This window comes from Monodon monoceros, unplaced genomic scaffold (genome assembly GCF_005190385.1).
Source record: "Monodon monoceros isolate NGI ecotype Baffin Bay Population unplaced genomic scaffold, NGI_Narwhal_1 Super_Scaffold_12, whole genome shotgun sequence".
Taxonomy (NCBI): Eukaryota; Metazoa; Chordata; class Mammalia; order Artiodactyla; family Monodontidae; genus Monodon; species Monodon monoceros.
Genome location: NW_021703768.1, coordinates 147,317,147 through 147,459,828, shown reverse-complemented (window position 1 = coordinate 147,459,828; position 142,682 = coordinate 147,317,147). Strand labels below are relative to the sequence as shown.

The window sequence follows — 142,682 nt, the reverse complement described above, 5'->3', positions numbered from 1 at the left end:
TACGCAAACGAGGCCTCATTTGGGTGGACGGCAGGGCTAAAGGGGCGACAGACGTCTAGGGACGAACCCCAACTTCTCCTTGAGTCGGTATAAACCCATTTCCGACTGCACCCTCCCCACACAGAGGCGTGATGAGAAAAAATTCCCCTACAACGCCTTCCCAAGGAGGGTCCGCCGGAAGTCACCCTCCTCACGTTCAGGCCGGGAGACACTGAGGCTGCTGCGATAAGGAAGTCGAGGGGCTGCACGGGGGTCGGGGCCTGCCTGGAGGGCAGGATCACCCGGGCAAGGTCTCCGACCGGTGCGGAATCGCCCCCTCCCCCGCCCGGCTCTGCGGGTCCTCACCGCGCGTCCCTCCCCAGGCAGGCCTGGCGCACTTACCCCCGGTTGGGACCCTTAGGGATGAACCAGGGCACCAGGAAGCCGACGAAGCCCCAGAACACGCTCATCACGATGAGAGGCACGGTGAGGCCCGTATACGCCATAGTTGCTGCGGGAGGTGCCAGCCCCTGCCCCGCCGCCTCACTGTGGTCCCACCCGGAAGTGTCAACACCGGCCGCGTGACCTGCGCGCGCAAAGACCCGCCTCCCGCACCCCCACGTGACCTCGCGCCGGACTCCGCCCCGCCGGGGACCGGGAGACAGAGCCCCGCCCTCCCCCGGCCGGTCTTGGGGCTCCTGCTCCTTGGAGGGACATCAGTCACCCCAGAGCCCCAGAGGTAGGGGTAAGTCACCAGGGGCTCAGCAAAGTTTTCTGATACGAAGGTGACCCTTTTAAGAAAAGAGTGTAGGTATTTACAGCTTTATCTTATGCAACAAACATATAAAGAACTTAATAGTAAGTTTCTGTTCAGAATTCCTGTGTGCCAGGCACTGGGCCATGAGCTTTAAGTGCTTGAGTTTATTTTAAACACCTCACGACAGCCTATGAAGTCGTTTTCATTATTATCCCCACCTTGCTGTTGAAGAAACTGAGGCCCAGGGAGGAGGTTAAGGATCTTGGCCAGAGTCACATAGCTACTAAGTGGCGGAGCCAGGATTTAACCTTTGACGGTGTGATTTTCAAGCCCAGTGCTCTTAGCTACTTAGCTACTGAATGACTTGTGCACTGTGCCAAGTTTGGGGGTTACAGAAATCAAACAGACACCGCCTCCTCTCAGGGAGTTCACAGGCTGGTGAGATGGACTTGTGAGCAGGCCACTGGGTAGAGTGGACCATAGTGCACAACTTTTCCATCCCAGCCAGTCCTGAGCTGAGCCTTGAAAGAGGAGTAGAAATTAGCCAGAGTAGTAAGGAGAAGGTAACATGGAGTTTCAAATGCTTGCCAAGGATTTTCACATATGTTCATTGGAGGATGTGACAACCTTGGAACAGAGGAACCCAGTTCTCAGAGAGGTTGACAGAGCTCTCAGGCAGAAGCAAGATGGAAAGCAAATCTATAAACCAATCCAATGTGCTTTACCCTGGACCATGTTTTCCCAGCAATAGTCACATTTCCTTACCTGGAATTGCCTCCTGATTTCTTTCTTCATTCAACTAGAATGGATTCCTGGATTAAATGAGAAATTGGACCAAAGATCTTTAATATCTCTTGAAACACGATTCCAAGCCTTTACCTGAAGGACAAGGCAGGAAACTAGTTGGTCTCCTTCGTGCTCATCCTGCCCCCCGCAACAACTCAGTCTCAACAGAAATTCTGTTGTCCTTAAGTTCCAGTCCAGGCATCACCTTCACCAAGACCTATTTTCATTCTGTTATTGCATGTCTTGTGGCCTTCTACTTGTTTGTGTGTATAAATTAACCAACCCTCTACTAGAGGGCAAACTCCTTGATTATGGGCACTGTTTAACTGATCTTTGTTCCTTAGAAGCACTTTATACATAGAATGTGCTCAATAAACACTTGTACAACTGAATTGAATAGTTAAGAAAGGGTGAAAATCAGCCAGAACTAAATTAGAGAAAAAAGTTTGCTCTTTCTTCCCATTTCTTTTTTTAAAAACTTATTTCTAATCGTGGCAAAATAAATATACATAACATAAAACTTAACCTTCTTTACCATTTTTAAGTGTACAGTCCAATAGTGTTAAGTATTCACACTGTTGTGCACCTGATCTCCAGAACATTTTCATACCCACTAAACAAATCCCCATTCTCTCCTTCCCCCGCCCCTGGCAACCACCATCCTACTTTCTGTTTCTCTAAGCTTGACTACTCAAGATACCTGATATAAGTGGGATCATAGAACATTTGTCTTTTTGTGACTGGCTTATTTCACTTAGCATAATGTCCTCTAGATTCATCCATGTTGTAGCATGTATCAGAATTTCCATCCTTTTTAAGGCTGAATAATATTCAACTGTATGTATATACCACGTTTTGTTTCTCCATTCATCCGTGGTTGGACAGTTGGGTTGCTTCCACTTTTTTGGCTATTGTAAATTTTTTTCCCCTTTTAAAAATAAATGCGGATGTTTTTAAGTTGATCTTGGTAAGTCTAACTTTTGCCTTGCCTTCTTGGCAGCCTCTCTGAGAAGCAGATGTTGGGGAGCACAGGGATGTGGCTGTTCAGACACCAGTTCTGTCGAAATCTGTTTCAGCCTCTGTGAAAGAGAAAAATCTTTAATCTTGGTATTATATTTGTGGGCTAGTATTGGCCAATAGCTCCCTCTATCAGTCAGTCTGTCCAAAACATTTTATCACATGTTCCAAGTGAAAACTGTGGAGAAGGCCAGGAACTAGGATTCAGTGACCCTCTGAATGAAGAAATATTCTCTGCTTTCAAGGCATTTAAAGTCTCCTGCAGGAAATAAACCAGACTTTGGGCAGCGGTCCCAGGACTGCTGGGGAGTCTCCGAGACTCTCCCAGGGGGTCCACCAAGTCCTCTCTTTTCTAACTACCAATCTGTGTGAGGTTGAATTTTCTTCCTTTGCTTCCTTTTCTTCCAAAACATCATATTGCAACAGACTGAATGCAGAAGCATTGTAAGAATCCATTTGCCTTCTACTAAACCAGACATTAAGGAATTTTGCAAAAATGTAACACAATGTCACTCTTTTTGCAACATTTTTTTGTTTTGTATTGGAAAAGATAGCTATTTTCCTTAAAAATGTTATTTCTGTTAACATGTTTTGGGTTTATTATTATTTTTTAATGATTTAAAAATCTTAAAATTTTAATGTCTAACATGGTAAATTATATCGATAGATATAACCCTCATAAATAAGGTCTTTGGGTCCTCAATAATTTTTAAATTAGAGGAAAATTCTCGGAGGCAACTTCAGTAGGATGAAATAAACAAGAGTGGATTATAAAACACTACAAGGCAAACCCCAAGGAACCCTAAACAGGCATGCAGGGTTACAAAGCCACGGAGTCATAAAGCTCCTTTCCAAGTTGACTGAGAACGTTGGAAGTTAGTGGAGAAGCTGAAATTCCAGCATAATTCACTACTTGTTTGCTCTGCACGTAGGTAGGGAACGCACACTGCCGGCAGACACCACTGATAATTGCAGCTACCATTTCTCGATGGCCACGTGCCAGTCATTAAACAAGGTACTTTGAATTACCTGTCTCATTCAGTGCTCACAACACCTAATATAGATGTTATTAAATCCACTTTACAGGGCTTCCCTGGTGGCGCAGTGGTTGAGAGTCCGCCTGCCGATCCAGAGGACGTGGGTTCGTGCCCCGGTCCGGGAAGATCCCACAGTAACTTGCCCAAAGTCTAGCTGTTTTAAGTGACAAAACTGGCATCTGAATGTAGGTCTTCGTAGCTCCTGTTCTTCCCACTAAGCCATGCTACCTCTCCTATTTCAAATAGTAAGTCAACCAAAACAAAACACAAAAAACCCTTAAATTATACATTACTTAACAAGATAGAGACATCTAAGGCCTAAGAGGAGACCTTTAAAAACCTGTTGCAGAATTCGCCGCCCTCCTACTGGGGGTAGGCTAGGATGTGGTTGATTTAATTATTTCTGATGGACAAAGAATATTTATTACTGGTGCATGTTTATATTTTAATTATGGTGTTCAGGCAATACATCAACCTCATATAGTTATTTAAATTTGGATGACCTGCTGTTCTCATGAAGACTTCTTTACGGATCAAACTTTGAGTAAAAACCCAATCATATATGCACAGAATATTTCTAGAAGGATATAAAAGACTGGAAACAGTGACTGCTTCTGGGGAGAACTTAGTGACTGAGAGTCAGCGTGACAAGGAAACTTACCTTTTTTTTTTTTTGGCCATGCTGAGCGGCTTGTGGGATCTTAGTCTTAGTTCCCCAACCATCCCTGACCAAGGATTGAACCCATGCCCCCTGCAATGGAAGTACGAAGTCCTAACCACTGGACCACCAGGGAATTCCCAGGAAACTTACTTTTCACTGTATACCTTTTGTACCTTTTTTTTTTTTTTAATTTATTTTTGGCTGCACTGGGGCTCTGTTGCTGAGTGCAGGCCTTTTCCAGTTGCAGCGAGCGGGGGCTACTCTTCGTTGCGGTGCGCAAGCATCTCATTGCCATGGCTTCTCCTGCTGCAGAGCATGGGCTCTAGGCACGTTGGCTTCAGTAGTGGTGGCTTGTGGGCTCTAGCGCGCAGGCTCAGCAGTTGTGGCGCACGGGCCTAGTTGCTCCGCGGCATGTGGGATCTTCCCGGACCAGGGCTCGAACCCGTGTCCCCTGCATTGGCAGGCGGATTCTTAACCACTGTGCCACCAGGGAAGCCCGTTTTGTACCTTTTTATGTTGTACTATATACATAAGTATTACTTCTTTAAAAAAAAAAAAAAAAAACTAATTTAAAAGAACAATGAACAAAGACCCAAGCTATTACCAGATTGGAACTGCTCTAAGTCTGTAGCATCAGCAGAGTATGAAGGACTCTTGGTTAGTACAGTTCTGCCGGGTTCCCAGAAGATTTGGTTACTTATTTGCCTACCCAACTCACATGGAAACCTCTGTAGCTGAACATCTCAACCCAAGTGCACTATGAAAGCAGACATTCAGAATCAGTTATGTGAAGTTTAAAAGTTTGGAGTCTTCCCAAAATAGCACAAGGGGATTCACTCAAGTAAATGGACATCTGCAAATTTGATGAAAAGGTCAGTAGGAAACTGCTTAATTCAAACTCATTCCAGGAAACATGCTAAAACCCCCCAGGCCAAAACCTTGATAAGCAGGCCCACCCAGCTGGCATTCTGCAGTCCCCATTTCCTGCAGCAGCCCAAACACCATATTGCTGCCTTTAAACCCTCTTTGTTCAAGAACCAGCATTTTATCCAAACTCCCTGGAAAAAAACTTTCCCCTCTGCTCCTTCAGACAAACACACTGCCAATCTCCTCAGAAAGACAATAGCTAACATTTGCTGAGTTCTCTGTGCTTTACACGCAGTATCTCAAGTAGTAAGTCTGACAACTCTGTGAAGTAGGTACTCTTCTCTTCCTTTCTTTCCCTGTCTTTCTTTTTTCTTTCCTCTTTCTCCTTCCTTCCTTCCTTCCTTCCTTCTTTCTTCTTAATAAATTTACTTATTTTTGGCTGCGTTGGGCCTTCGTTGCTGCACACCGTCTTTCTTTAGTTGCGGCAAGCGGGGGCTACTCTTCATTGCAGTGCACGGACTTCTCATTGCAGTGGCTTCTCTTGCTGCGGAGCACAGGCTCTAGGCGCGCAGGCTTCAGTAGTTGTGGCACACGGGCTCAGTAGTTGTGGCGCATGGGCTTAGTTGCGCCACAGCATGTGGGATCTTCCCAGACCAGGGCTCAAACCCATGTCCCCTACGTTGGCAGGCAGATTCTTAACCACTGCGCCACCAGTGGAAGTCCCAGAGGTAGGTACTCTTCATCTCCATTTTATAAATGACAAACCTGAGGCCCAGAGAGGTTTGGCCATTTGCCCAGGGTCACACACAGCTAGAAGCTGACTAAGCTGGGATTAGAGCTCTCAGTTGATGTCAAATTCCCACTCTTGATCATGCACTATTATTCACATGGCTGATGATAAAAAGCCTGGTGTGACTTGGGGGAGATTACAGCTCTCAAAGCTCTTATCACTTGTATTGAACAAACTTGCTGAAAAGAAACCAAATATAACTCTTAGGAAATATAATTTAAGTTTCATGGTGAGCGTAATGGCTGGAGCCTAGGGCCCAGACCAGGCATCGGAAGATGTCATCCTACTACAAATATAATCGAGTTTGAAATCTGACTTTTACGCAAATTTGGGGCCCTGAAACATGTGTTGTTCGAGAATGAAGACAAAACCTCAAATCAGAAAAATAAACCACAGCCCTTGCTGGTTGACCTACTTGTTATGCTCCCTAGACATACGGTTCAGTGTGCTAACATAGCCACCATGTTTTGGGCACCTGCTCTATTTTATGTGCTGTGTGTATGTATACATCCTAATCCACAATTTCCCAAATTTACCTAGTCATAAGCATCATACAAGGGCCATGTGAAAAAAACAGATGCACACGAGACCTGAAGAGTTCTCTCTTCAGACGTACTGTATCACAGAATCTCCAGGCAAGAGGTGGAGACTATTTTAGCAACCACCCACGTGACTCCTAAAATCAGGGGTATCTGATGGACTGCTACTTTAATTTTCAGCCTTGAAGGTCAGCATTTCCAGCTTCTTACATAGACTAGAGAAACAGAGGGTCACAAAAATGGCTGTCTGAAGACCACAGCAGGACTTGAATCAAGATCCGTCTGGCTACGGAGCCAGTATCATTCCGCCTACTCTTAAATCAATGCCACAGTCAGAGCGTGCATATTGAGTTCTGTGGTTTGTGCTCTTAGCAATCTTTTGTGAAAAATCATTCCTTCTTTGAGTGCAAAGTGAATGTCAGAACTTGAAATAGAAGTTAATTGAACAATAATAGCGATATTAGGATTTATACACTCCCACTATCAAAGTGTGCTCAGAAATAGCCCATTTGATCATGGCATTTTATTTCTGCATTTAACATAAGAAAGGAAGGCAATGAAGGTATTACCATCTATTTACTACTGAGAAAATGGAAGCTCAGAGATGAGCTGTTTGCTCAAAGGCCTTTGACTGTCCAGTGGTAGAGCTGGGATTGGAGCTTGACCACTGGTGACAATGCTTTTCCCACTAAGCACTAATGCTTTTACTGCTACAGACACGTAAATTCTTCTCTGTTCCATATAAGTGTGTAGGCTCTTGTCAGACTCCAGTGAAGGGCTGACTTAAGAGCAGGAGGAACACCAGAGGCAGATGGCTGTGGGAGGTGAATGTCCTCTGATGCACCGAGGCCTGGGTTCAAATCCCAGCTCTATCTCTTAGGCTCTCTGGGATTTGGACAATTAACCTCAACTCATTTTCTTCACCAGTCAAAATGGGAAATAACTGATTCAATCAACATTTATTAAGAAACACCAGAGTGTCAGATAAATCCTGTGTTACTAGCGAGCCATAAAAGGCTGTTTAATGCATTAATCAATAGATTATTTATCCCAGGGGCAAGGGAGGATTTTAGATGTGGCTCTGAAGCTAATCTTAAAGAACGACTAGAAGTTAGACCTGGAGTCTAAAACTCAGATGCCACTGGGGGTAGACAACAGGGTACCCAGGCTCCACACAACCGATGCTGTGCAGGATCAGGGCCTCATGCAGCTAGATGAAGCACAAGATCTGGATTTCTCTGTGATCTCATAAGTTTTAAATGTTGGAAATTAATTTTAAATTATGAAAACAATAGAAGGACAAGCAAAATCTATTTGTAAACCAAGTCTTGCCTGTAGACTGTCAGTTTTCTGAGTTAACCTCGGGAAAGAGGAGGGCATTTCAGTCACATGGAAATAGCACTAGCAAGGTCAAGACTTCGGCAGGGCAGCTGGGTCAGTGAGCTGCATGCCCTTGGGTTTGGTTGGGGTGTGAGGGAGAGGAAGCTGGCCAGAGAGCAGACTGGCAGGCCTGAGTGTGAGTGCTGAGCAGCACTGCCCTCTGTGCGTGCCAGTTCACAGCCGGACCTACACCGAGTGGGACAACCTCTGCCTCAGGGACCAGAGCCCTGTCCTGTCTGCCCCATCGGCGTGAGGGTCCAGGCAGGAGCAGGGCTGTCTTAACCTCACTGCTGCTATATTTTGCTGCCCTGTAGATTAAGCATGTGAAAGACTGGCAGTGGGGAATTGAAAGTAAGATGGATTTTATCTAAAAGGCAATAAATATGTTTTGGAACAAGAAAACGTGTCCAATTTTTATTCATAAAATTATTAATCGAAACAGCAAAAGTAGATATACAGAGCCACATATCAATAACGAAATAGGAAGGAAATGAAACGTTCCAGAGACACCTGGAAAAGTTTCAAAGGAATACACACCAGGCAAAAGAATCTACAGGTAAACCGTGGTTGCACAAAAGGTTATATTCATTCCTGCATTTTCTCAATAAGTTCTTCCTTATATTTGCCTTTCTCTTTTCCAACTTGTCGAGATTTGGCTTTGCGTTCAAGAATTTTTTTCCGATCTTTGTCCAGTTTTAGCCTGGTGATAACCACCTGTTAGCATGAGAGAACAAACAGATATTGAAATTTTTTTTTTTTTTTTAAAGGAGAAAGGACTTATAACCACAATTAATCTTATACAGCAGATCTTCCCTCGACAACAGTAGCTTGGGTTCCTTCTTCTGCTACCCAATGCCCAGCTCCTAACGCTTGAGGCTCTAGAAGACCATTTAGATAATTTAGTGGTACGAAGTGTCATTTAGCTTGTGAAACATTATACTACCCACATGGATGGTTTGTCTATCCATGTCGGCAGTATAATTTGCCCTTGGCTGGCAAAATGCATTGTTTTAAAAATACCTGCATTCCCACCAGCTGCTGGGCAATACAGAGATCATAAAGATGAGTGAGACCCAACCATTCTGCCCTTAAGGATCTGAAACTCTGGAGGAGAGGCCCTACAATACAACGTATAAAATGGGAGGTTAAAGGAGGAACAGCATATTCCACCAGGTGGGTGTGAGGGCCAAAGGAAGAGGTGTTCTCTCTTCTCCCTCTGGACACTCTCTAGTGGGAAAGTGATGCCTGGAACACTCTTGCTACCAGCTTGCAGACGGGGCCTTCACCAAGGATGACAAAACAGACAGGGAAAGGAACTGGATCCCTCGTGATATCACTAAGCCAGTGAACCAACCAAGCCTTCCTCCCAGGGAAGTCCTTACCATGGCCGCCTGTGCAGAAAGTACCAACAGCCAACAACTCTAGTAGGAATGCTATGCTACACGCCCACTACCACTGCGCAGTCCCAGGCCATACCTTGCTTGGGTGAATGCCCACGTGGACAGTTGTGCCATTAGCCTTCTCACGCTGCACCCGCTCGATGTAGATGACATATTTCTTTCTGTACACCTGGACTACCTTGCCAATTTGCTGACCTTTGTAGTGTCCTCGAACCACCTGAGAGAAAATACAAAAGAGAATTCTCCCCATTTCTAATGCTTGAACATCATAGTGAGGAAACTAATTATCAGCAACACACAGGCTAAAAATAGAACTTTTTGTATTCAGTCAAATTTTGATTAAATCAAAATCAGCTGGGGTTTTTTTTTTTGGTATAAATCTGCTTTGTATTATTCTAAGTCAGGTGGAAATTCTTTGCCTGTATTTTTTTCTTCTCTTACCTGAACAAAACATTCCTTGAACTAAGATGGTCATCACATGACTAGTCCTGAGAGTAAAAAAATATAATCGCTGTACATCTAAAACTAATACACATTAGGGACTTCCCTGGTGGTCCAGTGGTTAAGGATCCACCTGCCAGTGCAGGGGACATGGGTTTGATCCCTGGTCCGGGAAGATCCCACATGCCGTGGAGCAACTAAGCCTGTGCACCATAACTACTAAGCCCACATGCCACAACTACTGAACTCCCTGCGCTCTAGGGCCCGTGTGCCACAACTACTGAAGCCCATGCGTCTAGAGCCTATGATCCACAACAAGAGAAGCCACCACAATGAGAAGCCCGTGCACTGCAACGAAGAGTAGCCCCCGCTCGCCGCAACTAGAGAAAGCCCACGCACAGCTATGAAGATCCAGCGCAGCCAAAAATAAATATTAAAAATAAATAAAACTAATATGTGTTATACATCAATTATAGCTCAATTTTTTACAAAAAGTAAAATAAAAAGAATATATAATCACTCTCAAGATCTAAACAGAGAATGGTTAAAGAAATTATACTTAGTAACTGAATCACTTTGCTGTACACCAGAAACTAACACAACATTGTAAATCAACTATACTTCAATTAAAAAAAAAATTATATTGAGATTCTCAGGCAACCATCTAAAACCCATGTTTTCAAAAAACAATTTATGACCAAGGAAAATGCTCAAGACATGACCTTTAGAGAAAAAAGAATACAAGGCTATATATATAGTCTGAATCTTATGTGTATATGCTTCATATATGTATATGGCATGTAACATGAGATGAAGATATATCCAAATGTCAATAATGGTTGCCATTAGGAAGGAAGGAGAATTACTGATGACTATTTTTTAACTTATGTTCTTCTAAATTTCAAGATTTCTACAATTAATACAAATATTTTATAGTCAGAAAAAAAAAACGTTAAATTAAAATCTTGTGGGCTATTTTTGCAACTAAAAATCAGCTCATGCTCCAATTCTATTCAAAAACTAACTAGATTATGGTTTCCCTAAAGGCAGGAGCCTATTAAACAGTAGCCATATAAGCACAGAGGAAATACCACATGTAAAGAATTGGCAAATCTCAATACTCCTAAAATGTCTACCTATATTGTTCAGCTTACTCACCAAGGTGATTTTCAGGTTGAAAAGACAACAGCCATGCATGCCTCACTGAAGATCCACCACAGTCTACGTGACCAGAGACCCTCACATGGAGAAAGTAGGTGAAAAAGCCCCTATTAAGTATCATCCTGATTGAAGAAAGGTGTTAATAAAAGGAGTCAAAGGGACACCCGTGATAAAGAGCAGTGGACAAACGCTAGACCCAGAGAGGAGGGAGACAGGATAAGACTCAATCGACTGTGGAAAGGTGAGGGAGAAGAGGCGAGGATGACATCCAGAGTCTGGCTGGGCAACTGGATGGATGGATGTGCCTTTCCCGGAGGCATGGAACATGAAAATTCCATACACAGCGGGAAGGCCAACTGGGCTGGTGACAAAAACCTGCGAGTCATCCAAAGAGATGGCAACTCAAAGCTTGATTTTACTTAGGGAGCTGGTGGTACAGGAATGTAGAAATCTAAGAAAAGCCAACATTTTGGAAGAGCTTACGAAAGAGACTGAAGTGGCCAGGAAGAATGGCAAACCAGGAAGTGTGGTGTTAGAGTAGCCAAGACAAGAAGGTCAAATGCCCTAGGATGGTCAACTACTGGAAGGATAAAGTAACAGATGACAACAAGCTGGTCACTGGTGGTCATGGCTACAGTGCTTTCGGTGGAGCAGTGGGATGGAAGCCGTTACGATAAGGCAACGAGTTCACCGGAGGTGAGAAGACGAAGGTGAAAAAAGACTGACCCAAGGAGCTTGGATCTGAAGAGGATGAGAGAGAGGACACATGTTCAACGTGAATGGGAAGTTAAGGGATAATTTTCTATTTTTAAAGAGGGGGAAACATGAATATGTTTAAATGCTGATGAGAAGGAGCAAGTATGGAGGAAGAGGTAAAGGAAACTGCAGAGAAGGGGGATAATGGATAGAAGGATCTCAAGAGGGCAGTAAGAGAGTGGTGGATGTCACATGCAGTGGCAGCAGGATAGCTTACACAGAAACAGGGATTTCTCTTTCACTGTAACAGGAGAGAATGAAGATGGGAGGGGTGCAACTGCAGGTAAGCCAGAGGGTGCGGAGCCGGAAGTTGTGCAAGATCCTGGACAATAGTTCGAATTTCCTCTGTAAAACAGGAGGCATAGTCAACTGCTCAGAGAAAGAGGTAGGTGAGACTTAGAAGATCCCAAGAGAGAAAAGGCAGTTTTAACAAACCTAGCTGGGATGATTTTATTCTCCTGGTCAGAGAAGTGCTTACCCAGTATGGCCTTTGGAGTTAAGAGACCTGGATTCCTGGCTCAGACACTCATTTTCTATATTATTCTTTATTACTTTACCTGAGTTTCATTTTCTTCATATCTAAAAAAGAAACCATTCATAACCCCACAGGCATTAAAAAAACGGCAGCTCCTTCTCCCCTGCCCTCCTTCTCCCTTTTTTTTTTTTTTACACATTTAAAAAAAAATTATTTATTTAATTTATTTATCTTTGGCTGTGTTGGGTCTTCGTTGCTGCGCACCATCTTTCTCTAGTTGCGGCGAGCGGGAGCTACTCTTCGTTGCGGTGCACGGGCTTCCTATTGTAGTGGCCTCTCTTGTTTCGGAGCACGGGCTCTAGGCGCATGGGCTTCAGTAGTTGTGACACGTGGGCTCAGTAGTTGTGGCTCGCGGGCTCTAGAGCACAGGCTCAGTAGTTGTGGTACATGGGCTTAGTTGCTCCGTGGCATGTGGGATCTTCCCGGACCAGGGCTCGAACCCATGTCCCCTGTGTTGGCAGGTGGATTCTTAACCACTTTACCACCTGGGAAGCTCCTGCCCTCCTTTTCTTTATCTCATCTTCCAATTCCAACCCGTCAACAGCTTTCATCCATTCAATAAATATTGATTGTGCCCCTGTTGTGTGCCAGGCTCTGCACTGAGGTCAGGTAACAAAAAAGAAGAGTTCTCTGGCCTCACAGAGCTTAGTCTGATGGGTAGTAGGCAGCTGAGAGGTAAACATGCAAATATATAATCCTAACTGGGACAGGGCACATGGGAAGATACTGAGATGATAAAAAATGGTCTACGTCATATTAGGGTGACGCTACATCGTTTTACATCTGCCAAAACTCACCTGTGCATTTCACTGTATGTAAATTATGCCTCAGTTTTTTTAAAAAAAAAGATCTCAAATTGTGTTCATTGCTATGAAAAAAGAATAAAGGATGCTATACTGAAATACTGAGTAAAGTATCTGGGAAGGCTTTTCTGAGGAACTGACATTAATATAAGACCTGCAAAAGGAGGAGTTAGCCAGGTAAAGGGGAGAAGAGCACTCCAGGCAGAGGGAGCATTCTGGACAAAGACGCAGAGGGAGAAAAGATTTAGGTGCATTTAAGGACCTGAAAGGACCAATGTGTTTGAAGTACAGAGCATGTGGGGGATAATAAGATGAGATGAGGTCAGAGAATTAGACCTGGACTGGCTCACGCAGGGCCTTGGCAGAGATTTAGATTTTACAGTCAGCACATCAAGCACCACTGATAGGTTTTAAGCAGGATCTGATTTGCAAACAATGCCACTCTGTGGAGAGTGGACTACAGTAACAGTGGAAGCGACAGATGCTTTGGAATAAAATGGAAATATAAAGAAGTGGTCAGATTCAAGAGGTATTTTGGAGGTAAAATCAACAAGACTTAGTGATAGATTAGAAGAGAGGGGTTAGGGAAAGTTAATAATAATTTAAAGGTTTATGATATACCTAAGTGGGGAGATAGAAGTGTCACTTACTGAGGTGTGAAAGATGGGACGAGAATCAGATTTTAGAGGCAGTGGGAATGTCAGGATCTCATGCATAAGAAGCTTGAGATGTCTGTGAGATATCCAAATACAGATGTTCAGCAGGCAGTTAGATCTACAGCTCTGTGGTTAGAAAAGTAGTTTGGACTGGGATGTAAAAGAGGAAGGTGTTAGCACAGAGCAGACATTTAAAACTTTAGGAATAAATATTACCACTTCGGTAGACCATGTAGGCCAGCCAATGGAAGACCAGGTGCAGGCCCTGTGACAAACTCCAGCATTTAGGGACCAGGCAGAGGAGAAATAGCCAGCAAAGGAGTCTGGGAAGTTGCAAGTAAATTGTGAGCCTGAAGTGTCACAGAAGCTAAAAAGAGAAGCTATTTCAAGAAGTAAGGTGGTGCAACCTATGCCAAATGCTGCTGAAAAAGTCAAGGACAGGGCTTCCCTGGTGGTTAAGAATCCGCCTGCCAATGCAGGGGACACGGGTTCGAGCCCTGGTCCGGGAAGATCCCACATGCCGCAGAGCAACTAAGGCCGTGCGCCACAACTGCTGAGCCTGCACTCTAGGGCCCGTGAGCCACAACTACTGAGCTCGCGTGCTACAACTACTGAAGCCCACGCACCGAGAGCCTGTGCTCCGCAACAAGAGAAGCCACGGCAATGAGAAGCCCGTGCACCACAATGAAGAGTAGCCCCCGCTCGCCGCAACTAGAGAAAGCCCACGCACAGCAACAAAGACTCAACGCAGCCAGAAAAAAAACAAAAACAAAAGTCAACGACAGTGAGACCAAGATGTGACCGCTGAATTTAGTCATAAAGAGGTTGGTGGGGACTTCCCTGGTGGCACAGTGGTTAAGAATCTGCCTGCCAATTCAGGGGACACGGGTTCAAGCCCTGGTCCGGAAAGATCCCACATGCTGTGGAACTAAGCCCATGCTCCACAACTACTGAGCCTGCACTCTACACCCCGCGAGCCGCAACTAGTGAGCCCATGTGCCACAACTACTGAAGCCCACGCGCCTAGAGCCCATGCCCCACAACAAGAGAAGCCCACGCACCGCAAGAAAGAGAAAGCCCCACGCAGCAACAAAGACCCAATGCAGCCATGAGTAAATACATACATACATAAATACATAAATAAATAAATAAGAGGTTATTGGTGATCTCAGCCAAAAGCAGTTTCTATAAAGTAAAGAATCCAGATTTTCCAGGTCTCTTGCAAAACTGAAGAATCTGACAACAACTGAACGTAACTGAAGAGTCTTCATTTCCCTAGCGCAGCAATGGGCTGAGGGTATATGACCATCTCCCTTCAAAGAGCCCACTTCCTTTAATTTGCCTAACTAGACCCTAGAGGCATTTGCAATCCCCCCCATTCTAGAACATGCCTGATGGGAAGGATCCAGGAGAGAAGAGGTTGAACCATACTTCTGAATTATTTTTTTCTATGCTATTCCTGTCACAATCTCAGCCTAACTTATCCCCTGCTTCCAGTCCTTTCCTCCTCAAAGCTTCAGAGTCCCAGTGCCTTAGGTGATCCACCAAATCCCTTACTTCATTCTCTAAAACAATGGTTCTCAACTGGGGGAGGGTGGCAGGGGTGCATTTTGCTCCCCAGAGACACTGGGCAATACCTGGAAATATTTCTGCTTGTCATAACTATGAGGAGGTGCTACTGGCATCTAGTGGGGAGAGACCAGGGATGCTGCTAAACACCCTACAGTGCACAGGAGAGCTCAGCACAACGAAGACTTATCCAGCCCAAGAAGTCAATAGTGCTGAGGTTTTAAGAGGGGCCTGTAGATCTTGTGCACTGTTAGTGTTCTAGGGAACACTGCCTGGTAAGTGCTCAATAAATATTCCCTCAAGGAATGAGCATAGCCCCTGTCTGTTGTGCTCACCCTCACTTCCCCTCTCTACCACACATCTTAATTCTATGCTCCAGTCACAGAGAACAGAGGGCTTATACTTCCTCACATGGGCCGGACTCTCACAATTTCAGGCCTCTGACTTGCTGCTGCTTCTCCATTCTCCCTGCCAAGTCCAGCACCATCAAGTGCCCAGCTTCCACTAAACTCAATGATAACAAGACCTTACTCTCATTGCAAAACATTCCCCTGCAAAGTCTGGTTCAAACAGCCACCCTGGGTAACGCCTGGCAAACTAGCAGCCTCCGCAGACAAAATAAGAAAACAAGAGTTTTGCTTGGTTGGGACAGTATATTTCTCAAATTATTATTATTAAAGAATTGAGTTGGAATGCTCTAAATTAGGCTGGACAGGCGCTCTCTGGTGACTCTGGGCCCCATCTCCGGTCTAACACATCTGCAGGGTCACTTTACCTGCCAGTCCTCCACGTCCAAGCACACTCGACGTTCTCAGGCAAAGGCGGCGCCCGAGCGCCACGCAGCTGGGTAACTAGAGCCCGGAGGACACATACCTGGACCTCGTCGTCCTTGCGGATGGGCATGGAGCGAACGTTGTATTTCTGCCGCAGCTCCTTGGAGAGTGGAGACGACATGATCTTCCTGCGCACGTGGGAGGGGGCATTGAAGTGACGTTTGCGGTTTTTGCTGCGGTCCGAGGTCACGAAGGGGTTGAACTTCATGGTGACGGTCTGCAAAGAAAGGCAAGGGAGAGAGCGAAGGGACGCTCAATGGGGTACCGGGGCATTCTCTGCATCCGGGACACTTCTCCCATCCCTGCGCAAGGGCTCTAGGGAGGTGGCCTCGGAAGAAGGCGACTGAAGGAAAACGAAGGATGTGAGGGGTCTCGGTGTTACACAAAGCAAAGCGTGCGTGGGGAGCACATGCTTGACTAAACGGAGCTGGGCCGAAGGTGGCACTGGGACCTTGAGGCTAACTGAGGGAGGAGGGCTCGGACTGCACGGTTGGGGGTCACGCAGAGACACCTCCAGGGAGGCAGGCGGCCCCTGCACTCACCTACCTGGCGACCGCAGGTTTCAGACCCTGGGCGCGCAAGGCCGGAAGTGAGGCTTCCTTGCCGCGCAAGCGCAGAAAGAAAGCAATGCTCCATTCCTATCGGAACGAAACTGAATAGCGCCCCCTCCGGCATGGGGTGGGATCGCAGTGCCTCGTTTTCGGGGGCCACGGGAGCGCTAGGCGGCTCCGGGAGTCACGGCTGGAACCCGGTGACTTCGTGCCGCTGGGGAGAAGGGGCACTTTTGTAGGGCCTGCAATAAAGGCTTGTTGATGTTCTTTTAATAGGTACATTATCAGTAGTCTCTCTCCTACCCCGAACTCTTTGCCCCTGTTACCCTCCGCAGAGGTCGTCTAGGCGTATGGTAGGGGTGATTTAACATCATGATTTAACATTGCTGTAAATGCAATCGGCTAACTTGCTTCTTCAAAATCACCGAGGAGCCTGTTCAAAATGCAGATTTTTGTGTTCCACCACAGCCCTGAAAAATCAGACAGCGTTAGGTCGGGATCTGGGTCTCTGAATTTAGAGCAAGCACTTCCCCTCACCAAAGATTTTGAGGCGCACTCAAGTTTGAGCGTCATTACAAACCAACCACTTGACTTTGCAAAACTTCACCCCAGGGCTTCCCTGGTGGCGCAGTGGTTGAGAGTCCGCCTGCCGATGTAGGGGACACGGGTTCGTGCCCCCGTCCAGGAAGATCCCACATGACGCAGAGCGGCTGGGCCCGTGAGCCATGGCCGCTGAGCCTGCGCGTCCGGAGCCTGTGCTCCGCAACGGGAGAGGCCACAACAGTGAGAGGCCCGCGTACAAAACAAACAAATTTCACCCCAGTCTTCTAGCCCTTTTTAGAAGAGCTGGAGTTGCAGTGAGACCTGAACCCAAGTGCCTCTTCACGTTGCTGGACCTTGGCTCCTTATCTGTGAAATGGGGATGATCTTAAGTAGATGACTCATAGAGTTGTTACGAGGACTAAATGAGTTAATCCGTTTCTTGTGTTTAGAACAGTGTCTGGCGCATAGCGCTCAATTACAGCCACCTATTATTCCTAAAGAGAGCGGAGGCCTTGCTCCAGGACAGCCCTAAGGACAGGCCTCACCAGAGTCAGACTATTGCCATTAACTCCCAATGACGCAAACTGTAAGCTTTCCGTGTTTGATGTAAACACGTGCAATGCGCCATGCTAACTGAAGCTGTGCTCTCTCTCCCCTTTTAACTCCGTTGAGAGTCTTCTTTAAAAGCCCGCTAGGGCAGCCGGGATTCTGCAGACCAGCGCGCCTGCGGGTTTGTAGCTATTGCCCCGCCCCACTCATTCCGGCCCCGCCCACCCCGCCCTGCCCACCTTGTCCCCGCCTCGCCCCGCCTGGTGGTGCCCGAGCTCCGCCTCCCGTCTGGGGTAGGCAACCCAGTGTCGCCGGCACCACCCCTCTCGTCAGACTGAGAGTCCCTCTGCGCGGCCTCTGGGAATGAGAGGCCTCCAATCACGGCTCCGCTGTGCGGGAGACTCTCAGTGATTGGTTGAATGGATTCATTGAATGGATCGACTCATTCAATTCATATGTGTTGAGCGCCTACTTTGTACCAGACGCCAGATAGAGAGATAGCAGAGATGGGACTTCTCTGGCGGTCCAGTGGTTAAGACACCGTGCTTCCACTGCAGGGGACACGAGTTCGATGATCCCTGGTGGGGGAACTAAGTTCCCGCATGCCCGCGGTGGAGCCAAAAAAAAAAAAAAAAAAAGACTTGCCCGACTCAGGCAGGTCCCCTGTTCTCTCCCAGTTTACGGGTGTTCCCTAACATATGGTGATGAAATTATGAAATACCAGCATTTACTCATACTCATGATCAACAATGGCATCTGGCTTGATCTCTAGACTTGCTGGGTGCTGTTTAAGGTTTAATTCCAGATCCCCTGAGGTCAGTGTTGGAGCCCTCTGGCCTTCAGACTCAGGGAGGATGGCTACACCTGGGCTGTCTGCAGAAGCCAGGGTAGCAGCAGTAAGTGGGGTGAAATTTGTTGAGGCAATAGCAACTGAAAGACCACCCATTATAGGCTCCAAGAGTAAGGACGTGGGGGGAACAGTCATAAGAAAGGAAGATCTTAAATGTCCTCACCACACACACACACACAAAAGAAATGGTAATTATGTGAGGTGCTGGAAGTGATAACTAATGCTGTGGTAATCATGAGGCGGTATGTAAGTGTATCAAATCAACACGTTGCACACCTTAAACTTACAGAATATTATAGGTCAGTTATATCTCAATGAATCTGGGGCGGGGGAGAAAGGAAGTCACTTCTCATGGGCATGGCAGGGGCAGACGCCATTATGACCGAGTGCACATAGATGGTCATAGAGGGCTTCTCAGAGCAGCCCTCACAGTGTTCATCAGACCAAAGCCCCCTGATGAATTCATTCATTCATGCAGTCATTCATTCACTTGCTCACTGGCTCCTTCTCTGCTCATTCATTACTTCCCTATCACATTCATTAAGTCATTTACCCACACATTCATCCATTTGCTCATTAATTTATTCACCATTTATTTGGTACCTACGTGGAGCCACAGGTACAGGGCTAGATCAAAGAGATCTGGGGAGGAGTGAAGTCCCGTCCCTGCTCCCAAGGAGCACAGGGCCTCACTGGTGAGGGGCAGCCATGTGAGGGTAGATCATTACAACCCAAGATTATCAAGATTGTTCACTCTCAACCAGGGCAGTAAGGCTTTTCTTTACCCCTACCCTCTGCCCCCTGTGGCTCAACAGAATTAAGACAGCTACAAGGACATCGCCAGATAAGATGGTGAGAGAACCTCAGCCAGGGTTTCTGTCATTCTAATAAGGATTTAGTAGAATTGGCTACTATCCTGCTTCATGCCTACCTTGGAAACATGCACAGGGACTGGCGTAGAAGCCCCAGGGCCTAGCACAGTGCCGGGCTCAGAGGATAGGCCAGGAAAATATTTTTATGTCTCCAAGGCAGAGGGTGATGTGGTGGGAAAGTGTGAGAGCCCTGGATTCTGGCTGCCTGGGTTTGGATATCCACCACTTCCCGGCTCTGGAGCTTTTGGATAAGATATTTAGCCTCTTGGTCACTCACTTTCCTCATCTGTGAAATGGGAATAATGAGAGTACCCACCTCATCAGTTTGGTGTCAGGATTCAGTGAAACCTCAGCACAACGTCTGGCACAAAGTAAGCACTTAATACATGGTAGAAAGTATTTCTTTAAAAAAGAAAAAGTTTATTTATTTAAGCCACACTGCGCGGCTTGTGGGATCTCAGTTCCCTGACTAGGGATTGAACCCCGGGCCCTCGGCAAGGAAAGCACGGTGTCTTAACCGCTGGATCACCAGGGAATTCCCAGAAATTATTATTTCTTAAATGAGTGAATAATAATGGCTAGTTATATTAGGCTGAGCATTTTACTGTCACACATTGTGCTAACAGCTTTACGAACGTTACCTTATTTATTCTGCTAAACAACCCTTTAAATTGTCCCTGTTACAGGTGAGAAAAGAGATTCTGAATGAGATGGGAGCAGAGGCTGAATGTGACCCACCATGAGATATTCGATATGATTATTGTTATCTGGTGGCCAATAAGATAATGAGGCGATCCACTGTTATTAACATTGGAAGGCGTCCATTATGTGAGGAAAAAAGTAAACTACAAAATAATGTTAACAGCATGATCCGATTTTGTTTATGGAAAAATATCACTAAAACATTAACAACGATGATCCCTGATTAGTGGGATTATGGGTAACTTTAATTTTCCTTTTTAATTTTTCCCTTTTTGCTCTTGTCTGCCTTTCCTTCAGTGGAGCTATAAGCATGTATTATTTGTGTAATTAAAATCATATTGTAAGGGTTTTAAATTTTGGCTGAAGGAGATGCCCAATGTTCAACTTGGCTTTCTTTTGTAGGCTGTTTTGAATTTACTTTTTATTTTTAAATTTTATTTATTTATTTTTTTGCTGCGTTGGATCTTCGTTGCTGTGCGTGGGCTTTCTCTAGTTGCGGCGAGCGGGGGCTACTCTTCATTGCGGTGCACGGGCTTCTCATTGCAGTGGCTTCTCTTGTTGCGGAGCATGGGTTCTAGGCACGTGGGCTTCAGCAGTTGCGGCGCATGAGCTCAGCAGTTGTGGCTCGCAGGCTCAGTAGTTGTGGCGCATGGGCTTAGTTGCTCCGAGGCATGTGGGATCTTCCCGGACCAGGGATCGAACCCCTGTCCCCTGCATTGGCAGGCAGATTCTTAACCACTGCGCCACCAGGGAAGTCCTGCAGGCTGTTTAAAAGGAAGAAAACAGAAAACGACAGTACCCTCACTACTTTCAATTCCCACCCACCCCCCTTTTTTTGGGGGGGTAGGGGGGTCGGTTTAGCCTTTTGACAGAGATGACTGTGGCGAGTAAGCCGGAACCATACAATTCTCCATAACCCTGGAGTCAGGCGGACGTGGGTTTGAATTCCAGCTTCACCGCGTGCTAGCTCTGTGACTAAGTTACTTAAATCTCTGTTTTCTTCTTCCTAAAAACGAGGTAACAGCCACCTTGTAGGATTGCTGTGAGGATTAAAAAAGACAAGACCTGAACAAGCACTCCTTGCCTGGCACGTGGAGAATGCCTAACTCTCGGTAGCTATTACTACCAGAGTTGAGATAAAAATAAGTTATTTTGGTCAGAATAAAGTGCATGACCTCATCACCACAAAACTGACAGAAGACAGCTGCTGGGGGGCAGGGGAGGGTCGGGTCTTGGGTGAATGTTCTCCACACAGGCCCCCTCACATTTCTGGACTGCGACATCTATCTGCTGGAGCAGCTAAGGAAGCAGCTTCTTAAAAAGGGATCAGGACCGCCAGTGCCCTGGCACATTGAGAAAATGTGTACCTTTGTTTCGGGCAAGAACAAAATACAAATTTGTGACTTTTATTAGTTATAAAAACTATACAGCTGCCACTCATGAGCCGCACTGCCACACCCCACTTCTTCCCAAGGTTCACAGCCCCACCTCGACCCCAAGCAGTGTGAGCTCAGCACGTGAGGGTCGCTCCTCACCGAAGCACCTCTCCAACTTCACCTCTTCTGCAGCTGCAACACCTCCCCAGGAGAAGCCTTTTCTGCCTGAACCACCACAGCCCCCAAACCGTCACCTACACCTCTCTGGGTTTGCACCATGAGCCCTGATTGAGGAATCCTCTTGCACGAAAACACGATAGTCTGCACTTGGTTAGGTAATTGAAAGAACTGGTTCAAGGGAGAAATCATAAAAATGACACACATATACCTTAAAGGTTTTACATCAACTTAAAACACATTGGCCCAGGACTTCCCTGGTGGTCCAGCGGTCAAGACTGCGCTCCCAGTGTAACAGGGAAGAGCCAATTTTGACTCCATGTTGGATCTGTTTCTTTGACTTTAGGCTTTGCTTTTCGTTGCTTTTATTATAATCATACATAATGGCCTGCCTCAGGGAACCCTACCCACCTGTGAATGGCTGCAAGAAAGAAGAAACTAACACATCCCCTCCCGGAGGCCGGCCACTCCAGGAGATGTTTTGCAAGACTGATGGCCCTTTTACTTTACTTCCTCCTCGCCTCTCCCTCTCTCTGTACCTTCTTACTTTACTTCCCTCTCTGATTCTATAAAAGAAACTGGCATCCAGACCCCAGTAAGATGGTTTTTGGGGGGACTCTAGTCCACCATCTTTTCGGTCTGCTGGCTTTCTGAATAAAGTTGTATTCCTTGCCTTAACACGTTGTCTCCCTATTTATTGGCCTGTCGTGCGGCGAGCAGAGCGAGCTTGGACTCGGTAACACCTATGCAGGCGGCCCAGGTTCTATCCCTGGTCAGGAAACTAGATCCCGCATGCAGCAACAAAGATCCCTCGTGCTACAACGAAGACCGGTGCAGCCAAATAAATAAATAAATATTAAAAAAAAAAAAACCCAAAATCCCACATTAGCCCATCTTTTGACCCTGAGCAAGGCTTTTCATTGAGAAACCTCTGCTGGAGTTCTTCATCTTCCTTACATAAACTATGTCCTTACATAAACCAACCGCAGGGCTCCAGTTTCTCGTTTTCTTTAACATGGAGTGAGAACTTACTTTCAATGTGAATGCAGAATCCTCAAGGACTCCCCCACCCCAACTCTTTTCAGTTGCCTTATTCACATTGAATTCGTGGGGTTTTTGGGGGGGGTAGGGGCTGAGTATCCCCTGCAGTGGAAGCGCAGAGTCCTAACCACTGGACTGCCAGGGAATTCCCTGAATTCGGTAGCATTTTGAGGAGGGCGTGGCAACTCACCGTTATCAGGTCTCTCCAAAGTATTCAACTTAGTTTTACTAGACTCTTTGACTACCGGTGGGCATATGCTCTCCATCACTAGCTTTGAGTGTCACAGTAATTCAAGTATCGCACAGAACGTTAAAGAGAGAATGGGGAGGGTCAGTGAAGAGTTTCTCGCAGACTGGTTCGCTCTCACATTCATCTCTGACGTGTTTATTATCCACGTCCGTGGTGTTCCAGTGAAGGCCTTGAAGGACTGGGAAAATGTCCATGGAAGTCCCTTTCTCACAGCTGATGGTGGATCTCCCTTATTCTATTTGGGAAAACCTATACGGAACAACTACCATTTTTGAAAATTTACTATGTACCACTTTCCTGCATACATGAGCTTGTTCTGATCCAGTATAACTTATTTGCACCCACTATAGATTTAATTTCTGCAACAGCACCATGAGGTTAAGGACCTGGCCTGAGGCTACACAACTGGAAAGCGAGCAGATCAAGTTAACACAAGGTCGTAAATCAACTATACTTCGATAAAATAAATTAAAAAGAAAAAAGCAAGTAGCGGATCAGGGGACATTCTGTAGGGATTCAATAAAGGAAGGACTGAATCCAAGGGGTCCTGACTTTCTGATCATGCTAACAGATCTTCTCCACATTTCCCAGTTTCTCTCCTCTAGAATGAAATTCTCCTCTAGAATGTTCTGACTGTGATCCCAGCCTCCGGGCTACCCAGCCACAATCAAGTCAAAAGCAACACACAGCAATATTTCTGAAAATCAGCCTTTTAATCTATTTGAACCCAATGAGTGGAGAAAGAACGAACATTTTTTTCCCTTGAGATTTTGTTTATAAGAATAATGGGTCAGAGGTGTCTCTTCCATAGGAAACTGACATCCCCTATGTCCTCAAGAGTTGTTTTTTTTTTTAAAAACGCATAAACATGGGATTTCAATTCACTTGCATGCCATTTCCCCACCCTGCCCTGCCCACCCTCTACAGCCACACGTATTCACACACCCAAGGGGCTCCTTTCTGTAACTGGGGAAGAGGATGCAAAAAAAAAAAAAAAAAAAAAAAAAACCATCTGAGTGGCCGCAGATACCAGAAATACCCAAATGCAGTTTACACTCACATTCATCAACTCATATGCAAAAGGGGAAGCTTTTCTAATTGGAATCTAGAGTCAAAAATTACAAACGGCAGAGACTTGAACCATCCAGAGATAATTTAAAAACGCCTTCCACTCCCCTTAATTACACGCCCCTTAATTACAAAAGTATGCAAACAATCTTGATATAAATGGAAAACAGGTGGACGACTCTCTCCCTGGGAAGTGGGGGGCATACCTAAAATTCCCTGGGTGTAATTCATGCCTGGACCATTGCCTCTCCCTTTCAGGACTAAAGGGGAAGGATAGCGGGGGAGCAGTGGGGTAGGGACCCACCCGAGAGCAAGTGAGGAAACAGTGGAGCTGCCCCAGGAACCAGGACTGAGTTAGTGTGTGGCCAGCCAGTGGGGAGCTTGGTGGGGCAAGTGGGCCACATCTGGGCTGCAGAGAGGTTCAAGAGCTATACAGCCTTGGGAGCCCCGAGGGTGGACATGCTAAGATGGGAGAAGGGCTGGTCTGCTTTGCTTCCCCCACCTAAGGCCTTGGGACCGACGGCAAGCCGCCTGGGAGAGGCTGAGACATGATTATCTTAGGGTCGCGGAAAAGGATGCTTCCCATCTGGACATAAGTGCACAAACCATGTCTGGCTCTCCAAGGATGACTTCGCAGTCACAGCCAGCCCCTCCACCAAGCCATGCTGTGGCCACACAGCACGGGGGCTGAGGCACATTGGCAGGGGGTTCAGAGGAACAAGATGAAGAGAGAGAGGAAGGGGAACTCGCCAGGCACCCAGGGACCAGTGGGCAGACTTGAGTCTACACAGCTGCTGCCCAACAACTGGGCATCTGCTTCTGGGGAAGAAAAGAAAGGGGTGGGGGTGAGGGCCTTGAGGCCTGGGCTCTAGGTCGGGAGGGAAGGGATGGAGCAGAAGCAAGGGCTCCATCTACAGGGCCACGTATCAGGGGCTTGCCTGGGAAGTACCATTCTTTGTTGAAGGCACCAGGTGGGAGGTACCTTTGGGCAGCCTGGTCCAAAGCCCAGAGCCCAGGTCTGCAGGCTGGCTGCCCAGGGGAGAAACCAAGTGATTAGTGGGACCAAACAGTGGGGAGATTGTCAAAGCCTGGCTGAGAGCTGGTCAACATAGATTCTGAGCTGCTCGCCCAACAGGGAAAGGACTGCAGTTTTCCCAGGAGTGGTCTCCAGCATTCCCGAACCTTCCCTGCCTGACTCTGGTGTTGGGGCTCCTCAGGGAAAGAAAGGGGCACCCAGACTTCAGGCAGTGTAATTCATCTACAGTTAAACATGGGGAAAAGAGGTAGCTGCGAACCCGTGAGCCACCCCCTCCCTCCCCTCACCCCCACTTTGGGACGCAGACAGATCCTGGGCCAGATAGAGGGCAGGAGGAGACGGGGCGCTGGAGACAGGGCTGGCGGTCTCCCCGGGTCCTCGGCCATCGGGCCAGGCGGGTCGTCAATGCATCTTGCCCAGCTGGATCTTCTTCCAGGCCTCCGAGGCTGTGAAGATACACGAGTCCAGAATGCCGGCAACAGTGAAGGTCCCGCCGATGATGGCACAGATCTGAAAGGGGTGAGGGGGGGTCAGAGGTCAGCACTGGAGGGAGCACCAGGCCGGACCCCTCCCAAACCACGAGATGATGAGCTCAGCAAGTGCAGACGCTCCGCCCCGTTAGGCCCACCACGTGGTAACCAACAGGGGCTGGAACATACTCTGGGCTCAAAAACTCCACTTGTTGGATGATGAATGAAATAATAATAAAAGTAACCATTATCAGCTCCTTTCGTTCCCATATTAACCTTCTGAAAGGAGGGGGATTATTAGACCCATTTCAGAGGTGAGGAAACTGAGGCTTAAACAGGTAACTACGTTCACATAATAAGTAGCAGAACTGTGACTTGAACTTGGGCATGTCTTTGATTCTGAAGCCTGTGGTCTTAACTTCTACTCTAAATTTATCAGATATTTACAATCCCATTTGCAGATGAAGGAACGGAAGTTTAGAAAGGCAGTGCCACTGGCCCAAGGTCATACAGCCAAGAAGTGGCAAAACTGGGACTTGAACCTGGGGCTGACAGGTCCAGGACCAGTGCTGCCAGTGACTGAGTAACATCTGGAGTGGGCTGAATAGGCAGCACTGGCCTGGATGGGCTGGACTGAGAAACAAATCTCCTCTCACCCTCAGAAGCTTGTACTATATCAGTGGGACGGGTAGTAATCAATCTTACCGATAAATGCAAAATTACAACAAAGGCAAGTGCTACAGAGGAGAGAGGGGCCTATGTTGCTACCAGAAATCTTGTACCGGGGCACAGTTTCTTACGGCACTATTTACTTTGGGGACCAGATAATTCTCTGTTGTCGGAACTGTCCTGTACTCTGAAGAACGGTGAGCGGCATCCTGGGCCTCCACCCATGAGACGCCAGTACTACCTTCTCTTCCCTGCTGTGACAACTGAAATGACACATTGTCTCCAAACATTGTCAGATGTCCCCTGGAGGTCAAAACTGCCCGATTAAGAACTGCTGTTGTACGGGGATGGTCGTGAATGTCACCTGTATGCCAGTACTTCCTCACTTCCTGCCACATAATAATATAAGAACTACAACAAAAGAGACAGCACTTACACAGCACCTTTCTGTGCCAGGCACGCTTTGAAATGCTCACGCCTCTCACCTCACTGAATCCCCAGGCCAACCCTAGGAGGGAGGTACTATTCTTATAACTATATTACAGCCAGGGAAACTGAGGCACAGGGACACTCAGTCACTCGTCCAACGCCATGGTAATCAGTGGCTGAATTGGAGTTCAAAACTCTCAACATGGCCCTTTGCTGCTTCCCAGGCATGAAACAGCCTACCTAACGAATTATTCACTTTGCTTTGAAGTTGTCAGGACTCCACTTGCGATGTGTCAACATAATGCTATGTTTTCCTCAAAATTTTCTGGCCTACCTATGAGTTGCTTTCTGGCAACATCAAAGAACCAAAGTGCATAAAAGGTTTGCAAGGAAACTTTAAATGTACTTTTCCCCTAAAGACACACTTTATGTCGTTTATAAAAACCAATACCACCCACCAGAGGAAGGCACCTCTTCTCTCATGTACCCATGGGCCCAGAGAGGGAAGTAGTCTGTCCAAGGTCACACAGCAAATGTGGGGCAGAGCCAAGTCTGTCTGCCCCCAGAGCTCTCACTCTTTCTCCCTTGCCACATTTAAGGGGCACTTAAATGACCACAGGTCTCAGAAGAAGCCAATCTGGGCAGCCCTGGAGGGTCCCTGAGGCCGCCCTGGAGGTCCCATGGGAGGACTCTGGGAGACAGCAGTGCCATACTGGGTCCTCTGGTGCCAAGCGAACAGGCCAGGAGACACAGCAGAGGCAAGAGGGAAGTGTGAATCGAACCGGCGTTTATTTTTAAAATTATATTTCCAAGAGATGAGCTAAGCGGAGGCCTGTGAGGCCCCAGACAGACAGAGCAGGTCTGTACGGATAGGCTGTAAGTAGAGCAGCTGGCATTCCAGTAATAACAGCCCAAGAAACCAGAGCAACCCCCCAGGGAGAGAGGAGGATGGGGGGCGCTGGGGGGATTATTATGAAGTGTTTTCAGTGGGCAAGGCCTCTCCCCGCCGGCCTCAGAGCATGACGCAGGGCTACTTTTCAAGGAGGATGACGGCAGGGGAGCCGGGTTATTTTGGTAGAGTGGATCAGATGATGGGCGATTTTATACCGCAAAACGCTTTTAGAGCTTGGATCAGAGGATAGGAAAATGTGACTTAAGTGCAATGGAGCAAATAATAAAAAAATAAAAAATAACCACACACACATATCCATATTCATCTACACACTTTGGAACCTGCGTGTGCCTACGATTCACATACACCTGGCACCCAAACTGAAGCCTCCGTTCACCGGGCAGGCCTGGAACAGAAGGAGACACAACACATTCATCGAGGTACATGAGAAAACACAGAGCTGTGGGGAAACTGAGGCCCTGGGAGCATTCAAGCCGCCAGGCAGCTGACCCTGTCTGAGTTACTTACAGGGTGCCTAAGGCTAAGGGGCTCTTCAGGAAGCTACTGTGTGTGTCTACTGACATCACCCAATGCAGCTGTACGTCCCCCATTAGTCTACGTCTATTCAAGGTGCTGGTCACCGGTCAATGGAGGAGGGGGAATTCTGGCATATTCAGTGGGGCAGTGGAGGACTCCTCAAAAGCTGAGAGAAATCTAGCCGCCCGCCTGATGCTGCCATGGCCCCATTTTCATTATTTTGCCTTTGGCCTGCCTGACCTGCTCACATGTGCAGGTGGTGACTGGTGTGAGGTGAAGCAGGGGTCGTGAGGAGAGGGTCCTGGGGGGCTCCCAGGCTGTGGCGTGCCCTGGATTTTGACACAGAAACCCCCAGCACCAGGAGGCTGCCACACCTGGACTCATCCCAGAAGGTGGTCAGTTGTGGCCATCCCTTATCCCGAGAAGGTCACGGTTTCTACGTTCTGAAACGCAAGGAAATAAATGTAGCCACAAGGTTGCACCAGAGGGTATGTCTGTCTTTGGACTCAGGCTCTACCTTGGTGGTGGCGAGATCACAGGCTTCACCACATTTGGCTGATGGTTGGGGCGGGGGGGGGGGGGGGGGGGTGACCAACCACAGATGTCAGGAGGCTGATAGGGATCTTGAGAAGAGATAAAGAAAGGCCTGGTGGAAGGGAGGATGGTGACTTGGCATCTCCCTGGCCCGGGAGGATAGGGCCCAAGATGAACAGAAATGAATAAAAAGGAAAACGAGGCAAATCATGCCCATGACACTCAGTTCCCTTGCATGTTGCTGTGCACGCAGAAGAGCTAGGAGAACCGGGCCTCCGTGGTGTGCAGAGGCCAGGAGGCGCGAACCTCCTCAGGGTGCACGGCCAAGGTGGGGTGTGAAGACTGGGGAGCCCACAGTGGCCTTCCTGGCTGTGGCAGCAGAAAGAGCTTGGAATTCAGAAGCCGAGTCGTGGCTGTCGCCTTCTAACTCTGGACTTGGGAGAGCCTTCCCGGGCCTCAGTTATTTGATCTGCAAAATGGGAAAACTGTCCCTACTTTGCCAACTGTCATACTGCAGGCAATGCCTCTGGAGTGCCTAGCACTTAGTACGTGTTTAGTAAATGGTACCTAATCTCATCTTCCAGGTGACTGGAAGGCTCCAACCTTCTTGCTAAGACCTGAGATTTTCTAAACCTCTCTGAGACCCACTCTAAGAAGAACAATGGGTAAGAATATCACTTATCCCCCAGAGCAGGCCTTTGGGTCTCAATTTCCATTCTCTACCTGGCTCCTTAAGCAGAGGACAAGCCATTCATGGAAGGACAGGATGGCAAGGGTGTCCCAGGCACCACAGGCAGATTCTTTTCAGCTGCTCAGGTCCCAAGCCCTCCGAGGGCCCATTCTACAGAGGGAGTAGCTGAGGCCCAGACACGTGGGTTTGTCATAAGAACATCCCTGGGGGCAAAGCACCTCAGGCCAGAGGTTGTTTCCAGTCTTCGGCCAGGCAGGGAGCGACCCCTCACCCCCAGTCCCCAACCCCAACCCTACTGCTTAAAGCTCGCTTTCCTGACTGCCCCAGGGAGAGAGAAGAAAGCAGAAGGGACCGACCCACAGCAGGCTCAGGACATGTTCACTGAGTAAAGGAGTGTGTGTGTGCATGAGTGAGAACTGATAAAAGAGTCGGTGAGGGAGTGAGGGAGTGAACGAACGAACGTCCTAGAAAAGGAGTAGAAGAATTCCACGCCCCAGGCAGGGGGCAAAGGTGACTCACACAAGGGGTGTCAGCCTAGGAGCTGGGGGTGTGGAGGTGACTCAGGATGCTGGGCCCACTTCCATGGCTCCCTGAGCCTCCGCTCCCTAACTTTTACAAACGGGAAGGCTAATCCTCACCCCTCAGGACTGCCCTGGGATTGCCCGTGTTACACGTACACCCTTAAATGCCTGTTCCCTTGGTCCCTTGCTGCTGCTACGCTCTTGCACCTCCCAGCCTTGAGGCAGGGGGACAACTTCCGGGGGAGAGGGTGGAGGACGGGAGAGCGGGGCCGCTGAGCCAGGAGGGGCCATCACAGCCGGGACCTGCAACCCTACTCTGGTCAGCAGCCCCAGCTCCAGAAATGAAGACAAGGACCATTTGCTATGCGGGCCCCAGTGAGTCGGGGCGAAGCACATTACTTTGCCCTCATCAGAAGTCATCAATGACGCCCCTCTGTTCTTACGGCGAGGCTTCCTCCCTGCGGCTCCCCCAGCTTCCCGACCTTCCACTGTGGGGAGAATGAAGTCAGCTCGTCTACCTTGAAAGGAAGGTGTGTGTGTGCTCCCCTGACATTTTAATCACGGCTCTTGATTCCTTATAATACGGAGAAGACAAGTTCCCACCACACCAGCTGGAGGACTGAATCCCTCTGTGTTCCACCAGGCTCCGGAGTAAACATTCCTGGGGGCGGATACCAGCTCTGCGACCCTGGCCGGGAAAACCAGTTGGCCTCTCAGAGCCTCAGTTTCTCTCATCAGTGAAATGGGGTCCACTATGAGGCCCTGTCTAGCTGCCTGATGTACCACCGTTGAGGGCCCGGGCACTGCTCGCTCACTCTACTCGTCCAGTCGGCCTTGCTTGAAAAGCTTGCGCAAAAGGCACAGCGTGAGGAAATAAATAACGAGCCGGGGTCCCATCAGATGCCGGTGGCGGCAGACAGGCTGGAGCCTCGGGTGAGGACACCAGGGCCGTGGCTGGGCAGAGGTGGAGGCTGTCGTGGACGGGAAGCTGATGACTGGGCCAGGGAGAGGTGGGGAGGTGGGGAGGAGAGGGTGTGGGGGTCTCCAGGCAGTGGTGTCACGCCTGCCAGACTGCCCACGTGCGCCCTTTAGTCCAGGAGCCTGGGGGCGGGGGCGGGGGCGGGGGAGAGTGGAGGCCCTTCCCTGCCATTTTTACAGTGGCTGCAGCCGCAAAATACCCACCGCCCCCTCGGAAAAAACCACCTCGGTGCGGCACCTACTATGTGCCAGGCCTGAGATGGCACTTCCTTCTGCCTCCTCATTCATTCTTCGCGAGTAGTAGGGCAAATGGGGTGCGCTCCATTTCACAGGTGAGGAAACAGGCTCAGAGAGGGACCCGCTTGTCGAAGGTCACACAGCTACCAAGTAGGCAAGGGTGACGAGCATCCAGGTCTGGGAGGCTGCAAAGGGCCTGCTTTTTCCTGTTCCTCCACCCTGCTTCTCTCCCACCTGAAGGCTCCCCTCAGTTCCCATCTGCATGCCTGGATGGCTTCTTTATATTTTGTTTTCTCGGCTCTCTTAAGTCTTACATATCAAATGTCCTAAAGGTAAGGGGTCTCCGTCAGGGAAGTTTATGAAGTAAGACGCTGTGTGGCTGTAAAAATAAGTGTAGTTTATAAAATGGAGCCCATGCCTTTCTAATGTTCCTTATTCGTCTCAGAACCTGCCCTAGAAAAAAGTACCAGCAGTTCCTGTTCCAACTGTGATATCGGTGTTCAGACTCAGCTGGAGCAATCAGCCCCTGGTACACAACCTTCTGGAAGAACTAGCTTTGCTCAAACGTCCGGAAGGACCAGAATGGAAGTGTTTTTTTTACATACACATTTCCAGGCCTGAATAACAGGGCAGCTAATTTGGGTTCTGTTCTGCTCCTCAGATAATAGAAACTGTCTTGTGGGGAGTGGACCAAGGTGTACACCCTCCATGTGTCTGCTCACTGTTTCACACCCACTTATCACCTGCCCGGGCTATGCCAGGTCTGGGGAACAGAGGTGACTGAGAGCCAGCCCTCCTTCCTGGAGCTCACAGCCCTGGGAAGAGAGACACGCCGAGGAAAGCCCAAGTAGGAGAGGATGGAGGGTCTGAAGCGGCTGTTGTATCAGTCCAGCTACCAAGCTGGTCTTTTCCCAACTCACACAGCCTCAGACGTAAAACCTTCTCAGTTTTAAGTTTGTCTTCTTTCAGTTTTTTTGTTTTTGTTTTTAACCGTCCTATGTGCCCCCCACTCCACACACCTGCTGCCTTTCGTCAATGGAAAATCTTTGCAGGGGCCCAAACAGATGAGTGAAAGGTAACCAGATAAGGGCAGGAAAACCTGTGCACCACCAGCCAAGCAGTCTTAGACGGACAGTTTGCTTTTTTTATGGTTTGCATGGGCGTGACTGTGATTTTATCACACATGCTCATAATATTGCCTTGTTTCCTGCTATAATATTTCTTCTTGATTCCCAGGACAGAAGTCACTGTATCAAATGATCCTGGTGTGCTACCAAGGGCTCCATGGCTTCTGGGGGGGCTCTGTTGTTGGAACATCCTTGAGAGCCTTTGTTTTGGAAAATGAAGCCTCCCAAGCTGGTGACGGGAGGATGTGGCAGAGGCAAGTCTGGGGCTCAAGTCTCAGCCCCGACTTTCTTGGCTGTGAGATCTTGGAAGAGTTTCTTTACCTCTCTGGGCCTCCATTAATTCATATCTGAAACAGGAATGATAGCATCTACCTTGGAGGGTTCCTGGGAGGGTTAAAGGGGAGGACTGTAAAATTACCTGGCACCTAGTAGATGCTTAATAAGTGCGGCTATATGATCACTTCTTTGAGCAGTTATCCCTTGTATATTTCTAAGCACCGACATCCAGGCCAAGGCCTGTGCCGGACGCTAGGGACACAGAGGTGAGTCAGGCCTGGAGCTCATCATAATCAGGCCTGGCAACTATGAAATGCAATCTAAACTTTGGGGGATTATTTCACTGGCAAGGAGCACCTCGAGGGCAGGGATGATGTTTAACTCAGCTACCCCTGTTATCCAAAGGGGGCATGTCATCATCACCAGTGCTACTTTTTCGTGGACAAAAAATGCCATGGCCATACGGACCCAATTCGGTACTTGGTGACTTCTGGTTGCTCCCCCCAAATAGAATAAAACACACACAAGGAAAGTGATGTGACACCTCCAAAGCCACCCGATCTGTCACCACCACCCACTTGAAGGCCATCTCCAAAAAGGGGCTTCAGCAAGTGGCAGGGGTAGGGGACAAATGTGCATGTGTGGGAGGGGGCACTTTGAAAGGGATCCCTTTCATGTTGTTAAACACCATCTGTTTTATTCTCTCAGTGGTGGAATTTTCTGGAACAGCACAAAGTGGAGGTCTGAGCAAGGTGCCCTGGGTGTCCAGAGAGGAGCCCGGGCAGCCTGCTGGAGGCTTCCAGGAGGAGGGCGTCCCCTCTGTTCAGGCAGGGCATGAAAAAAAGGTCCTTTCCAGACCATAAGAGCCTGGAAGGGGCAACCCCGACTAAGCCAGGTACTTGTTACTTAGAATGCCTCTCCCCTCCACACCCACTCCCCCGCCCCCGGCTGCACCCACCCCTCATTCCAGCCCACCCACAGCTGCCGCCGCAGCCCTGCAGCCGCCACATGACAACATCCTGGCCTAAGCCCCCTCTTCAGCAGCCCCTCTGAGGAGCTATTTGCAGAGGCCCCCAATGCACACAAGTGTTTGATTTCATAAAGAGAGAAAGAGAAGTCACAGCAGGTGCCTCCATTTCCATCCCACCTCCACCCTGCCTGGCGAGGGCTCCCGGGGGCCTTTGTGCTTGTGTGTCTGTGTGCAAGCGTCATCCCCACATCTGCCGCCCTGTGACAGAGGCCTCTGAAGCTCCACAATGACGCCATCTGCCAGGGACAGCCAGCTGGCTCACTCTGGGCTGACCCCATGGTTGTCGTGGCAACCAAAATGGCAGCATGGGGCCTTCAGAAAAACCACCAGGCTAATGATGTCAGGAGGTTCCCAGCAGCACGGCCCCCACTCAGGTGGAGGCGGGCAGGGCTGGGGTGCAGGAGGGGCTGGTGGCCAAAAGGAGGAGGAGAAGGCCTCTGGGTGATGCAGGACGAGCTCCTCCCCTGGGGTTTTTGGGACCTCCAGCTCTCAGAATTCCTTCCCCATTGAAAGAAGCCACATGGCCTTCACAAGAAGCTACGTTGGGCACCCTGGCATGTACTATTCCCTTTGCTAAGAACCTCTCTCCCTCACTCACCACTCTAAAAAAACGTCTCCTCACCCTTCAAGACCCATCTTGGGGTTTCCTTCTCTGAACCTTCCAAACAGAAGGGAGTCTGCCACTGGGGTACCTGGTGCACAGCTCCATCGGAGCCCCTGCTGGATGGGACTGCAGTTCTGTGTGCTCGCCCATCTCCCCCACCAGCTGGGGAGCAGCTTAAGAGCAGGGATTGCATCTAACTTGTTATCCCTGCTGCAAAGCACAGGGCCTGGCGCATGGTAAAGTTTCTCAAACATTTAACAAATAAATGAAGTCGCTTCATTTCTCAGCCACTTACCAAGGGATCTCAACACTCAGAGCCTCAGCTGTCTGGAATGCAGGGGAAACAGGAAGGGGGCCATGAAGATCCTTCCCGACCCTATAGTGAGGTGTGGGCACAGGGGTTTCTCTGCCACCATCAAGGCCGCAGACCCCAGGGCCTCTGAGATGCAGACCACGCCCACGCAGAGGTACCTCCCTGTGTCTTCGCTTCTGTCCAATTTTGGGTATGCAGTAAGAGTACTGGCTGAGAATCGGCACCAAGACCCACTTAGTGTGCTACCCGTGGGGCCTTGGGTAGAATCACTTGCTCACAGATTCCCTGATTTGGAGCCAAAGGGTTAATACGTATCCCTCCAAAGTGGCCAACCCTATTTACACCAGAGAGTATACACAGGTCCCCTTGCTTTGCATCCTCCCAATCTTTACAGTGGCAGGTCTTTAACTTCTGCCAATCTGATAGGACCGAATTGGGTTGTTTTGAATCTCATTCCTCCGATTTCTAGTAAACTTGGGCGTCTTTCCACTGCCAGTATGGTCTCTTCTGTCAATGGTCAAGTCCGTACCTATTTTTTTTTTTGGTCACTTTTTCTTACTGATTTGTAGGAATTTTTTTTTTAAACGTATAAATTCTGAAGCATACTTCTTCCTCATATGTGTGGCAAATATCTTCTCCCAATCTGTGTCTGGTGTTTTAGCTTTATGTTAGGTGCCCTTGGTAGATCAGAAGTTTCAAATCTTTATGGAGTCAGGGAACAGTAAAAGGCCGTTTAGAGGCTCATATAAGCACCAAATTTTGACACCCTTTGTATCCACATGGTTTTCTATAATTTCAGAGCTTCCCTTTCGTAATCTGCTTTGAGTCCCACAAGGCCCTGGGAGGTAGGAAAAGTAGGGACTGTTATTCCTATTTCATCAATTATAAGATGGAGACCTTATAGTGGACATCTGGCCTTTTGGCCGCCTAGCATCCAGTCTTTCCTCTTCTGGTAACTGGCCTCTGATTTTTCTTTGGCGGAACCCCACCCCCTCGTAATCTTGGTCCTTGCAGTCTGGGTGGGGCTGGCCAACTGGAGCACACCATTCATTCTCCAGGCCACAAGGATAGCATGGGACCTGAGCCAGGCCAATGACAGTGCCATTCTACCCAAAACTTGGGGTAGGGTTACTGAGAAAGAGGTACTTTCTACTGGTAAATTTTATGTGAAAATGAAGCCAGTACAGAGGAGAGCAGGATGAAGACAGACCTATTCCAGACATTTGTACCTGGATCTAGCCATACCTGAAGCCCACTTATCCTTCAAGCCAGCTTGATGTGGGGTCCTGTCTCTTCTGTAACAAGAGTCCTAATACAGACGTAGTCAGAGTAGGAAATGAAAGAGCCAAGACTGGACACCGAATTCTGAATCACTATTAAAAGTATGAAGAGGTAGAAAAGCAGTTTCTAAATCTAAGAGGGAGGGAAAATCACCTCATCTCTTCCACCTTCACTGACTCTGGCTTACCGAATTTCTCCAGGCCTCTTGGTTGGAGCAGGGCACTGTGACCTGGCTGTTCTGACCCCAAGGACGTTTTCAATGGGAAGCCAGGATAGTACTTGATAGAAATAGTCAGCATCAAAGAAAACTGACATCAGCTTGAAGCTGCCTCACAGAAGATTGGACTTGGGGGAGACAATGGCAAAAAAGAAAAAAGAGAACAGGCAGGAAGGAAAGAAAGAAAAAAACCTGATAATATCAGCCCGTAGAGTTAGAAAATAGACATGGAAAAAAATGAGTGAAATCTTCACTGTAAAACTTACACAGAAAAGGATACGCCCTGCTAAGAATAATTTCCATAAAAATAAAAAACTGGAGAAAATCAGGAACATCTCACTGAGCCACATAAAGATGGAACTGCTTAAGGAACGAAGTGATTGAGTGGCATTCCCATCTGGAAAAGAGTTTCTTGATGAAATGCCATCGATATTGATGTGCTTCTGATGACATTTCTAAACATCCTAGAGGTCCCAGCCTTGTGTGGACAGGCTGAGCCCCTAGCCCTGTGGGCTGCATCCTGCTTCTTGGAGGACCGGCTGGGGTGCTCACAGCAGGCACCCTGCCCACTCACCGTGGTGATGAACCTGTACAGAGGCTGCCGTCTCTCCGTGTACTTGACCGTGATGGGGCTTAGGTCATAGCGGAACCAGATGGCGGGGATGATGCGGCCAGTGTGGCTGTAGGCGACGTACTCCTGAGGTGCAAGAAGAGCGGACAGGGGTTGGGGATGTGAGACTCAGGTTCAAACCCTGTCGCGTGGGGGATGGGGGGGATGGGTGGCAGAGGGTCCCCAGAAACCCACAAGAACGGGCTCTTCTCCCTCCCTCCCCCCGCAGAGTCAGGCTCCACGGACCCCTCCTCTCACACCCTTCCCCCCAGTAGCTCTGCCATCAGCATCTGGATGGCCACCATTCACTGGAAGCATTTTGGACCCTTTGGACTGCTTGGAAATGGACTGCATGACCTTGGAAGCAGCACCAGAATCAAAATAGGAGAGCAGAGCTGTCAAAGGACAAGTGTGAGTGGGCTCAGTTTGACTAAAGGCCTATTTCTCCCTTCAACTCCTGGGCTATGCAGAATCCATTTGTTTATTCAGTGACAGTTCACTGAGCACCTCTCCTGCGTGCTGGCCCCTTGCTGGTTGCTGGGGACCCTGAGGGGAGTACGCTCTGCCCCATCCCCAGAGGGACCCACAGTCTGGAGAAGGAGGCATGTAAAAATATGTGCAATACTGCAGCACCATGAACGAATGGCTCAATCTCCCCAGGGGTGTCTGGACAGCTTGGCAAGGAGGGGACAGTCCTCATGACATCCTGAGGGGGGTGTGCGTGTGTGTGAGTGAGATGTGGGGAGTAAGCTTCTTCAAAGAAGGAACACACAGAACTGGAAAGTCAGAGGGCACAGCCCCACCACATGCCTTCCTCAGAAAGCATTGGCCGGGACTCCAAGGATGCCAAGGGGCTGAATTAACAGGGCCCCCACTTCAGGACGCTGAAAACCTCTCGGTTAGTCTCATTTGTCCTCAGCAACTGGAGACCAGACTTTAGCCCCAACCCCAAATGCTAAGGCCCAAGCCGTGCAGCTTCTTTAAGGACAACCCTGAAACTTGCCTCCTCTGCTGGACTGCCACTGGCCCCGATGGGCGCAGCCTCACGCGCTCACAGTGCGGGCCAGGGCTGAGGCCGCAGAGGGAGCTGAGCAAGCTGTCCTGGCTGATGGGCCTTTGCCAAAGCCTCAAGGGAAGGAGCCTTGGGCAAAACAAGATCAGCTTTCCCCAGGGAGAGCTCATGGGGCAGGGTGACTGTCTGGGTCACAGCCCAGAGCTGAGGGACAGAGGAAAATAATAAAAAACAGCGGCAGTAGGTACCATTTGCCGAAGGCTTCTTTGTGGGTTCGGTGGTTTTAAAAACACTGCCTCATCTGACAGCGACCTTATGAGGTGGGCACCGTCCCCGTTTTACAAATGAGTAAACTGAGGCACAGAGCGGTTACGTGACTTGTCCCAGGTGACAGAGCTAGTGAGTGACCGAGCCAGGTTTGAAACGGAAGTTTGCTCCACAGCCCACACTCTTTCTGTTCACACTGCCTCCACTTGCTCCCATTTGTCAGATGCTGTCAGCGCTTGAGGGTTCCAGTGAGACGCCCTCCAAGAAACAGCACCCCTCTGCCTCGGAGAGATACACCAGAGCATCAGTGTAGGTGGAGCAGAGTAGAGGGACCCCAAGTCACCCAAGAGAGAGTAGCTCCCAGCCTGGCAGACTCAGAGGCCCCTGGTTCAGGCTGAACAGGTGATGTGATCAAGAGAGCAGGTTTTGGAGCTGGAGGAGAAGCTGGTTCTAATCCCCATTCAGCCATGTTATAGCTCCAGGACCACCTCTCAGTGCCTCAGTGGCCAAATCTGTAAAATGGGGACAGTAATAGTCCCAATGTCAGAGCTGCCTTGATGACTGAAAAAGATGGTGGAGGTAGAGAGCTTAGCATAATGTGCAGCCCATGGTAAGTAATCCATAAATGATAGCTACTACTCTTACTATTATTATTATTAGAGCCAAACAATATACCACCTTAAGGGGTCTGGGCGGTCCTGGAACAGAAGAAGAAGGAGAGTCCTGGTGTAAAGGGGTCTATTGGGGATGCCTCAACCCATGGGCTTCAACCATTCATGTCCCATGGCAGGGTCATCTCCAGGGAGACTGAGGCTGTCTTGGCTTGAAACCACTGTCTGTCACCCCATTCTGCTGGCTCTGACTGTGCTTTGCTTCCCACCAAGGCCTGCCTGCATCTCCGTGAATTTGAGTATCGGGGTCCTGGGACATACCTGTTAACCAACAGCCATCTGGTGTAATTCCAGAGCCTCATGATTCTGGATAACGAGCTTGTGCCCCACGAGCCAGAGCATCTGTTGTGTGCTAACCAATCAGGGTCCCGTGCCTGAATAATCAGGGCCAGATACAGGGCAGCGGAGATGTCTCCAAGCCCTAGACCTTTGGGACAGGTCACCTGCCTGCTCTTTCTCCAACAGATCACACCCTATGACCCGGTTCGATTTCCTCCCCTTGACTCTGAGACTGGCCTCCCATCTTTACCCAGGGTAGATCACCCCTCCAGGAAAGGCCCGTTGAAGGGAATCAGAGGAGACCGCGCCCAGACACTTGTCACCTCGGCTCTCAACCAGCAGAGGGCGCTATTGCACGCAGCTGCCACCCATGTACCTTGTTGGCCACCGTGTACTGATAAGAGTACCGCTGCTTGCCACTCTTGTCCTCGTAAACCGTGGGCACGATCTTCAAGATGTAGTCGTGGGAGGCGAGGGCTGCGGGAAGGACACAGTAGCATGAGGCAGGGGGATGGGTACTGCCCGGCCGGCAGCTCGTTTCAACCCTAAACCTGCTTGCCGTTGCGGGGTGTGGGGAGGTACTCAGTCTGCACAATTTCACCACCAAACGACCCCTCATCATTTCTCCCTTTGGGCACCAGGAATCGAAAGACTCCATCGGTCAGGATCTTTTCTCCTGCACTGTATATAATGTTCAATTCTAATAACAACCCTAATGTCCATCCACAGGGCAGCTGGTGAGAAGGGGTGTGTGGAAGAGGCCACTCTCCCAGGGGGTATCACTGAGTGAAAAGAACTAAGTTAGGGACCAGGGTGAATAACATGTTTCCATGTATTGGGGGCAGGGAAGACTCACTCCTCTACCTGCGTGAAGAATGTAGAGAAGAATTTTCTGAAAAGATGCCCAAGAAACTATCTGTGGTTCTAGCCTCTGGTGGGGGGCGGGACAGGAGGCAGGATTTGATAAAGGTCACATTTTGTTGTGCACCCTCTCGTCCTGTTTGAATACTGTTACTTTGGGGAAAAACTGGGTTCAAGTTTTAAAAAAGAATCCACCAACCAGAAAAACTGCACCTATCTATAATGACTGATTAATTTCTTTCCCCATTTTCAATTAACGGGAGATTAGTTCTTCCTCCACCTGGTCCTGTCATATTCCACTGTAACTCTTACCCCTTCCCCACTGGATGGCGGAGACTGCGGAGGGCAGGGACTGAGCCATGCTCATCTCTGTGTCCCTAGAACCCTGCGCAAGGCCTGGTACGAAGTGGACGGTGGCAAACGCTTATTGAATGAATGAATGCATGGAGGGCTGACTGGACAGAGACGTGAACAGAAGAACAGATGAATCAGCTTCTGATAAGCATGAGGTAACCGGAATCAAACACTAGGCTGATGGAATGCTGGCCCAAAGCTGCTACATAGCATCCCGGGAAAGGTGATATTCCCTTGGGTCTTCTGGGATGCTGGGAGAAGCTCACAGACCCCTCTATTGTTGCCTTCTAGAATCTCGGGTCAGGGACCACGCAGCTAAAACAACACAGAAATTCAGGCTTGTGGGCTCTAATCCTGGTCTCCTGGCTGAGTCAGTCCTGAGTCTTTGGACTCATCTTCTGTGAAAGGGTAGGGGACGTAGACGGTGTTCACAGCCTCTTCCTGCCAACACTGCGTCTTGGTAAGGAAAGGGTGGTGTTTCTTGAACCCTCTTGAGACCTGACTCCTCTAAAAACCTGGGAAATGTCCTGCAGCCTCAGGGCTAAGCCCATGAAGACCCCAACATCCCTCTGCTCAACCCCACCGGTGCTCAGATTTCAGGAGCACTAGGGCCACCCAGGATTTAAAAGGCAGACACCCGGGCCTCACCCCAAGGGTTCTGTTCAGTGGGTCTGGGGTGGGGCTCAGAATCTGTATTTTAAGCCAGGAGCACAGAGACCACACTTGAAATACGGAGTTCCAAATGCCCACGGCCCCGCGTTAAAAACCTGAAGGAACGAGAGAGTGAACGCCTCATGAAAATCACACCTGTAATAGTTCTGTTCAAATTTGTAAAACACACAGATGATCGTAAGAAGATACCACCCACAAAGCCACCCTCCACAGAAAATCGGAGATTCGCATTCTCATGTAGACACTGCTAGATTTCTATTTATACTTATATTTCTATTCCCCTAAACATAAATATAAAATTGGATCGTACTGAACCTTCTTCTGAGAACTGAACACCATGGACGCTGTTTCAGGTCTAAGATACAGCGTAAGGTCTAGGACATTGGTTTTACCCATCGCCATATCCCCTCGCACAGCGCCTGGCACATAGCAGGTGCTCAATAGGTGCTGGCTGCCTGAACGCCAGTGAGGTTCTGACACATCACGGTCACTGCGCTCATCCCCCAGCAAGGCCATGCACAGTGTGCTCGACCAGGCCCCTGGGGCCAGACACTGACGCTGCGGCTCATTTTCACTCTTATAAACAATGACCTAAACGACCATTATTTTCCTAAATCCTTGCACACTCTCGTATTTGTTTCCTTAGCTCACTCTCCTCTAAGTAGAATTGATGACTCAAAGGCAATGACCAATTTTAAGGCCTTTGGTACAAGAGTCACTGCCAGTATCTTCAAACAGAGTGATCTGTGCCAGGAAGAAAAACAGGTGTGTTGCTAGGCCTGGGGGCTATTGTACAAAAGGTGGTCAGGGAGGGTCTCTCTGAGGTGGTGGCATTTGAGCTGAGACCTGAATGACAAGAAGCAGCCCCCCATGGAGGACCTGAGAGCAGAGGGACAAGCGGCGGGGACGGGGTTGCGGGGCGTACCAGGCTTGAGAGCTGAGGAAATGAGAGCCCGCTCTACCCCGGCTGTCTGGTGCATCTCATGCATCTCTCTTTCCACTGAAGCCAGCCTGAGATGGCTTTCGTCAGTAGCCCGGGAGCAGGAAAGGTTTTCTGCCCACACCCTCCATCAGCCTGCACACCCTGGGGCCTTCCTAGCTTGATCTTCTTCCAACATCAGGCAGCTGAGAGGTCCAGGCTAATTGCAAGCAGGTGGGGACAGGCCCCTCGGGACAGCACGCTGCCCGCACGCAGAACCACGATGAACACCCCACCATACGAAGAATCGTCTCCCTCCAGTATAATCAGACATCTGCGTGAAGACCAGGGGGCGCAGTTACACACTGACACGCTGCGGGAAGCAGCTTGAGTGGGTACGGACCCAGCTGGGAAACAATACGATAAATGTAAAGCAAGTCTTGTAAATATCAGAGGCGTTACTGCAATGGTGAAAAGGTAGAAACCAGACGTTTTCCGTGAGAAGACAGTGCCTTAAAGCACAGCAGAGCTGCTAGATGGGCAACCGTGCCTCCATTACCAGTGGAAAAACTCTACACGAACTGTGGTTATGATATAACACCAGGCACAAAAATCAGAAGGTAAGCTGCTTGGAAAAAATGACTTCTGCTCACGGGCAAGGATTCCCAGGGACACGGAGAAATGAGAAGCTTGATTTGTTGGGGCAGGTCATGGAGGGCAGTCCTCTTTTGCTTGGATTATCCCAATTCCATTCCATGCTTAGGCTGGTAGAGAGTACAGGCACACCTCGTTTCATTGCTTCACTTTATTGCCCGTCAAAGACACTGTGTTTTTTTGTTTTTTGTTTTTTTTTTTACAAATTGAAGGTTTGTGGTAACCCTGTGTTGTCAGATGCCGGTTAGCATTTTTTAGCAATAAAGTATTTTTAAATTAAGGTATTTACATTGTTTTTAAAGACATAATGCTACTGCACACTAAACAGGCTTCAGTGTAGTGTGAACATAAATTTCCTATGTACTGGGAAACCAAAAAATTCCTGTGATTTGTTTTATTGCATTATTCACTTCACTGAGGTGGCCTGGAACTGATCCCATAATGTCTCCGAGGTCTGCCTGTGAATGTATTTTAAGAAACGATTAAGGACATATGGGTGAAAAGGTGAGCTCAGGTGAGGAAATAAGAAAAGCCTTGGTAACCTGTCCTACAGAACCCAGTGGGTGGATCCGCTTGAGCAGACAGACCTCCCAGGCCCGTTCTGTGCAAGGCCCCACGTGCGTCTGCACAGGTGTGTAGGTATATGTGCTCTTCTGCAGGTCTGTAAAGATGTGGCACGCTCTTTAATCTGGGCCAAGGTGCCAGGGAGCCCTGCGGGGAGGAGGCTCAGGGAGGGGCCATTTGTGGGTGGGAGGGGCTGAAGCAGGAGGAGGGGGGGGGGGGGGGGGCAGCCCAGGTGGCCAGATCTGGCTGAGCCACCCACAGCCCTGTTCTCACGGTGCCACTTGGAGCCAGGATGAATTCTGGCTCTGTCACCACTCCCTGTGGGATCTAGGGTGATTATCTCAACTGACAACAATTATGTGGCAGTAACGATAATAATAATGATAACATCCGGTATTCACGGAGCAGTGATGATGTGCCTAGGACTGCCACGACAAGTCACTTTTCTTCCCTTCTCTGTGAGATGGGGATAATTCCACTTCCTCACAGGCTAGCTGCGGGAATGAAGCATTAAGAGCTTGGCTTACAGCGAGGGCTTGGTAAACGTTCCCTCCCTCTCCACCCCGTTCCCTCCCTGCTGCACTGGGAATCTTGGGGCAGAAAGCTGTTCCCAGTGTGGGTATGGGGTACATACGGTTGGAGGTGAGTCTGTCTGCTCCCCCGAGAGCGTTGAAAGCTCCGTGGACGTTCTGGACCTGTGGAGAAGCACAGTGAGGGACTGACCCCAGGATGCTACCACCTCTAGGCTTGGTCCTGGCTGTGGGAGAATGGCCAGGTACAACCTGGTCTAGGGACCTTACCCGTGTGTAAAACGGGGATCCCGCATGGTCTGTCTCGTAGAGACGTCGTGGGGAGCACGATACAGACGCGGCAGAGGCCTGACACATGGTAGGCACTAGTTTGCTTCCCATCTTGAGCACTTACTATGAGACAGTCAGTCCTGGGTACTTAGCGTCATCTCATTTAATGCCCCTAATGATGGACCATGGGCCCACTTTACAGAAGAGCAAACCAAAGCTTGGAGAAGCACCAAAATTTGTCCAGCATCTCACAACTGGTAAGTGGCTGAACTGAACTCTGAATTCAGGTCTGTCTGACCTCAAGCCTACATGGAATGGCTCTTTCCATTAAGGCACACAGAAAACTCAAGCAAAGGTAGAGCTGGGTCTCAGCAATGCTCCTCCTGAGACCTCCCACAGCCCTCTGAAAGAGGACCCAGGGCTGCTGGCCTCCGACCCTGTCTGCTGTGGGGAACATATAGCAGTTGTGAAGACACTCCTCCTCACGGCAGCCGGCCCAGCTGTGTCCCCCTGGCAAGGGCTGAAGGCCACGTCCCACCTCTCCTCTGAGGACAAACGGGAAACCAGGTCAGCCTCAAGGAGAATCTAAAGCAGGACAAAGTATGCCCGATACATGGAGCATGTCATCATGGGCATGGTTAACAGGAGCTGCTGGGGTAGGCATCCTGGAGGGCTTCCTGGGGGAAGTAACACTGACACCAAGATTTGTAGGAAAGTGGGAAGTTAACCACGCCAGTAGCTCATGCAAACACATGAGTCTGGAGACTGAGAAGCAGAGCCCGTGAAGCCCTAGAGAGGAAGGGGGTGAGGAGTGGAAAGGAAAGAGGTCAGAGAGGTAGGAGGGGACAGGCTCCTGCAGCGAGGGCCACTCCAGGAACAGTGGGTGACCTGACCCTGATCCTGGCCTCAGGTCGCTGATGTTTATCGAGCACTTAACACAACTGCACACTTAAGAAGCTCAGAGGAAAGCTTGTCCATTGCTGCCTCGGGATTGACTGTCTAAAGACTTGGTTTCTAACCCAAGAGGACAGTGGCTGTAGAGGCAAGAGTGCTAGAATAGTCCCTCACATCGTTGCATGTCAGGGTTTTATCTGACATTCATTTGTACGATTATCTGATTCATTTCTGTCCTCCCCTCCAGACTATACAATACTTCACGTGGGCAGGACCACGCTCATCCTCACCGATATGTGCAAGGCCTGGCACGTAGTAGGTGCTCAATAATTACTTGTTGAATGGATGATGGATGGATAGACAAATCCTCAGCTAAGTGTTCTACATCTTTAAAACATCCTATTTCCGCCATAAGGGCCAAGCGGAAGGCTATTACTGTCCTGTACTATAGCAGCAGACAGTAATGCAAGGCTGCCCCTCTTCCTCCTCTCTTCTCCTCCTGTCCCCTGGCCTTGGCTGTAGCCCTTTCCTCACCTCCCTACCTGCAGCCTTGCCTCACGGCCAGTCTTCCACATGGCAGGTGGGTGCTCTTTCTATGACACCCACCGGCCTGGGTCAGCCCCCACCTTCCTAAACCTATCGTGGGTCTCTCGCTCCACCTAAAACTCTGCTCCCCCCTCCAGATGGACACTGCTGAGCCCTCTCTGCTGACTCTGATGAGCCTCTGGAATCTCATGTACAGAACATCATTCTGATGTCATGGACACTTGCTGATCCATTTTTTCTGAAAGTGACCTTGAGGGTCTTTTCTATGAAAATGACTGGTTGGATGTGCCACAGAGTGGGTTCTCTAGGACAGGGGTGATATGCAAGACTTCCCTGTCCTGTGCTTGGCTAAATCCTTCTCACCCTTTAGCGCGTGGCTCAGATGTCACCTCCTCAGGGAAGCCCTCCCTGACCTCCCAGGCTTGGGGGTACCCCGCCCCCGCCTCCACATCACTGTCCCGAATCCTATGCTTCTCTTGTCCCTTGTAACTACATTTATTTACATTTAATCTCTTCTTCACTTGAGGGCAAGAATCCTGTATGGTTTATCCACCGCTGTTACCCCAGAGCCTTGCACAGAGCCTGGTGCAGAGCAGAAATTTTGAGGGGGTCTGATGAATCCATGAACCTATGAGGCACAGTCAAAGAAGACCCGGGGCCAGACACACCTGGTTTTCAAGGTATATGACTCTGGGCAAGTTACTGAACTTCTCTGACCCTGTTTCTTCCTCAGGAAAAATAAATGCCACCCAGCAGCCTTCAGGGAGTTCTTGTGAGGGTTAAACAAAGGGTCATCTAAACACTGCTCTCTAGCTGAGAAAGTGCAGGCTTCAGTGCAGGCTGAAGAGGTCGAAAGTTCCCATGAGGAAGGAGTGTGGATTCTGGTGGTGCTGCCAGTGAGTTGCACGGCCCCGGGTCGTGACTCCGGTCTCAGTCTCCCCACGTGCACACTGGGGTTCACAGTGCCTGCCTCCCCGGCTGTGTCGAGGATCTGCTGAGCTGGTGGGTTGCAAAGGCAACTGGGGTGCTGCCCAGCGCTCATATATGGAGGGCCCTGTGGCTTGTCAGCTCCCGTCCCACTGGGGTGGTGAGCATCCCACGTCTGTCTCCCCCATGGCCGTGTGAGCCCCTGTGGGCCGGCAACACCCTACCCTGCAGGGCCTGGTGCAGAATGAGAGCACAGGGGACAACTACAATGGCCACAGCTCATTTCGCTGACTGGTTACTCTGTGCCAGGCAACTGTTCTAAGAGCTTCACGTGCATTAACTCATTTTATCTTCACTACAATTCAATGAGGCAGGTACAACTGTTGTCCCCATTTTACAGATGAGATAACTGAGGCTTAGCAAGGCTAAATAATTTCTCCAATATCAGACAACTAGTTAAGTGGTGGAGCCAGGATTTGAACCCAGCAAGGCAGGCTGGGGAACGTAGACACAGCAGTCCCTTGGATGGAGAGATGGGAGGTGTGCGTGTGAAGCCTGTGTGAATTCACCTGCAGGAAGTGAGTCCACAGTCCCAGGGCAGGCCGTGCTTCACTGAGTGTGTAGACAGTAAGTCTGGCCCAGGGAGACTGGGCCTTCTCTGTTCCCAAGCACCGTCTCCCAGAGGAAATTCTCTGGGGCCTCCAGGAAGGCTGGGAAGGCGATGACCGGGTCACTTGGGCTGGGCAAAGGTGCCCCGGGAAGGAAGCATAAGCAACACAAAGGGAGAAAGGAGTGAGAGAGGGCACGGGAGGCAGTCCCCGCGGTGCGGCCCGAAGCCAGACTCTTGATTCAGACCCAGGCTCTGCACCAGGCTTTACCCTCTCGGTGCCTCAGTTTCCTCATCTGAAAAATGGAGACAATATATTGTATCTACCTCTGGGGCTGCTGAGAGGGTAAAAGAGGATCGGGCTTGTGAAGTAAGGTGCTCAGCACGCACAAAGCATTCAACCAGCATCAACCGCACACGGACGTATGCAGCATGTATGGGGGGCGGAGCAGTGCAGGCATGTGTGTGCCTCTGGGTCTGTATGTGAGATGTCCCAGCCGGGTGGGTCTGTGTGTATCTCTAGGTGGTGTGTGTGTGTGTGTGTCCGTCCAGTGGGTGGTCTTAGGGAGCATGTATGAGCACACGTATGTCAGGGCACACTTTTCGGTGTGTGTCTCATGATTGTGTGCGTGAGTCTGAGCAGACGTGTGTGCACACGGTGTCGGAACAGTGTGTATGCGTGTGCCCGTGGGCCTGCGAGGGCCCCGTGCACAGCTCACCGTGCCCGGAGGCCACCCACCCAGCAACCTCAACTAGGAAACAGGATTCTCATCAAGCCAGGCTTGGGGTCAGGAGCCGGGTCACGATGCCAGCACCACAGCTGGAGCGGTTACTTCCCCTTCTGAGCCTCGATTCCCTCTGTCACGCAGGGTGTGGCACAATTCCCCTTCAGCACTGTGCTGCTGGGGGTGGAGGAGAGATGGAACATCACAGCTGCCCTGCCCACAGCTGGCAGAGATCAGGCGGTCAGCGTCTGCTGCCATGGGGAGGAAACTGTCGGGCCGGGCCTACTGGACGTGGCCCTCTCCATCAAAATCACAACAAGGAGTCTCAGGACACTTCCTTCACGCCTATTCAATGGACATGGGCGCTGACGTTACAGCGGACAGGGCACTGGACTCGAGGCAGATGCCTGCTGGGGGGCCCTGGACAAATGGCCTCTCTGGGCCCAGCTCCAGGTCTGTAAGACGCGGTGCCGCCTCCTGCCTCATGAGGCTGCCCTGGCACAGAGAAAGCACGAGCGCTTAGTACTTGCTCATGAAAGCCAGTCCCCTCCCCCAGGCCCCGGTCTCAAGCCGAGGTTCCAAGTTGAGTGCAACGTTGATGACACGGCAGTCGTATGCTCAGAAGCAAGGCAGAGGGGTTGTGTGATGGAGCAGAGGCTCGAAGGGCATGACCCTTCTGGAGGGCATCTCTCTATGTCCAGGGAGGACAGAAGGCTCTGGTGATGCAGCCCCTGGACACCCACCTCCAGCCACCCCATCTGTGCCCCTCTCACCTGCAGCGTGTCCCCAAAGGAGAGCTTGTGGATGACATGGGTCATGTCCGGGTTCTGTGGCTGGGCTGTGGCACTGTGTGTGGACACGTGGAAGTTGCCCGGGACCTGGGGGAGAGATGGAAAGTTTAGGAGTTGGGTCGGCTGCCCCAGAGGGTGGGGTGCAGGGCTTCACCCTGCGGTCAGGCAGATCTGGATTTGGATCCCAGCTTGGCCACTTCCTGGCAGAGGAACTTGACAGGAGCCTCTGGTTCCTCGTCTGTGGAAAGGGGGTGTCAACAGTGGCTACCCGAGAGGACTGCTGGGGCTGTGGGTGGGAGGGTGCATGTGAAGGACCCAGCTGGGTGCGTGGCTCAAGACCACGGCTCAAAAAGGCAGCTGCCCACCATCAGCTTCCTGGCTGTTTCCCCCCCAGGGGGTCGGGGAATGACCTTTAGGCCTGCAGACTAACGAAGCTTCCTTGAACTCCAGATCAGCACCGTCACCCACCCAAATCTGCCCCATCACTCTAGACTGGGGGTTCCTTAAGGCAAGACCACAGCAGCCCACTTTCCTCCCTGGGTCTCAAGGCTGTGCAGGGCACAGCCAGTGAGAGTTACTGAATGAATGTCTACTCAGTGAACGGCGCTGAGGAGGCCTCCACGGAGTCTCCGGGGGCCTCTCTCCTCCCAGCTACTCAGACCAACCCTTGGTGTCATCCTGGCCCCGTCTTTCTCTCACACTGACGTCCCACCCAACAGGAAATGCTGTCGCCTCCACCCTCGAGCCGCCCAGCATCTGAGCCCTCAGGCCTCCACTGCCTCCCTAGACCAGACAAGGCGGCAGCCTTCCCACTGGGCTCCGGGCTTCTGCCCTTGGGGTCCCCAGGCCTTTCCCCAACAGTAGCCAGAGGGGGCCTTTTGAACCCAATGTTTGATCCCGTCACCCCTCTGCCCAGGACCCTCCAAGGCTTCCCTTCTCTTGAGTTGAAGCCACATCCTCACGTCCTCTTCTGCTTATTCCCTCTGGCCACGCCGGCCTCCTGCTGCGCCGACCAACAGTGCCAGTGTGGTCCTCGGGCCTTTGTGCCTGTGCCCCCTTCCTGGAACCCTTTTCCACATGGTTCTCCCTCAGGCCTCTGCTCTGGAGCCTGACTGACCCCCACATCCCCCAAGCCCCTTACGTCGCTAAAGCACTCAGCATCACCCACCATCTTATCCTCATCTTGTTCTCATCTGTGTCCTCCCACGAGAATATAAGCTCCATGCTGGCAGGGTTTTTGTCTGATTTGATGCTGTATTCCCCAGGCTCTGGCACAGAGCAGGTGCTTAATAAATATGTACGGGATGAATTAAAGAATGAGTAAATGACATTAATCCTTAAAACAGCACTTTTGGCTTTGACACCTGGTAATTCCCATTTTACAGAAAAGGAAACTGAGGCTCAGAGCAGTGAAGAAACTTGCTATGGTCACCTGTCAAAATCGCGGCCATCAGACTTCCCTGGTGGCGCAGTGGTTAAGAATCCTCCTGCCAACGCAGGGGACACGGGTTTGAGCCCTGCTCTGGGACGATCCCACATGCCGCGGAGCAACTAAGCCCCTGTGCCACAACTACTGAGCCTGTGCTCTACAGCCTGTGAGCCACAACTACTGAGCCCGTGTGCCACAACTAGTGAAGCCTGTGCGCCTAGAGCCCGTGCTCCACAGCAAGAGAAGTCACCGCAATGACAAGCCCGCGCACCACAACGAAGACCCAACGCAGCCAAAAATAAATAAAAATATAATAAATAAATTAAAAAAACAACAACCCACGGCCATTGACCTCAGCGGCCCTGGGCTGATGGCCACGTGGAGCCAGCCTTTGAGGAGGTGCAAAGCTCGGGAAATGATCCAGACGAAAGCCTGGCCTTGGATGAGCCCCTGGCCTGCTGTGACACAGACTTGGAACAGAAAATGAGACTGCATGACCTACACTGGACCAGAGGGATGCAAAGACTGTGGGAGCCATGGGGAAGGGCCCTCAACGCAGCTGTGGGTGTTCTCAGGGGAAAGAACAACCTGTGCTAAGGCTCTGAAGATGAGTCTGCATCACTCAGGAATAAGGGGAAAGGCATTTGGGCAGAGGGAACAGCATGAACAAGTATGGAGATCAGAAACTGCCCAGTTGGTGGGCATGTGTAAGAAACTAGAAGAGTTTGGTATTACTGAACCCCGAATAAAAGAGAGGCCTGGGGGAGTGGCCACAGCAGGAAACAAAGAGGCATTAAGAGGGAGGTGGGGCTGTTTAGCAAAGGCCCCAAACACCACACTGAAAAACTCAGGGTTTATTTTATTCCAGCTCAACAAAAGTTTAACGAGCTGCACTAGAGGAAGGAATAAGGTTTACGGCTTAGCATCCGCTTATTTTGTAAGCACGCCTGTCTCAAACACAAAGTTGTGGGTTTCCTGCAGGAATATTAATGTCTTCACTAGGGCCTAAGCTTTGGACTGACGTGAGAGGTACCAGGCTAACAGGGCATGGCCCAGGCTCAGTGAGCTCACAGTCAAGTGTGTCATCGGCTGCTTGGAAGAGGGGGCAACCTGCTGGGTCTGGATGGGGTGAACAGAAACAACAGCTCGGCAAGATCTCCCTGGAGGGATAGCACTGCCCGCTTCAGGGGCCCAATTACCCGTGGTAGAGTAGCAGGTGAGGGCCACATGCGGGCTCCAGTCCATCCTCTCTTCCTAGCTGTGGGACCTTGGGCAAGGTCATTAACCACTCTGTGCCTCAGTTTCTCCATCAAGAAAATGGGGATAATAACCAAAAAAGGTTATGGGAGGATTAAATGAGGTGAATACAAAGCCGATGGCAGGTGTTATTGGGTTGGGTTTACAGGATGAACATGTTTGAGCCAAGAGACAAGAACCCTCCCAGAAGAGGGAACAAGCATGTACATGGGCAGGGTGTGGGGAAAACCCTACTGTATTCTAAAAATACTTTAAACTTCATTTTTACTTATATAAATAATACCTGGATATATTTTCACTATTAAAAATCCATGTGATAGGGCTTCCCTGGTGGCGCAGTGGTTGAGAGTCCGCCTGCCGATGCAGGGGGCACGGGTTCGTGCCCCGGTCCGGGAGGATCCCACATGCCGCGGAGCGGCTGGGCCCGTGAGCCACGGCCGCTGAGCCTGCGCGTCCGGAGCCTGTGCTCCGCAACGGGAGAGGCCACAACAGTGAGAGCCCGTGTACCGCAAAAAAAAAAAAAAAAAAAAATCCATGTGATAAAGTCAGAACTAAAGTCCCCATTGCCTACCGCCCCCAGAAGTAAGAAGAAAATAGCATCCGGTGTGCATCCTTCAGAGTTTTTCTATGCAGTGACATGCGGCCTCCCATGGACAGGGCCGTGGGCGGAGTTCAGAACTGGGTTTGGAGTCTGGGCCTCATGCTCCCAGAGTTAGGTGAGTCAAGGAGGCTGGCGCCCGCACATCTGCCACCCGCTGCTGCCCCTTGAGGCTGTGACTCAGTGACCCACACCCCCTCGGCATGGAATCCATCACAGGTGGCTGACTCACGCCAGCACACGCTGGGCTGAAGAAAGCAAAGACGACGCTTTTAGAGCTGTGACTTAGGAACCTACGTCATTGTCTCTGACGGGTTTTAAAAACATATAGATGGAGCCAGGCCCCAAACCCTGGCCCATCCTGTCCTCCTCCAGGGTGGCTGGGTGATTGAGCAAGGACTCCGGGCTGCTGGGGGCCTGCTGGGGGCTGCTGGTGCAGCTTGAAACATGTGAACTCTGACATCCGGCTGCTGGCTGACTTCCTGATGGACGGATAAGGGGGCCACAGGGCAAGTATGAGCCTGATGCTGGGAGATATAGGGGCAGGGGCCAGCTGCTGACCTCACCTGTCATCACGGCTGGCTTTCTTATCTGAGCACCCCTTGACTAGGAGCTCCAGGAAGGCACGAACTCTTAACCTTCCAAGGGTGGGGGGCAGAGGCTGGCCTGAGCTGTGACCGAGATGCTGGCCAGAAGCAGCAACAAGCAGGGGTGCAGGAGACAGAGCAGGGGCCCTGGTGCCAGGCAGCCTGGGTTCAAATCCTAGCTCCCGGCCCTTTAGCAGGTCACTTAATCCCCTGTGCCTGTTTCCTTAGGACTGTTACAAGGACTAAATGAGTTAATACTGGTAAAGGGTCGGGTGAGAGCCCAACGGGCGACGGCAGCCAAAAGGTGAGGGCTGGTGTGACCCTCTTCTAGAATCTCAGCTGCCCCCTGACCAGAGAAGACCCACTTCTTGGATGTTATCCATGCACATTTCATGAGCATACTTGCAGCCAAGTGACGGCGGGTGCCAGATGATGAGATCACAGACACCCCGCTGACAGGAGATAAGGCCAGCCGGGGAAGGGCACCGAGACTTGTCCCATCCCTACTGCCATATGGGCTTTACAAATTTTAATCTGTTCACAACTTACAACCTGTGAGCGCAGTATCATTATCCCATTTTACAGATGAGGAAACCAAGGCTGAGAGAGGCTAAACTGCCCAGTCATTCAACCAGTGAGCACTGTAGCCAGGATTCTCAACCATAGGTCTGTCTGACCCCAAACAGCAAGCTCCGGTTCAGCCAGAGCCAGCGGGGGGCCTCACTGGAGCCTAAGGGAAGCCACCCACAGCCTGAGGCATGTTTGCCAAGCTGAGGAGAGCGTGGCGCTGGGCGATCTCCTGGGTGGTTGTCCTGTCTCTCCTGTGCCCACCCCATACTCGGTGCTGAGTAAACGTGGTCCCTCCTGTTCACCGTCTGAGGTGTTTATATCTGTTTAACCCAGGTGATCATACCCTCCTAGGGGAGGCCCCCCAATAGGGAGACATGAATGTGTCTGTTCATCTTCAACCATCCTTCAACCCTGAAGACAGGCCTTCCCTTATGACCCTATCTCAGTGGGTCTCCTCCTCAATTCCCCACCATAATACCCCCTTCATTCTCTTCCTGGCTGCTTCATCAAATTATATATTGGCTTGTTTGAATGTTTACCTGTCACCCCACAATAGACTGTAAGTGCCACTAAGGGCAGGGACACCAGTTGCTTCTCTGGGCACTGCACCCCAGTACCAAGTGTGGAGCCAGGCACACAGCAGACCCTCAAGAGCAGGATGTATGAGTGAATGAGCCGGGGGCGGGGGGCGGGGGGCAATGGTCAAAGGAAGTCAGAATGTGATATGGACAAGAGCAACATAAGGATCATGATGGGAGGGGCAGGGGCAGGGGAGGGCTCCCACTCAGGCACGCATGTCAACGAGGCCTGTGGGTGAGCAGCAGCTCTCCAGGCACACAGATGGGGGCAGAGAGAGGGCATCAGAGGCAGAGTGAGGAGAGCCTGGCCCACCAACAATTCGCCCACCTCCCTGCATTGTGCCCACACTGGCCTTCCCTCATCTCCAAGGCGTGCCCTCCACTGCAGCCAGCATCCCAAGGGTTTGGCTGTGCAGTGGCCCCTTTCTCTCCCACATGGGCTTTCCCTGCAGCACATGGGTCAGTGGTCCACCCCATCCTTGCAGCACCAGCCCTCCTCTTTGATTCATGTTCTCTTCCAGATTCTGGGGCCCACTCAGCCCTGGTTTCCCCCTACCTATCTGGCTGCTCCTTCTATCTTTCCTCCCCACTTCTAAACACTGGCATGCACCAGAAATCGGTCCTCAAACTGCATCCTTATCAAGACCTTAGGTTCTTACATTTTTGGTGCCGTGGACCCGTTGCCAGTCTGCCGACACCTACGTTGTAAATGCCTTAAAAGTTTCGAATGCATAAAACACACAGGATCACAGAGGAAAGAAACGATGTTTTAAACAGTAATTACAATAGATCAAACATTTGCACATGCGTCTTTATTAATGCAGCAAATAACGAGACCTGGTCGCGGATCAACAAATTACTGTACTTTCAAAACAGCAATGAATGTAAACAGCATCTCAGAATGATCTGTGACAATTTTAATGTGATGTTCATATCGGCAATTTCTATTGGTGACACGGTCAAGGGTGCTGCTAATGCTACTATGGTCCATTGCCTACGTTCATCATAGAAGAGAACGCTAAATTTGACTTAGAGCTTCGTAAAAATAAACGTCATTTTCTTCCCCATACAGGTCCACAGACTCTTTGAATTTCATCTGCATTCCCTGGGGCGTCTGTGGACCCCAGGTTTAGAACGTTCTACACCTCTCCCTAGGTCATCTAGCTTAGACCAATGATCCTCAAACATGAGTGGCATCAGGATCCCCTGCGGGGCTTGTTATAACACAGATTCAGTAGATCCAAAGTGGGGCCTGAGAATCTGCATTCTTTTCTTTTTTTCTTTCTTTTTTTTTTTGCGGTACACGGGCCTCTCACTGTTGTGGCCTCTCCCGTTGCGGAGCACAGGCTCCGGACGCGCAGGCTCAGCGGCCATGGCTCACGGGCCCAGCCGCTCTGCTGCATGTGGGATCTTCCCGGACCGGGGCACGAACCCATGTCCCCTGCATCGGCAGGCGGACTCTCAACCACTGCGCCACCAGGGAAGCCCTAGAATCTGCCTTCTTAACAAGTTCCAGATGATGCTGATACTGCTGGTTTGGGGGCCTCACTTTGTTTGTTTTTATTGAAGTGTAATGGATTTACAATGTTGTGTTAATCTCTGCTGTACAGCAAAGTGATTCAGTTATACACATATATACATTCTTTTTAAAATATTCTTTTCCATTATGGTTTATCACAGATATTGAATACAATTAGTTCCCCGTGCTATACAGTAGGACCTTGCTGTTTATCCATTCTATATATAATAGTTTGCGTCTGCTAACCCCAAACTCCCAATCCATCCCTTCCCCACTCTCCCTCCCCCTTGATTACCACAAGTCTGCTCTCTATGTCTGTGAGCCTGTTTCTGTTTTGTAGATAAGTTTGTGCCATATTTTAGATTCCACATATAAGTGATATCGTATGGTATTGGTCTTTCTCTGTCTGACTTACTTCACTTAGTATAATAATCATCTAGGTCCATCCATGTTGCTGCAATCTGAGGGCCCCACTTTGGACAGCACTGATGTAGACCTAGGAAGACCATCATCTGTTTACCGATGACTCCTACATTTACATCTCCAGCCCAGAGCTCTCTCCTGCACTCCACAAGCACCCCCTCAACTTCCAATTTAACATCTCTAATGGGAATCCTGAATGAAATGTGTCCAAAACTGAAAGACCGAGTCCCAGCCCCACCTTGCACAGAATCCATGCTTTCCCAAGTTTCCATACTTAGAAAATGGGTCTGCCTCGTTGTCAAGACAAAAACCGAAGAGGTTTCTCTGATTCCACTCTTGCCCTCACCACCCACAACCAACTGATCAGTAAGTCTTGTTGACTCCACTCCCTAATCCGGACCCTTCTCTCCAATGCCACTGCCACAAGCACTGTGTGTGACCTCTGCTCTTGGTCCTGTCCAGTCTCTCCCCAAACAGACGACAGAGTGATCTTTCTAAAGGTTTGCTGTCCAGGAGAACTCTCCCTGATGATGGAAATGTTTCTTATCTGTGCTAACACGGTAGCCACTAGCCACATGGGGCTATGGGGCGCCTGCAGTGTGGCTAGTGAGACTGGGGGCCTGAATTTTACTTAATTTTAATCAACTTAAATGGAGCTGGTGGCTACTGTATTCGATAGTGCAGTTATAAAGCATAAATCTGACTGCACTGCTTCCCTGCTTAAAACCTTCAAATGGCAAAGAGAGTCCCCAAGAACCACACCTCCCAGCACCCGCACCCTTGGGTGGTCCCCCCCTCCCCCATGGAACCCGGGCCAGCACCTAATTCCTGTTAAGCCATAAAGTTTGGCAGAAGTGATAGTCTCTGCTTTAGCACTTAAGGAGCCCTGAGCTGTCATGGAAGAAAACCACATGGGGAGACCACGTGGAGACAGAGAGACAGGTCCAGGTGTCCCAAGCAACTGGGCCAAGCCTCGCAGCCATCCAGCGGGGACTGCAGGAAGGACGGCTCACTGTCTAAAGGGGTCATTAGCTCCAGATCGTTGTTTCCAGTGAAACTCGGGCCCAGTGCGGCTAGAGCCTCTGACTTTTAAAAGCCAGAAATCTGGACTCCCGGTCTTTTGATATTGGCTCTGATGGATCTGAATACTGTATGGGGCAAATGTAACTGGTTTTGGGGTTGTGTGTGGCCAGTGAGTTTGCAACCTCTGACTGAGATGGCAGGGATTAGAGGAAGGGCATCTGAGCAGAGGCTACGGGAGGCCAGGCAGAAGCCAGTGGCTCAGCCTGGCTGGGACTGGGAAGGGGAGTTGTGGGACATGGGGATAACTGTGCAACCTTGGCTGAGTCTGGGTCTCAGGTTCCTCATCTGTAAAATGGTGCCAACCTCACAGGGCTGTTGAGAGGCTCCACTGTGATAACACATAAAAAGAGCCGAGAAGGGACTTCCCTGTTGGTCCAGTGGTTAAGACTCTGTGCTTCCAATGCAGGGGGCCTGGGTTCGATCCCTGGTCAGGGAACTGGATCCCGCATGCCACAACTAAGAGCCTGCATGCAGCAACTAAAGATCCCACATGCCACAGCAAAGATCCTGTGTGCGGCAATGAAGATGCCGTGCGCCGCAATTAAGACCCGGCACACAAAAATAAATAAATAAATCTTATAGAAAAAAGAGCCGAGAGGAGTGCTGGCTGCTGCCGGGATTCTCCAGCTCTCCCAAATGCACCGCGCTCACACCTTTAACTTAGGATCTGAAGTTCCTGGTTCTAGCGACAAAACAACAGCAATACCTGAATGGTCCTTTGGAGCTGACCAGGTACTTTCAAACCCATCCACTCTCACTCCTCCCCTGCTTCATTCCTCATCACAGCACTTACCACCCACTGAAATGCTTTTCACCTTGCACACTGTCTGCCTCGCTCCACTAGAACAGAAGCCCCGCCAGTGCAAGAACGCTGCCCACCTAGTCCAGGCATTGCCCAGAGCCAGGAACCCACCCTGGAACACAGCAGGTGCTCCATAAAAGTGTTTTGAATGAATGAATGTGTAAGAGCTCATTTAATCATCACATACACTTTGTAAAGTAGAAGGTATCATATTATTATATCATCACATCCTCAGCCTAAAGGTGTGAAAACTGAGGTTAAGACAGCTCTAGTGACCTGGAGGGCATTGCTTGGCCAAGATGGGGTAGGGCTAGAACGCACACTTGGGCTCAGGGCTGCCAATTCTATCGTCTTCTCACCACCCACTCCTTCTGCGTTGAGGAGAGAAGTAGCTCCTTCCTGAACCAGCCAGCTGGGGCTCCAAACCTCAGGGAGCCTGAAACCCAACCCCCCGGATTCTCAGCAGGAACCGTCAGGTGCCTGGATGCTGGCCCTCAGCTTGTCAGGGCTCTGGACACAGGGGAGGGCAAGTGGGCACACAGCTCCACCATCCAGTTTCCAGGGAGGAAGGGGACCACGGGGATGGGGAACAAGGTGAGAGGGGACCAGGCAGGGTCTCTGTACCTTGTTGATGCTGAACTGCCCCTCGAAGCGGCAGCCCACCCCATTGTTCAGCGGGATCTTCATCGAGTTGTCAATGTGCCCCACTTCGTGCCTGCCCATCTCATCCTGGATGTCGAGCCCGACCACTGCAGGAGGCAAGGAGAGAAGAGTCACAAACATCCAGAAAAACGGGACCAGTCCCCTCCTCTCGGGACCCCTCATTCATCCACTTCATGGACAGGCAGGGCCCCCGGCCATCCAGGAGCTCACAGTCTAGGGCCCAGAGCCACAGAGAAAGGGTCAGCCAGCAGAGGAGGAGGAGAAAGTGATGGCTGGACCGAGAGCGAGTGACCGCTCCTGTCCCCTGCCACTGCCACTGCCGGCTGGAAAGCGTCGGGGAAGGCAGTAGCTAAGTGGGCCAGGGATGGAGGACTGCAGGCTGCAGGGGTGCAGAGCCTGCTAACTGTGAGGCTGCAGGGAGGCAGCAGAGGCTCAGGCTTGGGAGGTGGTCTGAATCCTGGCCCTGCCTTTTATCAGCTTGCAACCTTGGCTGAGGCACTTAACCTCTCCATGCCTTGGTTTCCTTCTCTGTAAATGGCGGGGGTGGGGGGAGGGAGTGAGGAGTGGGCGGGGATAACAATTAAAGCTTCCCTGGAGAATCAGGAGGATCAGATAATTAATATGTGTCGAAAATGCTTAGAACGGGGCCTGATGCTCAGTAGGTGGCAAGCACATAATAAATGTCAGCACTTACTACATCTCAGACAGTCTCTGGGTTCCCTGGGCATCATTCAGGCTCAGGCAGTCATTCATTCACACCTTCCTTTACCCAATGCCCGCTCCTCCAGGCCTTGCCCTCCAGGAGTGTGGGCACTTTTCTGGGTTCCTCAGTGCACTAAATGGGAAGCCTGGGGCCCGGAGTCCTGGTCCTGACTCCAATGTGACTCTCCATCACCTCCTGTGACTCAGCTTCCTAATGTGCAAAATGGGCAGGTCCAGGCCAACTGTATTTCCCCTGAGATGGTCCAAGAGGCAAGCGAGGACCCCTGTAAACTATGGAAATGCAGCGATTTCCCTGATAGGAGCGCTAGAAAGCAGGCTGCGATACAGAGAAAGAGCAGCTGGAAGCAATTTTCAGTGAGCTGACTGTAAAAGGGGAAAATGGGAAGAACCCGGTTTTCCTCAATGGGCATGGAAGTATGCGAGGGCCCATCCATAGAAGGGAGTGTGATGCGCCACTAAAAATGATGCTTCCGGGTCTGTCGTGCGTGGGAAATGCTGATGTCGTAATGTTCGGATTTAAAGAAATGCAAGCAGGTCCCCGTCTGACTCAGCAGTTCCGCCCCCGGGGAGCCCGTCCTCCAGACGCACACACATCCAGACGTGTGCACAAGGCTCTGGGCAACCTTATTTGAAATTGTGACGACTGGAAGCAACCCAACTGCTTGTCAACGGGGGACTGGTCAATGGCACAGCCCCCTCCGGAATGCTGTGCAGTGGGTACAAGGAATGAGCTAAACCCATATGTGGGGAGGGGCAGTCTGAGCTCTGGGGCTGTCTGGGCTGTCCTGTCTGTCCTATCCTGTGGTTCCTGGCTCTGCCCCCTACACCGTGGCACCTCGAGCAAGTTACCTAACCTTTTTGTGCCTCAGTTGCTTGTTCTATCCTAGGTTTGCGAGGATTAAAAAAATAAAACAGAACTTACTATGGGCTAGACACTCTTCCAAGTGCCTTTTCCATAAGAAGGCACCATCTGAACATCCCTGTGGGGAAGATAATATTATCAGACCCATCCTATACTGGGGGACACTGACGCACAGAGAGGTTAAGTAACTTGCCTGAGACCTCACAGCTAAGAAACAGTGGTGCTTGGGTTGAAACCCACAGAGTCTGGATCCAGAGCCCACACCCTTTGGCTACTCTGCTAGAGCACCTCTCATCTTAAGGCACAAACACGGCCAAAGGATTCTGGACAGGGCCTGCCCCCGAGTAAGAGCTGAATAAATGGCAGCTGTGGTTATTATTTTACTAATATTATGAGTAATATAAGAACAGCTCCAAGACATAAATGGAAAAAACAAGAAATCCCAGAAAGGTTTCCTGTAGTTGGGTCCCAGTTATGTAAAAAGAAAAAAAAAAAAAAAAAACACCAAACATGACATATGTTTGCAGACAGACAGACAGAGATACATAGGGGTGAGTGAAGGGGTCCCAATTGCTAACAGGGGCTTCCTCTGCGGTGGTTGACATGTGGGAAGCACGTACTTCTTTTACTTTTTTCTTTATATATTTCTGTATTTTGAACATGTATCTTTTTTAAAAATAAAAAAATGTATCCGTGTATTAGTTGTTTACCAGAAAAAGATTATTTTTAAAAGCAGGATATGAGAATGCACAGGCAGCATGATCTCAGCCATGTTTAGAAATGCAGGGAACGGAAGGCCAACCGGATGGAACAGCATCAAATGTCAACTGATGTTGTCAGCGGGGGTGGAATTACGGGTGACTTCTCTCTCTGCTGCTCTGGATTTTCCAAAGGTATAATAGTGAGCACGCATTTTCTTTTTCCTATAATAAAAATTCGAAGTTCTTTTAAAGAAAAGCCTAAGTGCGGGGCTCTAGTGGGAGCCGCTGGGGTGGGCAGGGCCCGGTGGATCAGCACAGCCAGCAGCTTCAGGTCACCCACCCCTCCTGGGCCACCACCTGGAGCGGGGACCGAGCCTGGAACCACATCCTTTCCTGCCCCTGCCCCCCTGGTCCCAGTCCTCTGGCCTAAGAATTTCTTTGCTCCAGAGACACAACCAACTCCTGAATGAGAAGCTGCCAGACAAATTATTTTTCTGAGAGAAAGAGAAAAAATAAAAATAAAACCAACCCATTTCAACAGGTTTCCTGGCTCGGGGCCCACTGTGCATTCAAAACTGTGATGTAATTCTCACCAAAAGCAATAACAGAGCTGAATCTTTCCCTATCTCTGCCACAGACCCGCCCAATGTTCTGCCTTTCAGGAGGAAGGGAGGGAGGAGGAGGAGAAGGGCCGGCATGGGGTCCGTGCCAGGCTGGGGCAGAGGGACAGCTGGAAACCCAGCCTGCTTGTTAACAAATCTAGGAACCAGCTCATTAGATTCTCCCAACAACCTCAAGCAAGAGATGGCACTATGCCCATTTCACAGTTGAGGAAATTGAGGCTCGGAGGGGTCACCTTAGCCAGGTTCACACAGTTTTAGTAAACAAAGGAGCCAGAATCTGACTCTAAACCAGACTCCCAATAGGTTTTGTTTTCCACAGGTAATTCATCCTCCTGGTTGAAACACATCAAGTAAAACAAAACAAAACACACAGACACACAATGGAGTGTGAAGTCAAAAAGGATGTTTCCCACGGCTGCTAACAGCTCAGAGCTGCATCCTTCTCCTGGCGACTGCTCTTGGCTGGTTGGAGGTCCCCTTGCCTTGGGATGCCTGGGAGGTTACACGGCCCCCACTCATCCCCCCACTCATCCCCCCACACCGCCCTGTACCCATCAGCCGAGGATATGGATACTAACAGCCCAGCCCCCTTGCTACCAGGCGAGACAGACTACGATGTCATTCACACCCCATGGCTCCCTGTGGGATCAGGCCGCAATTAGACGTCAGCTGAAGACACACCGCTGCCTGTCTTCTCACCTCCCTCATGCCCTTACAGGTTCCTCCTGGGAGCCCTCTCTCAATAAACCACTTGCAGAAAATCTACGTTTTACTTCTTGGGAGCGTGACCTCAGAGACACCACGCCCCCCGCCCCCCCCTCCCTGCAACATGGCTACTCTCCAGAGATAAACCGTTGGCAGTGTCTTGTGTTTCCTTATTCCAAAAAACATCCAAGTGCGTGCACATTTGATTACGTCCTGCCCCACGAAAGTGGGGAGAGTTTCCTGCTGCCCGTTGTTTGCAGCTTGCCATCCACTTAACTTGTCCCGGTCATCTCGCCATTTCTGCACACACAGCACTGTCTAGAGGAAGTGTCTTGCCGGAGCAGAGGGCTGCTGGGAATACTCACATTCACAGTGCAAATTGGGTAGACTGATGTTCAGGCTGACGTCAATTTTGCCCCCGCTGTCCTTGTCCGGGTCATCGACGTACAACTCATTCACACTGAAGGAGACAAGTACAGAAGCCTTGTTGAGATGGGGACACCCATCCCAGCTGCAGGGGACAGCTAGGGACACTTCACTTGGTGACCACTGCTCAGACAACCCAGACTCCCATCTGGGGGAAGCCTGGACCTGCTCAGGCACGGGGTGGGGGGGGGGGGGGGGGGCGGGCAGGGCTCCCATCTCCGTGGCGCTCTCCAAATGCGGGCCTTACCCCTTAGAAGGAGGGGAGGAGGACTGGACGGGATGGCGGCAAGAGCACGGAGTCAGACGGATTCACTTTCCAATCCTGACTCTGCCACTTTTCTATGGAACTCAGGCAGATAACTTCACCTCTGAGATAACTTCACCTCTGTGAACCCTTCTGTTAAACGGGGATACCACCACCCACTGTTAATGGGGTGTTTTGAACACTCACATGAGAATTGAGACCATTCTAGGGATCAGGGCCTGGTACCAACAGGCACACGGTTCCTGACTCCCTCCTCTCTTGAGCTCCCCCCACTCAGCCCCCCACCCTCCCAACCCCCCAGCCAGCTGGGAAGTCGAGGATTCTCTGGGTACTCATCCTCACCCAGGCTCTCACAAAGCCCTAGACACAGCTAGACTAATACACGTATTACTTTCCTGTGGCTGCTGGAATGAATTATCACCAAGTTAATGGCTTCAAACAATACACACTTATTCTCTTATACTTCTGGAGGTCCGAAGTCTGAGATGGGTCTGCAGGGCTGAACTCCTGGGGAGAATCGGTTTTCTTGCCCTTTTCAGCTTCTAGAGGCCTCGGCTCATAGCCCCTTCCTCCATCTCCCAAGCCAGCCGCAGGGCATCTTCTCTCCTCTGACCTCCTAACTCCCTCTCGTAAGGACTCTTGTGATTCCATCCTGCCCAGCTGGATAACCCAGGATCATCCCCCATCTCAAGACCCTTGACATAACCACATGTGTAAAGTTCCCTTTACCATGTAAGGTAACATACCTGCAGCCCTCAGGGACAGGGACGTGGGCATCTAGGTGGGGCGGGGGAGGCACAGTGTGGGCAGGTGGCTCCGTGGACAGCTAGGCCACCTTGCTGTTGGGGACAATGGCACCACACTGGGATCTGTTAGCAATATGCTAAGTATTCAACAAATACTTTTTGAGCATTTACTACCCGGCAGGCACTAGAGACAGTGACGAACCAGACAGACACGGTCTCTGCCTTCATTGAGCTTAGAGAGATCACTCAGCTCCTAAAGAAACACCTTATCCCAACTTTGATGGAAAGCTGCGGGGTGCCGTGCGAGGGACTCATGGGGTGATGGACCCCTGGGGAGAGTGGGCTGGGACGCCGTCTCTGGGAGTTGAGGTCTGAAGGATGAATAGGCTGTCCTGGCAAAGAGGGAGGGAGAGTCGTCGGGACAGCACTGCAGAGGTCTGGAAGCGGGAAGGGCATGGGTCGTTGGGGTAATTGGACAAAGGTCACCACGGCTGCAGCAACAGAGCAAAGGGAAGTGGGTGCGATGCAGTCGGAGAAGGGCGGGGGGCAGGTTAGGTGGGCCAGAGGCCATCAGACTGGATCCTAAGCACAGCAGCACGGTCAGGCTGGCACTTCGATAGGATCCCTCTGGAGGCTTAGGACCAACCAGAGGGCCCCGTGCACTAGGGAGACCTGGGAGGCTGCTGCAGTGGTGCAGGTCAGAGATGGTGGCCTGGACCCAGAGTGGTGGGGATGGAGAGGAGGGAGGGATGCAGGTATGGTGTACGGAGCAGCCAGGACTCGCTGATGGACAGGGCACAGGGGCGGGTCGAGGGAGGCATGCAAGCAGACGGCCACGTTTCTTTCTGGAACCATTCACTGGGCTGGGAGCCCCTGGAAGAGAAGCAGGACTATTGGGGAGGGAAAGGTACCGGGTCCCGTACGGCCGTGCCGAGCTCAAGGTGACTTGGAGACACCGCCAAGGAGCTGCTGAGTGGACACCAGATGGCTGTGGCTGAAGCTCACTTCTGATTCCCAGGTAAACTCCCCGCGGGGAGAGGGCACCGATTCTAAAGGCCAGCCTAACGGGCAGCTACGGGGCAGTGCTTGAGGTGGCCGGGCCATGGTTATTTTAAACATGAATCAGGCCCCGTGGGTCCTGTCCACAGGCTGTAAAATAAAGGATTGTCAGCTCTAAGCAACTGGTCTCTAAGACAGCCTTGTAAATGGCCACTTCTTTGTGAAAGAATGAGTCCGGCCAGGGCAAGGGCACTTCATTTTTACTAAGACCCTGTCTTTGTGCCCCTGGCTCCTAGTGTGATACAGCTGATGCTCAATTAACAAGAAAAGGTAGGCTCAGAAAGATACCTAGAGCTTGTTTCCTTGTGGGGGTCACAAGGATGTTCCCAGAGACAAGAGAGCAACAGGCTCGGTTTAGCCTTCAGATCGCTGGGCCTCCAGGCCATTAAGCCAGGAGAGGCCCCAATCAGGCCTATATGCATTCATCGTATCCCTTCTGCTCCTGTGAAATGTCCTGATCCCTATTTTATTTAGTTATTTATCTTGGCTGTGCCACGCGACATGCGGGATCTTAGTTCCCTGACCAGGGATCAAACCCGTGCCCCCTGCAGTGGAAGCGTGGAGTCCTAACCACTGGACCACCAGGGAATTCCGCTGATCCCCATTTTAGAACCAGGAAACTGAGGCTCAGAGAAGGTGAGTTCCATCCCCAAGGTCACACAGCAAGAGCTGGCCAAGATGGAGCCCCAGCTCAGGTCTGCCTTCCACCAGGCTCTCCAGGGCTCATGCTGCCTCCCCTCCCTCTCGTCCTCAGCATCCGGGGTCAAAGGAGAAATTGAGCGGGGCCCTTGTCCTCTGAGGCCACAGGGTGTGAGAGAGGAGACAGGGGCCTGGGCTTGGCAGGCTCATAGCGTTGGCCCACGTCAGAGATCAGGAAGAACAAATGAGCCAGCGGCAGAAGAGCTCTGGGGACCACAGGAGGTTATGCTGGAGGAAAATCAACTTCTTCACGGCCAAATGGTCTTTCTTAAGCCTTCAGTGCCCAATTTCTACCCCTGCCTTAATTCGCAGCTCTGTAGGGTTGCTGAGTAATGAGATCACTGAGTGATTAACAGAACATCACGGAGGGAGCGCCCCCAGCTTCCCTTCCCAGCTGAGTGAGACTCTTCCTTGAAGCTACTCACCTTTCCTACCTGGGAGGCTGGGCCCTTGCACATCACTGAGGGATTGTGGGATGATGTCATCCCCTGGCAATCCTCTGGAGGTGACCTCAACACAGAGCGAGGTGAATCCCAGGTGTGGCACCAAGGTGAGCTCACCCTCAAGGCCCCAGGAGGCCTCTCCCAGCCCACGGAGCCCAGGCTCCCAGGGGCTGAAGTGCCGCCTCAGACAAAGGGGCCGAAGTGTTGGGGAGGAGATGGAAAACTCACCGGCCTGCAGAGCTTGGGGCCAGTCTGGTTACGTAAGGCCAGGACTGGCTGCTCCCAGGCACCTTCCGTAAGGGCTCCGGGCCGCAGGATCAACACGGTTCAATCACCTGTGCCGCCTGCCCAGTGAGGTCGATACAGCCGCCTTCCACGTCCAAGGAAAATGTTCCAGGGCCCCTGGGCTCCTGCCACCCCATGCCAGCGCTGCAGGCCTGCCCTCAGCACCACTCGCAGGTGCCTGCCAAGGCTAGTTAACGTTATTGGCTGAACTGATTTTAAAAGGCAAACAGAGGCTAGAAATCAGCCCACCTGGAGGGAAAATCAATGCTTTTTGTGGATTCACCACTGCTGTTTGGGGGCTCTTGTGGGCCTGACTCCTCCCGTCACCAGCATGGGTGATGAGAACCCGTGGGGCAGTGGCAGACAGATGTGGGCTCACCGCCTGGCTCTGCCACTTGGAAGCTGGGGGACCTGGGACTAGTTGCTTCCCCTCTCTGAGCCTCGATTTCCTCAACTGTCAAACTGGGAAAGCTTTCTATGAAGTCTGAAGATAGGCAAGATCAATCTATGGTAATAAAAGTCAGAACAGTGGTGGTGGCGGTGGTGGTTCCTGACTGGGAGGGGGCTCCAGGGAACCTCTCAGGAGGTGGAGACATGTTGTCTTGATGGGGCGATGGTGACACGGGTGGGAACACAGGCAAGCATTCATCAAGCCTCACCTTTAACATTCGTGCACTTTGACGTTTGTACATTATACACATACCTCACGAGAAAGAAGGAAAGGATAAAAGGAAAGAGGGGAGGAAGAAAAGGAGAAAAAGAGGGATAATGGTTCTAGCTACTTCACAGGCCTGTGTGAGGAGTCGCAGTAAAGCTGCAGGCTGTCCCGGGGCCAGGGGTGTGCGTGTTATCATCTGTGTCTGAGGGCCTAGCACAGAGCACAGGCCCCTCTGGGTAAAGAGAATAAGGCGGCGTGTTGGATTTCCATGCTCTCAGGGTTCAAATCCTAGCTCTGCTACCCACTGGCTGGCTGACCTTCTACAAGGGGCTTTGCCTTCTTCACCAGCCTCAATTTCCCCAGATGTGAAATAGGGACAACCATAGACATAATCTTAGGAAACAGTATGTGCCCAATGAATGTTCACTACTTTTATTGTTATTATTAATATCACAATGTTTACCGAGTTGATAATCACAGGCACAGCGACAGGATCCACTTCACAGCACTGTGGTGAGGATGAAACATGTGTGCAAGGCCCCTGGTATATTCTAAGGCCCACACAAAAGCTTGCCTTGCTTATAACTAATCCAAGATGTCCCGGTTCTGAGCACCCAGCCGGTGCCAGGCACTGTGCTGGGGCCTTTCACATATATCTGTACTATCTCATTTAAACAGCAAGCCAGCGTTCAATAGGAGTTACTGTTCTCTTTTCACAAGGATGAAACTGGGCTCAGAGGAAGGAAGATAAAAGATTGACCAAGATCACACAGCCAGGAAGAGGCAGAGGCAGGATTGGACGCTGGAGCCACTGATGCCCAGAACCATGCTTTTTCCACCACATTCCACTGGGTGGGGCAGGATCAATGAAAGACCGAGAGGCAGGTGGCCCCCAAGCAGACCTGCGATGCAGGGGCCACCATCTTTCTGATAATCTGCAGATGCCCACCCCACACCACCCATGGCCCAAGTACCTACAGGACAGGAGGTGCTAAGGGTTCCTCTCCCTTTGTGTCCCCCTCAAGCCTCCCTCTGTCATCTCTACCCACCACACCTCAGGAGCTGCAGCATCCGCCTCCTTCCCACCCGCAGCTCTGCCCCGGACGAGGGCTCCCTGAGCGGCAGCAGAGAGCTCGTGCTCACAACCTCTGTTCGGGGCGGGGGGCGGGGGCACATTCCAGGTGGGGGACGCCAGACTGCGTCGGACTGCATGGGGGTCAGTAAGCAGTGGCCATGTAGGGAGAGAGGAAGAAAGGGACCAGGGAGGTTTGGGTGGGGGGAGAGTAGGTGGAATGTAACAGAGGGCCTTGAAATTCTAGGCTGAGGCGTGAGTCCAATGACATCTACAGAAAACAATTTTATTTGCTTTTAGAAGAGCACTTGAATACTTCAGATTCCTGCCCAAAGTCGCTGACCTCCATGCTTAATAATTTGATCCAATGGAAACTTACCCGGCAGTGTGGCTCGCAGTAAAGGGCTTGGGGTGGGAGTGGGAGGGGAGGGATGAGGTTATGCAAGCAAGCTCTCCGGGACCTTGAGTTTTAAATCCGGACCGTTCCAGGTGTAAGTTAGTGTACCTATTACCTACCAGGCAGATGTCCCCAAAGCATCTCTTTGCAGCCGCCTAGTCCTGCCCCCACCCCTTTCTCCAAAGCCATCACCCTGGGACACTCAGCCCCTCTGCCTTGGGTCATTGCCCAGCCCCCTCACCAGGCCTTGGACTCCAGGGTCACCCCGCCCCAAACCCATCTTTGCAAGAGGTGATCTTCCCGAGGCACGAACCCCATCCCATCACTCGATGCTCAGAAGCCTTCAGGCCTCCCATTGCTCTTCCATGTGATGACCGTGGCTCCCTACCCGGCCCTGGCTCACAATCCAGGCCTCAGAGTGGGTAAGCTGGGCTCCTAGGGAGCCATCGAGCTCCTCCTCCTGGCTAAGTTACTGGCCTACCCACTCTGGGCCTCCTACTAGAGCGTGTGAGGACACAGTTCAAGGTAACGTCCAAGTTCCAACTCGGTGGGCAATGGCTTCCCGCCTGTGAGGCCACCTCCCCCCGGAAGGGCGCATCCAAGTCTCCCAGTGAACTATTCTGACCGAAAAGCAGCAGCTGCCATGTCCGCGGGGCTCCAGAATGCTCTGGGCAGAAAAGGACGGGCTATGGGGGTCTGGGTACCAATGCTAGGCTTTGGTATCACACAGGCCTGGGTGTTTCTGTTTTTTTTTTTTTCCCTCCTGGCCACTCCCCGCAGCATGTGGGATCTTAGTTCCCTGACCAGGGATCGAACCTGTGCCCCATGCAGTGGAAGTGCAGTGTCCTAACCACTGGACCACCAGGGAAGCCCCAGGCCTGGGTTTGACTCTCGCTCTAACCACTTACTAACTGCACTGTGGTTTTAGCTTCCTGGTGCCTCAGTTTCCCCAGCTATAAAGTGAGACTAATGTCAGCAGCAGTACTTGGCTCAAGGGGTTTTGTGACCTTTAAGTAAGATGAGCATTGTAAAGGGCTAGCTTAGGTGGCTGGCATGGGGTTGCCTATTACAAATCACAACTGAAAAGTCTGAGTTGTATTAAGCTAGAAATGATCGATGGAGAGTTCCGGTTACTACATTTTCTTATTATAAATCCCCATCATGCTAATAATTAAGAGCAGCCAGAGCCTGGGGAGTCACAGACTGGAATGTTCTGTGGCCACGTTCTCTGAGGAGCAGGATGCCGCTCCCTTACAAACACAGAGCCTCAGAGCACCCTGGGGGGCCACTTTCCCAAGTATAATTAATGTCCAGGTTGAAGTCCCATCACCCAAACAGGTTTCCCTCCCCGTCGGGCCGGGCCAGAATAGCCTCTTATGTCACTGATAACCACAGGCCAGCGTTAGAGCAATGCTGATCCAACCAGAGGTGACCTCATTTCCTTGGGTTACAATCTCACGGCGGGGGTGGGGAGGCCAACCCACGGTGGTCACAAAACTGCCAGGGACGGCCAGCCACCCAGAAAAGGAAAAGAATTGTGACCTGCGGTCCTTCCCGGATCAGCAGGGCTTCCCGGGGGTCGGAGAAGCTTCTGACAGAGGAAGGACCCCAAGGTGCAATCCTCTGTCCTCTGGATTTTCCTGTGGAGCCCTCGCCCGCGAGGACGCCCTTTGGGCAACTCTTGCACCTTGGTCACAAGGCCGCAGAGAGAAAGGAGGCATTAGGGTCACCGCATCATCATGGATGGAGCCTCTGGCCCGGACAGGTCTCTCTTCTCACCCCCACTGCTCTGCCTCTCCCCAGCCCTCTCACTGCCAGTGGGGAAGTGCTTATTAGCCCAGGGCCAGACACAAGGCAAACACTGAATGAATGGCCCCTCTTCCTCTCCGGGGGTGTGGTGGGACCAGCATGTTCAGAATGCCCCCAGGAGCCAGGAAGTCCTGGAGAGGGAAAGGGGACAGAGCAGTGGGAACACACTGTGCTCTTGAGAAAGAAGTGAGTCCTGCCCTGGTAAACGGAGTGAGCTGTCCCGGCTTGCTCAAGTGCCTTGCACACAGCAGTGGGGTGTGTTGCAGTCACAAGAGTGGCTGCTGCAGTCACCTCCTGTTGTAGTCACCTCCGGCTGCAGTCACCAGCTCTGACGTCCAAATTCACCTGTCGGGGTGCTGCCTCGGCCCCCTGCCTCACTACTGGCTAAGCTGACGATCGGCCGAATGAACTGCCTCTCAGGATGTCAGCGGGAGGTGAGCGAGGCCCCTTCTTAACTCAAGGCGGGAGACAAAGAAACTAACACTCACAGAGTACGCATTACACGACAGGTGCTGAGTGGCCTTACAACCTTTTTCCCGTTAGGCAGGGAAGAAATATGAAATGAATAAATGCCTGAAGGGATATGGATCTTAAAGTATGTTAAGTGCCTTTGAAGGTAAATAATCTTGTTAAAGCCTCACAAAATATCCCATACCTTCTCTATCTCCTATCCTGCTTTGTTTTTCTTCCGAGCCCTTATCACTAATTGATACATTCCGTTGTGTTTGCTCGTGGACCATCTGTGTCCACCGCCTGCATTTTTGGCTTCTCTGAGCATGGAGTCACATGGTAGTGAATCGGACAGACCTGATGCCTGACCTCTGAGGGCTCAGGACCAAGGATGATCGCCATTAATCCATGGCAGTGTACAGAGCCTGGCCTGACTCGGGTCCACCTGCTCCATATTCTCCTCTCCCTGCCTGCCTCCTTTGCTCTAGCCACACCAGCTCTCTGTCTTCACATACACCAGGTAATTCCTGCCTTAGGGCCTTTGCACTTGCTCGTGTCCCTGCCTGGAATAGGTAAAGCCTTGCACCTGGCACCTGGGATACGGTCAGGGCTCCCTCCTTGTTGCCGTCACCTGGGTACCGCTTCTCACCTGGCTCAGAACATGAGAGGCCTGCACAGGAGCCCCCCTCCCAGGGAATGGGGCGTGACCTGGAGAGACCAGCAGGTGCCCGGCACACAGTAGGTCCTTCATAATGCCAGCAGGTCTCAATTTCTGGCTGCTCTCCCTGCTTCCACCTCCAAATAATGATGGGATGACCCGTGAAATATCCAGTGGCCCAAATGTGCACACTTGACTGGGACAGAGTCCAGGGGGAACAAAGTTCCTTGTCTGACCCCTGCCTGGTCAAGGAGTTATGTCTTGGGAGGCAAACAAGCTTCCCCAGGCCTGGAAGGAAGCCTTGCCTCTGATGTACCCTCTCTTGTTTGGCCAGAAATACTGGGACCCAGAGAGGTTTGGCAACTTGCCACCTGTCACAGAGCAGGTGGTAACTGAGCAAGGACCTGGCCCTGGATCTCCCAAGGCCTTGTCCAGTGCTCTTTCCAACACTCCATGAGGCTCCTGGGGCTTTGGTGCCATCAGGGTTAAAAACAGGATCAGACAGACAGGGAAGACAAATTCTCCCACGTCAGAGGAAGGCGGAAGCTATATTCAGAAACGAGTTGGGGCGGGGGGGGGGGGGGGCAAGTCAGTGGACAAATCCCCTCATCTCTCTGAGCCTCAGTTTCCTCATCTATAAAGAGGGGACAACTACCTCCCAGGGCTGTTTGAGGATTATGGCGGTAATGGTTACAGAGCAACAAGGACCATCTTGGGCTGAGCAGCTATGTTTTCAGTTTCCTATTGTCTTGTGGCTGACAGGGAGGCACAGGAAACTAAGAAATTCCATGAGTGCAAAAGAAAATTCCAGTGTTGGACAGGGGAGTGGGTGGCCAGAGCCCAGCCCCGTGATGACTTTCTGGGTTATGAACGTGGAAATGCAGAGGCTTGGAAGCCAGAGGTGAAGGCAGGAAGCTTCTGGGTCTAATTCATCTCAGAGGGGCATCTAATGAGGCTGTGGCTGAATAATTCCAATGGCATTCGGTGTTACACAGGCCCCAGAGCATTTACTAGGTTATCTGAACAACAGATGATTCTAGGAACTGGGGATGGATTCACAGTGCGTCAACCCGCTGCCAGGAAGCCCATGCTGACTCCTCACCCAGTGTGGGCCTAGAACAGGGAAGGGGGCTTGGTTGAGGGGGGCCAGGCTCCGATGTCAGAACTCCGCCCCCTCCACCGCCTTGGGTAGAAAGCTGCCCCCATTTTTCTCTAACTTCTTCCAGCTTTAACATCAAACGACCCTGGGATGACTCAGAGGGAAAAACGCTCACTGGCCAAACACAGGGACGGCAAACATCAGCAAATGATTTCTGTTCATCTGCGGACCCGGGAGGTGCCTCCCTGACCCCAGAAGGGAACCAGGGTTTTCTCTTCAGCTTTAACAAAGCAACGTTGGTTTCCGCTCTGGCTTTAAAACCCTTTTAAGAAACAGAGGAGTGACGGATGCCACAGGCTTGGAAACAGGAGGTAGAAGGTTCGGAGGTTTGTCTCCTTTGTAAAGCCCCTCTCTCTTTCCATCTGGGGTCCCCAGAAGCTCTGGAATGCCTCACCAGTGGGCGATGTAACTTACATTTCTGTCGTTATGAATCCGGTGAGCTCCGAGAGGAAAAGGAAGAGGATGAAGAAGCAGCAGCAGATAGAGACTGGAAGAAACAACACAGACACCCAGTTAAGGGTGGTGGGCAACGATGGAGGGAATCCAGCCCCCGGACCCTGCCCTCAGAGAAAAGTTGCTTACAGGGTGGGGGACAGAGGCCCACAGACCCTCCCCAAAGCCCCTTCTTACTCTTGGCCTCAATGTGAAGCAGCCCCACTGTCAGAAAAGTAGACCGCCTTTGGAACTGATCTGACCCTCCCGTGTGGACCTCCCCAGCCCCCCATGCCCGCAAATAGGCAGATCCTCCGAGGGGCCAGCCCGCCTTCCCTCCGTAACAGCATTCTCAGGCAGAAGTCAGTCAGAAAGTAAGGGCTGCAAATCGGTGGCCCACAGATGTGTTCTGTTTGAGAGAGCAGAATGGAGCTCCAGGGTCGGCCCACATCACCTGGATTTCTCTCGCCTGCCTGGCCCTTGATGAGATTGGATTTTGTGACCCTGGACTCGCTCCTTGGGGCAGGACATAACAAGTGCCCCAGGGGCTGGCCCTCAACTCACCTCCAGATACTCCCCCTACATCTAACCATCCAGCGACCTCGAGCCACGTGCTGTTCCCTAAATATGCTATGGTTCCTCTGTCTGGAATGTCCTTCCCCATCTTCCCTCCTCTTCCTTGGTCATCCTCTCTGCCTGGTGAACTCCTACTCACCCTCGCAGGTTGAGGTCCAACTCAAATGTCCCTTCTGGTGAGAAGCTCCCCCAACCCTCAGAGGTTGAGCTGGTCACTCTTTCCTCTGTGTTCCCAGCCTCTATCTGAACACCTTCCAAATGTGATCTGTGGCTCTCCCTTTCACTAGACTGATAGATACCCTGGAAGGCAAAAACTCCACAGCTCCAGTGCCTGGCCTCCACAGGAGGCAATAATAGGTTTCGTGTAAGGCAGGGAGCCAGCCCCCAGAATACAGAATAAGGGCTGAGTGTGCCTGACCTGGGTTCATCATAGAAGCATGTCGTGGGCAATGGCTCACACAGTGTGGTCCCACTACTCACGTGCTGTGTCCCTGGGTAAATTAAATTAACCTCTCTCTGCCTCAGTTTCCGCATCTGTAAAATGGCACCAGTAGTAGCACTTGCCTTATGGGGCTGCTTGAGAATTTCCACAACACAGAAACTGGACTTGAAATAGTGCCTGGCAGGTAATAATGGCTCAAGCATTAGCTCATTATTAGGATTTTCATCAGGGAGACTCTGGAGGGTGTGGTGATTTGGGGAAGGTGATTTGGCAAGTGGGTTGACCCTCAGTTTCCCACAAAGAAAAGTTCCCGGTACCACCTGCTGATTCGGCCACATTCTTGACAGTCTGTACCTGGTTGGCTGAGCCATCCTGACTGATGCTGAAACCAGGTTATTTGTCATTATCACCATCATTATTATCGTCATCATCTATCTACGGCAGAATGTACAGTCAAAGACACATCCTGGGCTCCCCTGGTGGCAGAGTGGTTAAGAATCCGCCTGCCAACACAGGGGACACGGGTTCGAGCCCTGGTCCGGGAAGATCCCACATGCTGTGGAGCAACTAAGCCCGTGCGCCACAACTACTGAAGCCCGTGCGCCTAGAGCCCGTGCTCCGCAACAAGAGAAGACACCGCAGTGAGAAGCCCGCGCACCACAACGAAGAGTAGCCCCCGCTCGCTGCAACTAGAGAAAGCCCGTGTGCAGCAACGAAGACCCAACTCGGCCAAAAATAAATAAATAAAATAAATAAATTTATTTAAAAAAAAAAGATACATTCAGAGGCAAGAAGGCAGAGAACAAGTGTTTGTGGGGCACCTACTACATGCCCTGCTGTGGGAGTGTTAACAGATGCCTGTCACTGCACACTCCCATGTGAAAGAGGGTATGAGCCCGTGTGGAGGGTGTAAAAATGGAGGCTCAGAGTGAGGAAGAGAGTGGCCCAAGGACACACTGGGTGGCAGGTGGGGGGTGGGGGTGGGGGTGAGGAGGGCTGGAACCTGAGCGGTCTAGAGCCAATGCCCTAAGAAAAGGAACCCCGAGACTCCAAGTGAAGGGCGAGGCAGGGACATCCCCAGAGTCCCCACCAAGCCTCCAAAACCACACCCAGACATGGGGCATACTAGAATGACTCCCCAGTTCTTCCGAACTTTGAAAAAGCTGTACAGGACAGAGTTTAAGGGTTTTACTTTTTCTTGGAAGAAGTAATACATGCAAGTGATAAGAAAAATCATCAAGCTGTATAAAAAGGCAAACTGTGTGAGTCTCTTTCTAACTCCCGACCCACAGCCCCCTGCCCAGAGGTACCACCCCTACAGCCTGTGTCCTGACACGGGCATACGAGTTTTTCCTAGTCTAATCAAACAGCATAATGTACACATGCTTTCTCTCTTTTTTTTAAATTAAATTCAATTTATTTTTTTTGCCTATGTTGGGTCTTCGTGGCTGCACAGGGGCTTCTCATTGCAGTGGCTTCTCTTGTTGTGGAGCATGGGCTCTAGGCGCATGGGCTTCAGCAGTTGCAGCACGTGGGCTCAGTAGTTGTGGCACGTGGGCTCTAGGGCACACGAGCTTCGGTAGTTGTGGCTCACGGGCTCCGCAGTTGTGGCTCGTGGGCTCTAGAGCGCAGGCTCAGTACTTGTGGCGCACGGGCTTAGTTGCTCCGCGGCAATGTGGGATCTTCCGGGACCAGGGATCGAACCCATGTCCCCTGCGTTGGTAGGCGGATTCTTAACCACTGTGCCACTAGGGAAGTCCCTGTAAACATGCTTTCAACCGTGCTTTGCTCACTCAGCAATCTATGTCTAAGCAGGTCCCACATCAGTTTATACAGAGTGGCCATGTGGCTTGTTTGTTTTCATGGCATAGAAGTTAATTTCAAATGTCTTCTCCAGCTGCTGAACAAATCCACTGCAGAAGACCAGCTGGCAATCCAAATTTCCCAGGCTCACATCCTTCCCCTTCTCACCTGCAAACTGCAGCTGTGATGCCTCCTGATAAAGAATCCTGCCAGGTGGGCAAAGCACCCTTCTCACTTGAAATCTCACACCTTTTATGACCCACGTTTCAGAGCCATTTTCACCCTTCCCACCCCACCTTCAAGCCCCAGCAACCCACAGGTTGCTGTAATGATGAACAGGCCCAAACTCGGGAGGTGTTTTTGAAGGTCAGTGATGACTTAGGCCAGTCCAGGTTTTCTAGCTGCCTTCCTTTCTCCAAGCCTGCAAACGGGCCCCAAACTTCTGACTCTATGCAGATCAGAGGTGGGGGTATAGGGATGGGAAGGCCTCTTTCTGAAACCTGCGTGTGTTGTCCCAGGCTTGGACCTAGCAGCTGGATAAGTGCGGAGTCTGCTCAGCTGAATCCGAGTGTCCAGCAGCCCATGCTGTGTGTCTGCTTCCCCTACCTTGTCCCCAGACTGGAAAGACAGAGACAATGTCTCAGCACCCCTGGGGCCTCAGGGTCTAGCGTAGTGCCTGGCTCAGAGAAGGTATGAAATAAATATTTGCTGAGTGAGTGAATGAATGAATAAAAAACATGAAGGCAGGTAGGAAGTATTTCCACCAGAAAAGCCTTCTGATACTGTAGAGTTTTTCAATCCATGTTTGGGCAAGATGCTCAGGCTCTGTGACTCCAGACTTCTTCTGAAACTGACTCAGGCACTGGACAGTAGGAATGTGACACCAGGAGGATGCTCGCTAGTGGGAGATCCGGTGCAGCCAGCAAAGGGGGCACCGGACCCAAGACCCAGACACCAGCAAGTGAAGCAATCTGTGTAAGGCCACATAAGCACTTCAGTGGAGAAGGCAAAATTCAAACCTCGACTTGTAAGTCTCCAGTGCCCTTGCTGGTTCCTTCAGTTATTAATAGCACTTACCGTGACGTCATGAAATGGTGTGTTTCTGTATCTGCCTGCCTGCTCAGCCATGTACTCTTCAAGGACAAAGACTGAAGCCCATTCATCAATTTGGTCCCAGGACATGGCACACGGCCTGGCCCCAGACCTGGCTGATAAATATTTGTTCACTAAATGGTAGCTAAGGGCTGGCTTCCCGTGCTCACGCCTTTCCTCTTGTGCAAGGGAACTTGCCCTCTCACACACTGTGCTTGAGACTGCAAATCAAACCACGTCCCCGGAGGGCCACTTGGCAGTACCTTCTACATTTCACAACGCACATGCCCTTTGACCCGGTAATTCCTCTTCTAGGAAAGTTACCTTACAGAAATAACCATACAAGGATACAAAAACATATGGACAAGGATGTCTATAACAGCAATAAGCTGGAATCAGAACGCCCATCCTCAGGAGGCTGGTTACATAAACCGCGGGTCGGCCAGATAATGGAAAGAAGCACATGGTGGCCGTTTACGTGCTGGTATGAAAGGTGTGCAGGATGTGTCAGTTAAAAAAGGGCAGGGAAGGACGGTGTGCCCAGTACGCTCCTGTCTGTGCTTAAAATGACGACACAGGTATTTCAAAGACTGAATATGTTTTTTTAAAAATTATAGAGGGATACAGACCTGACTGTTAAACATACTCGATAAGGGAGAGAACTGCAGAGCCTGCAAAGAAGTGGCCTGAGCTGTTGGTGGTAGGAAGGGGACAGGAAGCCTCATTGGAATTTTTGTGACCAGGTTCATAAACTAATTGAACGCGTAGATGAACAAGCCCTCTTCCTCTTATGTACCCCGAGTACCTTTTCCGTGGGGATCAATGCACAAAGTGTCACAGCTCCCGCGGTCACAGACCCTCATGGGCTGTGGGCTCCAAGAGGACAGTGATAAGAAGAGGTGCACGGTCCAGCACTGAGAGTTTGGCACATACCCCATACTTGACAGGCGTGATCACACTTAACCCCCAGATCAGAAAACTGAGTCTCAGAAAGGTGAAGTGACTTGCTCAGGGTCACCCAGCTGCTAAATGGGAGAATGAACCCAGCTCGGCCAGATCTGAAGCGAGCAGGACACGAATCCTGCTGCCTGGCTGCTCTGTTCTCTTCTCCGGGGATGTGGACAGCCAGACTCAAGAAGGCATCTGCAGCTTGGACGACCTAAGCTAGAGGCAGAGCCAGCTGGGGTGCAGGGATCCCCAAGGTCATCCCCTGACCTGATAAAAGCCGGCCCTGGGAAGCAGCGGTGGACTCCAAAATGACTGCCCGGCCCCAGGGCCCCGCTCAGGGGACAGTCCACGGGGAGGGTCCCTCTCCCACACCAAGCACTGGAGAGGCCCACCTCTTGCAAGCTGTGAAACTTCAGACAAGTCACTTCACCTCTCTGAGTCCATTTTCTCATCTGGAAAATGTGGGTAGAGCCTTCCTGCTTGCAAAGTGCTTGCGGTTTGTTTTTATATCTTTTAAAATAAACTTTATTGTGGAATAATAATAGACGCAAAGATAGTACAGAGAGTTCCCATCCGCCCTTCGCCCAGCTTCCCCTTATGTTAACATCTTACATAACCCTGGTATGTTTGTCAAGATGAAGAAATTAACATTGTCCAATACTGTTAACTATGCTACAGACTTATTAGATCACTCATTTCTCCGCCAGTGCCTGTTTTCTGTTCCGGGACCAGACCTGGTATCCCATTTTACATTTAGTCATCGTGTCCTTAGTCTCGAAACTGTGACGGTTCCTCAGTCTTTTCTTGGTTTTCAAGACCTTGCCACTTTCAAAGAGTCTTGGCCAGGTGTCCTGTAGAGGGTCTCCCAGGCTGGGGCTGTCTGCTGCTTTCCCATGATTAGACTGGGTTGTGGTTTTGGGGGAAGATCCCACGGAGGTGAGGTGCCCTTCCCATCAAATCCCATGGCAGGCAGCGGGCACGTGACAGCTACGTCAACCTCTTCCTCACCGGTTGATGCTAACCTTTGTCACTCGGTGACGGGGCAGGCTCTGGATGCCTCCACCATAGTTACTACTTCCTTTCCATTCTCTCCTCTTTCATAGTGAGTCACTAGCTCACACTCCAGGAGAGGAGAGTTGAGCTGTACCTCTCAGAGGGGGATATATTCATAAATATTATTTGGAATTCCTCTATAAGGAAGGTTCAACCCTTCCTTCCCATTTATTTAGATCAGTATATGGACTCCTGGACTTTTTTCTTAATTCTTTGGGTAACAAGCCAATAATGCCATTATTTATTGTGCTACTCAGATTGCCCTGTGTTGGTCTTTGCCCTCTTTCAGGCTGGCTCCTGTGGCCTGCTGACACACCTCCACCCCTTGCTTTTCCTCCGGGCATTTTTTTGCTTTCTGGCACAAGGTGTCCCAGGCTTATTTTGTACACTTCCTGTCCCAGCCCTGCAATCAGTCATTTCTCCCAGGAGCCCTGGGCCCTTTTAAGTAGAAGACTGGCATTCAGAAACCAAAATCTGAGTGAGAGGATTATTTTTTTAAACGGATAGAAACATCCTTATGTTAAAAACTCAAATAGTCTAAAAGGTGTGAAGAGAAAAGTCAGTCTCCCTCCAACCCATGAGCCCCCGTTTCCCCTCCCAAGGACAGCTACTCTTTTTTTTTTTTTTTTTTTTTAATTTATTTTTGGCTTCGTTGCTGACGTGGGCTTTCTCTAGTTGCGGCGAGCGGGGGCTATTCTTCGTTGCGGTGCGTGGGCTTCTCATTGCGGTGGCTTCTTTTGTTGCAGAGCACGGGCTCTTGGCACACGGGCTTCAGTAGTTGTGGCGCACGGGCTTAGTTGCTCCGCAGCATGTGGGATCTTCCCAGACCAGGGATCAAACCCGTGTCCCCTGCGCTGGCAGGCGGATTCTTAACCACTGCGCCACCAGGGAAGTCCCTGGGGCAGCTACTCTTGATGATTGATTTCTGGTGTCTCCTTTTAGAAACAGGTGATGCTATACCTTACAGCGTTACAGTGAGGACAGAGAAGAGCTGAGGGACTAGAGGCAGGGCCCAGCAAGATGCCCATCATTTCTTCCCTCCTCCTGTCTCTCTGTCTTCCCTCCCTGGCCCAGCATTTCTGCAGAGGGCGGGCAGGCACAGGTACGGAGAGTGGGGAGAGGGTTGGGAGCAACGGAGAGAAGGAGGCTACTCACTAATGGCCCCGGTGTACGTCGGCTGTGTGAGGTCCTTGGGCACCTTCCTGTAGATGTCAAACCTGTGGAGAGCAAAGGGGACGGGGTGAGGTGGGCGCAAAGGGCAGGTGTCAGGCAGCGGGGGAAATGGTGCTGGCTGGTGTGCCCAGCAGCCGCCATTCTTCCCCGAACCATTTCCTCCAAGAGGCCTGAAGGACGTCCCCTGCCCCCCATGGGATCCTGGCTCCCACACCTCCTTTGTCGCACTGCCTCACTACTTATTACCCCCTGAGACAGATGGCCTGGACCCCTCATCTGATTCTGGTTCTTGGTTGGTCTTGCCCCTAAGAGAATGTAAGCTCCATGAGGGCAGGGACCTTGTTAAGTGTTGTGCCCTGCCGTGTCCCCAGACCCTTGCTTGGGCCTGGGGCACAAGAGGCCCCTAGTAAGCACTGGGGGAATGAACTGAACCTGGGCGTTGGCTTTGTCTGACGCTGAAGGGAATGGGCAAGCGCAGTCTTTCCTGAGTTCTCTGACGGCGCTGCATTCTTGCCTGGCGTCACCTCTCCGCCCCCTCTTCCATTTCCTGTCTCTACCTCCTCTTGTTTCCACTCCCCCCTTCCCCAGCTTCTGCAGCCTTCTTCTTGGAGATTCTCCTGAACTCCAAGGCGGCAGGTTAACAGAAAATCCTGCCTGGGGCTGACATCGGCTCGTGACAGCCCTGGCTCCAGCTCACGTGGGTTTCTGCCCAGACACAGAGCAGAGGCCTTTTTTTTCATATGGATCCCACCACAGCAGACTGGTGGGGTGGTGGTGGAAGAACTGAGGGCTTTGGAGTCAGGCAGACGCGGGTGTAATTCTGGCCAGTTGTTTTAAGGGGTAAGGCCCCTAGAATCAGACTGCCCTGGGTTCAAATCTTGGCTGGTCTTCTTCCTTGCTGTGTGATGTCAGGCAAACGACGTCACCTCTCTGAGCCTCAGTTTCCTTTTCTGTACTACTACGAGACCCCGCCAGGCCCCTGAGTAGGGGAAAGAAACGTCAGCGGAGGAGCTGACACAGAGCGTTCCCAGGCACTTGGCTTCTTCCCCTTCACTTGATGAGCAAGCAGCTCTAAGTCCACAGCCCTTTCCCAGCTCTCTGGTGAAGAGGCTGGCAGCTCCGCCCTCCAGGGGTGATGGGCTGGCGGATGGCTCCTCTTGGGTGATTGGGAAACAAGGTTAGTGCCGTGCTAACCCCAATGCAATGACATGGAAATCTTGCATAAGATCTGATACTTGACTCCTGTTGCGTTCACTCTAATTACACGTAAAAGGTGCTTGGTTCCTCAAGACCTCAGAGGAGAAAACATTCCTATAGGCTGCAGAGCTAAAAGGTCTCACTTTCTCTCCCACCTGCTCAGCCACCAGTCTCCTGTGCTTAGGGCCCGAAGGGCACTAAGAACTGGGGCTGGGAGTGTGGTCAGGAGGGGTGGGGGCCTCATGTGACTCAACTATCCATACCTACTCACCTCCCTTATTCTGAAAATGCTGCCCACTTTACCTGTGGGAGGCATATTAGAGGAGACAGTACGTACTGGAGAGTTAGCCTGCCTGGGCTTAAATGTGACCCCACCACTGTGTGACCTTGGAAGTGTCAGTGAACCTCTCTGTGCCTCAGTTCCTCTGTCTGCAAAATGGGGGCAACAACAGTAACCATCTCACTGCATAGGGATTAGAACCAAATGACTTAGTGCATATAAAGCACTTAGAACCATGCCTGGCACCCAAAAGTACTATATCAGTATTTGCTGTTACTATGATTAATGTTTATTCGGCTGACATTTATGAGGACCTACTATGTGCTAGCCCTCTTTTAGGTACTAGAGACATGGAGGTAAAATCAGTCCTCAGCTCTGTGTACCTGTAGTTTAGCAGCAAAGACAAAGAGGGGACCAAAAAGGAGAACGCGGCGGTGCCCCACCATGGGGTTTGCTGGAGGTGCCAGATGAACCTGGAAAGGGCACCTGGGGTCATCTTGAAGCTTCCAGAAAGAGCTGATGTCTGAGCAGGAGGATGGGAGAAAGGGTAGGTGCAGGCAGAGACTGGTCCAGGTAGTAGGAACAGCAAGAGCAGAGACGAAGAAGAGGATTGAGCCTGACATGCTGGAAGGCTAAGTTTACCTGCCTGTGGTGCTAGGACAGGAATGGAGGGAGTGGATGCTGGAGAGGCAAGGGGGGCTTACAAGCCAGCTTCCTGGTCCAGTTAATACCTGGTTACTACCCTGGGCCCACAGCCAGAAACTGGGCCTCATGGTTTAATAAATATATGAGCCACCATTTCAAAACTGGGAGTTTTATGGGAAGTCAAAGGCTGTCCAGGGTAAGGAGCGGGGAGTGGCCTAGAGCAGAGTGTCTGAACCTGACAAGGGTGAGAGAGGGAGAGATGGGAGATGGTTGCATACAGGGGGGCTGATCAAATATATAAATACAGTGAGGATAATGGGGGCCGGGTGCCTCACTGTTAGGGAAGGGAGGTACACATAGAGAGAGAAGTAGAATAAACCCCATGGTGTTAGAGTGGAAATGAAGGTATTGCTGTGAATTCATGGTTTTCAGCATACACAAATAGAGAAACATCCCTGTGTGTGGACACATCACGTATACATTTATTTCCTAGCTCGTTCTATAGAGAGGGTGCAGGAACAGTGACAGCCAGACAGCAGTGAGCACATTTGGACCTCAAACCTTGGCTTCTAAATATCATTCTTTACTCAAAGGGATCAGGTCCTTGGAGAAATGGCTGATTCCAGGGCTGGGTAGGGAAAATGCAAGATGAGCTTGGAGTATCTTCTTATGTCAGAAAGCAAGAAAGAATGATGGGACGTATCAAAAGGACAAGAAGTCAGCTTAAAGGGGCTCCCACTGGCCAAAGAAGGGGCAATATAAGCATTAAAATCAACAATCACAGTAATAGATTATGAGCCGCTAGATAAAACAGGAAGCCAGAAATCTACATAGATGTAAATGAAGAAATAAGTAAATCAAGTCTGCTGAGGAATGGGATACTTCCATACCTTCTAAGTAGTCCCCCCCCGCCCCCGCCAATCTTTATGAATCATAAAGGGAAAAAGGTAACTTTACAGAGGAGAAACTTGACAGACATCACCGTAATCGAGTGACCAAAGGGAGTATCGCCAGCAAGGAGACACATCATGTACCTCCTGATATGAAGTACTGGGGAGGGCACCCCGTCACTCCTGTGGGGAACTTGCTCAAGTGTACAACCTCGGATGAAGTATGAGAAAACATCAAACAAATCCCAACCAAGTGTCATGCTACGAAATGACTGGCCAGCGTTTGTCAAAAGTATCAAGGACACGAAGGCCAAGTAAAGACTAAGGAACTATCAGAGATTGGAGGAGACTAAAGAAATGTGACCGCTAAACCCTGCAGGCTGTCCTGGATCAGAGAAAGGACATCAGTGGGACCACTGATGGGACTTGAATAGGATCTGTAGATTAGTTAATAGTACTGTAGAATGTTCTTTTCCTGGTTTTGAAAATGGTTTGGTTATATAAGATGTTATATAATGTTATATAACGTTTAAGGAAGCCTGGGTAAAGGGCATATGGGAAGCCTTTGTACTCTTTCCGCAATTTTTTGGCGAGTCTTCACTTATTTCAAAATGAAAAGTTAAGATCTTTTTTTAATTTAATGAAAAAAATTTTTAAAGCTTAAGCGGGAGATTTCATGTAAAAATCCCACCCAGCTTGCTTTCTTTGTGTATGTTTGGTCCCTATAGGCATCAGAATTTGAGATGCTGGCTTAACAAATGTTGGCCAGGTGTGCTGGGTGTCAGGCAGAGCGTGTCTTTGTCAACAGAGGGAGGGGAGATGAAGGCTGAGCGAACAAAGGTCTAAGAGAGGAGGCGAGACTCGGACAAAACTATAGGAGGCAATGGCAATCAAAGAAGGTAGGTGCTCCGGAAAGAGTAAATGACGCAAACCAAAATCACTGCCATCCCACGTGGGGTGTGTTCCCACGTATATTTGTATTTAAGTCTCATCTCACAGTAACTCTGCCAGATACTGATATCCCATTTTTCCAGGAAGAAAACTAAGGCTCAGCCATAAGCAACTTGCTCAAAGTCAGCAAGTCAATTTAGCAGAGCTGGGATTCATACCCAAGTCTGGGTCCATAGGCCACTGTCCTTCCACTGCCCTGTACTTATGGGAATCAGTTTAGAGCTCATTTATTGGTAAACTGAAGTCTCAAGGTTTTGCTTATTTGCTTTTCTGAAGATGCTGCCCCAGAGCAGATGGGGCTCTCTTGGAAAACAGGGACCAGCGCAAAACACATTAATTCATTCAACAGGTATTTACTAAGTACCTACCAGCAGTGCTCTAGACGGTGGGAAAATGAAAGTGGTCAAGGTAGACATGGCCCCTGCCCTCATGAAACTGCTGGTCTAGCAATGCTGTTGGCTCCTCGAGAAGGGCCACCTAAACAGAAGGTTCTCTGATAATGATTCCATTCCCATGCCGCAAATCCAAGCTGGGGAGTGGTGGTAGGGTAAAGGGATAGCTGCAAAGGACCCTGGGTTCAGAGCTGACCACAAGCCAAGTGAGTCAGCAGTGAATGTCACTAAGAAAATGGGCCATCGGGAGGCTGGTGAGAACCCAGGCATGTGACAGATCAGGAAGTCAGCCATCGTCTCTGGCTCACATTAGTCAGCCCCTCACTGCGGCGATGTGGTGATGCGATTAGATGTGGCCACCCACTGTTAAGAGAATGTAGAGGAAAGGGTAAGGAGAAAGGGGGAGAGGGGAAAGGATGGTTAGTGTACATCTAGTGTGTGCTGGACTCATGCTAGGCCCTGGGCCGACATGTTCTCATCTAATTCTCTCAGCCAACTTGTGAGTTGGGGATTGTTATCCCATTTTACAGATGAAGCTCAGAGGCTGCTGACTTGGCTAAGCTCTCACACCTATGAAGTGTCACAGCAGGGATCTGAATCCAGGCCTAATTTACATTCTTGTTGCTTTTCCCAACGATGTGGGGATAAACCAGGACCATTTGGGTGGAAAATACTTCTTAGGAAGAAAGATTAAAGAATTGGAATTGCTTGGCCTTAAATAGAGAAAGCTAAAGGATAGATTCTTTATGTTTGTCAAAAAATGCTCTTTCCCTGTCCTCCCCCTAGACTGTGAGTTTCTCACGGGAAGAACCTGGGCCTCCTTGCTGCCCAGCCCTGCCCAGTCCAGGCCCTTGGGGAACTGATCTGAACGAATGGGTCAATGGATGAACCTATACAAAGATAAGGTCCACTGGCTGGCCCCATAAACAAGATTAAGATGAAATGGATGGTGGGGAAGCTGAGTGATGGGTCCTCAGGGGTTCCTTGTACTGTATTTAGACATGTTCACTTACAAAAAAGGCAAAATGCACTTAAATGAAAGCAAGAAAACAATCAACTGGACTTAAGAAAGACTGAGCTAGATGCCAGAAGAATGGGAGCAGTGCCCAGAGCCAGGTGGACCATAGGTTTGTCACCTGTTGGAACAGGACCCAAATGCGGAGACCCCAGGGGACCTCCTGCCTTCACCACGCTCTGCTGTTGGGTCTAGAAGGCGTTCTGAGATCACTGTGTCCAACCCATTCATTTTACAGAAGAGAAAACAGAAGCCCCAAGAAGGAGTGACTCACCCAATTCAAGGTATAATTAAACACAGAGTATTTAAAACAAAAACAAGCCAATAAAAAGCTTGTGAAATCCTTGTTATCTCATGCTCTTGAAATGTCATATGCTACTGACTTTCAACCAGGTGCAATCTGGGCCCCCCAGGGGACGTTTGGCGATGTCTGGAGATATTTTTGGTTGTCACCCGGGGGAGTGGGTGGTACCCAGCAGGTAGAAAGCCAGGGAAGCTAATGCATCCTACAATCCTACAAGGCACAGCCCCCTACAACAAAGGATACCAGCCCCAAATGTCCACGGCACTAAAGTTGAGAAACCCTGTTGTAGGCAGAGAAAACCTTCCCATGCGGGAAGCTCATTTTCCCACTGAGCCTATGCTCTCTACACAGAGACGCCTCCAGTTGCCTCTGCTCCGTCTGGGTGAAGTCATGGCCGTGGCCTTGATCGCCCCTGCGGTCTTTCCCTGTCCTTTTCCGCTCTGTGCCTGAGAAGGCACACTTGGAGAGACCTGGGCAAAGGAACCCCCAGGGAAGAAATAAAGTCCCCCTGAATTTGTGACTTCTTATAAAGGTGCAGTAAGTACGAGTGTCACCATCTGAATCAAAAAGGTGCTCGATCCGTGCCTCTAACTTCATTGTAACTCAGGATCAGACAAATTCCTTAGGATAAAATATATGTCAACATCAGAACTAGAAGTCGATGAGAATATAGGATTTACTTAACAGAAATTCACTGTACAGGCCACATCTAAGCCTACAGAGCGAGGGACGGCTGCATAACCTCACCCAAAATAAACACGCATAAGTCTTCTCTTGCTCCCAAGCAAGGAAACTGCCCCTGGAAATCTCTGACTAATGGATTTCTTCTGTAATTTCTTTTCATAGCAGAATGCCTCAACTCTTGCTATTTTAAATTTTGCTGCTTGGGACCTCACTTCTCCCCTGCTCTTGAAGACAAATCTCAGATCGCCCTGTGGTTCGCCATGTGTGGGCGGCCACCAGGCAGGCGCTCGTGATGTCACTGTTTCCACGGCCTAATGAAATTAGACGCCATTTAGGAGCAAGTCATTGGAAGTGGTGGGTCACTCATCCCAAAAATAGTCAGTGAGGCTTTAGTTGGTTCTTTGGTCACCCCTGCCCACCAGCCTGTCAGAGCCCTCGGTGTCAAGCCCAGGGAGTTGGGTGAAAAATGTGCTTGTTGGTTCACTTACTCATCTCTTCCACCTTACTGAGAACCACTGGTGTGTGTGCACATGCACGTGTGTTGAAGGGCACACAGGGGTTAACAAATGGACGCACCAGAGCCTAACGCGGCTGGGAGAGAACCGTGCAAGCACCAGTTCTAATCAGCCCCAGAATCACTCTCACCGCCCCCGAATCCTGTCCTTGACATTCAAACTACGACTGAGCTCACACACCACTCCTCCCTCTGTCAGAAGGATGGGGAAAACATCTGTCTGTTTCCAGCCCAGATGGAGGAGCTTAGAGGGGGGAATAATAATAACAATAGCAATCACAGCTACACTGCTACTGTCCCCATTGTGAGGGATCACGGTGCACCCGGCCTTGGACTTGGACTGTCCATTCATTAGCTCACATCCTCTGTACAGCCCTGTTCAGTGGATACCAGCATCCTCCCCATCTCACTTGCCCAAGATTCCGGGCCAGGATTCGAACTACTGCAGTCTGGCCTCAGGACCTCTGCTCTGTCCACTGTACCCATGCCTGTCTGGGACAGGGAGACGGGCTGGGAGCGGGAGGCATAGAGGCCTGTATCTGCAGGAGGGCTGGGTGATGATGCTCTGTGTACACAGTACTAACACGCACACAGTTCTCTCTCCAGCCCATCCCCTGTGGCTCTCTCCCTGAATCTCGGTGCCCTTGTGAAGGTCACTCGTCTACAGGGTGACCTCCCAGCTTCAATCGCCTCCACCTGTGGCCTCTCCTGTCTCAGAATACCCTCTCTGACCACAAAGCCCTGGCCAAAGGGAAAGAGGAGTACATTTGACTGCTGAGCTTCCAGAAGGCCCCTCTCAAGGCAGCCTTCCCCACCTTCCTGGGCGCTGTGGACGTATACATTCCCGGCACAGCTCCGAGACGGCTGCAGGGTCTTCCGCTCTTGCTGGGCTGGGACAGTCAGGTTTGTTCTTGAATCCACTGTGGGTCGTGCGGGGCTTGGCCCATTAACGGTATTCAGTAAATTCCAGGTGAAAATATAAAATGACGTAGGCACAGGGCTACTCACCGCTGCACCAGCCAGAGCAGCAAACAACTGGAGGCCATCCAAATGTCCATCCAGGGGGACCAGTTAATAAACTACAGACCATCCATAAAGTGGAGGATGATGCAGCTATAAAGAGGAATGAGGAAGGTCTCTATAGAGTGAGAGAAAAAAGCAAACTGTGGAACACTGTGTTCTGTTAAATTGTGTGTGTGTGTGTTTGGGATGCGGAGCAGCTGGAGGTAGCGATAAAAATAAATCTCCATCCTGGTTTATATCTTTAAAAAGAAACAACAGAAGGTGTAACCAAAAGCTAACACAAATGGTTACTTCTATTATTCTTAGGAGATGCATAAAAATATTAAATATTTAAGGATAAATTTGACAAAAGAAGTGCAAGACCCATATACTGAATACAATAAAACATTGCTGAGGGAAATTAAAGAAGACCTAAGTAAATAGAGAAATACACTGTGTTAATGGGTCAGAAGACTCAGTATTGTTAAGATGGCATTGATCTGTAGATTCAACTCAATTCCAACCAAAACTCCAGCAGGCGTTTTTTGTAGGATTTGGCAAGCCGATTCTAAGATTCATATGGAAATGCACAGGACTTAGACGAACCAAAACAACTTTGAAAAAGAACAAAGTTGGATCTGACTTCAAGACTTCCTATAAACCTTACAGAAGAAAACACAGGAGAAAATCTTAGTGCTCTTAGGTTAGGCAAAGACTTTAGATAAGACACCAAAAGCATGATCCATAAAAGAAAAAATCATAAATAAGGCCTCATCAAGATGAAAAGCTTCCATTCTTCAAAAGGCATTGTTAAAAGAATGAAAAGACAAGCCACATACTAGGAAAAATATATGTGAATCACATGTCTGTTAAAGGATTTATATTCAGTATAAAGAACTCACGACTCAGGAATAAGAAAACAAACGACCCATGAAAAAATGGGCAAAAGATTTGAACAGGCATTTCACCAAAGATTCACTGATGGTGAATAACCACATGAAATGATGCTAATATCAGAGTCACTGGGGAAATGCAAATTAAGACCACAGAGATACTATTAGAATGGCTGAAATTATAAAGACTGGTCACACCAAGTGTTGGTGAGGATATGGAGCAACTGGAACTCTCAGGCATTGCTGGTGGGACGTAAAGTAGTATAACCACTATGGAATAGAGTTTAGCGGTTTCTGAAAATGTTAAACGTACGCTTACCATATGATCCAGCCATTCCACGCCTAGGCATTTACCCAAGAGGAATGAAAGTATTTTCCCATACAGAGACATGTATATGAATATTCACGGAAGCTTAATTTGTAATAGTCACAAACTAGAAACAACCCAAATATCCATCAACAGGCAAAGGGACAGATGGCATATCCACAAAACAGAATATTACTCAGCACTGAAAAGGAATGAAGTATTGACAGGAGCAACATGGATGATTCTCAAAATAATTATGCTGAACGAAAGCCAATACAGTATGATTCCAACTATATAAAATTCTAGAAAGTATAAACTAATCTAGAGTGACAGCAGATCATTGGTTGCCCAGGGAGGGAAGAAGGGAGGGACTTGAGGAAACTCAGGGGGGTGATGAGTATGTTCATTATCTTGTGATGGTGGTTTCATGGGTGTATACATATGTCACAAAGTTCTCAAATTGTACACTTTAAGTGTGTGAAGTTTATTGTATGTCAAGTATACCTCAATAAAACTGTTGGAAAAAAACTTTTTCATGATAGCCACGAGTGAAACACATCAGATACATTGAGTAATCTATGAGTTCATAATGATACTTCCTAAAACAAAACCCAAAAAAAGCCTCACTGGATACCCTTGAAGATGCTAAGCCATTATTCTGAAAATTGGTAAATAAAGAGAAAGCGTTTATTCTGATTTTTTTTGGTATACACAATGTATATCTAGGTAACCAAATAGCTGATGAGGACCAAGTCCTCTTTTACAGAATAATTTCAAAGAATAATGTGGAAGGACTAATAGAATTAGGAAAATCATCATTGTGCATTCTCTGATGAAATACTGGATTTAGGCATTTACCAGCAAGGATGGGAAGTTTCATAACAGATGCATCAGGCTGCTGCCACCTGAACCCAGTGACTGGTCTTAGCATCTCCGAGGGAAGACAGCAAGTTATTCTGTAACCCTCTCAGTGTGATGCAGTAGGAAGTACACAGCACACTTCTTCATGACTGGCCTAGAATAACCTCACATTTCACCTTCCATTTGATCCTTAACCCACAGCAGCTTGATGCCAGGCCCCCCTCACCCACTCTTTCTTCGTGCTATAGCTAAGATCACCCAAGAGTCCCTAAGGGTCTGATGCCATTGGCTCTCCTCAGTACTGCCTCTGCACCAATCCTGCTGACTGTCCCTTCCTTCTTAGATCTCTCTCTTCTCTTGGCTGCCTAAAGTACCATGGCATCCTCACTCTTCGGCATCTTCTGTGTCTGTTCCTTTTCCTCCTCCTGCCCCTGATATCTTGGTATACCCCCAAGGGTCTGTGTTGAGGCCCCTTCTCTTTTAACTCCCACCCCCAACTTATCTATGCCTTAATTTACTGTGCCGAGTTCCAGAGAGACAGGAGAAGGTCAACAAGACAGAATTAGTCCCTGTCCTCATGGCGCTCACACAGTAATGCCCAAGGAGCATCCTCATTCCTAAAGGCATCATGCCTGCCCTTCACACTTGACAGGTGCAGAACAAAACTCAACAGCACCTCACACAAGACCTGTTCCCAGAACAATGAGGTAGGAGGAACCACAGGGATCATGGAATCCAAATGTGCACATCTGTAGATAAAGTGAAACACGGCAAGGGCAGCAACATCTTGTGTTAGAGATAAGGATCTCTGATTCTTTCCAAGTCACAGCCTGTGTCCTCCTGGGGTTCCCAAATGTCTGAGAAGTGATGAGATGTGCTGTTCTTGGCCACCATGATGAGCAAGAAAGTAAAAGAGCTGAGCAGGAAGATAACTATCCATCCAGGCAATTCTCAGAAAGTGTTTTAGATGGGCTCTCGGTAAAAAGATGGAGGCCTCACTGTGCTGGACAACGCCCTTACCTGTTACCTGGACCCAGGCTCATGGGGGAGAACAAAGCTCACACACAGCAGGGAGGGGGCACTAGTCTTACTATTTTTTTTTTTTTTTTTTAGTCTTACTATTTACATTTAGTTGCATTAGCTCTAAATTCTTATGCAATCTGTTCCTTGAACAGTCAAGCAAGCATGCTCTCACCTCAGGCCCTTTGCCCTTGCGTTCTCTGTATCTGGAATGATTTCCCCTCAGATCTCTTCCTGTCTTGCTCTTTCACTTCTTTTAGGTCTATATTCAAATGTCACCTCCTCAAAGACCTGTCTTGGCTACCAGCTAAAACACACCACTCTCCATCTCCTTACTCTGCTGCCTTTTCCTTCACAGCACTTGCGATCACTACCTTGTGTTACGTGTGTTTGTTCACTGTTCCACTCCATCACTAGAATATAAGTTACAGGAGAGCAGGGGCCTGCCTGCCTTTGGGTTCCACTGTATGCCCAGAGCCTAGAGAAGTGCCTGGTCTACAGAAATACTTTGGAATGGACGAAGGAGGCAGTGTTTCTCGAAGTCTGGCCCATGGACCACTGCCTCAGAATCCACCAGGACGCTGGTTAAGTGTGCAGATTCCAGGGCTCCGCTGCAGAATGAACTAAACCAGCATGGGGGTTTCGCATTGCCGAAAAAGTGCAGTTCAGGAGATGCCAAGGCATGCAAAGACTGCTACGGTATAAGTGTTTATTTCCAACTTCAAATTTATCTCCTAAGACTTTCTGCTTGCACCCACCTGAGTTACTACAGGTCAACAGAGGGACAGGCAAGGGGACTGGTGTTTCCCGGGCTCCTACCCTATGGGCCAAGCACTACTCAAGTCCCTTGACCTACGTTATCCCACTGAATCCCTTCCCCCTCACCCACGAGGTACCATCAACAAATGTAGAAACCAAGACTCAGAGAGCCTTAGCCACTTGCCTAAGCTCACACAGCCAGCAAGAGGCAGGGTCAGGATTGGAACCCGGGTCAGCCTCACCCAGAGGCTGCGCACTGACTCTCTGCGGCCTCTGCAAAGCTCCATACCAGCCCCTGGGGCCCTTGGCTGTCCGTGCTGACCTCCCTTGCCCATGCACAGCCTGGCACCGACAGCAGGCTCGGGGTCCTTGGTGAGCGAGGGAAGGAGGAAGGGTCCCATGGAGCTATGGAACTGTGGTGCAGTGCCACTGAGGCCCCAGCAGAGCACAGCTGAACGGGGGTCCCCTCACCCCTACTGCCCCCCCACCACCCTGCAACAGCCCAATGAGCTCATGCTCCCCCAGAAACAGGAAAGGCCTGGTGTCGGAGCCCAAGGCCGTCAGGCTGCCAGGGCTTGGCTGGGAGTCAGGCTTCCCACTCGTCAAGGCCACAGGGAGGGAGGGCTGGTGGGGGGGGGGGCACAGCCAGGGCCCCCAACGTGTTTCCAAATCACTGGAAACAGGACGCAGCCGCTGGCCCCACACCAGGACACAACAACATCCCGAGCTCAGATGCTATAAATGGAAATGTGTTCTTAGAGGGGCAGGACCTGAGCAGGGTTTTTCAGAAGTGACCCATCATTGCATAAAAATACAGACGGCATTTAAATGTTGAGCGGAAGAGCTATTCCGGGGATTAGATTCTCACACCCCTGGCTCCCCGCCAGGGCACGGCCTTCAGCAGACATTTAAAAGGAAGAAATGATTGGTGCCGGTGTTTTAAGTTTAGGAGGAGAGAACTGGGGGAAAAGACAGCTGTGCCGAGATACCTGTGGAAGGGGCTCCCTTCGAGGGACCCCAAATGTCCTTTGACCTCCACCTGCCCACAGGATTCAGTTTTACTCTGTGCCATGAGACCACCTTTTGGACTACATCTCAGCTACCTCGAAAAGTGAAGGCTGAGTTTTGGCTAGGCCTGGGGTTAGAAGCCTAGGACAGGATTAAGATTTTAAGAGATTTGCAGGTAAGGAAAGTATAATAGAGAAAAAGCTGGAGGTGGCCCTGGTGTTACGAGGAGGGCAAGGACAGAATTTACTGAGCACCTCCCAGGAGCCAGCCTCTTGACTCACGTCATCTCATCAAATTCTCAAACCCGTTCGAGATACCAAAATGAGGTTCACCCCTATTTTTAAAGGAAAAGGAACTAGGGCTCACCAAAGATTGTGTAGAGGGGGTGAGTCTCAGGCTGAGACCCTGAGTGCAGGAAGACAAGCAGAAATGAGGCTGGGGAAAAGGGGTGGAAGGGCGTCCCATGTGGAGCGACAACTCCGGCCAAGTTTCATGGCTCCGGAAGCCCAAGGTCACTCAATCAGCAAGTGGCAAAGCTGAGGTCTGCGTCCTCGTCTGTCTGGACATGAAATTACTGTGCCACCCTAGGGAGCAGCTGTGTGCTTTAGGAAACAAGGTGGTTCACAAGTTAAAAGGTGAGATGTTCAGACAGTCCCATGCAAAAAGGCACAAGGAAAGGAATCAAAGGGTTCTCCTCGTTGGCCTGGGGGAGAGTTTAGTTGGTGACCGTTTTCCTTTGGGCACGTCTTGGTACTTTTCAGTTGTTCTATAATAAACAGGTTATAAATGGAAAAATAAAGACAGCTAGGGTCTTAGGAGACCTGTCGTGGGCTCCCCAGCCCCTGTGTCTCTATTATCTGCCTCTTCACCCCATGACCCCAACATTTTGTTGCAGAAAGGCCCGTTCTGTGCCAGCTCTGTGCCTTGGCATGCACTGTGCCCTCTGTCTGCAGCACCCCTCTCTCTCCTTCTCTGCCAGCTCATTCATTCTCTGTCATTACTGAGTGCTCACTATGGACCACGCACTGTTCTAGGTGCCAGGCACACAGCAGTGGTCAGACACAAAGCTCTCTGCTTTCACCTAGCTTACACCACAGTGGAGGAGACAAACAATAAATGAACTAATATATGTCAGTGCTATGAAGAAAAATAAACCAGGCTAAGAGAATGGAATGGAATGTGGGTACTGCTTTAGATGGGGTGTGAGGGGTGTCAGAGAAGGTTCATCTGACCAGATGACATGCAAAACACATATCTCATTTAAGTGAGACAGCAGCCACCTGGATGTCCAGGGAAGAGAGTTCCAGGTTGAAGGGATGGTAAGTGCAAAGGCCCTGAGGCAAGGAGCATATTTGGCAGGTTCCTCCAACAGCAAGGAGGCTGATACAGCTGCACTGGGAGGTGAGGTCAGAGGCCCCAGGTAGTTCTTTAAAACTTAGCTCACACACCCCTTCCTCTGCGACGCCACCTCCAATCAGCATGAGGCTGGCTGAGGCACCCTATTCTGGGCTGCCACGGCCCCTGAGCTTCCCTCTGTCATCATTTGACACATGGTGTACTGTCATTATATATGTGTTGCACATTATATATGTACAATCATGAATGAACAGCACATCCCACTACGTCTCACTAATACTATTGGTGTCTGCCATCAACAGATGAATGGATAAAGAAGATGTGGTATATATATATATACATATATATATATGCACACATACGTATACACAATGGATTACTACTCAGCCATAAAGAATGAAATTCCGCCATTCACAACAACATGGACGGACTTGGCAGGTGTTACGCTAACTGATATAAGTCAGACAGAGAAAGACAAATACTGTATGTTATCACTTACATGTGGAGTCTGAAAAATACAACAAACTAGTGAATACAAAAACGAAACAAAACCATTTGTTTTCCTTCTATCTGTCCTTTATATCATAGCACTATAGTCATTAAAAAAAGAAAACTACTACTGGTGTCTTCCCCTCAAAGTTGTGAACTCTCCAAGGGCAGGCACTGGTCTTATACAGTGTGGGGTCCCCATTACCCGGCACTTAAGTGGGGAGCATCATTCTTAAGCAACAAGAGATCCGCTGACTCACAGAAGACTGGTGGTCTTTCCGGGCCAAGAGCTCACCTGAGACGTGCAGGTGAGTCCCCTCAGGGAGCTCCAGCAATGAGACATCACAGATGAGACCTGTGTGAGGCAGGAAGTGGGTGACTGAGAGCGGGAGGGAAGGGGGCCTCTTCCCTACCTCCCCATTTCCTCCATCTGCCTCAACCTGTGCTTTCCTCACGAGCACATAGCTTATCAGAGCCCTCGTTTTCAGGAGAGCCCACATGGGAAGATAAAAACTTAAAACCACTTCACCAGGGGGTGATTATTCACAGACAGAAAACACCCCTCCCTTTGAAAATGATTCCAGGAAACAGCAAGCATCCCAAATGCATCAGTGGGCCCAGACACTGATCCCCTAGCTGCTCACATCACCAAATGAGAGGCAACCAGGCACTGTGTGTCTCTGAAGGAAGTACACGCTCCCCAGTAGAAAATACCTGCTGAGGCTAGGCAGGTACTGAGATGAGAGAAGTGGGCCGGTGGGGCCTGCAGCAATCAGAGGGTCCACAGCTCATCTAAAGAGGGTAGAAAGTCCCCCAGCTTGGCCCATGGCTGGAACAAGGAGCCCCGGGGCAGCCAGATCAGGGAAGACCAGAAATCTGGGGCTTACGGGAAATTACCAATTTAAAAATGATGGCAACCAGGGTTTTTCTGTTTGTTTTGTTTGTTTTTTAAATAAAACAATATGCGAATCAAAGAAAACACTTCTGTGGCTCATATTTGGCCTGAAGACTATCAGTTTGTGAACTTGGCCTTAAATCTTGAAGTATTTTTGCATCAGAATAGATGGCAGGACTGAAAAAACAGGAGAGGGCAAGAAGACCTAAGTACTGTAAAACCAGAAGGGAACTTTGAGATCATGGAGTTCCTGTGTGGTCAAGAGGGTTTGTCTCAGGGATCAATTCTAGTGGCTGCCCAGCTGCTAAGGCTGGGACTGGACTCAGTGTGTGCGTGCTGGGATGGATTAGCAACGTCTGCCAAGGACATGGGACTGGGGGCACCAGTGACGCTCTTCCTGGGTAGTCAGCAAGGCTGATTTAGTCCAGACCCATTTTAAAGGCAGAAAAACTGAGGCTCAGGAAGCAACACTGAATTGCCTAATGTCATAAGTGAGAACTACCTGTGAGTCGCACCTGGGGCTCTTCCCATGACACCCAGGTGCCCCTAAATCAACCAAAGACTTACCTTAGAAAGAAGTCATCTCTGAACCAATAATGCAAGTCAATAAGGAAATTTGACTTTAACAGTGATTCATTTTATCCACAGCTCTGTAGGGACAGAACCTTTGCTAAACAGCAAGGGGGCCTGAGTCCTGACAAAGCCATCTGAGGATACTGCCCACAGCACACACACTGTCCCAACTGAGGGCCTTGAGCTGGCTGAGGGGCCTGGCACCAGAGGGAGCCTGGGTGCACCTGAGAGCCGAGGCCTGCCTTGAGCTGGGCCTCCTCCCTCGCACTCAGTGTGAGTCAGGGCTCTCGACTTCAGTGTGCTGGCTGCAAAATTTTCAGTTTTACTTGGCTCCTGAGCAAAACGTACTTTTCCAAAGGACATCGATTCAACTGAGCTTGAGTTTTGCAATGCCCTGGCAGTGGCAAGGCCAGCCTCCCTGAGCACACGCTGCCCCGGCAATGAGGACCAAAGAATATGGTCATCGCCTCCCTCACCCACTCCTTCCTCCTCCCCAAGTGGGAGGATCAATCCCTCCCCTGGCAGAGCCCCCTGGCGTGCCTGCCGTCCCACAGGTAACCCAGCCAGGGAGGCCCTCCCACTCTGCAGAGCCGTGCCTCCCCCCCACTCGCATCACTGGCAGGGCTGGTGAAGAACACAGGCCAGGGGGTCAGGCTGGCAGTGGCTCAAACATCAGCAAGTACATCGTGTACCTCTTTGTTTTTTAAAAACTAGACCATCGTTTATAGCGGTTTTAGGTTCGCAGCAAAATGGAGCAGAAGGTACGGAGATTTTCCCTTACATCCCCTGCCCCCCCCGCCCGACACACACGTAGCCTCCCCCACTATCAACACCCAGCACCAGAGTGGGGCATCTGTCACAACGGATGAACCTGCACTGAAACGTCATTATCACCCAAAGTCCATAGTTTACAACAGGGTTCACTCTTGGTGTTGTACACTCTATGGGTTTTAACAAATGGAAAATGACACGCATTCACCATCATAGTATCATACAGAGTAGTTTCACTGCCCTAAAATTCCTCTTGCTCTGCCTATTCATCCCTCCCCCACCTCCTACCACCCCAGGCAACCACTGTTCTTTTTATTGTCTCTATAGTTATCCCTTTTCCAGAACGTCATATAGTTGGAATTATATAGTATGTAGCCTTTTCAGCTTGGCTTCTTTCTCTCAGTAATACGCATTTAAGTATCCCCCATCTATGTCCTTTCATGGCTTGGTAGCTCATTTCTTTCTAGTACTGAATAATATTCCAGTGTCTGGATGAACAACAGTGTACCCGGTTTTTCAAGCCCTGAGGTGTGGATCTGCAAAGCCAGGGGCTCTACTGCCTCATGGATTAGCTGTGTGCCTTTGGAAAAAATTTTCTCTGAACCTCCAGTGTTCAGAGGACCTCCAGTAAAATGGGAATAAAAGTACTGACGACTTCACTGGAGTGCGGGTTATATGTGGAAGAGCATGGAAGGCACGGACGACGGGTCACAGCAGGGAGCAAGCACAAGACAGATGTCAGCTGCAATTACCATCACTGCCAATTATCACCGCGATGGTGTGGCTGTCACTGCCATTCGTGGGCTTACTCTTGCCTTCTCTCTGCAGAGCAGTATGAGGGGGGAAGTGGAGACAACCCGGGCTTTGGGCTCACACAGGTTGGCGTTCTAATGCTGACCCTGCTTAGGCAACCAGCTAGACCTCTCTGAACCTCTATGGATTACATCCCCCTTCTACTGGGATTTTGAGAAACAAATGCGATCACTAACTGGAATGCAGAAAGAGCCCTTAGCACCCAAAAAGCGATCACAAAAGGTTAGTTCAAAGCTATTTGGGAGAGGTCCTTGGCATTTCCTGTGAACAGCCCCATTGAGTGCATGAGGCAGGGAAGGTAAACAGTGGAGTGGGTGTATTAGAGAACGGAGATGAAAGCCTGCTGGTTAGTACCAGGGCCAGGAGGAACGTCTTCAAAGCAGAGTGGGTATGGAGAGAGGCAAGTGCTGTCCTGCCCAGCCAGGACCCAGCGGAAGTCAGCAAGGAATGGGGGCAGTAACACCTCAGCGGCCTAGCTGGCTGGCAGTCTTCTTGGTGTCAAATGACAGCAGAGAGCTGAAATTCAGAGGCAGCGGCCAAGGCCAGTCAGCATTGTTCCTGTGGCTTCCGAGGGGCAGAACTAAGGACACAGCGGAAAGTTATGGGGCAGCATCCATCAAATAGCTCACATGTGCCCACCAGCGAGTTCCATGCAACTGCTGGGCCTGAACCAGGACTCCTGTGCTCTCCCATGAAATGACCTTGGCCTCTTGTCTACAGAGGGCCCACCCACCTGGAAGCCCATCGCCCCACCCCCATACCCAGAATGGTCTGTGATGCAACCCTGGGAGGGAGGAATGATCACAATCCCCACATTCCAGATGGGGAAGATAAGGGTGGCACTCCCAGGGAGCACTGGAGCTGGGACTCAGACCCTTGGCTTTCGGATTCCCCACAGCCCGGAGGCAAGCCTGGCGTTTGCAGAAAACACCTCATGAATGGTTTCCCAGCTCTGCTTCTGCCCATTCATTCCTTCCCTCAGCATCGATTCCGCAAGTATCACAAGCATCCACTCTGTTCCAGATGCTGAGCTAGGCCCTTGAGATACAATGCGAACCAAACAAAGGCAGCCCCTGCCTGCCTGGAGCCAGAGTCTAACAAAGCTCTGTTACAAATGTGTAGTTACAGAAGGGGATGAGTGCCAGAAAGGGAAGGCCATGGGCCTCCCTGCTCTGTTAGATTTGAGGCTGGAGGGTGTATGGTCACAGAGGGTCTGGAGCCGGCCTTTCTGGGTGTGAGGCCACATTCATCACTCACTGGCTGTGGCCTTGGGAATTTACTCCATCTCCCTGTGCCTCAGTTTCCCAGTCCGTCAAACAGTGCTCCCTCCTTGGGTAGCTCTGAGGGGGTCCATGTGTTAGTACGGGGAAAGTAGTTATTTAGCGCAGTGCCCGGCCCCACGAGTGAGTGCTCACTGCTTTCCCCGCTACTACGAGGCTGCAGGGTGTGAGGCAGAAAGGACCACAAGCATTTTCTTCTTCCCAAAGGAGAACCTCATTCTCCCCCCTCAAATCCCTCCAAGGGCTGCTGCGGCAGAGGTGGCACCAATGGATCCAGGAAATCAAGTCAGAAAGAGGGGCACGCTGAGGTCCCCATGGGTCCAGGATGAGACAGAAGGTAGGGGATCCGGAGACCCAGGGTTACAGGTGCTTCCCGTGGTGAGGAGTACCCAGCCAACTCCTCCGCCTGCCCCTGGGATCTCTGTCCCCACTCTGCTCTCTTCCTGCCTCTCCCCGACTGGCCTTTCCTTCTGGACTCTGCTCCAACTCTCTTGACCTCAAGAGCATGGAGCTGAGATTCTGATTTCCAGAAAGACTTGGAACATTTTAAAAATATTTTTTTATCTGGGCTCAGCAATGCAAAAAAAAAAAAAAAAAAAGCATGTGCGCACATGCGCACACACACCCAGCATCCAGAAAGACCCACTAAGAATTTTCAGACACAGGTAGTAAAGACTTACCGATATGTGCATGAAGGATCAACCCCATTTTGGGGAGAGTAGTTATTCTGGGATGGAGGTGGGGACGCATCGAAGATGGAAGCAGGGGAAGAGGAATATGGGGGCTTAAGGTGTGTTTCTTAAAATGGGGGGAAGGTATGGATTAGTCTCTATGCTATTTGATATGCCTAAAATAGTGTAGGAACATTTATTTTTATTTTTTTTTTTTTTTGCGGTATGCGGGCCTCTCACTGTTATGGCCTCTCCCATTGTGGAGTACAGGCTCCGGACATGCAGGCTTAGCGGCCGTGGCTCATGGGCCCAGCCGCTCCGTGGCATGTGGGATCTTCCCGGACCGGGGCACGAACCCGTGTCCCCGGCATCGGCAGGCGGACTCTCAACCGCTGCGCCACCAGGGAAGCCCGTAGGAACATTTTTTAAAAAGCTTAGAAGTACCAAAAAGAAGTCAGATGCTACAAAACAAGAAAGAATGAATTACTGACACACGCGACATGGGTGAATCCCATAGATGTTACACTGAATGAAAGAAGGCCGACACACACATACAGTAGGATGCTGTTTATGTGACCTTGAAGGATGGACAAAACTAATCAGCGGTGAGGAAAGCCAGGAGAAGGGTTCCCTCTTGGTTGGGGTACTGACCAGGATGGGGCACAAGGGAGTCTTCCCAGGTGCTGGGAATGTTCCTCTGTCTTAACCTGGGGGTGGTGGCATGGGTGTATGTATGTAAAAAGCCACTGAGCTGTCCACTTTATGGTGAGCTATACCTCAATTTTAAAATTAATTTAAAATTTAAGAAGAAAGAACATCAAATCGTTGGCCAGGTTTGGGAACCCCTTGCGCTGGCTTAGAGTAAAATTAAAGAGATGGTTTTTGAGTATCTTTCTATACTAACTTGATGTTTGATTCTGTCATTTATGCATTTATCCCTACCTCCTCTGGGGACAATCTTGATCAAGGTACAAAGGCAGATACACAGGGGAAGTGTTCCCAAGCCCAAAGGGCATGAGCAACCAGGTGGCAATCCTGGTTCTGCCCTTACACGCTCTGTGACCTGGGCTGAGTGACGTCCCTCTCTGAGACTCAGTGGTCTGATGAGCAAACACAGTCAGGATTAAACAAGATGGTGTTCAGCACTGTGCCGGGCACATACTAGGTACTCAAAAAAGTGGGACCTCTTACTATGGTTCATGCTGTCATCCTCTAGAGCAGTGTTTTACCAACTGCAAGTTATGACTAGGGAGTTGAGAAATCAACTTAGTGAGCTGTAACCAGCATTTTAAAAAATGCTACAATAGGATAAAAAATAGCTGTTTGCACTGCCTGTATAAAGGAAGGACTGCTATGTTGAGTGTTTACATGTTGTCCGCTGGGTTGCAATATAAAATGTATTTCTTACAAAGGGTAGATGTCAAAATGATTAAGAGCCCTGTTCTATCGAACCCCACGCAGCTCTGTGACACAGCAGATACCACCTCAACATGATAAAGCCTGGTTCTTGGAATTAAGTAGGAACGATAGATAATATAGTATGAGAATAATTCTTGTATCTCCTAGGAAGTCAGATGTTGGCTTTCTTTCTTTTTTTTTTTTTAAAGCCAACGTGTTCTGAAGTTGAGGGCAGACCAGGGACAGCTGGCCAGAGGAAGTGGCTTCAGATCTGGGCTCACAAAGTCAGATCTGAATCCCTGGGGCTAGAAGAAAGGGGTGGGCCAGGCAGACGGAGGGCTCACGGCTGCCCAGGCTGACGGTGTGGCCAGCTGGGCCCCAGGGCCCTTGGTCTCCTGCCCCTCAGGGAGGGCTAGATGGCTCTGGAGGAGCTTCCGTGGTCCCGCATGAGATGGTTTTAGGTGGAACCAGGGTAGGGCAGCAATTAACATGAATCACCCAGTGACGGAGTTCCTCCACTCTACTTCTCCATCAGTTCTCTTGAATGAGTCTAGAAGAAAGTCTCATCTTGGTTCCAGAGGGTCTTTTAACACCTAATAATCTCACCTTTTAATAAACCGAAGAGCAGGTTTCAGGCTCAGAGCCTTCTACCAGCAACAGCCCTAAGCTCGAATTTTCTCTGAAAGTCATTGCTTTGAATTTTATGGATACTTTGGGTTCACGGCAAATGACATTGGTTTTACCTTTTCTTTTTAACTCACCTATTCGAATCTTTAAAGTGGGTCCATATAAATAAAACAGAAAGTTTATAATAGTATGGGTAGAGGTAGATACGGCAAAAGTGTGAAAGTGGCCCGGGAATGGTATTAATTTGGCAGACGCTGCTAAGGACTTCCCGAATCTGTGGCTGGTGAATCCTACCGTGCCTTCGTGCCTTCGTACAGCCTGACATCAATGGGCGTCACTAAAGGACATACCCTCTGCTGATTAAGCGGTGACAGAACTCAGGAGAGAAGAACCAGAGCCCCTTAAGGAAGGGCAAAGTCAAGGTCAGACAGCCAACCAGCTGCAGAAAATCCTTCAAGGAAACGGGATTTTTCAATGCCTACCTCCGTGCCTTAGAACTCCCGTCACCATCACCGGGCCTTTCTGCAAACACATACTCATTTGCGCAGTTTGAATGCCATAATGAAGTCTCCATTAGATTTTTCCTGCCATACTTCTTTAACTTCCCCCTTTATCTAGTGCCATCCTTCTAAACCTTTTATTTCATGATAATCTGAGTCTTACAGAACAGTTGCACAGATAGCACACCCTTCAGCCAGCGTCCCCTCATGTTCCCATCTTACAGAACCAGAGAAAACCACAGAAAAATTCTCGAAACTAGGAAATTAACCTGGGTACAGTATCATTAAGGAAAAGACAGACCTGATTAGGATCTCACCAGTTTTTCCAGTAAGGTCTTTTTTCTGGTCTAGGATCCAATCCGGGGTCCTCCTTAGTCTCTAATCTGTGACAGTCCCGCATCTTTCCTTGTCTGTCATGACTGTGACATTTTTGAAGAGTGTTTGTCAGTTACTTCGTAGAATACCTCTCAAATCAGGCTTGTCTGATGTTTTCCGGTGATTTAAGTCAGGTTGTGCATCTCTGGGAAGAATCCCACAGTGCTGTGCCCTCCTTAGAGCCCCACATCGGGGACATGATGCCATATGTCTTATCACCTGTGCTGTTAGCCTTGATCACTTGGCTAAGATTCGATCTGCCAGGATTCTCCTGGCACTTACTATTTTCCCACTTTGTAATTACTAAGTATTTCGGGGGAGATACTCTGAGACTATACAAATATCTTGTTTCTGCTTAAACTTTTGTCCACTAATTTTGGCATCCAAAATTAGTGGATTTTAACTGAAATAATTATTACTGTGGAGTTTTAATGGTGACTTTCAAATTCCATCATTCTTTCCACATTTATTAACTGGAATTACCTGTGCCCTATCTCCTTTTTAATGGTCTTAAAAAAAAATTTTTAAAAAAAAGGATCTTGGCAGGAATTTACAAACTTTCCAGTGGGCAAACCTGATCTTGCAAAAAACCATCTCTTTCTACGTTTCCACTGAAAAAACAATCCACTGCATCCCAGGCCTTTTTCCTTCTCATTTTTTCTCTTTTTTTCTTTCTTTCCTTCTCCTCATCCTGCCCCACTCATCACCCTGATTTTCAGAGCTGGTGAGCACCAGGCTGCTCTGGCAATGTCAAAAAACCCAGCTATGCAACGTCCACGGAGTCTATACTAGGCTGGAAATTCACACCTGGGCCTCAGCACGTGCTTCATTTACCAATCCTAAGTGCCTACTATGTGCCAGGCCTGTACGAGGCACCTTAACCTAAACACGCTCTAATCTTTACACCAACTTTAGTAGATGAGCGAGCTGCTTCCCATTTTACAGATGAGGAAACTGAGGCTCATTCGTTTAGCTAGCAAACGTTCAGTGTCCACAAGCACCAGGCACCATTGATAGTGTTGGGGAAACGAGAGTGAACAAGACAGGCAAGGCCTATGAACTGAAGAACTTGTGTTCTCGTGGAGGGAACAGAGCTAAAAAGGGAGTTGGGACTGTCCTGGAGCGTGCTAAGAGCTACAACGGAGCACACAGGGTGATTTGAGAGCGTGTGATGGGGGCGCTTCAGGCTGAGTGGTCGGGGCAGGACCTCTGAGCAGAGACCTGAGGGGAGGGAAGGAGCTGACCATGCCAAGAGCCCGGGAAGGGCATCCAAGCAGTGGGGGCAACATGGGAGCATGGCCAACTTGGTCAAGGAGCAGCAATGCCCACATGGCTGGAGCACAGGGAGCGGAGAAGGCCCAGGATGAGGTCAGCGACACGGGGGGAGGATGGATCACGCAGGGCCCTACAGGCCAGGGAAAGAACTCCAGATTATTCTCCGCAGTGGGTTTGCGGCAGTGTGCTGAGTGCCCAGGAGGGCGGACTGCATTTCACCCAGGGTGACCCCGGCGGTCAGCGACAGAGCCAGGCTCCGGCCGCGGCTGGCCTGGCCTCCGTCTGCCCCAGCCAGGCCCTTCCTCCTCCACACAGCACTGGCCCCGGCCCTCAGGCAGGGCTCCAAACACTGTGGAACTCAGGGTCTGGCTCTGGAATATGTTTTTGTGCTCACTGAGACACACGGGCGCAGCCAACGCCCTGGCTCCTTCCTCACACGAGATCACTCTGGGTCTCCTGCTTGGGGAGGACCTGAGCCCCGGCCCATCCCCCTGCCCTGACTGGGGGACCCACACTCGGCACCAGCTCCCACTCAGGCTGTCCTCGATTCTGCCACGCGAGCCTCGGAGCAGTCTGTTTCTCTCGCAGTTCTGTGATTTGCACGCTCTGTTCCCATTGCTTTATCTAGCAAGTTCACGGTCACGCAGCTTGGTGCAGTTAAGGGCCCAGACTGAGGAGCCAGGGAGCCTGGGTTCAAATCCCGCCTCTGCCACTAGCCAGGTGACCCTGGGCAAGTTAGCTCCCGATATGTATTATGTTATTCATAATAACAGAGCCTATACCCACCTCACAGAGGTGGTCACGAGGATTAAATCAGTGAATAGATGCAAGAAGGCGGCGCAGGTGCCCTGAGGACGCTGCCTCAGGGTTAGCTATTCCCACCATCAGCATCAAGGCCCAGGCAGGTCGGCCCACCTCCCGCATTGGAGTACCAAGCCCACTGCCTCACGTAGCCGTGAGCTCCCTGAGGACGGGGACAAGTCTGCTTCACCTGTCCCTCCCCTCCCTGGCACGCAGGGGCCTGGTCCTGAATAAACGCTGTTTGTTGAAAGAATGAATAAGTAATGGACAAACACGTAGGAGAATGGGATGGGTAAACGTGCGTCAAAAGTAAGTTTAAAAGCTTGTAATTACCCAGGACAAATACTTTCAACAAGCACCTCTGGCAGAGCCGGGGGATTAAGACAAGGCCTGTAGGCACAGCACCGCTGAAAGGCAAGAAACACCGCAGGAAAAAAAGCAACAGAGATAACCCGGCCGACAAATAGTCAAGAACCCCAAAGAAATGACTTTGGAGTGAGGGGAACCTGGCTCCCAAATCCCAGAACCACCACCTACTGGCCGTGCTGTGGTCTTTGCAAGGCCACTGTGTCCAGCTGGGTGGACTGCCTGTCCTGCTCAAGGACACCTGACAGAGGCGGAGGGCGAGGGCTGGAATCTCGCCCGCACTCAGCTGGAGGAGGTATGAGGGCTACACTGGGCTCACAGGGGCCCCACCCGAGGGGCTTTTAACGTGATTCCCCACAGAGGTGGGCAGAGAGGTGACCGGCAGCCCCTGGAAACCTGCATCAGCGCCCTGAGCCTCTGTTCCAACCTGCAAAGCTCAGCCAAAGAGACCAGCTGCGCCTCACCTCCGTGACACTTGTTAACTTCCACGCTTTTTATGCCCAGTGCCTAAAACAATGCCTGGCACACAGGAGGAGCTCAGTGCATCTGCTGAATGCACGAATGAATGAACGGGCTAAGGTACCACCCCATCCTTTCCCTACAGGCGGCCTGATGGATGCAGTTGGCTCGACACTGGTAGCAGGACCATTAACCCTAGTAAACTCTTACACCCCTCAACTCAGTCTGGAAGAAAACAGAAAGGGGGAGAGAGGGCGAGGCTAACTTCGGGCTGGAATGCAGCCCTTTTCAGTCAGCTGGGAATAGCGATAAGGAGGTGGCCATGGGAACCACGGGAATTGGGAGGGGGGGGAGGGACGGGCCCCATTCACACAGTGCATGGAGGTTAAGGTTATGGCCCTGGCGGAATGCGGGCTGGGTGTGGGGCTCGGCCTGGAAGCAAAGTTCCTGAATGACTGGCTAGCCAAGCCGGGGCCTTGGTTCCCTCTTGGGAACCTGTACAGCCAAGAGCAGTGTTTCATCAAAACAGGAAAAATCATAGAGGAAAAATGCTCATGTAAGGGGACTGGTATTTACAGGGAACAGCCCTGCCTCGACCCAAAGCCTGAAAGGATAAACTGAGGGTGGAGGGATACAGAAAGGGGCATGCAGGGCAGCAGAGCCATCCCAGGTAAGGCCACCCACTGCCCACCCAGGTCCGGGGGATCCCGGGAAGCTGTGAAGGGGAGCCTGGGCTAGGTAGGTGGCAGAAGGCAATGTGAGCCTCAAAAGTCACAGCCTTAGAGAGGCTTCTGGCCTCAGGCTCTCTCTGGCCACAGAACCTCCTGACCTGGTATTACCCGTCCAAAGTGCTTCAGAAAGACGGATGTGCTCTCCCTGCTGTTACCTACAGGACAGGGAAGTGGGGACTCTGGCCCCAAACACCTGGCAGGCAGGAGCCTCAGGATCTTGGGCAGCTCCCTCACCAACACTCAACCCTGTTTTCTTTCTTTGGACAACAGGACACTCCCACCCTTGTCCGTAGGGCGCTGGGAAGGTCAGCTGAGAGTATGAACTTGGATCTGCTGGGTACACAGTAGGTTTTTTCTGGGTTCCTCTGAGCAGCCTGCGTTACCATCATCACGATCACATGAGAGGCAGTGATTCGGCAAAGGCTCCTGGGCCCCACCCCAAGCTTCCAGGACATATGATCCCGCCATCTGTGACTTTCTTCTGTACCAACACAAGGATTCTCGTCTTGCTGAGTGCAAGTCATGAGTCGCTCCTCTAGTGTGTGAGTAAAGGACCCGGGGTGTGCAGTAGCGCGTCATCACCCTCACCTGCACACTGAAGGAGGTTCTTAACTGCTCTGCTCTTCCCCTTCAGTCCAGAGTGAACTCTTCACGAAGATCCGCTTAAAACGCTTCAAGGGCCAAAGGCTTCTTAGGGTAAAGGTCATCTTCCTAATCGTGCCCTATGAGTCCCTCACGGCCTGGCCCAGCTGAGTCCTCCAGCCTGGGCTCTCCCCAGCTCTGTCCTGCAGCCACTTCCACATGGACAATGCTACCTCCCTACCTCAGGGCCTTTGCCCATGCTGTTCCCTCCACCTGGGCCCCCCTCCCTAATGAACCCCAAGTACCTTTCAGACAGCCACTGAAACATCACTGCCGTGAGGTTTCCCTTGACCTCTAGAAGAATCCTCTGTGTTTTTCCCCTCACAGACCTCATATCAACTGATAAGTACAAATTTAATTGGATGTTTGATTTAATGGCTGAAAATGAAGACTCCGCGACAGGAGGAGCTATATGCCTCTCGTTCACCACTGGCCCCCCCAGGTGCCTAGCACAACGAACAGCATAAATATTTGTACGTAATGAGTGAGTGAATGGACGAATGAATGAATGACTGAACAAACAGCCCAGGGAATGAAAAGTGAAAAGGGAAGTAAAGCAAAGAGCAGGTGGAGAGACGCAGATTCTACTACACACACTCTAGGAGCTACAGAGGAAGGTGGAAGACAAGAACGTGGGGAGGGAACTGAGTCATACATGAGGGCTGCCTGGGGTCCTGGGGGCTGGTGACCAGGTGGCCATGATGGAGTACTTGCTGACAATTCACAGACACTATTTCATCTTGCCTCACACAGTGCCTGGGTGGGGGTGGGGGGTGGGGGTACTAGCCCATTGTTGCAGATGGCAAAACTGAGACCCAAGGGGATGAAGGACCTGCCTGGGATCCCACAGCTGGGAGGGGGTGGGGTCAGGGCTGTGACTGCTCATTGCCACACACCCTTGTCTAGACTCTAGTCTAGCCCTAGACTCAAGGGGGAAAGTCTCTTATGCCAGGCATCCCTGCAAGAAAGTGAAACAAATTTATAAGCATCTCCCTGAAACTGCTGGAGCAGAGATGCTTATGCTTTTAGCAGGTAAGGATGGTAAGAAGGAATGAAAGGGACTGTCCAGGCCATCAGCTGAGAACCTAGCCCAGCCAGGTCCAAGGCCAAGCGTCTCATCTGCATCAGTCCATTTCATCCTCAGAACAGCCTTAGCAAGCAGGCGCTATCATTAGGACCATTTTACAGAAGAGGAAGCTGAAGCTGAAAGAAGCTCCTGTTATTCCTAATCTAAGATGCTTAACACAGCAGATATTCTCTTTCGTATATTATTCTAGTGAACCTCAACATACATCAACATGTTCCTCAGGTCCACTAGTGGCCTTGGGAGCCCAATGTTATGTTCCAAAATGCTTTTAAATTCCCCACCTGTGAAACTCCTGCTGTGGGGTTTTCAGGGGCCCCAACCCTTGACTACAATTCCCACGGCAGCCCATCTGTCTACAATGTACTTTAGGCATTTCATATGCATGGATTCAGCCTCAGGTTGGCATCCACGGTCTGACAGTCCTGTCTTCAGTCTCCTTGAGGGTGTGAATAAGGACCCGTCACCCCATCAGGGAGAACACTCCCCCACTGTCTTGGGAAACATACTGACCCAAGCCAATGGGCTTTTAGCTCCCCTTTGTCCATGCCCCACTTGATCCCCTTCTCCTTCCTAAGCACCGTCCCTGCTCATGAACCTGCTATGGCTCCCCACTGCCTGATGCAACACATGCAGACCCCAGGCCAGGCTCCTCTGGGTGGTCTACAAACCAGGCCTACCTCACCTGCCCGTTGTATCCCCTGCCCTTTCCCACACGGCTATCCCTTCCTCCCAATCTCATCAGGCTGCAGAGCCCCTCGGGTAGAATGCCATCCCTTCCCCTGATCCCAACCCGACTCCTCTCGAGTGTCCCTCCTCCAGGAAGCCGCCCCCGCCCCCACACTCCCTGTTTGTACACATCCTGCCTTTTGCCTTCTCTTCTACTCAGGTGCCGTTGCCTACGTGGCATTGACTCTTCTCCGGCCTGTAGGAACTGACCTCACCTTTCTAAGAGGACTCTTTGCTTCTTGAGAGGGAGGCTCAACTCCACCCGCCTGGACTTGGCATTCCAGCCTTGCCACAGCTTCTCCAGCCTGGCTGCTAACCCAGCCTCACTCTCAGATCAGCTTCTCACTGAGAAGACATGCTGCCCACCCCCTGGGGACACGGGGACAGGGGATGGGGGAGGGGGGTCACTGATAAGGCACGTGTCCTTTCTCTGGCCTCAAGTGCTGTCAAGTTCCCTCCTGCCAACAGGCCATGAACTAAGTCACCGGCCCACTGTCCTTTTTGTAAATTGAAAAGGATATGACTTGCAATTTAATAAGTGACATTTGATTAGTTGAAGGTCAACATTTCTAAAACATCAAGTCCATGTGGAAAATGTGAATCAAAGAGGCCTCTTGGCAGAAAGACTGGACACCAAAAGAGCCAGCGGCTGCTGGCCTGGTCCCCGCTGGGCTGCACCCAGGCCCATCTCTGCAGCGCAGATTTGCAGGCTGCCCACGGCACAAACAGAACCCGGCTCCCCACTCAAACTCGTCCCCACTGTGCTGAGGGTCGAGGGCACACTCTTCACGGTGCCCCCGATGCATTCTCCAGCCAGTTCGCCAAGTGCTGACAGTTCACTCCTGCCTCTGCCTTTGGATGGGCCTGGACCCCTTGCCCTGGCACCTGCCCAGCTCTGCTCATCACAAGGCCTCGAGGTGGCACTAGGGGAGGTCCTCTCAGAACTCCGCACCAAGGTAGATCCGAATATCCCCAAAGATCCCTGGACATTCTTGCTCAGATAACTCTTGATGGTTTAACTATCTTTCCTGTTGGAATGGAAGCTCCTTGAGAGTGGGTACCATGTCCGTGGGGTTCAGCTCCACACACCAGCACCAGCACCGCGCGTGGCACACAGTAGGTGCTCAACGGATAAGTTACATGAATGAATGAGCAAATGAGCAAGGAGGGCGCTGGATGGACTGAGACCATCTCAGCAGACACACTTTAGGGAGAACTTCTGGCGCAGCCAAGACACCAGTGGAGAAGTGAGGGAGAACAGAAGAGGCCGTGTTGCCTGGATCAAGCCCAGGAGTGGGAGGCAGGTGGGTGTGCTTCCTCTCTCACCCCCGCGGCCCTCCTGGAAGGCAGCGTGACCATCCCTACCCGGAGGTGTTTCCTGGTGTTCTGAGAAAGGCCACGCTGGGGAGGTGGTTGGTGGGGTGCGGTGACCTCTAACACCCCGCCCCACTGCTGCCCCCACCCGAGGCAGCCACCTCCACACCTGCCACGCCCCTGTGGGAGTTCCAAAGTCCAGCCTGCCCCCTCAGTCATTTCACCTCTAAAATGGGGGCAGAGCAACCCTGATCCCAGCATCCTAAGACTCCTACCTCAAAGGAGGTGAGAAGACACTGCTGTAAATTACTCACAGGTATCTTTTTTGTCTCTTAAATTGCTTTTGTAACAAATCCCATGTGGAACAATAGCAACAAATCAACACTCCCCAAATCCTGAGAATGTTACACTGACCGACCAACCTACCGCCTATGGCATTTTCACAACCATCCTCTGAGGTGGGTACTACTTACTCTCCCCATTTCACAGCTGAGGAAGGGAAGCCCACGGAAGTAGATGATTTGGCTGACTGAGCAAACAGCAGGGCCAGAGCACAAAACTGGAGTCCCTACTTGGGTTCCCCCCTCTCCTGATCATTACAACTCCCCAGAGAGGTTGCTTAAAAATACAGAGGCCGGGGTTTCCCTGGTGGCACAGTGGTTAAGAATCTGCCTGCCAGTGCAGGGGACAGGGGTTCGAGTCCTGGCCCGGGAAGATCCCACATGCCGCGGAGCAACTAAGCCCATATACCACAACTACTGAAGAGCCCGCAAGCCGCAACTACTGAGCCCGCGGGCCACAACTACTGAGCCCGCATGCCACAACTACCAAAGCCTACGTGCCTAGAGCCCGTGCTCCGCAACAACAGAAGCCACGCAAAGAGAAGCCCGCGCACCGCACCAAAGAGTACCCCCGCTCGTCGCAGCTAGAGAAAGCTGCACACAGCAACAAAGAACCAAAGCAGCCAAAAATATATAAATTAAATAAATAAACTTATTTTTAAATAAATACAGAGGCCGGGGCCCTGATTCCCCATATCACGATCTCTCGTTGGGGCCGTGGGAATCATCTGAACAAGCAAATTGCCCCCAGCCAGCTGGGCAGACTGTGACTCCCTGGGCCTCAATTTTCCCATCTGTGAAAGGGGTGACTCCTCCCCCAAAGAGCCGCTGTGGATCGATCAAGGGAGGGAAGTGCTGGGTACGTGTGCTAAAAACAGCCAAGAGGTATCAAGCAGAAGGTCCCACTAAGGAAGACGCTTTACTTTGGGTAGCCTGACCAGCCCTTCCACTTCCGGAGCCCTTGGGGCTAGAAAGGGACTCTAAAGGCCAGCATGCACTGCCGTGGCGGCTGTAGCTGTGACTCTTCTAGCTGCTTCCACCTGGGTTGTAGCAGACTCAGGAGTGGCTCACACGTCATGGAGCCTGCTGGGCCCAGGGCACATTCCTACCCATTGTGTCTTCTGTGCAATATCTTTCAGGCAACAATAGCACATGGCCAACCAGTTCAGCCTGTGGGAGGGTGGACATCACGTCCGCATCCCACGTCTCCACACTAGGGAGTGACACCAGCTGACAAACAGGTGGTTCTCCCCAGGGGTCCGCACCCTTGGTCAAGTCCACGTGCCCTCTCTCCTCCGGGCTGTTACCAGCAGCACGCTCAGGCAGTTGTAACGCCACCACCCTGCGGCAGGGTCAGACGCCCAAGTGGTGGCCTGTATCAAGGTTCAAGCACAGAAATACCTGTGCCAACTAAATAACCATCACAGTCACTTACCACGGTGGGTGCCGTGCTGAGCCATTTAGCCGAGTTATCTCTTTGAAGTTCTACTGTCCCCCAGGAGGAGGGTACCGTCACCATCCCCGATGATGATGGGGGTAAAGTGCTAGCAAATCAACTCTGCAAGTAGTAGGGCTGCGGTTCAACTTCAGGGAGACTGCTCATTCACTGTTCAACACGTTTTTCAGTGTGCCCGTCACTGTCCTAGGCCCCGGGGACCCAACCGTGACGAAGGCAGAGCAAGGCACTGATAGCCTGGTGGGAGGCTCAGAGGTCAAGCTCTCAACCCTGGTCTCCACTGTCTCCCAAAGGCCACTGGCTCTTTCCAAAGGGAGACCTCCCTGACTGGCTCCCTGGTGTCCACTGTTGGCATGAGGCCTGTAGGAGGTGGACTGGGTTAGATGACACTGGTCTGCAGGAAGCAGGTCCTGCCAGCTAACCCACCGACACATGGCACCTGGGCAGGCCGCGCCAGTGTTCTGAAAGATTAAAAGCCATTTCTGAGTCACTATTCCTTCCTTGTGGGGTGGTCTTAAGAGAATCTTTAATCATTAGGCTCAAAGTGGAGGCGTGAGCAATACAATACTGCCCCCTCCCCTCAACGATAACAATACACCTGATTCTGATTCTCTGCCAGTTTCCTTTTGGCCAGTGAAGCCTGGGAGCCCCATTCTTCTAGAGGCACTGGAAATCCAGATTTTTATGTGAAATCTCCTAATTTGAAATGCTGGCATTTAACTTTAAATTTTTTTTTAAATGTGAGGACCAAATAATCACATCTGTGATTGGGCAGAATCTGACCCCCAATGCTGCCAGTTTAAAATCTCCGTTTTAGATCAAGTATGACAGGAAGTTTCATAAATGGGGGAAGGAAGTAGAGGCGTCACGTCACTGAATTAGGACCTACGATGAGCCAGTAGCTGTGGGAGGTGCTCTCGACTCCGAGCAGTAATCCTGTGAGGTCAGGGTTTATGTCCCCAGAAGGCAGGCTCAGAGAGGTGAAGTGAGCTGCCCAAGGACACACAGTGAGGGGGGCAGAAGCACCAGGATTGGGACCCAGATGTGCCAGGCTTCAAAGCCCAGCTATCCCAGGTCTGCCCGGGACCTCACAACAATGGCTCTAGAACAAGCTAAGTCCCGGGCAGCTGACTCTTCATGTTCCAGTGAGTGTGAGGCAGGCAGAGGTCCAAGTTGGGTGACATGTCTGTGTGGCCCCACTGTGAGGGGCCTGACTCAGGGAGGGACGGGTGGGGACAGGGCAGGGAGGAGGCGGGTGAGTGAACCCTCTCATTCCTCCTTTGACTCAGGGTTAACTCAGGTCTGACAAACCACCTGGCTTTGAGAGTGCCCCAGTTTCGAAGCTCGGCCAATCAAAGCCAAGTCGGGGAAAACTGGGCAGGACAGAGAGTGGAACCGGCCCTGCCACCTGGCCTGCAGGGTGAATCTGGGCGGGGCTCCCAGCTCCAAAGGGCAGGGGCTGGCTCCACCCATCTCCATGCCCTCCCAGCTCCCGTGTTTACAGAGTCTCATCAGCCCGGAACCTGAACACATACCAGCCTTCTCATCTGTAAAATGGGGTAAGTAAAAGCCCTCACTTCCTGGGTTTGTTGTGACAACTGAATAAAATGATAGATTTACAGTGCGTAGCACTGTGCCTGATGCCCAGGAGATGCTCAGTAAGTGTTTACTTCCATCACCACCCTCTCCAACTGTCCAGCATCTGTGGCTTCTCACTTCCCTCCTTCCAGAAACATCTGACTGCAGAGAATGGGTCAGGGCTAGTTCTCTGTACCAAGAACAGAGGGCTCAAAACCCACAGCCATGTCATCGGGAACAATCTGAGGACCTAACATTCACCAGGATGCAAACATTTCTGCGGGAAACTAGAAAAAGTATGAGATCCAAGTGCAGAAAAGCTGCGCTCCTGTGGCCCCTCTGAACTTCAGCGTTCTCAAGTGCAAACAATCATGCCCAGACCACACTCATCTTCCAAGAGCTTTCTACACTCTTAAGCCCCATGTGACGCTTTTAGGATAATCATTAAGTTAATTAAGCTTTGTGGTACCCAATCCCAGAGCTACACTTAAGTCATAATGGGGAACCCCTCTTCAGGGTTTCCCAGCTTACCTGATCCTAAGAATCACTGAGGACACTTTGAAAGATGCAGACTCCCAGGCCCATCTGGACCGGACTTGAGGGTGGGGGGCAGGACAGGACCCAGGTGATTAGGGAAACCTGCCAGTTCTAGAGAGAACAGGATTACTCAACTGAAACTGAAAACTGGGCACCTTGAATCTCCACAGTCAGGTGGAGTATCTGACTGTGGAGAATCTCCACAGTCAGAAAAGTATCATTTTCTGGGGGTTGGACAGTCTTGACTTCAGGGGCTGGCTGTTACTTTGATGGCTGTGTGACTCTGGGCCAAGCCCTCAGCCTCTCTGAGCCTGTTTTCTCAAAATGGGAACAATTAGGCCTAGGCCCCTGGCTGGGGTGAGTGCGGAATATCAGGTGTCTGCTCCCTCCCAGCTTCCCCATCTCAGATTCTGGGGGCTAAAGTGCCATTTCAAGCAAGCGGAGCTAGCAGGGGTGAGGGGAGCCTGGTAGCCTCCCATCAGGACAGGCAGCTGGCCACCCATTCCCACTTTGGGCAGGGCCTGAGTAATGCCAGATTTCCCAATTCCTCAGGACACATTCGGTAGGGAACATTTCCCATTCCCACTGTTAGAGAAATAAATCTTTTCTGATGCACTTATACTCTTAGAAGAAAACTAGAAACATTTTTCCAAACACAAAGAGATATGGCAACAAAGCATCCAATCCCAACAGATCTGGACCACTCTGCCAGGTCTCCGGGGTCTCATCTTGTCTGAGTTCTGAGCTGTGGGAGGTGTGAGGTTGGTGGAGCATGGGCCCCACAGTCCACAGATTTAGATCTGATTTAGATCTGATTCTCTCCTTCCTTCATTTAATAAATATTTTCTGAGCACCTGCTCTGTGCAGACCCTGGGCTCAGCACCAGGATCCAGTGATGAGCAGAGATTTGGTCCCTGCTCTCAAGAGCTTAGACTCCATCGAGACAGACAGATATCAGGTGACAAATGGCACACACAGATCACTGCAACTGTGCTAAGTGATCTGAAGGACATGTCCAGGTGCCATAAAAAGATACACACAGGGAAGGGATGGGGGCGGTGACCCAAATTAGATAAAGTACGCTGTCTGGGAAGATCTTTTTGGAGGAAGGGCACTAGTTGGCCAAGCTAATCCAGCGAGCTACTTCTCCGCAAACTCGTTATCACCTGTCTCCTTTTCCTTCCTCCTCAGCACTCACCAATCTGGACGCTTACCATCTGTGCAATTATTTGTTCACTGTCATTCTGCCCACCTTCCCCACTACCCTGGAAATGCTACGACAGTAAAGACAATGTCAGTCTTGTTGTCCCTGGAATCCTCCCCAATTAACCTTTGAGTGAGTGCATGAATGGATGAATGAATGAACCCTGCTTCCCTGGGCCTTGATCTCTTCATCCCCACAAATGGGAGTAACAATACCTTTGGCCATGTTGCTGGGAGATCCGGGGCACACTGCCTGTATTCAATGAGTGGGGCTTGGCACTGGCATAACTTGGAATGAGTGGGACATTGTGGGAAGGGATTTAGGAGCAGGAGAGGAAGCCGGACTCCTCTACCCTGTGAGCAAACCACTCGTGGAGTCCACCTGAGTCAGGACTGCAAAACAACTTCAGAAAGATGGGCCAGGACATACGGGGAGCCCTCCCCTTAACAGCAGGCAGGTAAGTAGTTCCCCAGGGAGAGCACCCACTGATGCAGTCCCCACACAAATCTTGTGTCACCCACTGGGCCAGTGAGTGGGTGACAAGTACCCAAGCATGCCCAGGGTCAGCTTCTGATTTCCTGGCTCCTTGAAGCAGGCCTGGGAGACAGGCATCCCTGTGCCAGCACAGTCACGTGTACCAGGCAGGTGATGGGTGAGAGGGGCAGAGAGATGAGAGAGCAGCATGAATACACACGACCCCTGCCCACGTGGTCTAACCTACGGCGGTAAGCCTTCCCCGACCAAAGATGGCAGCCAGGGACAGTGGAAAGGCCATGAGTCCTGCAGGGGAGCCGGGGGTCATGCCCTGCTATGGGCCTCAGTTTCCCATTGGTTAAGTGACACCATTAATTCCCCTCATAGGTCAAGGTGGAAACTATAAAGTCCTTAGTGCTACGAGGTGACAGGTGATTTGAAACTATAAAGTCCTTAGTGCTACGAGGTGACAGGTGATTTCATCTACCTCTCTCTGCACCAAGTTTTGGATTTGCCTGTGCACAAATTGTGTGCTGACTGTCCCCTAAGCCAGCATTTCCCAAAGTGTGGCACCTATGCCACTGGTGTGACCTGGGTGATTTCAGGCCATGTGGGGACCTGGTGGTTAAATGGCTTCAGACTTCACAGTGAGAAGGCCATTGCCTGTTCAGCTCTCATTTGAGTGTTCCGAGAACCTCAAAGAGAACGTCTCGAGGTGGTGCTATCCGGCTGTCATCCTCTCGTTTCTCTAGCACTTGCTAACATCCCTTTTTTAACAGACCCAGCTACTGTAGCACGCACCAGCTAGCTAGGACGGAACAGGCTTGCAATTATTTGTATCTATTTGTGGCAGGTGATACTGCTTTTCCATTTTCAAAGATGTTATAAAGTTACCTTTTATAAACAAACATGTTAAATTCAAAAACTGAGTAGTTTCCATAAAAGTTATTGAGTAAATAACATATGTTGTTTAAGACCACACCCCCAAATTAGGGAGATGGTACCAGAATGGTGGGAGATTGAATATACTGACTGCGGTTACCACCTCTGCCAGTGACACAGGTATCAAGGCCCGTCGTCCTTTCTTCTTCCTCCTGGGTCCACGGCCCAATCAGATCTCCTGACCCTCCCTGGAGTTGGGCGAGGCCAGTTCCCCGGGTCAAGGCAGAAGTGATAGCACCACATCCAGACCCTGCACGGCCTCCCTTTCTCTCCCCGCACTGCCGGGGCCTCAGAAAGAATCCAACATCCTCTTGAGGAAGAACCACAAGACGGAGGGCAGGGTACCTGCGAGGGGCATAGCATCCCCACCACCTTGGGAATGAACTTCCGTTGCATTAAATCACTGAGATTTTCAGGTTGTTTATAGGAATTAGCTGACTTAGGCTAATACAAAGGGGCCATCTCTAGTCTAGTTTCTATATACCAGCCTGACATCCTGGTGCTTTCCTCTGTAAAGAATGATAACTGAGCACCTAACAGATGCCAGGCATAATCTGAAGGGCTTTACAGAGATGAGCTCAATTAGTCCTCGTGACAGCGCTGGGAACCAGGCACTACTGAGTAGTGGGCTTATTATCTTTCAGTGAGGCGACTGAGACCCAGAGGGCATCTTGCCCAAAGTCACACATTTGGGAAGTGGTGAAGCCGAGACTTGAACCCAGGACTGTCGGAGATGCACAAAGCCGTTACTCTGCCACAGTGCGACGCAGCCTCTGCTGAGCACATCACCCAGGAGCTGCTGTGCCCTGACTATGTGCCAGTCCCTGGGCTGGGTCCTGCAGGAGACGGCACGGGTGACACTGCCATGGCCTGGAGCCCGGCAAGCCAGGCGGGAAGGGAGCAAGGGAGCCGCATGGCACCGAGCCGGATGGAGACAGGAGAGCGCAGTCAGGGAGGGCTTCGGGAAAATCTCAGCGCATCACCACTCCCCAAGAACAGGGAGGGCTCACAGAGGTGGATAAGGCTTAAGGCTGGCCCAGGAGGGTGGGTGCGATCTCAGCCTGCAGAGACGAGTGGAGAGATGCGTCTCATCCGAGCCAACAGCCACCTCCTGAATCCACAGGAATCAGCCGGGGCCAGGCCTACCACCCTGTCTAGTAAGGGGACTAAAAGATTGTGGGATGAGTCTTTAACACGCTTCCCTGGGTGGTGCGGGTCACGGCTGCCAGTTCTCCGGTTCTCCCCCTCCCCCACTTTCCCTCCCTTGACAGCAGTGGATCGGTTGTCTGTTGCAGACTCCCTGACCCATCCCTAACCCCTTTCTGACCTCGGGGCCACCGGACGGACTGGCCTTTTCGCGTTTCCGGCCCAACCCCAGAGTCAGGGCGGGGGAAGGGCACCTCGAGGAGTCGGTGCCAAGAGGAGAGAAAAGACCAGACCACCTTCGGCTCCCCTCCCCTACCCCCGCCGGATCGCAAGGCTCGCAGCCGCCGTGGCAATGAGGCCGCTCACCTGCGCGGGCCACACGTCACACGCAGCCTGTGGTGGATTTGGCCTTCAGTGGCATCACGCCTTACGGCTTTTGCCTAACCGGTGCTTGCAAAGATGATAAACCTATGCTACGCCAGGGAGACACAGGAGACTGGACTGGAACATTTTTGGGTCATGAGGGTGCTGTTTGGGATGTAACATTAAATAAGGACGCCATCACAGCAGCTACAGCAGCTGCAGATTTCACAGCCGAAGTGTGGGATGCTGGCTCAGGAGACGGATGGATGACGCTGGCTCATAAACACATTGTCAAGACTGGATGTTACACAGGATAGTAATTACTTGTTAACCGGGGGACAGGATAAACTGTTATGCATATATGACTTGAACAAACCTGAGGCAGAACCTAAGGAAATCAGTGGTCACACCTCTGGTATTAAAAAGGCTCTATGGGGCTTCCCCTGGTGGCGCAGTGGTTGAGAGTCCGCCTGCTGATGCAGGGGACACGGGTTCGTGCCCCGGTCCGCGAAGATCCCACATGCCGCGGAGCGGCTGGGCCCGTGAGCCATGGCCGCTGAGCCTGTGCGTCCGGAGCCTGTGCTCCACAATGGGAGAGGCCACAACAGTGAGAGGCCCGCGTACCGCAAAAAAAAAAAAAAAGGCTCTATGGTGCAGCGAGGATAAACAGATCCTTTCAGCTGATGACAAAACTGTTCGCCTTTGGGATCATGCTGCTATGACAGAAGTGAAATCTCTAAATTTTAATATGTCTGTTTGCAGTATGGAATACATTCCAGAGGGAGAGATCTTGGTAATAACTTATGGACGATCTACTGCTTTTCACAGTGCAGTAAGTTTGGACCCAATTAAATCTTTTGAAGCTCCTGCAACCATCAACTCTGCATCTCTTCATCCTGAGACAGAATTTCTTGTTGCAGGGGGTGAAGATTTTAAACTTTGTAAGTATGATTATGAGAGTGGAGAAGAATTAGAATCCTACAAAGGACACTTTGGTCCCATTCACTGTGCGAGGTTTAGTCCTGATGGACAACTCTATGCTAGTGGTTCTGAAGATGGAACACTGAGACTATGGCAGACTGTGGTAGGAAAAACATACGGCCTTTGGAAATGCGTGCTTCCTGAAGAAGACAGTGGTGAGCTGGCAAAGCCGAGGATCAGTTTTCCAGAGACGGCGGAAGAGGAGCTAGAAGAAATTGCTCCAGAGAATTCTGATGCCATCTATAGTGCAACTCCTGAAGTTAAGGCCTGAGCATCAGGCAGATGTACACAACTTATGGACTAAAATAAACAGAGAAAAGCATCAGCCTCCAGAGTTACTCTCTGCTTAAGGTAAACATGAGCGGTAAACAATGAGGAATATGAATTAGCTCCAGTGCTGGAACTAACCAACTTGTAGTACGACGGTCTGTTGTCTTTTTAATGAATATGTGCAAACCAACACCCAATTTCTCTTATTACAGTTGAATTTCTTGTAGCTGTTTATGTTATTATGAGAGGGAAAATATACCGACCTATTTTTCCGACTTTTCCCTTAAAGCAGAAAGCCTTTTTTTTTTTTTTTTTTTGCTTTAGTTATAAAGAAGAGGGGGAATACATGATAAAGTAACTGGTTTGATTTCTCATGGTACACTGCTTCCGAACATCTAATTGTTTTTAGTTGTCTAAATAAAATGCCTAAAAATAAAGCTTCCCTGGGCTGGATGAAGTACTCCTAGTTCTTTCAAGGCTACTCTTATGGCTCCTACAGCCCTCTCTATTGGCTCTTCTTTCAGAGGGCATGGGGCGTAATGGAAAGATTGCGGCGTGGGGGGCCAGACCACTCCACACCCCGATACCTCCTACCCCCTCAGAAGTGATACGGGTGCCCAGTGCGGGGCGGCCTGCACCAGTGGAGCAGAAAGAGTCACTGCTAACGGTGAACACGTGAACCTGCACGAGGGATTCTAGACACTGGTGGTCCGCTTCCCTACAGGAGGGCCAGCTGACAGCGAAGATGGGCAGGAGAAGGACCGCTGATCAATAAGGAGTGATACGGCGGGGGCAGCCTGGCAAATGCTGCCTGATCCAGCTGAAGGGCAGTGCCACCAGTGACGTCATGTGGATGCCAGGTACCCCTGACAGGATGTGCTCAGAAGGGCACTCCACCCACGACCCAGTCTAATCGCGAGAAAACATCAGACAAACCCAGAGTGCGGGACGTTCTACAGGACATTTGGACAGTGCTCTTCAAGACTGCCAAGGTCATGCAGAACAAGAAAGACTGAGGGTGGGAGGAATTGGGAGACGGGGATTCACACATATCCACTATTGATACTATGTATAAAATAGACAACCGATGGGAACATACTGTATAGCACAGGGAACTCTACTTAATGAACTGTGGTGACCTAAATGGGAAGGAAATCCAAAAGGGAGGGGATATACGTATATGTATGCCTGATTCATTTTGCTATACAGTAGGAGCTAACACAACACTGTAAAGCAACTATACTCCAATAAAAATTAACTTAAAAAATAAAATTTTAAAAAGAAAAAAAAAAAGACTGGGGACTTCCCTGGTGGCGCAGTGGTTAAGAATCTGCCTGCCAATGCAGGGGACACAGGTTCGATCGCTGGTCCGGGAAGATCCCACATGCCGCGGAGCAACTAAGCCCGTGCGCCACAACTACTGAGCCTGCGCTCTAGAGCCTGCGAGCCACAACTACTGGAGCCTGCGCTCCACAACAAGAGAAGCCACCGCAACGAGAAGCCCGCGCACCGCAAAGAAGAGTAGTCCCCGCTCGCTGCAACTAGAGAAAGCCCGCACGCAGCAACAAAGACCCAACGCAGACAAGAATTAAAAAATTAAAAAAAAAAAAAGACCGAGGAACTGTCCCCAACCAGAGCCTGGGGAGACGTGACCACTGAATGCAATGTTGGATCTTGGATTGGATCCTGGAGCAATAAATGGACATTAGTGGAACAAAACTTTTTAAATTTTATATTATTTTGAGACTTTGCTTCTTTGGGGCACACTGGTCACCCCATCTGGCTGTGAGAGCTCTCTACAGTCTGTGGGCTGGCAGTGTGCTGATCTTTTCAAGTTTCTTTCCCTACCCAATCCCCCGCTTTTTGGTGAGGTTTCAGTGAGGTCTGTCAGGTGTGCATCCTGCAGCTTAATTGGCTTAAAATGTACTCTCCTTTGGTGTGATCTCTCTGGGGGCCGACTGGGAGAAAGAAAAACCAACAGTGTAACTGTTCTGATACTGGAAATTGATGTGTCCTTTTGAAATAAAGAACCAGTCCCTCAAAAAAAAAAAAAAAAAAGGACATTAGTGGAAAACAGGTGAAATCCAAAATAAAGTCTGGGGAACACTGGATTGGAGGTATCTGTACCATCTTTACAACTTTTCTGTAACTCTATTCCAAAATTAAAAAGTGTCTTTAATTTAAAAAAAGAGAGACGCCAAATACCAGAACTAAAACACAAGTTCCGTGAGGTTGGGGGGACAGGAACTGTCTGTCTGGCTCAGTGCTATATCCCCAGCTTTGAGAACAGTGCCTGGCACACAGTAGGCCTTCAAGAAATATGCTCAACGGGGGCTTCCCTGGTGGCGCAGTGGTTGGGAGTCCACCTGCCGATGCAGGGGACGCGAGTTCGTGCCCCGGTCCGGGAAGATCCCACATGCCGCGGAGTGGCTGGGCCCGTGAGCCATGGCCGCTGAGCCTGCGCGTCCGGAGCCTGTGCTCTGCAACGGGAGAGGCCGCAACGGTGAGAGGCCCGCATGCCGCAAAAAAAAAAAAAAAAAAAAAAAAAGAAATATGCTCAACGAACAAATGACTCCACCACCCCAGCCTGTTCCTGGCCTGTTGACTGGGGCTCCAGAGACCAGCCAGAGAAAGGACAGGATGGCAAGCCCCACCTGCTCCCCACGGGAAGGGCTGCACCCCTCTCCCCACCTCCCCAGCAGGGGCTCAGCGGTAATCTCCTGCCCACAGATGCACAGTGTCACCTAGATACTGGAAATTGTCACCTAGGCCCAGCCCCCTTCTCAGGCAACCCAGAGCCCCCTTCCCCGCCAAGGTTTCCATGGCAATAAACTGTAAACACAACTAGGTAGACAGCAGCTGACATCGGGGGTTTCCATGGAGTGCCCCTCCAAAATCGAGGTGATTATGCTCCCCTCTGGGACACGCAAGTGTGGTTAAGAAAACCAGCTCTGACATTACAGAGTGTTCCACTTGCCTGTGGTTTGTGTGACCTTGGCCAAGTCCTTTCCCCTCTGTGTCCAGCATCCTCATCAGGTAAAGGGAATGACACCTGGTTCCTACGTGATGTGAGGATGAACTGAATCCAAGAAAGGCCTTCAGGCTGGCCCTTGATAAATGGGCACTGTTGGGGGCACTGTGATCACAGCACAGCCCTGGGAAGTCACCTGAGACACCCTGAGGGCCGAAGGTTTTAAGGGATCTGGAGAAGGGAGTGCCATTCAAACTGAGCTTTGGCCAGCCCCGGGACTGCTGAGGAGGAAAGACAGGTCCAGAGGCAGAGCTGGCAGTGCCACCCTAGCACCAACCAGAGAAGGGAAGCCATGGCTGCCAGGCCTGGAAGAATCGTGCCCCGAGGATGCCTCTGCCCAAACCTGGGGGTCCCTCGACTCCTCTGCCCCCGGCTCCGAGCCCAGACCCACCAGACCGCCTCCCGCGAGTCCAGGGGCACCGCCCCAAGTCCTGTCCACCCGGCGAGTGTGTGCTCGTTCACTGGTACGTGTGACGCACAGGCTGCATGCCGCCAGCCACAGGCCATCATCAGCCCTCAGAAGGCTTTGGTTTGGCCCAGCATAACGTTCGACAGCAATAAAACTGGAGCAGTAACTAATCATTTTCACACAATTTATCAGACTTCCATCATTTCCTAAAAAACTGGGTAATCTGTAGGGCAACAAGCCACAGACGGCTGCCCCTTCCCAATGGAGCGTCACTCTCTGATGGGCCCAGCTGGCACACCCAACTGTCCCCAACCCCGTGATACCTGCCCAGGGCCTGGGGACATCTGGGTATGTGACCATTTGACCGTTTTCTCTCCCACCAGAGATTAATGCCTTGGGGTCTGGGGTCACCGTGTGGGTGCCACTTAGAGAGGGGAGCCCAGCTCAGGGCTGAATCGCCCCAGGTGTTCTCACGGGAGCGCATCACTGGTCCTGCAAACCCAAGGGGCCCCAGCTTTACCATGTCCACCCCCCAGATGCCCCTCTGCTCAGGTCTACCAGAGCTCGGCGAGGAGCACTGGGACAATGCTGCCAAGGAAGGCCACGACGAGTGAAACGGCCCCACGTTCCACACGAGCTCATCCCATCCTCAAAAACATCCTGCAAGGAAAGTATGAGCACCCCACTTTGCAGACGAGGAAAATGGAAGCTTACAGGTCAAGGCAGCCCTCGGAGGAATTTGCAGTGTAGAAGGACGTTCTGAAAGGGTGGCCCACGACCTAACACTTTCCCCTGGATTTGGAGACACTTGCTCCACACATGAAGGTACCCTTGGACTCAGCAAAACATCAAAACAAGTCAAGTATCATCAGATTTCTTCCAAAGTAGCCAAGGGACATTTTAGTTAAATTCTACATGTCAGTGGCTCCTGATGCGACAGCAAGAGAGAAAATGATAGTGGAGACCTGGTGGATAGTCATAAAAATCGACAATGCCAAGGTACCAGCGAGGCAGAAGAGCACCATGGTGAAGTACCCTGGCTCTCAAATCACAGACCCAAGTTCAAGTCCCAGTCCTGTACTTCCTCAGCTGTGTACCCTGGGCCAGTTCACTTCCCAGCTCTGAACCTTGGCTTCCTGTTTTAAAACTGAATTAATAAAGGAAACAATCAGCAGAGGGAAAAGGCAACCTTTTCACTGGGAGAAAGTATTTGCGAACCATGTATCTGAAAAGTGGTTAATATCCAAAATACATAAGAAACTCCTCCAACTTCATAGCAAAACACACACACACACACACACACACAAAACACACAACAACAACAACAACCCCACAACCAAATAACCTGATTAAAACTGGGCAGAGAACTTGAATAGACAGTTCCCCAAAATAAGACAATCGAATGGCCAACAGGTATATGCAAAGATGCTCAACATCTCTAATCATCAGGGAAACGCATATCAGAACCGCAACAAGGGCTTCCCTGGTGGCGCAGTGGTTGAGAGTCCGCCTGCCGATGCAGGGGACGCAGGTTCGTGCCCCGGTCCGGGAAGATCCCACGCGCCGCGGAGCGGCTGGGCCCGTGAGCCATGGCCGCTGAGCCTGCGCGTCCGGAGCCTGTGCTCCGCAACGGGAGAGGCCACAACAGTGAGAGGCCCGCGTACCGCAAAAAAAACCCAAAAACAAACAAAAAAAATCTGTCAAGAGGGTAGATCTCATCTTAAGTGTTCTTAGCACAATTTTTAAAAGTTGAATTAATAGTATGACTATAAAGTGATAGCATCACAGTTTCTTGGAGGGATGAAACTTCTGTATCCAGACTGCGGGGGTGGTTACACGATGTAAAGTCTTGACTTCCACAGAAGTGGTTACACGATGTAAAGTCTTGACTTCCACAGAAGTGGTTACACGATGTAAAGTCTTGACTTCCACAGAAGAATACACCAAAAAAGGCAACTTTTATTGTATGTTAATTAAAAAGATAAAATAAATAAATAAATAGTAATCTAAAAAAAAAAGAAGATAAAATATAGAAAAATAAATGACTAATAATTGTATCTATCTCGTGGAGCCAGCGTGACTTTCAAGTCCAATGACATGCCCAGCACAGAGTGCAACACATCACCAGCTGAGAAACCATCAGGCGTTACTAGTAAGATTCGCCTTGCCTCCTTTCCTCCTCCAGAGCAATTCGAGCCCCAGATGGCAACTCAAGAGAGAAAAGCATCACCAGCACCCAATGTTCAGGGACCTGTGACTAAACTTTGGTAACAGCCGGGTCTCTCATCTCAAATAGGGTTTCCACCTTTTGGATAAACAGAACATTCAGACCCTTTCAAACGGATCTTGCTTCCTGTCCCGCTGTGCTGCCCAGCAGATTCCAGAAGGAAGCATTCAAGGGGAGGATTTTACTGTCAGGTGTGTGTGCTGGTCCCCCAGGGACCCCTAGATGCACCAGCTATGTGACCCAGCATCTCTGGGGGTCAATTTCCCTGGATGTAAAATAGGAATAATGCCCACTCAGAGGATGAGAAGATTTGTAAAGCACCTTACGTATCCCCGAGTTCTTGGTAGTACAGGGAACCCTGAGTTCCTCCTGCCTCTCCCAAGGGTCAAGACTTTTAAAAACCAATACGTGCTAGTGTTGGCAGGTTTTTTTCCCATTCGGTACTTTTCCTGCATAGACACCAATGTAACTAAGTTAACAGACCTAAATGTTAAAGTTGACAACAATTAGGCTAATTACCACTTTCTTAAAGGAACAATTACAGCTGTTTCCCAAATAATATTCTGAGAAATGGTACTGGCCGCCCCATGAAGAACAAGGGTGGCTTAGATAGTAAGTTTGGCAAAAGCTGGGCTAAGTGACTCAGGTTCCTTTTGTGCAGGACTTCTCAAGAGCCTTTAGAAAGTTAGGCACGTGCTGTGGATCTCCAAATGGGGGACCCATTATGGAGCGGCACAGTCTGGGAGATGCTGAGTTAGTCAATCTTACTGTACATTCAAATCACCAGGGGATCTTGCATTTCCAACAAGTTCCCAGGTGATGCTGAAGCTCCTGGTGTGGGAACCACACTTTGAAAAGCAAGGATATCCATGGAAAGGTAACGCCACCACCACTGCCCTGCCTTAGTGACAGCTTTACTAGTGAAGAACAGTCCCAGAGGGAATGTGCTTGCAGGGGGGGACAGATGGGACCAGACTCTACTCCCCAACCTCCCCTCCAAAGACCCACTCTGGCATCTGGCTGCCCCTGTGCTCTTGGCCTGATAAATATGGGTTCTCTGGATCTAGAGCAGTCTTCTCAATCTTAGCTGTACACTTGGAATCACGTGAGGACCTTTATAAAATACTGATGCCCGAGTCCCCCACCCTCAGATCCTGATTACTGGGTCTGGAGCACCACCTGAGTTTGGGGATTTTTAAAACTCCTCCAGTGATTCTAACATACAGCAGAGCTGATGTTCACTGATACAGAGGTGGTGGGTAAGCCTCACCCCAAATGCCCTCCTCACACCCTGCCTGCCTCTCCAGTGCCTGATGAAAACTGCCCAGGAGCAACTCCAAAATAAAAAATGAAAGGATTACCAGATGGGAAACAGAACTTAACGAGGCCACAGCTGGCTAAAGCCGTCTCAAGGTAGTACGGTATCAGGAATGAATCCAAACCGCCTCAGGAGGAGAGATTTTTCCATCCCCTTCCACATCCAGATGAGAAGCTAAACATATGCTCTACACTCTAAAGCCCCAGTGGCCGGAGTGGGAAAACCTGGACCCTCCAGAATGAGATGCTCTAAATTGCTGTGAGACCATAGTGAGGGTTCTTTAAAGACAATTTCAGAATCAGGTGTCAGACCACATGAGTCTAGTTAAAAAATAAATAAATAAAAATATAAAGGCTGATGACTTTAAGCTTCTTAATGAGCACTACTGGGAAAGGATTAGAGATGAGAAAGCCAAGGAATCCAATTAGAGGGGGTTTCAGTTCTCTCTGAACTCGGTGAATGGAAGGGCAAAGCTTTAGAGATGAGCCTATAGGATACGCGTGGGGCTCTGGAGCACAAGAACAGCATTCCAACCCCAGTGCCTTCTGCTGACCCATCACGTCCCTTAACTCTGCTGCACTTCCACTGGCTCATCTGTAGAGTGGGATAACAACAGTGTCTGCCTTGCAGGGTTGGTGTGGGATTAAATCAGCACAGGTAAGACCCTTACCACAGTGTCAGGCACTAGTAAGTGCCCAATAAATGTGAAATGCTGGCTTGATTTTCAGATTTTTCCTCCAGTCTGTTCTTTATTTCCCTTTGACCCTGATTTTTAAGTCTATTTATATATTTTTTTAACTTGTTGTAAAGTACGTGTTTCCGTCAACTTCCCCAAGATCTTTCTGGAATGAGGTAAGGTAGAAATACAGGCACTCACATAAGCCACTGTACTATCTGCTGAGTTCCGATTATGTGCTCAGAGCCCGCACTGGTGGTCGGGGATGACCCTGGCACAGGGAGTGAGGGGAGCTGCAGGGACCCCGCACCGGGCAAGGCCGCATGGGGAGCTAAGGAAATCATACTTGATCAGAGCAATGGGCCCCACTTGACGGTTGAAACCAGAATGTGAAAAAAATCAGGTCAACTTTGGAAAGCTCCCCTGGGGTTCTAAGATCTGGGGTCTCTTGGAGATGAGAGACCACTTGGAAGGCCAGACTGAGAGGCGATGGAGGCTGAACCAAGGCGCCGCAGCAGGGCCGGCATCACAGGTGTGTGAACTGCGCAGTCGCACAGGGTCCTGTGCTCAGAGCGCTGCGTCTAGGCTTAGTCTAATGCTCTGCTGTCACCGTCCTGACATTCGTAATACTTTTCCAACAAGGGGTTCTGCGTTTTCATTCTGCACTGGGCTCCGCAAATTATGCAGCCGGCTGTACCCTGCAGGGACACCTCACTTGCCCCTACATCTACCCTACAAGGTGAGGCAATGAAGATTGCCATCTTCTCCTTAAAATGAAGAAACTGAGGCTCGGAGAAGGTAAGTCAACTGTCCCAGGGTCCAGATGGTCAGTGACAGGACAGCAGCACACCCCCGGTCTTGGGGTTTCAACTCAGAGGCTGCGTCGCGGGGAGCCGGCCATCTCTGCGTGCCTGAAAGCCGCGCGCTCAGGCTCTCCTGGGCCTGGGCTGCAGGAAATGCCCCTACCTTCCCCCCACCCCCACCCCCGGCCTGAGCCAGAGACAGCAGGTGTTCTGGCCCTTGCCAGCCGGAACTGGGTCCGGGCAGGGCCAACGCCCACGGAACCGAGTCACAAGGCCGGTTCCACCACTGCAAGGTCCAGCGATTAATGAAACAATGCACCAGGAGCAAAACAAACACAAGTCATCTTTGAAGGCCTCGGGTCCCTCCTCTGTATTCAGCCTATTCCCCACCCCCAACTACAATTGAGAGAAGAGCCCATTCAAAGAAGGAAGGGGGGAAATTAACCACCCATAGCTGAAAAGGTTCCCAGCAAAAGAACTGGCACATCAAATCACAGCATGCCCTTGCCTTCCTTGACAGACTCTGAGAGACATATCCTGGGGGCGAGTGTGGCCCTGGCACTATTCTAGGCCCTGGAGTTACAACAGTGAATGAAACAGATAAAGATCTTTGCCCTAGGGAGCTCATGTTTTCATGGGAGGAAAAGAGAGAATAAGCATAAAATAAATTAAGTGAATTATACAGTGTTAGGAAATACAGGTGCTTCGATGAAATAACACAAATAATGAAAAGAGTGGCCAATATTTATTGGGTGTATACTCTGTATCTAAATGCTTTACACACACTGGCTCAGTTAATCTTCTCGACAACGGGTACCGTTCTCATCCCCAATTCACAGACAGGAAAGCACACAGGAGGTAAGGCGCACGAGGTCCCCACAGGCACTAGGAGAACAAGGAGTTCTGGTAAGAAAGAGCAAGAGGTTCCTTTTTCCCCCTTCCTGATTGTGCTCTGTATTAAGGAGAGCAAAACGATCAGGAAGCCTGGTCTTCTCCCTGGCTTCGAACTGGGAGGGGGGGGGTTCAACCAGAGCATGCCCCTCTCCATGTCCGCATGGTTTTTAAGAGATCTGACAAGGCTGTGGGACCCGCCAAGACCTCCCTTTTCTCCCACAGCTAAGGCTTTGCAGCTAACAGTCCCCAGATCGAATCCCAGCTCCACCAGCTCACCACTGCCTGGCCCTGAGCAAACGAGTCCCATGTCACCCAGCTCTGCAGTGGGGCACGTGGCGGAGGGCTGAGCACGGAGCAGACACTCAGTAAATGTTTGATCAATGAACACTGAAGTGCGCGTACACTGGACCCTTCCTTAGAACCTGAGACCTGGAATGAACACATCTTAAGAAGGCTCGTCCTCCAAGGTGTGAACGGGAAGTGTTGAATCCATTCTCACTGTTCGGTGGTGGCACAAGCCTTCAAGGAAATTGATTAAAACGCCTCATTAAGCTGGGGCCCCAATGGTACCTGGACACTCCAAACCTCCAACTCAAGGGGCACCAGGTCAGGAGCTGTGCGTGGCCTGGGACCCTGGCCCACCCTTCAATCTAGGTCCCATGAGGTCCAGGGCAAGGCCCTCAGCCCTCAACTTCCTCCTCCTACAATGGGAGATTAGGTGCAGAGTGAATGAATTCTATGCCCGAAAGCAGTGACTTCCCCATAAGGTCAAAATCACTGGAACCTACTGAATCACAAAGGGATGCGGGGTGAGGGCAGGAATTATCAGCCTGGGTAAGGGGAGGCTTTATGGAACCAGGAATCAATGTGCCAGCTACAGCTCTCTCATGTCCTGAATGTTAACCGTCGGTACGAGGACTGCCCCTGAATTCCATCACAGGGGTTTTCCTTGTATGAAAATGCCCTGGGTCTGCAAACATTTGTCTGAGACCCTGGTGCAGCCCCAGGGCTGCATGGAAGGGGCAGGCTGTCTGTGGGATGGCAATGGTGCCCAGGGCAGGCTGAGTACCACGTCAGCCAGTGCAAGAGTTCCAAGGCCAATGTTCTCTCCATGCTTAAACTCCAACATGTCCACATGCCATGGGGGTCACTGCCAGGCTTTTCTTCCCAGGAAGGCTGTCGCTTTACCCTGACTTCATTCACACCTGTAGGGAGGGAAGGAGCTGGCAGGGACCGGAATCTCTATTTTGTGGATGAGGAAGTGGCCTCATGGAGAGGCTGCTTGTCCACTAACCTCCCACTTCTGAGCTCTGTACCCCTCCAGGCTCTGAATTAAGCTCTTCTCATGCATTCAGCCCTTGCAGGTGGGACTTTATTTTTAGCCCCAATTTACAGGTGGTGACACAGAGATACTGAGAGGGCTCAGACACTTGCCCAAGTCATCAAGCTGTGCAGCTAAGGGGAGGTCTGAACCCAAAGCCTTCGCCCCTAACTTCTAGAACATACCAAGCTGTTCAGTGCAGGGGGCAGAGCCAGGATTCTGATCCAGCTCCTCCCCACTAAAGCCCAGCTATTTTTCTGTCTATACACCACAGTGTGGCTGCCTCAGGCCAGGGCATCCCCTGGGGCTCCATACCTCAAGGGAAAGTGTGGATGTAGACCCCCCCCCAATTCCAGAAGGCCTAGCCCAGCACAACGTGGACCATGAGGCGGCTGGACCCCACAAAGGGCCCATTGTGGTGACTGCAGAAAGCCAAGGGCAGATCAGGCTAGGCTCTCTGCAAAGTCCTGCCCACAGCTCCCTTACCTCCTCCCCTCCCCCATGGAGCCCCCATACCCAGAACACAGGACCAGGACTGGCTGAGGTACAGGCCTCCAGTTCGGCCCAGTTAGGGAGAGTCTGAGCCTATGGAAACCTGAAACCCTCCAGCAGCTGTCTGGCGGGATGGGTCTGCACACCCCTGCGGATCCCTGGGGGCTCATCCGAGGTGCCCTGAACGCACCTGTCAGCTGGGGTGGGGTTCACGAAACGAGGCTCTGTAGAGAAGACGAAGGGGATGGCTTGTTTGCTCCTATCTAGGGGAGGGAGGAAACCTGTTTCCCAGCATGGGGGGAAGGGGATGCGAGTGTGCGAGGTGTCGAGGCAGCCTCGGGAGGGGGCTCCGCGTAGGGAAGGGGCGGAGCGGCCCAAGAGGTGGGCGGCCTCGCTTCCCGCTGCACGAGGAAGCCCTCCGAGGCTCCAGCTGGCTTTGTGTGCGGCAGGGGGGCCAGCCCGGCGTCCCCGAGGGCCTGCCGAGGCGTGCACAGGGCGAAGGGCCGCTTTTGCGTTCCAGGCGGGAGGGGTCCGCGGCGTGCCCAAGCATCCTCCGCGCCCGCGGAGGGGGCTCCCCGGTGGCCGGGGTAGCCATACTCACCTCCTGAAGTCAAAGGGCATCGTGCCGCCGCCGCCGCCGCCGCCGGGGGTGGGAGCCCTGCAGGCCAGGTGGGCCGCGGCGCCGCGTGGGTCCCAGCCCGCTGCCAACGCCTCCGCCGGCCGCCCCGCCCCCGCCGGCCGCCCCCAGCCCTCTACACTCGCCGCTGCCTCCTGCCGCCGGGAAGTGACGCTCCGCGCAGCCCATTGGGCGCCGCCACCGCCCCCGGCCGCCCCTTCCGCCGCCCTGTTAAAGGGGCCCGGGGGCCTGAGGGCCTGGGGGCCTAAGGGGCTGGGGGCTGGGAGGGGGAGGGGCTGGCCTTGGTGGGCGCGCGATGGCGGTCGAGGCTTGGAGAGGAAGGGAGCACCCAAAGACTCCCGCGTTCATTCTTTCCAAGCCCCCGCACTGTGTTTTCCATCACTTTCTCTCTGTGTGACCTTGAGCAAATCCCTCTGCCTCTACGAGCCTCCTCCGTTGTTTTGCGTTTGTAAAACAGTTTCCTTGGGTTGTGAAAATTAAATGGAATGGTCCAGATGTGGGCTACTCACAGCGTCTAACTCTGAGTAAAGGGCCTGATACTCTGAAAGAAAGGAGGAAAGCAGGCAGGCCTAGATTGGTAAAGGGGACCCACCACGTCCCTGCTGTGCCTCTCTGGGGAAGATGCTTGGCTCCTCTGAGCCCACACCCGTTTCCACGGCTGCACAAAGAGGACGATGACACTTACTGGAGGAGCTTTTTCCTGGGGATCAAATGAGAAAGTTGGGAGACTGCTTAGTGTGGTGCCTGGCACCTAGTAAGGGCTCGTCACCTGAAGCTATTGTGGTTGGCCTGGTAGCTCTACCTCTCTGCTTGCATCTTCCTTGTGTGGTTCATTCTGATGGTATTCACCGGGCCGGCTCCGAGCCCGGTCTATTCAGGACAGCAGACTAAGACCTGCCTCGTGACTTGGCCCACTGGGGACCTCTCCTGAGCCTTAGTTTCCTTCTGCGAAATTCACAGGTCATCAGCATCTCCTTCCGGGATTGCTGGGTTAGAGGAGTTGGTAGTTGTAACACAACACCCAGGTAGAGGATACTCATTCTGAACGTTCCCTCTATGGTTGGCCCCACCTCCAAGGTTGCGGTAACAAAGAGCTTGAAAAACCCCAGGGGAGGAAGGTGGGGGCTCGTGTTCAAAAAGCAGGGCCAGCAGGAAGTTTCCTCATCTATAAATAGGAGGAAATGGTGGTACCGATTCCTCTGGGAGAATTCAGAATGCACGGTGCCAGTGCCGGTCCGGTGTAGAGCGTGGGCAGTGAACCAAACTCTTCCCCTGGACCACACACCCAGTTGGCTCTCCTTCCCTTTGCCCTCCAGCATTCCCTTTTCATTCATTCATTCAACAAGGGGCCTGGCACTCTTGGGAGAGAGAGGGAAATCTCAGCCAGAACTCAAAACCTGGGGGCAGCAAGAAGGTTGAAGGGGCCTGGGGTAGCCACTGAGCCCAAAGGACTGTTTTTTGGCCCAGGCCTGTGCAGGAGGGGAGTCATGGAGTGGTGGGCATTTGACCACGAGCCCTCCCTCTCAAAATGTGGTCCACAGACCAACTGCTTAGGTACCATGGGGCAAATTCTCAGCCCCAGCCCAGACCTACTGAACCAAGTGTGCGTTTCGCCTGATCTCCAAGTGATTCACCAGCACATTTAAGTTTGAGAGGTGCTGCGATAAAGGACCTTGCTTTGGTGGGATGTGGGGGGTGGGGCGGCTTTTGCATTTACTCTTTCTTGAGCATGTTCCTATCTCTGCCTTGCACCTTGCTATATGGACAGAGATTCTCACTTTCTTCATGACTGTTAACTATGGTAACAGAGCCCATACTCTGGAGTCGTACTGCATGGGATCACCTTCTAGCCTGTCCGCTTACTAACTTATTTTACTTCTGTACCTCAGTTTCCTCATCTGTAAAATTGGGGCAATAATAGTACCATCCTCATAGATGTGTTGTGAGGATGAAATGTGTTGATGAGTGTCAAGGACTTAGGACAGTGCCTGGCACAGAGTAAATGCAAGAGAGGGTTGACTATTGGTTGCTATTTTTGCGTGATGATGGAGCTCCCAGTTTTTGGCTGGGCATATGAGTGTGTTCAGAATGAGAGTTGTATTTCCCAGCTTCTCTTGCAGCTAGGTGTGGCCATGTGACTAAGTTCTGGCCATTGAGATGTAAGGGGAAGCATCTTGCGGCTGCTTCAGGGATTATTGGTGGATATTATCCACTGTGTCCCTTTGTCCATCTGGCTGCCCAGGATGTGGATGCCACCATCCTGACCCATGTGTTGAAGGCCATGCAGAGCAGAGCGACAAGATAGAAGGAGCCTGGGTCCCTGCCACTGAATGGCACAGTGCCTGTTCTCAAACACCTCCCCAGACTTCTAAGCAAGAGAGAAATAAACATGTCTTGTTTAAGCTACTGTTATTCTGGATTTTCAGACACTTACACCTGAACCTAATACTAATACACCTGCCCAGCCTGGTTAATTTCTTGGCTTGTTTCAACTACCATGTACAGAGTAGGCCAGGTCCCCCATTATATGCTCACATGCCACCCGTAGGTTTTTTGGGGGGAGAATTTGTCACAGTTTGTGAAGAGATTATTAATTGGCTAGTGTCTACCTCCCCATGTTGACTGGAAGTTCTCCACGGAGGATGGATGTCTGTTTGCGCACCATCTTATCCCAGCATCCAACCACAGCCTGCACATGTGGGGTGGGGGGACAATAACTATGTATCAAAGGCTGAATGGAGGTTTTCCAGAGGTTCCCATAGAACAGACAGGATGGGGAGGGGGCACATCAACAAGGATCTCTGTGGGGACACTTGAGGTCTGTAAGCAGACCAAGCTGCCAGTCCCAGATGGCCCATCAGCCCAAAAGACAGTGTGAGATAGAACTAAGGAAATCAGATGTTGTGTTACAGTAAATGGGAAAGCTCTGGATCTCTTTGACCAAGGGACTGACTTACTAAAAGTTGAGTTTTAGGATTACTAATCTTCCAGGACCCTATAGCAGCCAGCAGCCAGCCTCCAGTGGTTGATATTCCCATGCCCTGTATAATCACCTCCCACATTGCAAAGCGCCAGGCTGGGTAACCAACAGGACACTGCAGAAATGACCGCATATGACTCTTCAGGCAAGGTAGTAAGGGCATTGAGGCTTCTGCTTAGGCTCTCCTGAGTCACTTGTTCTGGAGGAAACCAGCTTCTGGGTCCTAAAGATACTCAAGCATGGTTACAGAGAGGTCCAAGTGGCAAAGAACTGAGGCCTCCTGCCAACAGCCAGGTGAGTGAGCCATCCTGGAAATGGATCCTCAGCCCCGATAAATCTTCAAAGCTGCGGCTCCAGACCACAGCTTAACTACAGCCTCACGAGAAACCCTGATCCAGAACCACTCAATTAAGCTGCTCCTGAATTCCTGACTCTTAGAAACTATGTGAGGTCATCCATGTTTATTTTATGCTACGAAGTTGTGGGTATGCAGTTACACAGTGTAGATAGTTAATAAAGACTCCATCCCCATTTGCTGTTCTACCAGCACCTTCTCCCTGTCTTCTTCCACCTCACTCCCATATGGCTTAGTGAAATGGTAAAGCACTGCAGTCAGATGACTCTCTAGCTGGGAGGCATGGACACATTGCTTAACTAGCTGGCTGTCTGAGTATGAAATGAAGGATAATAATACCTTACCTGTGGCAGGTAGCCTCTAAAATGGTCATCCCAATTAATCTACCTCCTCATATTCAAACCCTTGTGTAATCTCCTTCCTTAGAGTGTAGGCTGAACTTACTCACTTCTAATGAACAGAATATGGCAGATGCGACGGCATGTCGCACCTAAGACTAAGATATAGAAAGATAGTAGCTTCTGTCTCGGACACTCTTGCTGTTTCTCAGATCAGTCGCTCTGGGCAAGCCAGCTGCCATGTGGAGAGGCCCACGTGAGAGAGCTCACAGCGAATCTTTTGGGGCCTCACAGCGGCCATGTGAATGAACTTGGAAGTGGATCCCTCAGCCTCAGTTGAGCCTTGAGATGACTGCAGCCCTGGCCAACAACTTGACTGCAACCTCCCGGGAGACCTTGACCCAGAGGCATCCAGCTGAGCTGCATCTGGATCCTGCAAGATGAGAAATGTTTGTTGTTTTAAGCCAGTAAGTTTGGGGTGATTTGTTAGGCAGCAACAGATAACAAATACATGGCCCTAAAAGCCTGCTGTAAAGATGAAGCAACATGTACAGGGCCTGGCATAGAGCAGGTGCGACTTAAATGCTTGCTGAATGAATCAATTGATAATCACATGAACGTTCTATAGTGTAGAATGTTCTCTGGATCCAGATGCTTACTGGTCTCCACCCCCTCCTGCCAAACACGTCACCGAAAGTTGTTTGAAGCAGGGAAACGGCCAGGTCAGATTTGTTTTTCTGTAATAGGAGCCTGGTTTGTGTTCCAGGGGTGGGGCTGGTTCAGCTGTCGTCTGGATGAAGAGATTAAGAAATAATAGTCCTTTGTGGCTCAGAGAGGTCTTGAGGGTAACTTGGGCCTCGTAGCAGGGCCTCAGAACAAACAACTCTGCTTTCTTGCTCCGCTAAGTCTCCTGGCCAACTTAGAAGACTCTCATTCATTCATTGTAAGTTATTCACTGGGCACCTCTTTATGACAGGTCCTCTGGATGTACAAAGGAACATGACACATTCCTGTTTTTAAGGGGCAGGGCGGCGGGGGGGTGGGGGAGTGTAAGCAAAAGTGTGGTACCATTACGAAAAATCAGGGTGAGGGGCACCAGTTCCTTGTGCAGGTGCAGTTCTGTGGTAAGTGCAGTGGTAGTGGCAGCACTAGAGGTTCTGGGAGGCCAGGAGGGGGTCCCTAATTCCACCCATGGGGATGAAACTGGTCTGAACTCTTTCAGTTCAAGATGACTGAGATCATTTCAAATCAACACACACTACCTAAGGCCAAAAAAAGAGAGAGAGACAGAAAGAGAGAAAAAAAGAAAGAGAGAGAGAGAGAGAGAGGAAGGAAGGGAGGGAGGGAGGGAGGGGAAGGGGAAGGGAAAAGAAAGAAAGGAAGAAAGAAAAGTCCAGAGGTAGATTTAGTTTCAGGCACAGTTGAATCCAGGCACTTCAATAACTGCATCAGGAATCTCTCTCCCCATCCCTAGGCTCATCTTTTTTCTTCTGGCTTCATCTCTAGAGAGGCTTTCCTTTTGTGCTTGTGAAACAAAAGGAAAAAGAAGGAAGGAAGCTGTAGCTGTAGGCTGTTTTTCCTGCTCTGCAACTCCAGCAGATAAAGGTGACCTGTTTCCTGCTACCTCCAGCAAAGGCTCCTGGGCTGACCCTCAGGGGCTGACTTAGGTTGCATCCCTGAACAGTGGGCTCTAGAAGAATGGATAGGCCAGGCCTAGGCTGAACGCCAACCCCCTAGAGTCTGGAGTGGAATCAGCCTCATTCAACACACACACAGATTCAGATGGGAGAAGGGTGGTTTCCTAAAGAAAAGTCAGGGGTGGGAACGCCCAGTTGGTCCAGTGGTTAGGACTCAGCACTTTCACTGCCGAGGGCATGGGTTCAATCCCTGGTGGGGGAACTGAGATCCTGCAAGCTACGCGGCGTGGCCACAAGAAAGGAAGGAAGGGAGGGAGGAAGAGAGGGAGAAAAGTCAGGACAGTATTGCCAAAGATGGAGGGGATGTTGGGAGGCTAAATCGTCAGGTATCTTCTACAGGGAGTCAGGAAAAGCTTCCGGGAGGAAGAAGTGTCTGAGTTGAGACCTTGAAGAACAAGCAGGCTTTAAGGAGAAAGGCAGGTTGGGTTCATTAGTTATCTATTGCTGTGTAACAGATTACCCAAAACTTAAAACAAACAGCAACTTATTACCTTGCAGTTTCTCATGGCCAGGAATCCACGAGAAGCTACCTGTGGGGTTCTGACTCAGGATCTGTGATGAGCTTGCAGTCAAGCTGTTGGTCAAGGCTGCAATCTCAAGACGACTGAAGCTGGAGGATCCAGGCTCACTCACAGGGCTGTTGGCAGGGGACTTTAGCCCTCCCCGCATGGACCTGTCCATAACGCTGGTCATGGCATGGCTTCTCCCAGCTGAGTGAGGAGAGTCGGCGTTCTATAAAGTCATCTCCAAGGCTCACACTGTCATTTCTACCTTCTTCTATTCATAAGTCCAGCCTCCATTCGAAGGGAGGGATCTCACAAGGGTGTGGGGAGGGACCAGGAGGTAGGGATCACTGGGGTCATCTTGGAGGCTGGCTACAACCCGGGGAAGGACACAAAAGCACAGAGGTGGGCGAGCAGACAGCCTGGCTTTGGCCGGGGATTACGTCAGGCTGGAGAGGTCAGTAAGTGGGAGCTGGATTGTGAAGGGCTTTAAGAGCTGTGTTAAAAACGTGAAATTTCTTCTACAGTTAGGGGCCCTAAAGTATATTAAGCTGGGATGCCTCCCAATATTTTGATGTGAGGGAGCCCAATATACGGCACTGTCTTTCCTGCCTGTGCTCTGAACAAATGAGACTTCTGGGCTTCCTGTCAGTCTCTGAATTTGGCAGACAGACACAGGCCGGCACAGGAAAGGCAGGAAAAGTTCAAGGCCTCCCTGGGAAGGTCTGGGCAGAGCAGAACGTGGTTCCCTGTGCACAGCCTTCTCCCAAAAGACCTGGGCAACATAGTCTCAGACCCCAGTCGACAACTTGCCAGTCGGAATTCACCCATCTCCCCTTCTCATGGAAATCAGAGGAGTGAGGAAGCACATCTCCCACCAACCATCTGCAATTTTTAGACAGGGGACCTCTGAGCCTGCCCAGGGTGTGGCATTTCATCCTCACTTTTCAGGAACTGGGGGGCTCACCAGTTTGAGGTCCAACTCAGACAGTGCTACCTTCTACTGGCAGCAGTCAGCTCCACAAGCTGTGTGACTCAGCATCACCCGTTCCCCTTCCTTCTCTCTTTCTGCCATGCAGCTCACCTGGACCCTTTCCTCCTCAGTCTGCAGTCTGCGGTGTGGCTTGGGGTTGGATGGGGACTGCATCTGGGGCGTCTCGCTGCTGCTCCATTCCCGCTCCTTGGCTGAACATGGAGAGCTTGGGGAGACCTTTGTGTGGCCCAGGCATGAGTGTATGTAATGGTGCGTGGGTGTCCCATGTATTAGCAGCACTGCTGCCCAGGGGTGGGTGGGTCTCTTCTTCCAGCTGATGTCAGTGCTGTGTTTCCTCAGGGTGGGCTGGTGATGGGTTGTGTGTCAAGCCAACCTTGACCCTGCGGAGGAAACCGAAAAGGGAGACCTGGAAGGCTCTGGGTGCGATTACTATATAACTGAAGTAAATCCGTTCAGCTCCCTGAGCCTCAACCTCTTCATCTGTGAAGTGGGGGAGCTCCAGGATTAGAGTCGTTCACTCACTCTGTAGCAAGCTGATGATACACTAGCGCACAGGACAGAAACTCTCTCTACATACAAGTGTGTAGCACCTCATAAACAGCGATGAATATACGTAAGCCCGGTAATAATATGTTCCAGGTGTCTCTGGCCAGATCCGTATATTCCAAGGTGCCTGCAAACAGAGAAAGCCCAGATGAAAATCTGGCTCACTGTAACCCCAAGAGCTGCATGACGAGAGGTGAGGTCAAGAGTGAGGAAGAGAAAGCTTTGGGGTCAGAGTTCAGTCAGTACCTGTCTGGGTAACCTTGGGGCTGCCTCATTCCCCACCATAGCCTCAGTTTCCTCCTCTGCAAAATGGAGAGAGTGCCCACTTCATGGGGTAGTTGGGAGGGTGAAGTGTTTATCCCGCGGAATGCTCCCCTACTTTGGATCTGGTTTTAGCTGGATCTCAAGTCCCACCCCCTCTCTGGTCTCATGGTGAAGTGAGGAGATCTAAAGAACAGCCAAGCCCTCTCCACACTCTGTGAATTCACTCCATCCACTTTTTCATTTTTTCTCCTCCTTTCCAAAACAAGTACATTTCTAGCAGACCCGAGACCTGGCTTCCTACATGAGTTAAATTCAGGAAATCCTCACTGAGTCCCAGTCAGTGTTGAGGTGTTTTGGATAGAGGAGACATCAGTTGCACCCTCCTCTCCGGAAGAGTCACCCCACTCATCGTTCATACTTAGAGTCATCAAAAGACTGTCTCTCTTTCTGCCCTGCCCCTCGCCAAGTCATATATTCATCAAGAACTCTAATCTGGCCTCAATCAGAGTTTTAAAAATAGAATTAGCTTTTGTGAAATGTTTTTGTTTCCCCGAACTATTTAAAGGAATAGTAATTCTTTAATTTAAAAAGTAACCTATATAAAAAGTTAACTCAAACAGGAAAAAGGGTCCACAGTGGAGAGTGAAATCTCTCTCATCCCCCCAGGCCCCAGCAAAGGCAACCACTGATGAAGATTTTCTTCACTGCGCTGGGCTTTTTGGTGGCCAGGGGTGACCCCAGCCTTTCTTTGGGAAGGCAATGGAGGCAGGCATCTCTCTGCTTTCCCAGCCAGGAGCTCTGAGGCCAGGAGGGAGGAAGCAGAGTGGAGCTTCCCAAGGAGTTGAGGGTCCACCAGAAGGCCAGAGGGAGGGCAGTGTCCTCAGGATGGGGGCAGGGGGTGCTGAGGACTGAGTGGAGGCCCTCAGGTGGCCTCCAGGGGAGACTGTGGGGTCTCGGGTCCACTAAGGGAGACTTTAACCCACTTGTGAGAGACCCACTAACCTTGTCAGAGAAGGTCTTCTTCAGATATTTGTTGAGTGACTCTGACAGGCCTTCTGGCCTTCTACTGGGGTTGAAATTAGAGTGAATTAGGAAGTGGAACTGGAAGGGCCCCGAATCTCACTGTGTAAGCAAGCAGACGGGAGAGAACACTGAACATCTGCTCTCTGTCAAGGGCTTTTGTTGGGTTATTTTAAAATTAATTTTTAAATACACAAGTAGTGTAGGAATACACTTTCCATGTAAAAAAATGAAAACTTTACAGATAAGGCTGAAGGCCCCTTTGATCTCTAGCTCCAATCTTAGAAGAGGTTTTCTTCTACCTCTCCACAAGGAACGTCTATTTTCAATTTGGTGTGAATCTTTCCAATTTTTTTCTCTGCATTTTTCAAACATACATGTTTTGTTTTTATTTGTCTTTCAAGATTAGTAGTGAAATACATATTCTTCTGCCACTCCATTTTTGGATTAACAAAATATCTGGGAGATTTATTTTCAGAATAATACAGATCTATGCTCAGGGCTTCCACAGGTAGTGTTTCATTGGTTGCTTACATCAGCCCCACTACAGATGAGCAAACGGTGGCTCAGAGAACTAAGCGACTCACGCCAGCTGGTGAGTATTGGAGCAAGATTCAGATGTGGATTTGTCTAAGTTTGCATTGTACCTTCCCTTTACCCAATCTGCTTGTGGTTTGTACCCTAAGTTTCCTGGTTTATGATACCATCAAGTGGGCCATTTAAATGCCAGATTGATCATAACGCAAGAGACAAATCAGCCACCTCCCTTCTCTGTTAAAATACCTCCATGGCTCCCCAGTACCCAAGGGACCAGGTCTAAGTCCCTCGACCGGGTAAGAATAGATCTTTTAGACAGAGGGTTCCTCATCACTTCTCCAGCCTCCCCTGGCCAGGTCCTGCCTTGTCATCAATGCTCCATCCAGCATGTGTTTTCTGACACCTCCAAGCAATTAACTGCATTCTGACACTGGCTACCTGGGGATAGAGTTAGATCCCACAGGTTAAGGGCCCACTGCCCCACTTCAGATGCCATTCTCAAGTCCAGGTTGTCACCTGTGCTTCTGAATGGTCTGCAAGGGGAGGGTCCCGCAACCCCCTCTTTGGGTTCAATTAACTTGCTAGAGTGGCTCTCAGAACTCAGAGTGACATTTCCTTAGCATTTACCATTTATTATAAAGGATACAGATGAACAGCCAGATGAAGTACATAGGGCGAGGTATGTGGGAAGGGGCTCGGAGCTTCCAGGCCTTCTCCAAGGGGCCATTCTGCCAGCACCTCCACGTGTTCATCAGCCTGGAAGCTCTCTGAACGTCATCCTTTTGGGTTTTTATGGAGGCTTTATTACATAGGCATGATGGATTAAATCACTGGCCATAGGTGATTGAACTCAATGTCCAGCCCCTCTCCCCTCCCGGGAGGTCAGGGAGGCAACTAAGTTACAACCCTCCAATCACATGGTTGGTTCCCCTGGCAACCAGCCCCCATCCTTAGAGGCTTTCCAAATTTCACCTCATTAACATAAACGCAGGTGTGGCTGAAAGGGGCTTGTTAGGAATATCTAAAGACAATTTTATTTTATTTATTTAAAAAACATTTATTTATTATTATTATTATTATTTATTTTTGGCTGCGTTGGGTCCTCGTTGCTACGCACAGGCTTTCTCTAGCTGTGGCACGCAGGCTTCTCATTGCGGTGGCCTCTCCCGTTGCGGAGCACGGGCTCCAGGCACATGGGCCTCAGTAGTCGTGGCACACAGGCTCAGCAGTTGTGGCTCGCGGGCTCTAGAGTGCAGGCCCAGCTGTTGTGGCACACGGGCCCGGCTGCTCCGCAGCATGTGGGATCCTCCTGGACCAGGGCTCAAACCCGTGTCCCCTGCATGGGCAGGCGGATTCCCAGCCACTGCGCCACGAGGGAAGCCCTAAAGACAGCTTTAATCAATCACTGAGGAAGTCCCTAGGGTTTTAGAAGCTCTGCGCCAGAAACTGGACGACGACCAAATATATATTTCTTATTATTAATCACAATATCACACTCCAGAAAAACAAGCTACTTATGGTTCCCTTCATGGCCAGCTGTTCTTCTCCTCCACATCTTTGCCCATGCAGTCCAGGCCGAGAGGAAGACCAGCTCGTCATCCGAGCCACTCTGTGCCTGGTTTACTGTGACTCATCCTTTGCACCTTGATGCGGGGGCCATTCCCTCTCGGGTGTTCGCCTTGCTGCTCACTGGCTGAGTTAGATGTCTTTCCTCTGCACCCGCGTCTCATACTTAGTTACCAAAGCACTTCCCATCCCATTCTAACTGCCGTTATATCTGCCTTCCGCTCTTGAGGGTGATGACATAAAATTCATATTTTATGGCAAGGTGAGAAAAATGTAAACATAAAAGTTTTCTTTGCCTGTTTGGGCCTCTTCCCTCCCCGTTAGGGTGTCTTGTGCTTCTGGGTTAACCAGACCTCCTTAGGAGATGACATTCCTTTCCAGTCCCAGCATGGGGCCAAGATGATCCATGATGCACCACTCTTTGTATGTGTAGATCTGGATTGTGTAAACTGTCAATGATGTCATTGACATATAAACTTTGTCTCAAAAACTTATATTACCGTGCTTTGACCTCTGATGGGCAGAACACTCCTCAGAACTTTCTGAAAGACTGTCTCCCGGGTTATAATTGGCTTCAATAAAAGTTTCCATTTCTTTCTTGGATTGACTGTTGATAACTTTTTCCATTGACAGGGGTAAGCTCCTTGAAGTGAGGGTCTCTGTCTCATTCACCTGCATCTCCAGGCCCCAAACAAGCCTACCTACGTGTTTGTGGAGTACATGAATGCCTCAAGAGAGTGAACGATTGTGTTGTCTTGTGTTGGGCTTTCAGTGATGTGAGAGAGAGGAGGTACACAAGACGATAGTACTGGGAAGAGAAACCCAAGACCCTTGAATTAAATTTACCCAAATGGCAATCATACTATCCAGTTGTATGGCGACTGTGTTGGACCATATTTTCTCAACCCATCTCCTAGCTCAAGTATTTCTCTTAGCTCTGTGGTGTTTCTCTTATTCTTCTCTTTCATCTGGTCTTTAAGGCTCTTGAAAGGGGATGCATGCCCTGATTTCAGAGGATCTGAAATCAACCCCTCCAAGGGCTGGTTGAGTCCTGTGGCTTCATCTCCTTGGTGACGTCCCTTGTTTCAAAAGGGCATCAAAACCCTCTGCCCACTCTTGAAACTGGCAGGGGTTTCCTGAGAAGAGGGACTGGGGAGCTCACTCTGGGGAGGAACTTTTCCCCTCCTCAAGATAACAGTTAAAACTCATTATCTCTTAATTAGCATTTTGCCTCAAAATTCCAAAGTCATCTGTTACTTCTAGAGTTAGGTAAAGCTCAAAGCTTTCACCCATTTCCTCTCACTTCCCTTTTCTCTGAACAAATTTGAGGGAAAAGCTCTCTTCATTTCTTTTTTTCTTAACATGGTTTAGTGCTCTTTTCACTATAAAAGGGAGAAAGAATATTTTAAGAATACAGAAAAATAGAAAGTAAAAGAGTCCCACTACTGAGATACCATCACATTTAGAGTTCTTCCAGGCATTTTTCTATGTATAGGTTTTTAAAAAAAATTATGTTATATATTGGGCTTCCCTGGTGGCGCAGTGGTTAAGAATCTGCCTGCCAATGCAGGGGACACGGGTTCGAGCCCTGGTCTGGGAAGATCCCACCTGCCGCGGAGCAACTAAGCCCGTGTGACACAACTACTGAAGCCTGCACGCCTAGAGCCCGTGCTCCACAACAAGAGAAGCCACCGCAGTGAGAAGCCCGCGCACCACAACAAAGAGTAGCCCCTGCTCACCGCAACTAGAGAAATCCTGCGTGCAGCAACGAAGACCCAACTCAGCCAAAAATAAATTTTTTAAAAGATTATGTAATATATATACACCCACGAGTGTATATAATACAGATGTATAATTTAAATAATTATAGAGTGAATACCCATGTATCCATCACCCAGCTTAAGAAATAGAACATCACCAATACCTTAGAAGCCTTCATGTGTCCCTCCCTCCCAATCCACACAGAGGTAGCCACCATCTTGAATTTTGTGTGAGTCATTCCTTTGCTCTTCTTTATAGTGTTACTGTATATATACGTACAATGTAATATTTTTGACCTTTATATAATTGAGTGTATTATTTTGCAGCTTGCTTCTTCCATTTATTATCTTTGAGAAATTCATCCATGTTGATGCGTGCAAATGTAGATCAGTCATTTTCACTGCTCCATAGTGGTATACATTGTATGCGTATATTGTACTC

At 50.4% G+C, this 142,682-nt stretch overlaps 3 protein-coding genes, 1 non-coding gene and 1 pseudogene across 5 annotated transcripts in view; 1 reads left to right on the top strand and 4 right to left on the bottom strand.

Annotated features, from left to right (window-relative positions):
• ATP6V0E1 (ATPase H+ transporting V0 subunit e1) overlaps positions 1–560 on the bottom strand; it is a 37,775-nt gene extending 37,215 nt beyond the window's left edge. The window contains exon 1 of the mRNA XM_029217909.1: positions 382–560. Coding sequence (XP_029073742.1) covers positions 382–485 — 104 coding nt within the window. The 5' untranslated portion in view covers positions 486–560. The remainder of the gene's footprint in view (positions 1–381) is intronic.
• Positions 561–8,158: 7,598 nt separating this feature from the next.
• On the bottom strand, positions 8,159–16,566 carry RPL26L1 (ribosomal protein L26 like 1). Of its 2 annotated transcripts, none has more exons than XM_029219220.1 (4): positions 16,514–16,566; positions 16,008–16,184; positions 9,290–9,430; positions 8,159–8,527 (listed from the first exon to the last, which is right to left on the bottom strand). In XM_029219220.1, exons 2-4 carry the CDS (start codon positions 16,173–16,175, stop codon positions 8,399–8,401), a joined length of 438 nt encoding a protein of 145 aa, XP_029075053.1. In that variant the 5' UTR covers positions 16,176–16,184; positions 16,514–16,566; the 3' UTR covers positions 8,159–8,398. The 2 variants fall into 2 exon arrangements, with proteins under 2 accessions (XP_029075053.1, XP_029075054.1); XM_029219221.1 differs by having other exon boundaries at positions 16,510–16,546.
• A 7,004-nt stretch (positions 16,567–23,570) lies between these two features.
• On the bottom strand, positions 23,571–129,757 carry ERGIC1 (endoplasmic reticulum-golgi intermediate compartment 1). The gene is made up of 10 exons (XM_029219219.1): positions 129,645–129,757; positions 78,692–78,753; positions 71,605–71,677; positions 61,430–61,524; positions 57,412–57,536; positions 47,924–48,028; positions 43,286–43,346; positions 39,004–39,104; positions 36,363–36,485; positions 23,571–25,492 (listed from the first exon to the last, which is right to left on the bottom strand). The coding sequence occupies exons 1-10, from the start codon at positions 129,662–129,664 to the stop codon at positions 25,385–25,387; spliced, it is 873 nt and encodes a 290-aa protein (XP_029075052.1). The 5' UTR covers positions 129,665–129,757; the 3' UTR covers positions 23,571–25,384.
• On the bottom strand, positions 67,910–67,982 carry TRNAG-UCC. Its single transcript has one exon. It is a non-coding gene; the product is annotated as a tRNA-Gly (tRNA).
• Positions 117,188–118,944, top strand: LOC114893437 (annotated as a pseudogene).
• Positions 129,758–142,682: the final 12,925 nt, after the last annotated feature.

Coding starts and splice junctions, on each gene's coding strand:
- RPL26L1 (XM_029219220.1), bottom strand. CDS start 16,175: ATGAAGTTCAACCCCTTCGTGACCTCGGACCGCAGCAAAAACCGCAAA. Junction 9,431..16,007: donor GCAAGGACGACGAGGTCCAG/GTATGTGTCCTC, acceptor ATTTTCTCTCAG/GTGGTTCGAGGACACTACAA. Junction 8,528..9,289: donor TGGGCATTCACCCAAGCAAG/GTATGGCCTGGG, acceptor TCATGCTAACAG/GTGGTTATCACCAGGCTAAA.
- ERGIC1 (XM_029219219.1), bottom strand. CDS start 129,664: ATGCCCTTTGACTTCAGGAG. Junction 61,525..71,604: donor GGATTCATAACGACAGAAAT/GTAAGTTACATC, acceptor TGTCTCCTTCAG/TGTGAATGAGTTGTACGTCG. Junction 39,105..43,285: donor AGACAGACTCACCTCCAACC/GTATGTACCCCA, acceptor TCCTTCCCGCAG/CCCTCGCCTCCCACGACTAC.